Source organism: Phoxinus phoxinus (assembly GCF_949152265.1).
Source record: "Phoxinus phoxinus genome assembly, chromosome: 2".
Lineage (NCBI taxonomy): Eukaryota > Metazoa > Chordata > Actinopteri > Cypriniformes > Leuciscidae > Phoxinus > Phoxinus phoxinus.
The window spans coordinates 40042677-40164572 of NC_136877.1; the positions used below are offsets into that span (position 1 = coordinate 40042677).

The 121896-nt window shown below is 38.1% G+C and overlaps 14 protein-coding genes across 20 annotated transcripts in view; 7 read left to right on the top strand and 7 right to left on the bottom strand.

Annotated features, from left to right (window-relative positions):
• gmpr2 (guanosine monophosphate reductase 2) overlaps positions 1 to 6848 on the top strand; it is a 7009-nt gene extending 161 nt beyond the window's left edge. Inside the window, exons 2-10 of the mRNA XM_079600234.1 lie at positions 415 to 541; positions 712 to 831; positions 1264 to 1347; positions 1455 to 1628; positions 1716 to 1797; positions 1886 to 1992; positions 2130 to 2172; positions 5178 to 5337; positions 5555 to 6848. Of these exons, the coding sequence (XP_079456360.1) occupies positions 455 to 541; positions 712 to 831; positions 1264 to 1347; positions 1455 to 1628; positions 1716 to 1797; positions 1886 to 1992; positions 2130 to 2172; positions 5178 to 5337; positions 5555 to 5744 (1047 nt within the window). The 5' untranslated portion in view covers positions 415 to 454 and the 3' untranslated portion in view covers positions 5745 to 6848. The remainder of the gene's footprint in view (positions 1 to 414; positions 542 to 711; positions 832 to 1263; positions 1348 to 1454; positions 1629 to 1715; positions 1798 to 1885; positions 1993 to 2129; positions 2173 to 5177; positions 5338 to 5554) is intronic.
• Positions 6849 to 7219: 371 nt separating this feature from the next.
• On the top strand, positions 7220 to 12093 carry LOC306991920 (E3 ubiquitin-protein ligase TRIM21). Of its 2 annotated transcripts, XM_079600209.1 has the most exons (7): positions 7220 to 7293; positions 7627 to 8186; positions 8262 to 8357; positions 9771 to 10004; positions 10078 to 10225; positions 10960 to 10986; positions 11474 to 12093. In XM_079600209.1, exons 2-7 carry the CDS (start codon positions 7629 to 7631, stop codon positions 12046 to 12048), a joined length of 1638 nt encoding a protein of 545 aa, XP_079456335.1. In that variant the 5' UTR covers positions 7220 to 7293; positions 7627 to 7628; the 3' UTR covers positions 12049 to 12093. The 2 variants fall into 2 exon arrangements, with proteins under 2 accessions (XP_079456335.1, XP_079456334.1); XM_079600208.1 differs by lacking the exon at positions 7220 to 7293 and having other exon boundaries at positions 7323 to 8186.
• Positions 12094 to 16121: 4028 nt separating this feature from the next.
• On the top strand, positions 16122 to 21762 carry LOC306992228 (uncharacterized protein). The gene is made up of 9 exons (XM_079600883.1): positions 16122 to 16260; positions 16905 to 17058; positions 17253 to 17495; positions 17672 to 17914; positions 18082 to 18165; positions 18438 to 18907; positions 19630 to 19725; positions 19857 to 19931; positions 20091 to 21762. The coding sequence occupies exons 2-9, from the start codon at positions 16992 to 16994 to the stop codon at positions 20196 to 20198; spliced, it is 1386 nt and encodes a 461-aa protein (XP_079457009.1). The 5' UTR covers positions 16122 to 16260; positions 16905 to 16991; the 3' UTR covers positions 20199 to 21762.
• Positions 21763 to 21906: 144 nt separating this feature from the next.
• cirop (ciliated left-right organizer metallopeptidase) lies at positions 21907 to 27508 on the bottom strand. The gene is made up of 14 exons (XM_079600872.1): positions 27390 to 27508; positions 27067 to 27160; positions 26538 to 26589; positions 26320 to 26469; positions 26118 to 26243; positions 25940 to 26024; positions 25300 to 25445; positions 23837 to 24020; positions 23627 to 23693; positions 23343 to 23439; positions 23125 to 23229; positions 22877 to 23008; positions 22605 to 22729; positions 21907 to 22454 (listed from the first exon to the last, which is right to left on the bottom strand). Exons 1-14 carry the CDS (start codon positions 27436 to 27438, stop codon positions 22211 to 22213), a joined length of 1656 nt encoding a protein of 551 aa, XP_079456998.1. The 5' UTR covers positions 27439 to 27508; the 3' UTR covers positions 21907 to 22210.
• Positions 27509 to 28736: 1228 nt separating this feature from the next.
• On the bottom strand, positions 28737 to 36715 carry lrp10 (low density lipoprotein receptor-related protein 10). Its single transcript, XM_079588987.1, has 10 exons — positions 36531 to 36715; positions 35790 to 35957; positions 35499 to 35531; positions 34153 to 34291; positions 33730 to 33920; positions 33125 to 33597; positions 32534 to 32964; positions 31434 to 31628; positions 31137 to 31266; positions 28737 to 30465 (listed from the first exon to the last, which is right to left on the bottom strand). The coding sequence occupies exons 2-10, from the start codon at positions 35836 to 35838 to the stop codon at positions 29857 to 29859; spliced, it is 2250 nt and encodes a 749-aa protein (XP_079445113.1). The 5' UTR covers positions 35839 to 35957; positions 36531 to 36715; the 3' UTR covers positions 28737 to 29856.
• A 451-nt stretch (positions 36716 to 37166) lies between these two features.
• Positions 37167 to 51723, top strand: mmp14a (matrix metallopeptidase 14a (membrane-inserted)). Its single transcript, XM_079636745.1, has 11 exons — positions 37167 to 37366; positions 37457 to 37727; positions 43714 to 43862; positions 44470 to 44592; positions 45257 to 45564; positions 45680 to 45844; positions 46792 to 46934; positions 47035 to 47173; positions 47673 to 47823; positions 47980 to 48095; positions 50201 to 51723. Exons 2-11 carry the CDS (start codon positions 37626 to 37628, stop codon positions 50530 to 50532), a joined length of 1728 nt encoding a protein of 575 aa, XP_079492871.1. The 5' UTR covers positions 37167 to 37366; positions 37457 to 37625; the 3' UTR covers positions 50533 to 51723.
• Positions 51724 to 56171: 4448 nt separating this feature from the next.
• On the bottom strand, positions 56172 to 59672 carry mrpl52 (mitochondrial ribosomal protein L52). 3 transcript variants are annotated; one of them, XM_079636999.1, is made up of 7 exons: positions 59493 to 59670; positions 59213 to 59284; positions 58289 to 58457; positions 57958 to 58027; positions 57610 to 57677; positions 57364 to 57428; positions 56172 to 57288 (listed from the first exon to the last, which is right to left on the bottom strand). In XM_079636999.1, the coding sequence occupies exons 3-7, from the start codon at positions 58320 to 58322 to the stop codon at positions 57142 to 57144; spliced, it is 384 nt and encodes a 127-aa protein (XP_079493125.1). In that variant the 5' UTR covers positions 58323 to 58457; positions 59213 to 59284; positions 59493 to 59670; the 3' UTR covers positions 56172 to 57141. The 3 variants fall into 3 exon arrangements, with proteins under 3 accessions (XP_079493125.1, XP_079493126.1, XP_079493124.1); XM_079637000.1 differs by having other exon boundaries at positions 59213 to 59672; XM_079636998.1 differs by lacking the exon at positions 59493 to 59670 and having other exon boundaries at positions 58787 to 59230.
• Positions 58827 to 66376, top strand: ajuba (ajuba LIM protein). Of its 2 annotated transcripts, XM_079636689.1 has the most exons (9): positions 58827 to 58994; positions 60925 to 62395; positions 63399 to 63500; positions 63637 to 63704; positions 64294 to 64356; positions 64440 to 64570; positions 65390 to 65441; positions 65520 to 65588; positions 65693 to 66376. In XM_079636689.1, exons 2-9 carry the CDS (start codon positions 60946 to 60948, stop codon positions 65795 to 65797), a joined length of 2040 nt encoding a protein of 679 aa, XP_079492815.1. In that variant the 5' UTR covers positions 58827 to 58994; positions 60925 to 60945; the 3' UTR covers positions 65798 to 66376. The 2 variants fall into 2 exon arrangements, with proteins under 2 accessions (XP_079492815.1, XP_079492814.1); XM_079636688.1 differs by lacking the exon at positions 58827 to 58994 and having other exon boundaries at positions 59554 to 62395.
• A 201-nt stretch (positions 66377 to 66577) lies between these two features.
• On the bottom strand, positions 66578 to 86521 carry acin1b (apoptotic chromatin condensation inducer 1b). Of its 2 annotated transcripts, none has more exons than XM_079636584.1 (17): positions 86171 to 86521; positions 85148 to 85213; positions 84314 to 84425; positions 83855 to 83928; positions 81090 to 82643; positions 80744 to 80796; positions 75696 to 75831; positions 73245 to 73290; positions 72502 to 72599; positions 72082 to 72237; positions 71700 to 71856; positions 71465 to 71610; positions 71136 to 71243; positions 69179 to 69286; positions 68698 to 69043; positions 68514 to 68611; positions 66578 to 68431 (listed from the first exon to the last, which is right to left on the bottom strand). In XM_079636584.1, exons 1-17 carry the CDS (start codon positions 86306 to 86308, stop codon positions 68081 to 68083), a joined length of 3747 nt encoding a protein of 1248 aa, XP_079492710.1. In that variant the 5' UTR covers positions 86309 to 86521; the 3' UTR covers positions 66578 to 68080. The 2 variants fall into 2 exon arrangements, with proteins under 2 accessions (XP_079492710.1, XP_079492709.1); XM_079636583.1 differs by having other exon boundaries at positions 72502 to 72629.
• Positions 86522 to 86688: 167 nt separating this feature from the next.
• On the bottom strand, positions 86689 to 97824 carry efs (embryonal Fyn-associated substrate). The gene is made up of 8 exons (XM_079636627.1): positions 97652 to 97824; positions 96550 to 96817; positions 93830 to 95248; positions 93602 to 93724; positions 90788 to 91711; positions 90351 to 90425; positions 89345 to 89596; positions 86689 to 89082 (listed from the first exon to the last, which is right to left on the bottom strand). The coding sequence occupies exons 2-8, from the start codon at positions 96559 to 96561 to the stop codon at positions 88900 to 88902; spliced, it is 2988 nt and encodes a 995-aa protein (XP_079492753.1). The 5' UTR covers positions 96562 to 96817; positions 97652 to 97824; the 3' UTR covers positions 86689 to 88899.
• A 1976-nt stretch (positions 97825 to 99800) lies between these two features.
• Positions 99801 to 103396, top strand: dhrs4 (dehydrogenase/reductase (SDR family) member 4). The gene is made up of 9 exons (XM_079636917.1): positions 99801 to 99979; positions 100380 to 100505; positions 100725 to 100902; positions 101445 to 101546; positions 101696 to 101766; positions 101857 to 101908; positions 102061 to 102195; positions 102320 to 102375; positions 103140 to 103396. Exons 2-9 carry the CDS (start codon positions 100384 to 100386, stop codon positions 103252 to 103254), a joined length of 831 nt encoding a protein of 276 aa, XP_079493043.1. The 5' UTR covers positions 99801 to 99979; positions 100380 to 100383; the 3' UTR covers positions 103255 to 103396.
• A 267-nt stretch (positions 103397 to 103663) lies between these two features.
• On the bottom strand, positions 103664 to 112085 carry tinf2 (TERF1 (TRF1)-interacting nuclear factor 2). Of its 2 annotated transcripts, XM_079636639.1 has the most exons (14): positions 111789 to 111903; positions 111178 to 111380; positions 110841 to 110939; positions 110601 to 110696; positions 110204 to 110314; positions 109508 to 109628; positions 108568 to 109387; positions 108407 to 108462; positions 108238 to 108320; positions 106131 to 106251; positions 105180 to 105999; positions 105019 to 105074; positions 104850 to 104932; positions 103664 to 104064 (listed from the first exon to the last, which is right to left on the bottom strand). In XM_079636639.1, exons 1-14 carry the CDS (start codon positions 111796 to 111798, stop codon positions 103954 to 103956), a joined length of 2790 nt encoding a protein of 929 aa, XP_079492765.1. In that variant the 5' UTR covers positions 111799 to 111903; the 3' UTR covers positions 103664 to 103953. The 2 variants fall into 2 exon arrangements, with proteins under 2 accessions (XP_079492765.1, XP_079492766.1); XM_079636640.1 differs by lacking the exons at positions 103664 to 104064; positions 104850 to 104932; positions 105019 to 105074; positions 105180 to 105999; positions 106131 to 106251 and adding an exon at positions 106483 to 107452 and having other exon boundaries at positions 111789 to 111820; positions 111894 to 112085.
• Positions 112086 to 112873: 788 nt separating this feature from the next.
• cideb (cell death inducing DFFA like effector b) lies at positions 112874 to 115526 on the top strand. Its single transcript, XM_079636983.1, has 5 exons — positions 112874 to 113014; positions 114342 to 114456; positions 114551 to 114700; positions 114948 to 115141; positions 115284 to 115526. Exons 1-5 carry the CDS (start codon positions 112989 to 112991, stop codon positions 115423 to 115425), a joined length of 627 nt encoding a protein of 208 aa, XP_079493109.1. The 5' UTR covers positions 112874 to 112988; the 3' UTR covers positions 115426 to 115526.
• Positions 115527 to 116410: 884 nt separating this feature from the next.
• On the bottom strand, positions 116411 to 121176 carry homezb (homeobox and leucine zipper encoding b). The gene is made up of 2 exons (XM_079636677.1): positions 120439 to 121176; positions 116411 to 119036 (listed from the first exon to the last, which is right to left on the bottom strand). The coding sequence occupies exons 1-2, from the start codon at positions 120715 to 120717 to the stop codon at positions 117171 to 117173; spliced, it is 2145 nt and encodes a 714-aa protein (XP_079492803.1). The 5' UTR covers positions 120718 to 121176; the 3' UTR covers positions 116411 to 117170.
• Between the last annotated feature and the right edge of the window lie 720 nt (positions 121177 to 121896).

The window sequence follows — 121896 nt, forward strand, 5'->3', positions numbered from 1 at the left end:
AAATAAAGTATATGAATAAGTACGGGTTTATATTTGTTTGTAATAAACAGCAAAAACATTTAGTGTCAAGGTGACTTAGAAGTTATGCTCTTATGGCCTAGGACTCGTTGTCTGACAGTTAGACTAGACATGTGCAGAACACATAACCAGATGTGATGCATTTAAGGGTAATTTAATTCGATTAGTTTATGATGCACTGGTTAACTCTCCTCTCTCAAATGTAATAACTATTCTGTCTCAAATGGAAAACTATTTGATATTACAAAGAGTTTGAACATATATGCAGTTTTGAGATATTTATATAAAAAAGTATATTTCCTCTAACAGTGTATCACCCTCCCCCTTCCATTCTCAACCCCTGCAACTCCCATAACTGTAGTGGGAATGTTTTGCTCTTCTCTTGTGTTGTTACAGACAGTGAGATACAGGTTCAAGGCCATCCTCTTCAGCAGCCATGCCACGTATAGAAAATGATATCAAGCTCGACTTCAAGGACGTGCTGCTTCGACCCAAAAGAAGCACTCTCAAATCTCGCAGTGAGGTTAGTCATTCTTGATACATTTCCATTTGCATTAAAGGAGACATATTGAGTATTAGGTTTGGTCTGGCCTCAGTTTATTTAAAGTTTCATTGCAATCACACATCCAGTGCAATGTTAACTACATTTTGGGTTCTGTTTCATTACTTTTTTTCCACACTCTTCTGTTTCAGGTGGATCTCATGCGCAGTTTCACTTTCAGAAACTCGAAGGGCAGTTATCGTGGGATTCCCATCATCGCCGCCAACATGGACACCGTGGGGACTTTTGAAATGGCTTTAGCCTTACATCAAGTATGAATGAACTCTTAGAATTGTCACACAGCTGAACAGCCTAAACAAATACTTTCATAATGTCAAAAATGTTAAAGAACAGAAAAACTATCACAAACACAATATCACTGGTCTATATTTTATGTCAGCATGACTTGATGTGGAGTCCAGTGGTCAAAATAGAGCAATTATGTGACCATGTGGACATTTGTACGTTTGTTGTCATGTATCCTGCACCTGTACCCAGTTTTGGTTAGATGCATGAAAAACAGATGTTTGAAATGAATTATTGGTTTTCTAAGAGAACAAAGAATATTTATGTGAAGTTTTGATAGCTATAATTTAGTTTATTTTTTATTTTTTTATACCCTTTTGTCCATTTAACAGACTGCAAATGTTTATATATTATATACGTTATTAATAGTTGAAATCTTTTTTCTTTTTTTTGTGTAGTTTACTCTCTTTACAGCCATACATAAGCATTACTGTGTGGATGACTGGAAGGAGTTTGCTGCCAAGCACCCAGAATGCTTACAGGTGAGCAGCATCTTTGCTAGATTTTATAATCCAGTCTATGGTTCTCTAGATTGTTGATATTTAGATGATCTGGCTCAGACACACTTCCTCTTTCTTTCTGTCTCCAGAGTGTAGCCGTCAGCACAGGGACGAGTGAGGGGGATTTTGAGAGATTGGGGGCCATTATGGCTGCTGTACCTCAAATTCAGTACATTTGTGTGGATGTAGCCAATGGCTACTCCGAACACTTTGTCAACTTTGTGAAAGACGTGAGGCAGATGTTCGCTACGCACACGATCATGGTCAGTTACCTTTCAACGTCAACATTTAAACTTTTTGTTTGCATTATCTAATTTCTTAATATTTTGAAATCCATTTGTGTTTTGTAGGCTGGCAATGTGGTCACTGGAGAGATGGTCGAAGAGCTGATTCTTGCTGGTGCTGACATCATCAAAGTGGGCATTGGACCAGGTGACATCAGCAGTCAATTATTGACAAAGTTTCAGATGGTGTTCAAATTCATATTACACCATTTTCACACGTATTTTCACGTGTGTAGGTTCTGTGTGCACCACTCGTAAGAAGACCGGCGTGGGTTATCCTCAGCTGAGTGCAGTCATTGAGTGCGCTGACGCTGCACACGGCCTGAGTGGACACATCATATCTGTGAGACTCTTGTGTTTGAGAGCAAACTTCTCTCAATAGAAATTAATAGTAACAGTCCCACCATGCTACTTGCATGCTTTGTGTATAAAGAATCTTTGATCAATATGTGGGACTCATCTGTTCTTGTCTTTCTGTAGGATGGAGGATGTACCTGCCCAGGTGACGTCTCCAAGGCATTTGGTGAGTCTTGGGCTTTAACAAAGATCTGATATTGTTGCACACGAGAGAAAAATCCACACAATATCAGAATTTTTTGTATATCTTCTGGACCACTTCCAAATGTGGTTTTAAATCAGATACATATCCAATATCTGGACATCTGATTTGCGTCTAAAAACATATATCTGATTCCCCATTAAATTCCAAGCCACGACAAGGCAAGAGAAGCACATTTTCCCACAAAGATAAGCCGACGTGCCTGTACTCAATCACACAAAAACTAACAGCATTTTTTTATTGAGGCAGAGACTTTATATTTAGGCAAGAGATTGTGTACACAATGAAACATTGAGGAGCACAGACACTTGTTTTGAGCTGCTGCCCTTTTATTTTATTTATAAAATAAATAACTTATCTACTGAAAGCTACACTTACACTATAATTGATTTAAAAAAAATATAAAAAGTTACATTATATTTTATATTGATATTTGGTAACACTTTATTTTGATGGTCCCTTTTAAACATTCTGTTGACTATAAGTAACGCTGTAACGTACATGTCAACTAACTCTCATTAGATAATTAGTAGACTGTCTGCTTAATATCTGCTAACTCTTTATTGTGATGGTCCTCCAACAGACTTTCTACTGACTATAAGTAGCTTTGCAAGTATATGTCAACTTATTCTAACTCTACCAGTATACTAATACTGTACTGACACTCTGAGAGTAAGTAGACATGTAGGTGCAATGTTACTTATAGTCAACAGAATGATTTAAATTGACCATCATAGTGATAAAGCTCACACTATATAGAGACGCAAGTAATTCACACGCAAAATCTCTTTCTCGACTTCATTCAAATCAATGTAATCTACATTTCACTTCAGAATTCTAAATCGATTTTTTTTTAGATAGACCCTTTGATAAAATAACTAACAAAGAATAGTTTTATTTTTAATCCGTTTAATTTTGTGCTGCAAACATCAATGACAGCTTTATCTTATCCATGCTGGCTAGTAATCATGGTATAAGAGGCATAATCACATCAGGTCAAGTCACCTTTATTTATATAGTACTTTTTAAAGTATACAGATTTTACAGTATGCAGATTGTTTCTTCAATTATGAAACGAATACAACATCAGCTGTAAAGCAGCTCAAAAAAGACAGTAGTATCATTATTCAGCTCAATTTTGTTCACTGTTGATTCAGTTTAGTTCAATAACAATGTGAATGTTACAAATGTATTAGTTATGACATGAACTCAATTAAACTATAAATACACATTTCTGGTGTGCATTAAAATAATTTGTATATACAACCATTAAAAAAGGGTCAACTGTGTCACTGAAAACAATCACCAGAGGAATCCTTCTAGTTTGAACATTGGACTCGGACATTCCTTGTTGCCTTACTACCCGTGGCCGTGAAGGCCACATTTTCAGCTGTTGGTGAAGTGGTGGAAATGCATCTGTTAAATAAAGTCAGGTCTCTCAATGGTAAAAATCAAACTAGATTTATTTGTCTGTGATCGTGATCTAGTATCATTTATCATTGACCAAAGAAATCAAAAATGTATTTCATAAGCAAATGTCCACCTTGGTCTTTCTCAACATCCCATAATATGTTTACTTTATGCATGTAAAGGTGTTTTAATTGGAAATGTTTTATCTGACTCCATAGACTTTTCCCAGGCCTACTGACCTTGACTACAGAAATAAGTATTTTTCTGTAGTTATTTTTACACAGTATATGGCTATAGAAAGCAGATTAGAATTGAAACGTGTGAGAGAGAAAAAGAAAACAACATACAATTAAAGCTGCAAGCAGCGATGGAAAGGGCCCTCGCACCCGTGCCACCGCCACCCGGCGCCTTTAGGAAAACAGAGCACGGCGGGCAGTATGTAAATATAGGAGGACTATGTAAAAAAAATTTGTATTTGCCACACTTCCTGCTACCAGTTATGTTTTCAGGACAGGACAGGAAACAATTTGAAGAGGATCATATCAAAACTGTAGGAGGAATTTGTTAAAGTACTAAGCCTGAAAATGGCAAAAACTGCACAAAAATCGGAGAGGAAATAAAAATGGCAGACTTCTGGTTGTGTTTAGGGCTATGCTCCAAGATACTTTTTAGTAGGTATTGGGTCATTACATATATGTACCAAATTTCGTCCACGTACGTGAAACGTAGCACCAGGGGCAATTAGTCGAATTATTAGTTTGCCCCACTTTTTGCCCTTTTCCCCACCCAATTCTGAAACCCGTATCAGATGTAAATTTTGCACCCGTGGCACCGCCACCCGGCGCCTTTAGGAAAACAGAGCACAGTGGGCAGTATGTAAATATAGTAGGACTATGTTAAAGTCATTTGTATTTACCACACTTCCTGCTACCAGCAGGTGGCACTATTACTATAACCAAATATGAGCATGTTCATGTGTTCAGGACAGGACTTTTCTCAAACATGTGAAGTTTGGGGCAGATCAGACAGTATGCTTGAGTTACTGCAGGCTGTTTGTGGTTGCCTAGCAACATTGGAACTGCAAGCAACATTGACAGAGAACTTATCTGATTATCTGACTTATCTGATTTTCAGTTTTCATACAATTTCCCAAAATATTGATTCACAGTTTTCATACAATTTCCCAAAATATTGATTCACACAGTTATGTGTACATGTTGAAAATAAAAAAACAGTATATAAAAACAAAAAGCTGAAACATAAACATAAAAAACATCTACTGTGAATGATAAAAATATCCTTCCTCCTTTCTACACATCCTCCCTTGATTGACAAACTGCAGATTGTTTTCAGAACTGAGTGCTAATTTCAAAAGCAAAAACAAAATGTATCTTTCACTTTAAAAGTTATGCAAGGTAATCTCTGTACCTCATGCTAAATTAACGAATTTAATCGTGTCTAAGCAATGGTATGGACTGAATACACTTCAATAATATTTCTCTTCCAGTTTCAACTAGTCACATTAGGCTTGTGTTTTGATTGGCTAAACTGTGTGACAGGGGCGGGGGCTGACTTTGTGATGCTGGGAGGAATGCTTGCTGGCCATTCTGAGAGTGGGGGCGAAACCATCGAGAAAAACGGCACAAAGTACAAACTGTTCTACGGCATGAGCTCAGACACGGCCATGAAGAGGCATGCAGGAGGTGTAGCAGACTATAGGTAAGCACATGCTGGAGCTTGTTGATTATTTTATCTAGTGGTTTGTACATTGTATTCATGTTACTTGGTAAATAATGATCACGCAAAAAACAAGCCTGGGTATGAAAGCGAATGGGCAGTTTGATTTAAAACCATGTATTCTGGTTTAAAAAGATGTCCAGACCATCAACACAACTCATGAGTTGATTAAGATTGGCTGTCATTATTGTGTTTTCAGGGCATCGGAGGGTAAAACGGTTGAAGTGCCTTACAAAGGGCCTGTGGAGGTGACGGTGAGGGATGTGCTGGGTGGAGTTCGTTCCACCTGCACGTACGTGGGTGCTGCCAAGCTGAAAGAGCTGAGTCGTCGTACCACCTTCATTAGGGTGACCCAACAACTCAACACAGTGTTTGGTAATGATAATTAAGCCAGTTCTAAGGTCTAACCAGGTCCATATTGGGCCAAAGTATGCCAAATCCATGCAAAGGTCATTTTATTCTCTCCACGGTCATGCACACATACTTACATTGCATTTAGCGTTTAATGTGTTTTTTGGGGTTCACACGTCAGCTTTTGAATTCACCAGATACTGTATTGGCTATAACTTGGGCTTTCATTTTTCTTATTAACCAGTCTTTGGAAACTTCTAAGTTTGAAAATAGAAGTTTAGAATTTTTGAAGTATTCAAGGACACTGTAATGATAGTGTATGTTTTGTGCAGTTTTTCTTTTAGGTCATAACCTGAAATCTTGAGTTATTTTTTAGTTAAATTTGTCTAAACAACCTTAGACAAGATATTCTATTAGAGCCTTATAATTTAACCAAATAATTCAGACTTTGTTGTCATTTTTATCTAACTGTCTGCCTAATGTCTTATAATTCTGGGATTTTCTGATTTGATATTCTATTCTTCCTGGACCAACTCAAATCCTTTAATAGATTATTACAGTATTAGCGCTCTGTTATACAATATGCTAAAGACATCCGTTATGTACTACCATTCTATTAGCATATATTTGAAGACCAAAGCAAGGGTATTTTTGACCCTTTTAACAGTTTTTCCTGTGTTTGTATATTGCAAATACAGTGGTATTACACAATCTTTCGAAGTCTTAATCAGTTTTTGTCATAGTATTGGCATGATTTTATGCATTTTAGCCTTGGTTTGATCGTTAGACTCAAATCTTTTCTACTTAACACTTAATTGAGCTTAATAATTTAATTTCAATTTGTTATACTGTTTATACTATTGATATTCCATTACAGTTAGTGTTCTCATTGATTATGATTAAATTTGCTGATGGAGCAGATTAGAATGAATGTGAAAGAAATGAAACCCATTTCCCCACTTAACTAGAGCCAGATGGTCCCAGTTGGCTGATAAGTGGACGGTTTAATTTAATCCATACTGATATTGATATATTTTTTTCCCATATATTTCACTTCAAATAATTCCAGATCAAATTATTTCAGATGTTCAGGAGTTAACATTCCTGTATTGTATTGTGAAAATAAATCAATTAGATAATCATGACTTGTGGTGTGTGTTCTTTGCTTTGTAGGTACATAATGTTAAATATCTTGAGCATTAGAAAATATTTGTTTGCAATTTGAATATAAATAGTTGTGTTTGTCTGTAAAGCCCTTGATCTGTTTTTCAAGCTGAATGTAAACATGCTGCCGCCCTTCTTTTATTACATTTAAAACCTACAAGTAGTAGATCATGCAGAACATATTACATACAGATTATTTAAAAGATTTCCCTGTGATTTCTTCTCTCAGCGTGCATCTTACTGAGAACGTCAGTCAGCCTTAAAATGATAGTGTTACTGCACAATACAGAGTAAAGTCAGTTGCAACATAATTGCATGGGAGGGGTTATGATGTTATAAAATAAGGTGACGTACAATGAGGAGGAACAGGTGGCAATGTACACTCCTTCACCACAGCTGCACTGAGGACACACCAACTTAGAGGTAAGGACATCTTCTAATTTGCTAGTGAAATGTATTCTTTTTTTTGTGCTTGTTAACTCATGCATTTGATGATGCATTTGATGATTTATTACATTTGATGATTTATTTTAATGTATGAATAATTGTGCAAATGTGGCATTTTCAAATTTAATTTGTTTGTAATGCAAATATTTTGTGTAATGTCAATTAAACTATGTTCTGCATTTCACATCCTGTCTCAAAACCGGTTTGACAGGTTACATTTGTTTAAAAGGGAGGGACAGGCAGAGTTATCTTATATCCTAAGTGTGTATTTATATGCTTTGTACAATCATTATTTCCTTCCCCCTCCAGTGATGGCTTCTTCCAGCACTTCCCAGGCTGCAGAACAATGCCTTTGTTCAATATGTCAGGATATCTTCACCGACCCAGCAACCATTCCGTGTGGACACAACTTCTGCATGGAATGTATCAGCAAACACTGGGACAGCAGTTTGGAGACTCGATGCCCCCTTTGCAAGAAGGACTTTCACTTGAGACCAGATCTTGACATCAACAGAGAGTTCAGAGATCTCATTGAACAACTGAAAAGGGTAGAAAGCCCTGTCCAACCTGGAGTAATACCATGTGATGCCTGCACAAAAATAAAGAGAGGTGCTTTAAAGTCTTGCCTGCATTGTGAAGGATCTTTCTGTAAAACTCACCTAGAGCCTCATGACACCGTAGAAAAACTGAAGAAACACAAACTTATCAACCCTGTAGAGAATCTGGAGATTTATATTTGCCCAAAGCACAAGAGTCCCCTGGAGCTGTTCTGCAGAGATGATCAGATGTGTGTGTGCACGTTGTGTACGATAACAGACCACAAAACCCACAACACGGTTACTGTAGAGGAGGAGAGTGAAGAACGGAAGGTGAGAGACGCTTAATCTATATTTATTTGTACTTTAATGACTTTGCCTAAAAAAACGCTTAATTTCTGTCCACAGTCTCAGTTTGGGAGAAGGCAGGCTGAGGTTCATTTGATGATTCAGAACAGAATGAAGAAAATTGAAGATATCAAATGCTTGGTACACCTCAGCAAGGTATGTCTTGTTGCATGTTCATACAAAGTTTTAATGTGATCGAAACACAACATTGATTGATCTATTTAATTATGTACATAAATTGCATTCAAGGTATACATTTTAGCAGTTCATTGTCAAGAGAAATGGAGTGCTCTCTTCTAAACAATTAGATCTTGGAAAATCTCTAGGGGCCATGAAGTTTTCATAAAGTGACAAAAACATATTCTGTGCGTGCACACATGTATAGACCACATCCTGTAAAGATGCCGTATGGTGCATTATGTGTGTGGGTGAACATGGGTTCTGGGGAACAGGAGCATTGCTGTGTGTAATAACAGGAGTTAAATGTCTAGAAAGGTAGAAAACTGATAAAATGTACAATAAATAATGTGTGTATTGCTAATGTCATTAACGCAAACAGGAAAGCATTGAAGCAAGTAATGTAACAATTAACGCACGCAGGAAATATGTTGACGCAAGTAGAAGCAACATATGCGCAAATGGTAGAGATATTTTGCGTCATAGTGATTATAAAATGGGGGCTTTTTGAGCTCTCTAGCAGAGTTATACATGCGTGTGTGTGTGTAAGATCTTCTGGAGAGAGCAAGCAGCAAGCGGAAGCCAGCCACAGACCACAACCCTCAGAAAAAGACCCCTGATTTTCTTAGAGACAGAGTATTGAACGAAGACAGGGTAAGCCTTAAAATGTAATTGTGTATTCTTCATGAAAATCTTCATGAGTGAATATGTATCTTCATATTTACTTGTATCTCTGACTGATTTTAAAGTGTCATTTGGCCGCAGTTGAAATATGCTAGAAAACCTCGCTCTTTTAAGAACGTGCATGTATTGCATGAACGGACCAAGAATGTAATGCGAGTATAAAATGCATATGCATAGTTCAGTTGAAACCTTGCTGTTACACTGAATTCACAAGGCAAACTGTCTGCAAAATAACAACACTGAAATAAGAATGCGCTGTTTACCTTAAGATCAGCTTTGGGCAACTGTCAAACATGTCCGTCTACCATAGTGCGTGTTTAAACAATGAAAAAGCAGTGCAGTGGAATAATGCATGATGGAAAAATGTTCTGTTCAAGTTACGGTCGTTACTGTATAGGCGTTTTCTGAATTGTCGCTGGACAGTAGAAAAGTGAAAATGGTAGCATTTTATTAAAAGTGAAAATAAGAGCTATGATATAAAATGTTTGGTATAAATAAACATAGAGATAAGAATAGTTACAATAGAATATATCTATATCTGACTGTCTGTCTAGTGTATTCTCTTGCATCTCATTTATCAGTTGCAACAAAAATGACCTGTGAGAATTAGCTTTTAATTCAAATTAATAATTCATGTCACATCCACATAATTATTTATCTGCATGGTATCCATGTCATAAGACTGACTGTACATTGTCCTTTATTTAGCAAAGCTCAGAAAAGGAGAAAGCGGACTGTGTTGAGCTGTTCGCGGATCTGATCCGCTCCGTTGAGAGCTGTCAGTCTGAGCTGCTGGAGGTGATGGAGCAGAAGCAGAAAGCAGAAGAGAAGCAGGCTGAAGAGCTCATTAAAGAGCTGGAGCAGGAGATCACTGAGCTGAAGAGGAGAAACACTGAGCTGGAGCAGCTCTCACACACTGAAGATCACCTGCGCCTCCTACAGGTCAGTGTCAGTCCGTCTCTCTGCTCACAGCACATCACAGGACAACACTCAACATGCTTCTCTCCTGCTGTAGATTTACCCGTCCCTGTGCAGCCCGTTAGACACCAAGATCTGGACTGGGATCAGTACTGACACTAATCTGAGGGAGGACGCTCTGAGGAGAGCTCTATCAAAGCATCAAGAATATCTCAATGGTGCAATGGTGAAGATTACAGGAGCCGGTGAGCTTCTCACTGTTATAATTAGAATATTATTATTTTTTATGTGATTTTTTTTTATTATTTTTTTTTTATGCTTAAATTACGCTTAAAAGCTAAGATTGATAGAGTAAGATTTATTTATTTATTTATAATTTTTTTTTAGCAAGGATGCATTAAATTGATCAAAAGTGACAGTAAAGACTTGTGATGCTACAAAAGTTTTCTATTTCAAATAAATGCTGTTCTTATAAATTTTCTATTCAGCAAAAAATCCTGAAAAAAATGTACCGGTATCACAATTTATACAAAAATATTACGCAGCATTATTTACATTTTAAATTATAGTAAAATACAATCAAAATGGTTATCATATTTCATAATAAAGGTGTTTTTACTGTCATTTTGATCATGGTGAGCATAATAATAAAAATAAAAAAATCTTGCCAACCTCAAACTTTATTAATATATCTCCAGAGACCATTACGGTTTAAGCCTGGGTCACATGTTTGAAGGCCCTGCAGATACACATATCAAAACATGAAACGCTCTCAAATGAATTTGTATTTTAACATTTGTGTTGCTAATTTATTAAATTCAAAATAATATTATATTCAAATTGGCACAAAAAAAAGAGAAGTATCACTGGCACAATATGCAAAAACATTGCTAAGAGAACAATGTTTTTTTTTACTTGTCCTACAACTTATTTACGTTCTTTAGAGAATACTAATCAAATTAATAAATTGTTTCCACAGAGCTGAGGCGGATTGAGAAGTTTACAGGTACAAGTCATCTGTGCCATTTCCCTACATTTAAACATGCATACACAAACATTTTCACATTTATAGATGTATGGTGTTTCCTCAACTATGGGTACTTTGGTCTGTGTGAACTTTTTAAAAAAGATTCTCACGTTTCTCACTAGTTTAATTTGTCTACAAACAATGTCCAGCTTTGGATATACATACATCACAGGAGAATTCTGACTTTTTATTCATTTTATTTTTTACTAAAAGTAATACATAATATTTTGAGATTGAAAGTCTGGGACAAGTGTAAAAGAATACAATCTATACATAAAGGGCGTTTGAAAAGTAGCAAATATAAATGACGAACACACATTGTAAAACATTTCCAGGAAGTTTTAATGGGACAATAACAAAAAGAAAAAGTTAATGCAATACCCTTATACTATGGTTGTATTGTTTATCCCATACTACACAAGTATGTTAAAAGTCTGCTAAGTACATGTTCTGATCTGTCTCTCAGTGAATGTGACTATGGATCCTGAAACTGCGCACCCAAAACTCCTCTTGTCTGAAGATGACAAACAAGTTGGATATGGAGAAACGCGACAGATTGTCCCAGACAATCCATGGAGGTTTGATAAATGTCCCAGTGTCCTGGGGAAGGAGGGATTCTCCTCTGGGAAATTTTATTTTGAGGTGCAAGTAGAAGGGAAAACTGAGTGGGACTTAGGTGTGGCGAGGGAGTCTGTTATCAGGAAGGGAATAATCACTCTGAGTCCAAGGAATGGACTCTGGACTCTGTGGTTGAGGAATGGAAGCGAGTACAAGGCCTGTGACTGTCTGTCTGTGTCTCTCTCCCTGAAAGTGAAGCCCCAGAAGGTGGGTGTGTTTGTGGATTATGAGGAGGGTCTGGTCTCGTTTTATGATGTGGAGTCCAGGTCTCATATCTACTCTTTCACCGATCAGTCTTTTACAGAGAAACTCTATCCTTACTTCAGCCCAGGCTTTAATAATGGAGATACAAATTCAGCCCCACTGATCACCTCACCTGTCAGCAAGAATAAGTGGATTTTAGGCAATCATAACTATTTGTAGAAAAAATTAACAACAATTGTCATTTGTAATAAAATAATTAAATTATTTTTTTGCTTGCAGAACATTTCTTTTCACAATCATGTTTCTAACATTACAGTACACCTCAAATAAAGATGAATTTAAAATGAAATTTGTTTTATTGATGAAACTTATTGAATCATGACAGTAATTTACACACACACAAAAATCACACCATTATCTCTATTATTTTGATGTTTTTGTCGGATACTGAGACTGAATAGATAATACCATAATTCCAGGACCCTATTGTTTGTCCAATCACGGCAGGGTATTAAAACAACCAGGAAATGTCTTTTTGAGCAGCATTAACTTTTGCTACCGACACTTTTTAAAAACTGAAGACACTTAAACTTTGAAGTTAAATCATTGTAAGTATCTTAACGTTGTGTCAGCTCATGTTTATATTAAAGATTTGTGCAGCAGCTAAACACTTTTCCTCAGAAATGTATTCATGTTGTTAAAAATGACCAGATGATTTAACATTTAAAGTAAACCATTTTATTGCTCAAATGTAACTGATGCATTTTCGCTCTCCAGAAATGGAAGTAAAATATTAGATTAATAGGACAATATAGAAATATTAATGTATTCCATTTTGTCAATAATGGCTTGGTATATCAATTCATTGCCTATGGCTTTTAATCATTAAAGCCTCCAATATCATTTTGATATGTGTCTGGAATGCCGTTTCTGAGCACATGATTTATTTGAGTGTTTTTTATCACTGAGCGATTAACTTAATCTTCGAATGAAAAACAAAAACTTCAAACACTGGCATCTCTCAAACATTCAAAACATTTTTAAATGATTTCAGTTTTGTGGTAATGTGCATGATCTGAGTTCTTTCAAATTGATTGATGTCAGCTAGGTTTAACATTTCTCATTTAGTTTAACCTGATGTAGGCCTACTAACACAACTAAACATAACTGTATAGACAAAAAAATGAAATAAAATTATAGAAATAAAAATGGCAAAATTACTAAAATTTTAACCAAAAAATAATTCAAAATTGTCTTAGAGCTGGATTAAATTCAAATACTGAACTCTTGTCAAACATCTTTGTTTTGAATATTTAACTCATCAAAATCTTTGAATTCTGAAGCTGTGATTCATATATTCTGGTTTCTCTTTCAATTGGATGTGATTCTGGATCCTGATAAAGCTCATCCAAAGCTCATCCTGTCTGAGACGAGACATAGAGACTAATACATCCCACAATGACAAGAGGTTTGATTTCTGTCCCCTGCGTCCTGGCAAAAGAGGGTTTCTCTGGGAGAATTTACTGTGAGGTGCTGGTAAAGGGGAAAACTGAGTGGGATTTAGGAGTGATCAGAGCATCTGCTTAAATGGGGATCGTCACACCATTTCCTGAGACTGGTTTCTGAATTGTGAGGCTGAGGAACCAAAGACTATGAGGTTGTCAATGAATGATTATCTTGTTTTTCTGTCTCTGAGAGTTAAGCCCTGGAAGGTGGGTGTGTATGGATTATGGTCTCCTTTTATGGTGTGGAATCCAGGGCCCTTATGTATAAAACTTCTAAGAAATGCTCTTAAGAATAGTCTCAAGCTTTGACTTAAGTATCAAAAAATACTTAGTAAAGAGTAGGACTTTTCTAAGAGTAGGAGACTTTTATAAAGCAGCTAAAAGCAACTTTCAGTAAAGTATAAGACTGATTCTTAAAGTGGGACTTAAGTGCTGTGAACTAAGGACTACAATGATGTGAACCCAAAATGGCCGCCCTCAACCTCTGAATCAGCCAATAGTGAGCCTCCAAGGGTGAGGTCACAACAGCATGACACCAATTAAGTAATGTAATTATAATACAATTATTTAATTAAGACACTGAAACTTTAATATTTAAATATATTTTTTTAATTGCTTTGCATTGTGCAAAATGATCACAAATTAGTATTGAAGGAAAATTGTCAGATTCACCCTTTATTCAAATAGTATTAAAAATGTGTTAAATATTTTGTAAGCGTATTGTGTAGTTGTGCCTGGAGTCAATTGTTTATTTGTGAAAACACAATGAAACATTCCAAATTGTACAGACATAATTGTTAGCCAGGCTGTCAAACAAAGAAATTATGAACACGTGAATAAACAAGAGAGGACAATTAAATATTAATAAATGACTATATTGCAGACAATGTATGATTTTTTTTCTCCTGTGAGCTTTTTAGTTTTTCTAAAACCTGTAGCTGTAGTTTGCCCTTTTTTGTCACTTAATATTCAACAATAATATTGATCTGCCTGTATAGATAAATGAACTAAATAGATAACTAATGATTTTTTACATTGGAAATTAAAGCTTTAGCTTAAGTTCTGCCAGGAAGACTAAATTGTCACGTCACTTATTACCTTCTCATCTATCAAATCGTGTTCTAAAAGATCGGTACTTACACACGTCTCAGATGCTGACGCCTACATTCCCCTCCAACCTCCCCACCACCACCACCAGGATGGTCCCTCCCCATACCACCCGGGGGTCCTTCATCTGTCCATACCTCATCCCTCGGGGGGTCGGCTGCGCCCCTGCCTTCGTCTTCAGGCAGGAAATGCAGACTCCGTCCCCTCGGATTGCGAGCTATGGGCGGGCCTACGCCAAAGAACCTTATAACACAATACTTGCTTGATGGGCTGTTAATAAATGTATACTTTGTCACGTCATTTTTCCGAGTCTTTCTGGTAGAAATGAATCAACACTGAACTTACTTAAGCAGGACAATGACACTATTTTCTTCTAGAGTTGCTGTACAGCCAAGACTAACTTTGTTACATTATTTTCCTGTAATCTATGTAAAGCTGCTTTGAAACAATCTGTATTGTAAAAAGCACTGTAGAAATAAAGGTAACTTGAAATAATTTTGTAAGATAAATACCTTCACTAAGTTTAGTGTTTTGTTCTTCTTAACAAAATATAAATATAAAAATATTTTCCTCATAATTTGATGGTTTAAGCAAACTTGTAGGGTCATTTAAAAAAAAAAACTTTGCACATCACTTTTGGCCACTTCTGTATATTTGGTGTGGTCAGTGTCACAATAGTGCTATTCAAGAGCCTGCTAACTGTGGACTGAAGGACTCAAGTCATCACAGATGCACTGCTGCATTTGTCCAGTTGCCAAAAATATAATTATTACTTTCATTTCATTGCCATAAAATTTATTAAAGGTAAGTTACTAAAGAATACCTTGATGATTAAACTTTGTTATCGTTTGATCAACACATTTAACTACAATACATCATATTTTCATTGAAAAGTGCATGGCCGCGTCCTCTCTGCTACCATCTTGTTACTCCTAACTAGGTTAGGAGACCTCTCCAGCTCTCTTAAATAATTTAGGAGCTGTGACCAAGTCTTAACACTTAGGAACCTTTATGAATCACACTTATTCTTAAGTTTAGGAATAAGATTTTGACAAACTTGAGACTAAAATTTTACTCTGAGTGGCTTTATACATACAGGCCCAGGTCTCATATACTTTCACTAAGAAACTTTCACTGTTTTAATAGAAAAGGTAAAAACGTAGCTCCTCATCACAACTGGTAATTACAATGAATGAATTACATTTCAAATGAAAAAATTAATAAATAGAAAAAGTGTGAAATAGAAAATATGTATTAATATATTAGCCTATCTAAGGATACAAATTACATGAAAATATGAATGCCAGTTCTATATTTGTATGTGCTTTGCTCTAATCAATGTGTTTTTTTTGTGGTTTTTTTGCATTAGTGAATTTTGTTTTCAGCATTGGTTTTGTATAGCCTACATTTTCTTTACAATATATTTACAGTTGCACTTTTTAGAAGTACAATTAATTTACGTAATATATGACAATGCCAAAGAAGTCTGAACAGATAGTTTTAGAAGTCTAAACTTGCATTTCTAGAGGTGGCTATCCTGTCAACACACTAAACAGAATTCATACATTTGGGTAAAGAATAAAAAAAGATTATCACTATACAGAACAGATTAGGCTAATCGCCTGATCACGATAATGTTGTTGTGAGTTTTAGACTACACTTTGTTTTTAATTTCGATGCGGTATCTTCCGCTAGGGGGTGAAATCAGCCCTACAATTTACATGACAGTAGCCTACGTTTGGAGAAGTGAAACTATAGCTACTCAGACAAACGAGGACATATTTCTTCGATTTTTCAGAAGGCTAAAGTTTATTCAGAGGTATGTGATGAAATCGATTTAAAGTGATTTAATGTTAATTAATGCTTTAATTTACAATACAATGTATTACGACATTGTACAGTGGCGTAGGCTAGATATTTACCTGCATTTGGTTTTTTCAGATTTGTATACGTGCGAACCTATGCGAACTCAGGTGCGAACTCAAACCAGTAGCCAAAGCGATGATTTTTCACAGATTCCTTCCAGATATATTTTTAATGCAACAAAACGAAACCTGGAGTATGTTGGTATTCTATTAATCAGCTGTAATTCAAGGCTCAGAGTTCGGAAACTTCTTCTGTAGTTGCACACGCAGCTTATATACATCCAATACTTTTTATGGCACAGTTGGCAAATTCAAACAAATCGGTTTGGTTTTTACCGAGAACAAAATGAAAGAAAATAGTCGACTGATACCTGTAACTATTTATTTACTATTTTTATGCTTAATTGGCGCAGTTTGAAGTGCAGTCATCTTACGGTTTGTTTAGGCCTATTTAACCTATTCATTTCTTGTTTATTTCGGTGACGGTCTAAATCTATTTTAAATCGATTTCGATTTGTCTGTTTATATATTATTACTTGTTGATGTGTCATTTGGCTGTGTCATTGTAAAAGAGATCTAACTTCTTCAATCGTTCCAGGAAGGCCTGGTGACATCCATTATGGGATAACGTGAATTTTTGCTGTAACCCGGTTGTTAAAGCTGGTGGATTGTTGCCCGATAAGAAATGGCAGAACACTTAACACCACCAAATTGCAGACATAATAGAAGAGAAAGTATCGATTTGCCTCCATGTAAGTCTTCCTGGTCTGAACATACATTATGCAATCACTCAGTAATGAAATGGTGGGTGTTTGAATGCACAGTACTGTAGGCCTACTGAATTACTAATATGTTAAGTATTACTTTGTGTTTTGTTGACTATTTTAATAAATGTTAGGATTATAAACATTATTATTTCATTCAAGTAATTTCCCCATTTTTCCAGTTCTCTGCAGCGGGTGTCTTCTGACAGAGGAGCGTCAGTGTCCAGTGTGTCTGGATGTGCTCAATGATCCAGTCACCACTCCATGTGGACACAACTTCTGCAAGACCTGTCTGAAAGAATGCTGGGACAACAGTCAGGATTACAAATGCCCATATTGTAAAGAAACATTCAACAAAAGACCTGATCTAAAGAACAACACAGGTCTTAGAGAAATTGTGCAACTCTTTGAGAAAAACACAACAGGTAGGGGTATATTTTAAAGCTAAAATCTTTTATTAGAAAGCATGTTTCATAAATGTGCACACAATTTCATTTGCACAACACTTATATTGTACAAAATATTTACTAAATTCAGAACAGATGGTGTGCACTTCAAAAGTGAGGACTTCCTGAAGTTAATACATTTCTTCTGCTTTCAGCCCAGTTATGCGCCAGTGGTCTGTTATCTGAAGAGCTTCAGTGCTCCATCTGTCTGGATATATTCAATGATCCAGTCACTACTTCATGTGGACACAACTTCTGCAAGACCTGCCTTGAGAAGTGCTGGGACAACAGTCAGGTCTGCACCTGCCCATATTGTAAAGAAACATTCAACAAATGTCCTGATCTAAAATGCAACACAGCTCTTAGAGAGATTGTGCGACTCTTCGAGAAAAACACAGGTATAGGCCTACTTGTTTTTCCAATGCATTTTCATAATATGACATTTTATCTAGCAACATGCTTAGTTTCACGAGTAACAAAAGTAAAGTATATGTGATATTTTTCTGTCCATGAGATGTGTCTATTTATTAAGCCTTTCAAATTACGTTTTGTATTTTTTTTAAAGGTTACAAGAGGGAACCGATAATGACAGAATATTCACAACCTTTAAAAACAGACGTCCAAGAAGAGACTCTGTACAAACCTTCAAGTGAGTATAGCAGGATTTTCTACCCCCTCATAAATATATATTTTAAATATAATACAAAGATGCTAATATTTAGCATAAATAATATATATTGTTATTTTCAATACATATTTGAACAATTATGGATACATTTACATCTCTTTTTTTTTTTTTTTTGATTGAACTGTAAACTTTTTGTTTACTTTATATAAAGTTGTTTTTGTCTTTAAGTTCACATATTTTGAGGTAGTTTTTGAAATGAATGTGAAGTATTTTATTTTTGTTTTGTTTTTCAGAAATGGCTTTCTCAAGCAGTGCCCTGGATGAAAACCTCCAGTGCTTAATTTGTCTGGAGCTGTCCACTGATCCTGTGAAAACACCATGTGGACACATCTTCTGCAAGGCCTGTCTGAAGGAATGCTGGGAAAGCAGTCATGACAACAGATGTCCATGCTGTAAAGAAAATTTCAACAATAGAGCAGATCTTAGAGATTTTGAGCAGCTAGGGTCTCAATCTGAAATCCTGATGTGTCCGAGCTTTTACTGTGAGCCTAAAGTGGAGCCTCATGGGAGAGTCCTAAAGAGAAAGCAGGTCGTGATGAATGACCTTGTGGTGAATATTAATCCTAAAATAATCCAGCAACATCACCGACCTCTGGAGTTGTTCTGTAGAGATGATCATACGTCGGTGTGTCTGTCCTGTAATGAGGAAGACCACAAGACTCACAACACTGTTCCTGTTGAAGATGAGAGTGAACAGAAAAAGGTAATGAAAAGTTATCTTTTATTCAGATCAACAGCAAAAGCTTATTATAAATCTTAAAGGAGAACTCCGGTCAATTTTAACATTGAGCTCAATTTTTAGTAAATTTGGAGTGCTGTCAATACAGAGAACAACGACAAAAATCGGTGTTGCCTACACCGTGTTACCCCTCTTTTTAAAATTTGCACCCTATTGACTTGAATGGGGCAAGTTTTAAACCTGCTTTTATCCTCTTAACATCCTTGATGTGTCATTACAAGTGCCCAGCCATGTTGAGTGATTCCTTCAGAGTGAACACGATGAATCTGACTGCAGTAGATGTGAAAGATATTAATAAAAATTATGTTAATTCAACAAGCGCACATACCTGTATTTACTTCCTGTTTTCGGTCGAAGTCCACAGTAGTCGATTGTCGAGTTCACGTGCGTGATTCATCGTGTTCACTCTGAAGGAATCACTCAACATGGCTGGGCACTTGTAATGACACATCAAGGATGTTAAGAGGCTAAAAGCAGGTTTAAAACTTGCCCCATTCAAGTCAATAGGGTGCAAATTTTAAAAAGAGGATAACACTGTGTAGGCAACACCGATTTTTGACGTTGTTCTCTGTATTGACAGCACTCCAAATTTACTAAAAATTGAGCTCAATGTTAAAATTGACCGGAGTTCTCCTTTAAAGCATACTGGATGACGTATCGCATATGTCTTTTCTCTCTCATCACAGGCAAAGAAGATGATGATGATGATGATGCGCAAGCTTGTGCAGGACACAATGAAGAAAAATGAAGAAGTCAAATGCTCTAAAATGAAAATGAGCAAAGTGAGTCTTACAACATATTATTAATTATAAAACAACTGTTATCCGTCCATTTCCCAAACCAATTATGCTATGTAGGGTTGCAGATTATATTATATTGATGCATGTGTTTGATCTTATTACATTTTAATTAGAAAAATAAAGAGAAAAAGGAAGCCGACAACACTGAGCTCTGCACTGATCTGAATTACTCCGCTGAGAGATGTCAGGTACTGAGATAATGTACATGTTTTCTTACAGCAACAAGTCATCGCTGATGTAAACAACACATTTTAATACATTTATCTGATATCACTGTTGATACCAGTTTACTTGATATCTATATATGTTCTAAATATTATGTTTGTTACTCATCTGATCTTTCACAGATGACACTTCCTGAGCACTGGGCGAAGACCAGGATGAAATTGTTTTTGCTGCCGCAATCCTTTCATCCTCTTGGATTTACAGGATGTACCCTTTACAAAAAAGGATAAAAGCACTGCTTTGCAAGTTCTTTCAAACTTAAAGAAAAAATCATTAATCTTTCTTTTCAACCAGTAATCTCAACAATATATATATATATATATATATAAGTATAATCACAGAAGTAAAGTTTAGTAGCTGTAACTAGTATCATAATCCTAACAGGGTTCCCGCGAATCCTTAAAAAGTCTAAAACTTTTTTTTTATTTAAGGCCTTAAAAAGTCTTCTTTTTTACTTACGAGAGGTCTTAAATTTTAGATGACGCTGGCTAAAACGCTTTGGTGGACACGCGGCCTAATAAAAAACAAAAAAAACAACTATCTCATTACCATACACATTTCTTTATTATTCTTTTTTTGTGGATTTGCTTGTTCACGTGACAATTCTTATCATTTACGGCAGCATATTACGTCAGTCTCCTGCACGCGAAAGGAGGAGGGAAGGAGAAGAAAATGTGTTAATGTCAGTTCAATTGTAAGTTCATTCTTTATGTGCGTAGGGGTGTGCCGCGTGCGATATGTATAATTGTCTATGATGATATTGGGATTATTGTTTTAATGATGTGCAAGTCATTGTAAGCTGACATCGCATTTGACACTCGTGCACAATGCCCCATCACTTGCTTCTTTCCTGAATGAATCAGCCGTTTGAATAAATCGGTTGAATGAATTACTCCCTCAACTCAGTGACTTGCTGCCACCTACTGGCGGTTTTAGTTTCATATTTAAAGTACCCTTTAAATAAAAATGTTAAATTCAAAATCATTTCATATTTAAATATTAAATAAATAAAAAAACAATCTCATAGCTTTATTTATGAAATTGTTAATATACTGTGTTATTATTCTAATATAATTTAATGTGAATGTTCGAATTTGACATAAAAGGTGATGCATACGTCTAATAAGTTTAGAAAAAAATGCCCATAGAAATCAATTTGAGGTGGCAAATATTGCCTCTTAATAAAAATGTTAATTTCTGTCACTGCTGTGAACTGACCGCCGCATAGAATATGAATAATATGAATATCTTCGAGAGTCTGCTGTCAACAACAGGCCTAAACCAGCTGTGCTACCAGCACAACACACTTAGCAAAATATCATCTAATTATTATCAACAAACCTTTGAAAAAAAATTATATCTACCGTATATTTTTTGTCAATATTGCACACCCCCCTGCCTAAAGATGAAAAAAAAAATTCCATCTTATATAATTTTCTTGTATTCCATCTAAATATGCATAAACTATTTTGCTAAACATCTGTATGTTATCTGAAAGCACTGGCTTTGTGACATTTTTCAGGCATTGCTTTTTGTTTGTGGAATAAATAATATATTATTATGGAATACATTTTTCCAAATAATGGTCGAAGCAAGCGGACAGAAGGAATGTTTGAGAAACTGGTTTGGAAATTTTTTAAAAATTTGCTCAGATGGTTTTTTTAACATCACTTTTTGAATTTAGCTTTTTTTATTTTGCTCTCTATTTACTTAATATTGTAACTGCATAATTTAGATTTTTGATCATTTGATACTATTGTAATCTTGTTGACTAAATAAATTCAGAGAAACATGTTACTGTTTAGTGATTTTTTGTAAGTGTACACCTAAAAAAAATCTTACAAGACTAAGAATAATAATGACACATACATTGATTTCTACTGAATAGACATGTAGTAAAGCTACCTTAATCCAGAAAACATTGTACATTTTAATTAAATAAAGCACCTTTCCCTGAGGTAAGGAAAGTTTGACCATTTTAAAATCCACTTATCACATCACAACTCCATCTTTGCCATAAATATTTTATTATTATATGAATTACAAAACAGGTTTATGTAAGTTAATTATCTGCATAAAAGGTTTTAATACATTTAAGAAACATTTAAAGCCTTACTGTAAAGCAAGAGATTTAACCATATATAAATGTTTCAGTTTTATGTTTTCTGAACTCCTGTTGCTGCCGTTAAAAACACGGTTTAGTCTCCATTGTTGGTTTATTGTCCATTGTTTGGTTCTACCATCAGTTCCTTCTGATGTATTGTGTGAGAGGAAACTGTGACCTGTATGGAGGCTCATTGGCAGCATGTACTCTAACCCTGGCGGATGAACACTTCCTGTAGATGAGCACTGCAGCAGACAGAGAGAAAGCAGCCATGATGCTCAGCACTGCTGCCATGATGATCTCTGGCTTTGACACTGTGACTGAGGAGAGGGGCACGAGGTTGGGATGAGGAGTGGCGTCTTTCTCCTTCACGTCATGATCACTACGATACAGAACAGATATATTACTCCTAGAGAGACTCAACTGACATAGAATTACAATACATTGTATTTTGAATTATGCAACTGGTGGCATACTGTGATGAAGGTAAATCACATTAGAAAATAATTGAAGATTTAGAGATTAGACTAACCTCTCAATGGATGCGCTAATGTTAAGAAGGTTATCTGTCTTTTGCCTTGATGTAGGAGGAGCTAAATCAGAATATTTACATAATCTGTTGTCTGGGCAGAAAATGAATCCCTGATAACCAGACACCTATCAAATTTAGAGACAGAAAGCTATAACAAATAGTCCAGTGATGTGAAACAAGTGTTAAATGATTCAGTCATTATAGTTAACCTGCAGGATTCAAATTAGTTTTACTTAATGTATTCAGAGATAACCAATGAGTTTCTCACAAACCTCAACACTCTTGCCTGCTGGACAATCCGACCAATCAGAATCCTTTACTTGAATTTGATATTTGTTTCTTCCAGTGCATCTGTGTCTGTAACAGTGACCTGCCACTAATGCACGGGATGAAGATGAATGATTCTGGGGAAAAAGATTTAAAAGTTAAAACAGCCTTTACCAGTGGGTCTAAATATCTGAAAACTGTACCTTTGTCATATTTAAATATGTTTGTACATAAATGTGAGAACACGTGGTACCGGTCTGGTGAGGTTGGATATGAAACAGCGGCTGTCTGAGCCGTATATCTCTCCACTTCCTTCCTTCATTCCACTCCTCTCATTCTCCTCGTTCCAGCATTCACTCTGATGAAGAAAAGTGGCATTATACAGTGATAATCATGTGGGAAGTTTTGTTAAGGTGACAACAAAGTGAGGGACCGGTGAAAAAGAAAAAGAACTCTTAACAAAAGACTCACAGCATTTGCCAGGAGTTTGAAAATGTGGCAGCCATCCAGGTACGGATCAGTGAGACACTCCCCCTTGTGGAAGTGAAGGTAATGACAACCCAATGCACTGGGAGGAAGACAGTGGACAGTTTATGTATCACATTTAATACTCTTCAACAAACAACTTTAGAAAAGCCTTTTAAAAACCTTTTCACTTTTTAACAAGCCCACCATTCAAACATGAAAAATATAGTTTCCTTTAAATCAGTGTCAAAATACCTGTGATTATTCAGAGGCTTTATTTGTTTGATTACCTGTCTGTGCAAAAGAAAGTTGAAGGATTGTGACAGGTAGAGAGGGACCCGAACTGACTGCCTTCACCTAAAACACACACAGAAACACACAGCAAGAGTGGTAAAACAGTGAACAGGCAAGTCTGAGGTTTGACTCCAGCCTAGACAAGTGCATGATGTGTCTCTTTATGTATGTAAACCACCAAACTAGTTCAACAGCGGATGTCTTACCCTCTCCCCACACCAGGCTCTGAGCTCGGCTAAAGTTCACTGAATACCAGCCTGTATCCTGGAGGGCAGCGAGTGTGATGGGATCGATGCGAATCAGAGACGGCTCCACCAGTAAAGCTGCCATGATGGAGCCCTGAAGCACACGGGCCTCCCAGTGTGATGAGAGACCGTCTGAACCAACATCCTGAGAGGAAGAGACAGAGGGAGAGATTGAGTGCATCATCTGTGTTTTACATTAGGCAGCAGCTATTTACATTAAGAGAGGTAGATGTTATTTACTTAGTGCAAACAGTAGATACTATTCAAAGTGTAAATAGCCAACCAGTTTGTCAATTTGCACTCAGTAAAAACAAACAGACACTGTCTTTACATTGACATTACATCATTTTGTTTGTGTGTACTTCATTTTCAGTACCCTCAAATTTAACAAAGTTTCTAGGTTAACGTTTGAAGTCACTAACAAAAATGTAACCAAATAACTGTGTATCAAATCACCAAATGTAATGTATTACTATCATGTTTTTTTGGAAATGGAAACATAACACTTCTATTGTTTTAGGACAATACTGTACCATTACTACAACATCTTTGTAGTGACATATTTTTTTAATACTTTGTAGTGCCATGTATATGCCATGATTTATACTATTATTAAACATTTTGGGGTCTGTATAATTTGTTAATGTTTTTGATGCTCGCCAAGGCTGCATTTATTTGAACAAAATATAGTAAGAACAGTAATATTGTGAAATATATTTAAAATAATTGTTTTCTATTTCAATATATTTTAAATTGATCTTTCAGCAGTCATTTATGCAAGCTTGTTTTCGCCACAAAATAAAAAATACAAAAAGGTCATTGCGATCTCACAATTGCGAGATGTAAACTCAGAATTGCGAGATATTAATTCGCAATTCTGAGAAATAAAGTCACAATTGCCAGAAAAGTCAGAGCTGCGAGATATAAACTCGCAATTGCAAGTCAGAATTTCGATTATATACCTTGCAGTTCAGCCTTTTTCTCAGAATTGTGAGATTTAAACTCACAATTGCGAATTTATATCTTGCAATTCTGAGGGGGGGAAAAAATCACAATTATTTTATTTTTTAGTCAGTGATGTGGACGCTTCCACAGCCATTACTCCAGTCTTCAGTGTCACATGACTCTTCAGAAATCATTCTAATAAGCTAATTTGGTGCTCAAGAAACATTTATTAGTTTTTATCAATGTTGTCTTTTTAATCAATAGTTATGCTGTGATTAATAGAAAGCTCAAAACAACTATTTATTTGAAATATATATATATTTTTTGTAACAATGTAAAAGTATGTGCTGCCACTTTTGATGAATTTAATGCATCTTTACTAAATTATTAATTCATCTTAAAATGACTGACCTCAAACTTTTGAATGTATGTGGTAATTGTTGAGTGCTATGGTGCATTGTTTTGTACGTGGTGAGTACCTTGTTCTCTAATGGAGCTCCAAGATCAGCGTGGGTAGAGTTGAGATGTGTCTGCATTGCTCTGATCACAGTAGGAGAATAGAGTCTAACCTGCCCCGTCTCATCTGTGCTGATCACCTGACCATAAGGCCAGCAGTCTACACCAGCTTCATAATACACACAATGACAAAAATTACCAGCAACTGCACAACAGTGCTACACTGAACACCATAACTCTAAAAGATATTTATTCAGTTAAATAAAGAAAATGTAGAAAAATGTTTCCGAGACCCAGAAAAAGAAAGAATTTATTTATTTATTTAAAGATAATTGCTACTTTTTACCTAAATTTTTTTACTTTTCCCCTCAGAATTGCCAGATATAAATTTGCAATTCTGACTTAATAACTCGCAATTCTGACTTCTTTTCTCAGAATTGTGAGATACAGGCCTAAGTTTACAATTGTAAGTTATAAAGTTATAACTAAGTTAACGTTTTTTCAGAATTGCGAATTCATATCTCACAATTCTGACTTTATAACTCGCAGTTGTGAGGTTTTTATCACGCAATTGTGATAAAATTGCGCGAATGTAAATTGTGAAATAAAAAGTCACAATTACCTATTTTTTATTCTGTGGCGGAAACAAGCTTCCATAGTTACCCTGAGAGGAGAGAGAACAATCCTTCCATCGGCTGAAGAGCTCTTTGCTGAAGCCCAACACGTGGAAAAGCTCATGGATCACAGTCTGTACCAAAACAAAGATTACAAATAATGAATGTTGTACTCTCAAAGTTAACAGCAGTTCACCTTCTCTTCTCAAACACAAACTCACTGTCACCTGCACATAGCGCTCATGTGTGTATCTTTCCATACTGAGCGGCTCTCTACAGATGACCATAGTCCCAGCCAGAGGACGCCCCTCTGAATCTGCCTGACAGTGAGCAGCATATGCCAGTATACTAGACTGAGACAGGCATGTAAAAATGTTACAGACACTATATGACAACCTGCATGAATCTCAGTAGAGTCATAGTGTCTACCTCTGCTCTGCATTTATCTGTGCTGTGAGTGAACACATAGAGCAGGAAGTCCGTGTCAGGAACTCCCGCCCCCTCTGGCCTCAGCACTGTCGGGACTGGATGCTCAGGATGTGGATAAACAGCACAGCCATTGAGGTGCTCATCTGGGATCTGCAAGCAGGCAAGACTGAGTATTAAGTGCAATATTTTGAGTAGTAGTTGTATGAAACGAGACTCACATTCACGCAGAAGCAGCTCTCGAATCTGTAGTTCTCTTTGGCTCTGCCACATCTGAGGAGAATGACACTGGTTGACTTAGTAAAGGTGAAAAGTCAATTGAGCAAGTGCTTCCACAAACACTACTAGCAAAGAAAAAAACAATGACAGAGCAGTTCAGTAAGAGAGTCAGAGAAGAAGAGTAAACCGTGTGTCTGTATGTTATTCTTTTCGGTACTATACGGTTATCCGGACCAAACGATGGCCTACCCCTAACCCCGCCCCTAAACCTACCCGTCACTGGGGTTAAGACCAATCATACGATGGCCTACCCCTAACCCCGCCCCAAAACCTACCCGTCACTGGGGTTAAGACCAATCAGGGATGACTATACGGACTATATAGGACTAAAAGACACACGTGTGGTCCGTATAACCGTATAGTTCCTTCTTTTCTTTTACTTTGTGATATGGACCTAAGGATCTGAAATAATGAAATAACGAAAGATTGAATGAATGAATGAATGAATGAATGAATGAATGTAAAACATACTTCATGTGGTTAACAGTGCTACTGTTTCTCCAGATGAATTTGCAGTATTTGTTTATGTCTCTGTTCAGCAACAGACTATCTGGAACTCGTCTCACTATGAACAAACAAAAATGTTGCTAAAGAGGACTCAACATGGGGACAGGAGAGCCGTCAGTCAATAAATGTGAAAAAGTAACTAGCGTTACTTAGTTAGGCTATTTGAAAAAGTAACTTAGATATTTTGTTGTAAGTTGAAAAAGTAATGCGTTACTTTGCTAGTTACTTGAAAAGTAATCTGATTACGTAACTCAAGTTATTTGTAATGAGCCCACAACACTGCTCACCTGACAGTAAACTGGAAACTTCGCTCACAGCCTCATCGACTGCGGTCATTAGTCTCTCTCTCTCCCGGTCTGAGAGGGTGGGGCTTTCTGAGGGGATCCAGACCTTGATCCTGATTGGTTGTGGAACTGCCATGGATTCAACATGTTTCTCTGCTCTTTTAGGTCTCTGGGGTGCTAGATTCTCCTCTGATGCAGTGAAAGGTGCTGTTTCACTCAAGGGCCAATGAGCAGAGGCGTATTGACCAGTGGGCGGGGACACAACTTTGATTGTTCTCTGAACTTGGTCAAAGATGCACTTCCCCCAAGTACATGGAAACCATGGCAAAAGTAATATACCAATACAAATACAAGGGGCAAAATGCATTATCTAGTACTTTATCATAAAAGATAAAGAAAAAGCACAATTATTTAAAAAAGGCAAAATTACAAATGTTTTATGGGCAATAAGAATATTTACACAAATTATCTTCAGAAAGTAATTTACTCTACCGTACCTTTAAAAAAAATTGGCGTCTGTAAGATTTTGAATGGTTTCTGAACGAAGTCTCTTATGATCACCAAGGCTGCATTTATATTTGATCAAAAATACAATACAATTTAAATATTACAATTAAAATAACTAATTTCTATTTTCATACATTTTAAAATGTAATTTATTCCTGTGATGGCAAAGCGGGCAAAGCTGAATTTTCAGCAGCCATTACTCGTCTTCAGTGCCACGTGATCCTGTTGAAAAGTTTTGCCGTTTAATATTTGTGTGGAAACATGACTTTTTGATTAAAAGACAAGAATAGCATTTATAAGATTTTTTTTTAATTATTACTGACCCCAAATGTTTAACATTAAAATAAATAAAAACGTTTTCATTCACACAGAAAAAATATTTAATTAATAGATTTCTTACCAGCATATCAGTCCTTTAGCTTGTATTTGGAGATGGCGCACTAGGAAACTTGCATTTGGAGATGGCGAACTAGGAAACTTGCATATCTGTTTGTTTCCTTCTCTTCTGAGCAGAAAGAACCTCCTCCTTAGGATGTAAAGAAACTGAGGCAATGCAGGCTTTGAAGTGCAAATAAGACAATCACCTCTCATAGTTTCAGTAGAACTGACAACATGATGCTTTATATTCCCTTAAAAGGGAAAGTCACATTCTTCACCTGTAACACTTGCATTCTAGATTTTCTTTAGATCTATGTTGACACCATACTGTTTTTTTACCTTGCAGTATCCATTCAGCTTTAAATTGTGCAAATAAAGCCTTTTACATTCCCAGCTATTTTCACAAACACACAAGAAACTAAACCACAACATTCGAGTTGGCAAATCAAAGCACACAAGGAAGAATAAAAGTGCAAATCATTTTATTCTTTGTGGATTTTCCAGCTGGTTTAGCAAATATATACAGTGAAATTCATCTTAATATCAGTTCATCAAAGATAATTCCCACCCCACGTCTTTCTAGTCACCATTCAGCAGATGAGAGTTCAACATCTCGGCATTAAAAATACAGAGTAAAAACAACATTGACAGGGTAAAAGAAGGAGTGAACTGACAGCTGAAATCAAGTGACTAAAGATATGGCACTACAACTGGTCACCCATTTATTTCCACTGAGCCAGAAAAGTATGAAATCTAAACTTTTCATTTTGAAAGACATATTCAAGTTATTGTGATATGGTGATGTCATTCAGGTTGGTGGTGCATGTAGAGGTGCAAGTTAAACCTCCAAGAAGGATTGTCTCCACTGAGTGGCTTACCACTTTCAGCTAGTTCACGCTCTCTTCCACACACACACACACACACAATCACTCACTCACAACACACAAGTCTTTATTATTAAGTTATTGCCACAGTTGCCATGCACTACCATATACATAGCGAGGGTGAGTTCTACATCTATGTGTAAACTTTTGTGCAAGTGTGTTTGGCCCTACGTGCAAGCACATACTCAGTCACATACTGTCTAGTGATGTACAGGAAGCTCAATCAAAGGCACTTCTGAGGAACACACAATAAAATGTGGCCTGTAGCATTATGAGGTAAACTCACATGTATGTACATCACACAACCATGTCTGCAGATTTAAAAAAAAAGCAATTCTAACTAAAATCAATCTTTTTAACCAACATTGCGGCAAAGGATTACACAGAGGAACATTTCGTAAGCCAGATGGGGGAGATTCTTTGTGCAAATGCTCTTCCATCATACTCAACCATTTAGATAAGTGCACAACCGACACACATCTGTACACACGCAGTCGCTTGTCAAATATTTTTGACACACATTAATTCAATACTTTTTCTTTTAAGTCAGGAAAACAGATGCTCTAATACAAGTTAAGGCACCAAGCCAGCACAAGAAGCAAACATGGTGACGCTTACGTGCTGAAAGGAGGAAGGCAGGGAGAGCGAGAACAATGTGAACTGAGAGACAGATCTGGAAGGGAAAAGAAAGTACGAGTCGCTCATGTCAGCATGGGAATATCATCTTCAGAGGTCGTGTCATCAGAGAGAGGGATCAGCAGCACTTCATCTTCTGAAGAAGAACAGGAAAAAGAGGGGGATGCGGAAAGAGGAAGAGAAGTAGGGGACGGGGAGGATCTGAAACGGGAAATGCTCCGCCCCAGCGAGTGGAAGAGAGATGCTAGGGAAGGGCTGCTCGGGGGGATAGCGATGATGGGTGGGGTCTGTTGTGTTTCAGGGTCTTCAATTGGATGGACAGAAAATGGAGGTGGGGGAGAAGGAGGTGGAGGAGCCTCCGCTTGCAGCTGTGATTCTGTCTGTTGGGATAAACACAGTTTTTGAGGCAAGGACTGACTGGCAGCCTCTGTAGCCACTGAGGAGACTCCAGGACTTGACTGATTGGGCTCAGTGCTAGTATTAGCGGCTTCTGTCTGTTGGGAGGAAGAGGCTGTGGTCTGTGTTGGCCTGGGTGCGGGCCGAGGAAGTAAGCCCCATCTCCGTAGGCGTCGCACAGCTCTGCGGATGAACCGAGGCCTGCGTCTTCGCCGTAGAGAGGAAGCATTGTCTTGCCTGAGGAGCTGTAGTATTCCTCTCAGAGAGAGTGAGACGGTCTGAAAAAAGACAAAAAGAGAATTGTGGAAACAAAAACATGCAAAAGTGAAAAACCAAACAGAAAAATGCACAAATAAGAGAAAATAAATTACAAACAAATATTGTACAGCCAGTTAGGGAAGGAAGTGTTCTTTTTTTTCATTTTTTAACACTAGACTAAATACACAACCATTCAATAGTTTGGGATCGGTGAGGTTTTAAAAACGTTTGTATGTCTCTTATGCTTAACCAGGCTGCATTTATTTGATCAGAAATACAGTAAAATGGTAATATTGTGAAATATTATTACAATTTAAAATATCTGTTCTCTATTTTAATGTATTTTAAAATATAATTATTTTACTCCAGTCTTCAGTCTCACATGATCCTTCAGAAATTATTGTAATATGCTGATTTGGTGTTCAAGTAACACTTTTTTTATTCAAAATGTTGAAAACAGTTGTGCTGCATAATATTTTTGTGGAAACAGTGATTAATTTTTTCCAGGACTCTAATGAATACAAAGCTCAAAATAACAGTATGTAATTGCCATCTTTTGTTACATTCGTAATTTCTTTATTTTCATTCTTGATTATTATGTATAATAAATATAAAAAGTATACATTTAAATGTGATGCACTGCATATTTCTCATAAAATTGATGTATTAAAACAGTAACAAGAGCTCTTACCTCATTGGGGTTCTCAGTAGGGAAGTCTTCCACTGGTGGAATGATTCCCTGAGCAATCAGCTGACCATAAGAGGGCGGGGCCTGCTGCTGGATCAGTTCAGCCTCCTGCCGAGTGATTGGTGCGAACATGCTGAAAAGGCAAGAGAAGAGTATACAGAAATATTGTCACTATTATAACATAATATTTCACATAATGATGTCCTGATCTTTCTCAGAAAAAAAAGGACATCGTAAAATGATTATATTTGGAAAATTATGTTCTTTTTTGTAGTTATTATCTGGTTTAGATGGTTTTACCTGTACTCTCGAGTGCGTAGTGAGTACAGCTTGCAGGTGCAGCCCATTGCAATGACTAGCAGAAGTCCGCAAACTAGGCTTCCAACGGTAGCTGCGGTTATGACCTTTCGGGGGAGGGTCACAGTGCAGTTAAGCTCATCGGTGCCATCCTTGCAGTCCACCTGTCCGTCACAACGCCAGCTCTCAAACACACACCTGCTCAATCAATTAAACATCGGCAGATTTTAAATGCAAAATCCAAACATATGGTGGGCAAAATATATACACTACCATTAAAACATTTGGAGTCAGTGAGAAATGAATACTTCCATTCAGAAAGGACGAATTAAATGAACTGTTCAAAAGTGAGAGTAAAGAGTTTTACTTTGTTACAAAAAAACTATTTCGGTAATGTATTAACTAACATGAACTAACCATGAGCAATACATTTGTTACTGTATTTGTTCATCTTTGTTAACATTAGTTAAAAAAATTACAGCTGTTCATGTTATTTCACAGTGCATTAACTAATGTTAACAAGATTTTAATAAAGTATTAGTAAATGAAGACATTAACATTAACAACGATTAATAAATGCTGTATAAGTGCAGTTCATTACATGCATTTAACTAATGTTAGCTAATGAACCTTATTGTAAAGTGTTATCACTATTTCAAATAAATGCTGTTTTATTTAACTTCCTATTTAAAGAATCCTAAAAAAACTTTTTTTTACCACTGTTTTCACTAAAAGATTGAACAGCAAAACTGTTTTCAACAATGATAATAATAAGAAATATTTCTTGAGCATCAATTCAAATCAGCATATTAGAATGATTTGAATGTCATATGACACTAAAAAATGGCTGCTTAAAATTATGCTTTTCCATCACAGGAATAAACTAATTCCTAATTCCTGTTATCTATTTAAAAAAATAGATAACAGGTTTTTTATTTATTTGTAATGACGTTTCAAAGTACTATTGTTTTGTACTGTATTTTATATTTTAAAAAAATGCAGCCTTGATCCTAAGTCTTCACTAAAAATATTTATAAAATCTTACCGACCTCAAACATTTAAACAGTGGCGTATACGGTACTCGTTTATGAACACATACAAACCTGTCACTGTCGCAGTGAAAGGTCCCAGGTTGGCAGATGGTACATTCTCTTTCGTCAGTTCCATCTGCACAGTTGAGCTGGTAGTTGCAGCGCTCATGAATCGAGTAACAGACTGGTCGGTCCTGCGGGCGGCTTGCTTTCTTAAGTCCTCCCATCCCACAGAGGAAGTGCCCAGCTTGGCAGCCCCAGCATGCTTCCTCATCCAGGCCCGTTTCAGGACAGTCCCAGTGTCCATCACAACGCTGCTTTGGGTTGTAACAGCCTCCCAGTGATCCCCCACAAAGCTCCTCCCACGGAAGGCAGTAATCCGAGATGCGATAGGTCGCATTAAAGCCATGCCCTTCAAATGAAGGCTCCATACGGTATATCAGGGAAAGCAAGCCGGTGTGGGATTCAACCTCTACTGCTTTGCTATTGGACACAGAGTTGATCTGTAATTGTCAATGAGAGGGGATGTAAGATTTATTATCAAAGTTTGAAGCATGACAGGCATGACAGGTATGACAGTTTAAAGAAACAAGATGTAAATAGACTAATCTGCATTGATCAATCACAAGCTACATCATCTCACAGACAAAGAGTAAAACTCACTGTTTTAATGATGTTGCCTGTGCCATAGCGCTGGTCTGTGATTTTGATCATGTCTCGGGGACCCAGTTCCAGTTGTTGAAGCTCTAATTTGAGTGGTCGTGAATCCTGGGGATCAACTGTCCACACACACACCAAAGGTTGTCCCGTTTGTAAAGGGGGAATAAACGACCCATAAAATGCACTCAAATATCCCCCACATGGCCCTCCTTGGGGCAGCAAGGCAAAGTCAGGGATTTTAGGTGGCGATATATCTGTGCTGGATAATGGCATCACCAAGGTGCTGGTTTCAGCTGGAAGGAGCTGATTTACATCGTCTATGGGTGGTTCAGGGCTAACATCGTCACATCCGTCCTCGTCAGAGCCAAGGTCATCACCCACACCAAGGCATTCAACTCGTCCATTACAGCGCCACGATGCCGGGAGACAACGTTCACTGTAACATTCAAACTCGCCTTGAAAACAGGGACCCGAGTCTGGATAGGAGGGAGAAAGACAAATGAACCCTGTTAAACACATACTCAAGAACAGAGTTTTACAGTCTTCTGGATAAAGTCATTGACAGGGCAGGAACTGTGACAATTTCCTTTCAATGTGTGCTACTCTACCTTTAATATATGAAAGAAGGAACCCTGTTATTGGGTAGTAATGAGTGAGGAAGTGGTGCGTCACTGTAATGTTTCCCCCTGTCATCTCAAATGGTGCTGGAAGCTGGTAACCGCAGAGTTTGTAAGGGCTGCCAGTGAGTGGAACCACGGACACCCATTCCCGTCCACATTTCATATTAAACTGGGAAAAACTTCAAAAGAGATGGACACAAATTAAATGGCAGGTAAATAAAAAAATGGACCATTTACTGTGTAAGGATCAAAACAATCTCTCACCTTGTTAACAACAAAAGCCATTTGTTAACATATTTATAAACTTAGATATGCTCATCATTAGGCTAATATTGTTCATATATGCATTGAAGCTTTAATATATATATTTTCAACGATCCCAAAAAAGGTTAAATAAAATATTATTAGTACCTGATGATGACACGCTCCCCAACTTTTGAGGTTATCAGCCAACTGCAGTTGAGTGGACGGGAAGACCAGGAATGGTGGGCAGAGTTATGAATCTCTCCTTGTCTTTGTTGTAATATTTTGGGTGAATGATCACAATGAGCTGAAACCGACAGTTAAAGCAAAATTATCTTTACATTTTATTGTGCTCTAGCCCTAAATTTCTATGTGAAATCACAATAGACGATCTGTGATTTACTGTGAGTTATTTGAGAACATAACTTTAGACATGAAAGCAGGTGGAATGGCCTTTAAAACATATAACTAAATAATAAAGAGCATTTAAGTACATGAAAAATGTCCACAGACAATACTAAAGAGAAAACCTAAGCAGTCAAACAGGAAATAAATGCAGTGACATCTGTTGTCAACAGTCAATAGTGTAGTAATGCGTCACACAGCATTCTGTTGGTTAACACGACGAATTGAATCCGATGCAAAATCTGCATGTCTAGATTCCACCTACGAAATTTAGACGAGCATCAGTAAATGTGACCAAACCTATTCCACAACATGGAGGTAAGATCTTACGGATTTCTAAATGAACCGCTCATTTTAACATCTTCCGGGTTTACTGACATTTGTTATGACATCCGTTTCATACATTACAATGCTCATGATAACTTTTGTTAACTCTACGATAAGTAAATCCACTTTACCAGCTAATTACTCTCCGACAGCGCTGCCATGCTACTGAAAAAACGGAAGTACAAAAACTAAATTCTAAAGATGGCTGCGTGCTTGTTTCTCTGGCGCATAAGGCCTATTGTGTCCTAAAGTGAAGTGTGTGTGTGTGTGTCATTCAATAAAATAATGACAGGCACAAGATACATATTTTCAGACTTTGGATGTGGGGATAACAATAAATTACATTATAAGAAAGTGGCATTTAAAGGGGTCGTTCACCCAAAAAATAAACATTTTGTCATTATTTAATCAACCTTTAAGTTGTTCCAAAGCTGTGCAAATTTCTTTCTTCTGCTGAACACAAAAGAAGATATGTATGAAGAACGTGTGTAACCAACGAGTTGATGGACCCCAGTATGGAATAATAATAAGGGGGCCCCATCAACTGTTTTGTTCATTCAAATTCATACAGCTTTGGAACAACTTGATGGTGAGTAAATGATGACAGCATTTTCCTTTTTGGGTGAACTATCTCTTTAATCTCTAGTGCTTTAGTTTTTGACTTCACCTTCTCGATGACTATTTTAGTCAGGAATGTTGCCTTTTTAACTGGGCATTGGGTGTGAATTCAAATAAGCGTTCAGACTGAGAAACAAACAAAGAGATGTCAAGCTCTTCCTTACCGGGACTCAAGACCAGCTCCAGAGTGCAAGGAACTGTGGGAGGTATACAAAAAAAATACAAATCACATATAAGACAAGGAATACTAAATGAGGTTTATTGCCAATTATCATAATGTAAACACAATCAATCTTATGTTACCTTGCTTGACCCTAAAGTCACCATAGGTAGTAACCTTTGGTTAAGTCAAGGTCAGTATTTCAATCAACATGAAAAGTCTGCTTCATATTTATATAATAAGAGTTTGTATCATATCTGCATGATACACAGTCAAGGACAAAATCATATCTTACCTGATAAAAACAAAAGACCTAAGAGGTAAAGGCTGTGGGAAATAGACATTCTAAAAAGCCAATGACTGTCGTTGTTTTATAAAACACAAATTAAAAAAACTATTTATGGCAAAAATATGGTCGGTAGATCCATCACCATCACCAATGCGTCCTGTTGGATGTGTTTAGCTGTAAAGACAAAAATAAACACCATAAACTACCATTTCAGACAAAGACAACAATGACAACTGAACCAGCATTAGCTTTCAAATACAACTGCTTCAATCAGAAACTCGATGGCATAACCTCGACTAAAGTCAACATATGGATTCGAATTAAAATAGTCGGTAATTGACACAAAAAATCGCATAGAATGTCTTTCGCACAGACTTCCTGTCTCGCTCTCTTCCCAGCAGTGACGCAACTCGGTGTTAGGCAGAGTAGCCCTGTAATGTTTATAAACGAAACAATCAAACTATTCAGTGACACTTCATACATATAGTCAGGCATTTCCCTACGTTTCGCTCGTAAGAAAGTAAGACAACCAGCGTCTAAACTGACTGGTTGTTCCGAAAGTTTAGTTTCCGACTTCTAACCAGCTTTTCTCGTCTGATTTTTGCTAACGCTAGCTGGCTTCCTGCTACTTACTTTACTTTATATTAGGACACTATTAAGACCTGATACCACACTATAAACTATTCGAAATTATATTCTATGCGTTCTTTCGTATATTATTGTTTTGTGACTTTATCTTGACCGTACCTTTTCTTCTTCTCTCTTGTTGACATTCGTCCCCAGTCACTTCCGTAAGTTCTGTTTCGTAGGTGGGAGACGATAACTACACCACCCAACTACGTTTCAGTGACGCTATATGCACGCTGCTTTCTGCTTGTAATGTTCTCCTTTCAACACTAGATGTCATAATTTAGCGCTTTATTTACAGCCTTGGCATGGCTTGTTGTAATCATAGACGGTTGTAATACACTACTATTCTCCACATTGGTAGGCCTACTGTTTATTAGGTAGGCCACATTACTTGTTGAAAGTTTGAACACACCTACTCATACTGTTTTCAACATTTTATGATATTAAATTATTCACTATAATAATTACTATAATAAACCATATATTTCTGCATCCAGTGGAATCTGGTCAATCTAATATATTATTATTATTATTATTATTTTTCTTATAAATAATACTAATCATACAATATATAATTATTATTATATATTGTTTAGTTTTTATTATTTACAATTAAATTGTATTAAATTGTATCGAATTCGGAGAGAATTTAAACCCCCGGAAAGTCACTGAATAATTAGCATACTGGGAAAAATGCACATCTGCAGCGTCGATTCTCTTTTAACTCCTCCCAGTTATAAACTCTGAGTCTGTAGTGCAGGCAGATTACCGCAGGGGACGTAAGAAACAACCACGTCTCCAATCTGACAGTGAAACCGCCTGTGGAGAGAGAGATCAGCGGAGGACAAAAGAAAACTCCAGTGCAAGATGAGAATGTAGCGCAGACCTAAGATACATAAAAAAAAAAAAAAAAATCACATCTGAAGATAGTCTTCTCTCTTCGGCTGGAAAGCGTATGGTCCAGCTTTACTTTTGGAAACGTTTTCATTAATTATGATTACATTTATAGGCTAGGCATAAGTCGGTTTTAATTCTTTTTGCAGCTACTTCGGGGAAAAAAAACTACCAGGCAGAGTTTTGAGGAAACGTTTTCACTATTGGAATGGTCTGATTTAGGAAAATCTACTGGGGAAAATTTAGAGGAGAAAACTTTAAGAACGGAGCCTAGAGCATTTTTTGTGTCCCGAGCCCAGTACTCTCGCGCACTGAGGAATGTTACCGAAACTCCAGACGTTACCGCGGCTACTGCCGCTCGCCCTCGCAAGCGTGTTTCTGGTGCAAAGCGGGACCAGTGACAAAGAAGTCAGACCAGAGGTAAATGCACAGCCAGTGTTGTTCTAGTATTGTGTGTGTGTGTGTGTGTGTGTGTGTGTGTGTGTGTGTGTGTGTGTGTGTGTGTGTGTGTGTGTGTACAAAAATTAACCAATATTGGGCGGACCAAATGCCCCCAAAAGGATATAAAGCCTGAAATCACCAATATTGTGGGGACCAGCCAGAGGTCTGTGTGTGTGTGTGTGTGTGTGTGTGTGTGTGTCTTTCCACTATCTCTCTATCAAGCCTGTATTGTTGGAGACAGATAAACTCAGATGTTTCCGCATGTCAGGATTTCCTTCATGAAGTGTATTCATGTAGGCCTACCTCATAATTCAGTTGGATACAAATGAGAAGTCAGATGAGGTTGTAAGAAACCATGTCTTTTCGAATCCCTATATCAAGGTAAAACAAAAACAGGAGTGAGTCAGAGGCTCCAGGGCTCCTAGAGAGGGTTAGTTATTAAAGTGTCGCAATTCTGTGGTTTCTGTACTGCATCCCTAGATTCACATTTTTTCTTTCTATTTGCTTTGACAGAAAAAAGAAGGCTAACAGGTAGATATATTACATTTATCATTTTGTTTATACACCCCAGCCCAGAGCCATCCTAATGTTTGTTTCAGAAATAGGCCTGTGTCTGGTAGACGCATAACTGTGAGGGGGAAGAGAACGAGTGACTGTTTTTCAGGACGTTTTGGCGTCTCTGTCACAGATGCAAGCCAGGAAACCCGAACGGTCTAAAATAAAGAAAACAAGATCAGAGAGAGGATTTAAAGAGTTAGTTCACCCAAAATTTTTTATTCTGCCATTTACTCAGCCTTGTGTTGTTCCAAACGCAGAAGACTTTCATTCATCTTCGCAACACAAATGAAAATATTTGTAATACAATCTAAGCCAGTTCTGTACTCTCATTGACAGTTTACGCAACTACCACTTTGACGGGTAAAGTAAAAAAAGTCAAAACAATCGCTTTATATGATGAACAGATTCATTTTAGGCTTTTATTCACATATAAACATTGATAAATATTGAACACACAATAATTAATATTATTGGTTCTCGCACGTCTAGAAAGCATGCTTGAGCTTCCGTTTATTATAACGGATGTGTGTGTTTATGAATGTTTATATTTGAATAAAAGCCTAAATTTAATCTGTTCATCATAAAGTGATTGTGTCTCTTCAGAAAATTTGGACTAAACTACTCAATTCATATGGATTGATCTCCTTTATGAACTTTTTGAAGCATCAAAGTGGTAGTTGCATAGACTGTCAACGGAGGGACAGAACTAACACTTTAACACTTTTTGGGTGAACTAACACTTAAAGACATTTTAATAACGATCTCTATTTGCATCCCTTCATTCGTTTCTCTTACACTCCTTCACATTTCTGAGATGGTTGAGAGATGTACCCAAGGCTAGTGTGTAAAACATTCAGCACTCCAGATTCCACCGAAAGCTTTCGAAGGTTTTCAAAGACAATAACAGTCTCCTCATGTGAGAGTCGCGTGATCAGAGTAAGGTCACGTTAAAGGTTAAATCCCAGATGCCTATTGCTTGTGAAGCTGCTTGGTTGACATGAATCACAAGATTTCTTAAGTTTTAAGTTTTGGGGATTTCCTAAGTTGTACAGCCCTTTTCCCCTAAAATATGCAGTTTTTTTCCCTAGGAATTCTGAACTTTACTTCTAATGAACTAAATGCTTTACATTAGGTTATTATGACTTTGCGCTGCACTTTTTCTGTTGTTACAGGTGCTTTTGTTTTAAATACTGTACTAAAACGGCAAAAAAGAAAGAAATTCAGCCATATTCCTTCTGGAAAACAGCTGGGTACCCCCCCCCCCCCCTCCCCCAGGCCATAGACGAGAGATGATGTATTTGTATAAGTAGTATTACAGATGCTAAGCATCTGTTGAAACTCAGCTGAAATTTTCAGACCTTCATCACTTGAAAAGGCTTGAAGAGAGTGTTTGTTGTTTGCAGTTTAGAAGAAAACAAATCACATGTTGAGATTTCATTTAGTAAGATGTACAACAAGACTCAAACTCTACAATTTCTTGTTTTGTTTACATGGAAAAACAATGTAGTTCTGCAGTATATAAATATATATGTAGATTATATATGCATTTTTCTGTGATCTCAAATTAATAAACAGAGATATTTTTGAGTTTGCATAATTTTTTGGATTGTGATAAATATCCTGTGTCAGAATTAGTTCAGCTGCTCAGTAAATGGGTCAGTGATCTGATCCTCCACGTGAAGATGCAGAGTGAGACACGGGCACTAATGCCTGAAACATTTTCTGTTTTTTCCATTGGCACAGACAAGGAGGAACGACTGACTCAGTCCTTCTGTCGTGGATTCAGACTCACCTCTGGCCTCCTTTTTTTTCTTCCCCTTTCTTTTTCTTCTACCCTTTGTTTTTATATTTCTAACTTTTAAAAAAAATCTCTAGGACCTCACTTAGGTTTTCTTTTTTTTCTTTTTCTCCCTCTTTAATGCCTTAGGAGCAGCAGATCAGCTGTTAAAATCATAAATGCTGCTTTTTCCCCCCTCTGAGCCTGGAAAGTCTGACAGAAATATTTTCTGCAGAGAAACTATAAAAATCAGAGATTAGGGTTAAAACTGTGCACATATACTAGCAAAACAACATGTTTGGAATGTTGCAACACTAAAACTGATGAAATTGTTTTTCAGAAAGTGCCGTCTTAGAAAGCACTTCATCACACTGGCTCCATTTCAGAGTTTTAAAGAGGCCATTTACGAAGTCTTGATTTTGTTTTTTGGGGTGTACGAGAATTTTTTTACAGCACCATCTTCTCAGTGTGTCAGCAACGCTCAGTTTAGTTTATTTCTCTAAGCCCCTTCTCCCGGAAAGTGCAATGTACTCTGATTGGTCAGCTGAACCAGTGTGTTGTGATTGGTCAACCGCTTTGAGCGCGTTTTTTTGCTTATGCCTTGGGTGTGAATTATTTAAATGAGGAATATTGTGATGTGATCGTTCCCGGAAGAAAACCCAAGACTACAATGGAGGCGTTTCAGGGAGTTCAGAAACAGTGCACACTGATATAGAGAATAACTCCCTTTGGAATGACTTTGTGCTTTGTAACTTTGCAGACCTATTTCGTGCTCAAATATCAACATTACACAATAAAGAAAGTTGAAAAAGTAAAAAAGCATAATAGGTTTAATTTTTGCTGTAGCATGTGTTAAAGGGATGGTTCAGAGTAATTTCAACTTAGGGTCCTTTGCACCATGACTTCGAGCCAAACCCCCAACCCCTTGGTCGAACATTAGTTAGAGCTTATTTAGAGATGTCAGCCGAATGGCTTGGTGCAGGCGCTAATGGATCCAAGGTCGTATCTCGTAAATGACCCCCCACTAATAATGCCCGGAATAGTACCAAACTTCTACAGCAGTGCAAATAGGTTCTGTACTCATAAAACGAGGCTTTGGAAAGTTTGTAAGTACATCAGGAGTTTATTTAAATAACATTTGCCTGATGCATTATGCTACCGCTAACCCGGACGTCGAGGTCACTTCCTTGATTTGGGAAAAGCCTGTATGTAGCCTGACAGTGTCATGGCGTGTGATTACACATAACCTCATGTCTTCTGTATATGCCAGTCACTATCATGTGTGAGTTAATGGTTACTGTTGAACTCTGTTCCCAGATCTTTGTATAATGGCAGCGTAATTATTACATAAAGCTTACCCAGACAGCCCGAGACTCAGTAAACTCAATAAAGGCTAGCTGTCTGCATGGTAATAGCTGACGCATGGCCACACAGTGACTCGCTCTTCCTCAGTCGGGAACGGCAGAGGTGTTCTAAATAGAAGCTTTGACACCCACCGCTGGGAGTTCCAGGGCAGCAGAGCATGCTGGGATTGCTGGCTGCATTAAGAGGAGACCTGAGGCTTTTCAGGAGGGAGAAGTGTGGCCTTCAGAGGGAGTAAGAGAGAAAGGGAAACATTTTCATCCTCAGGAGTTAGTGTTTTTACAAAAAACGGGGCGCGTCACCACAGCGGAGGCACCACACACAGAAAGCACTCATAAAAAAGGAGGAATTAAATGATGGACTGAGAGAAAGAAAAATGGAGAAAGGGTGACCAGGTTAAAACTACACTATAGTGCCTATCCAGTTATATACTTCCTCGACCAAAATGGTCAGTGTAGACCAGTCCCATTGGAAAATCTACAATGTGAAGGAAGGAACCCGTGTGAAAGCAGCGCTCACTGATTTAGTGGTTTCTTTAGTGGATGTGGTTTCTTAATCAGTATTGTATGCTAACATACAGGTTTGTTGAGGTGTTCCGTCCATTTTAAAGAGTATAATGTGTAAATAATAGGAGTAAGTGCCATAGAATTTAGCAATATACACAGATTTTGATCTAAGCTTTTGTCTTAAAATTGTTACGATACTTTGTTTAGTCAATTTGAACTTGTTTATTCACTAAGCCAATAAATTCATTGAGACGACTACAGATTTCTTGCTCAACTAATTTTCAGTTTAATACTGTATAAATACTGTTCTAAAGGCACAATAACCCTAAAATGCAAAGACATCTGGGATATAGTTTTAGCCCAAGACAAGTTATTAAGTAATTCACATTTCGTAAGTGTATGTGAATCAAAAGGTTCCATAAACTGGAAAATATGTTCCTTTTTTTATTAATTAGCTTTATGAGTGTAATTATGCCTTAATTTCAACCATTGTAAATCTGAACGGTCTCTATGCCCTCATGCTCGTCCTTCTTTTTCTCAATTATTTTTGTAGCCGATACAGATACTGCTTATACTTAGAAAAGAAAGAAAGAACGAAAATAAGAAAGGGAGGCAGTCTGAGGTCACAAGGATTACTGAAAAATGCTTGTAATTTTTGCTGACACTCTTTGTGGTTGGACTGGAGACACTGGCTGTCTGATCCTTAAAATGAGACATTTACCCATTTAGTCTAACAGACAGTCACTCCTAAACCTGTAACCTTTGTGTTAACAGCCCAGATCAGCGCATTCGTCTACAACCACCTGCACAGCTATAATCAGGGCCATAACTACCATAGACATGATGGGGACACGTCCCTTCAGTATCCAGAATTCCAGTTTATCATGTGGGATTTTGCTTCTTTACAGTGAACATAATATACCAAACATGTTTTCTTTGAGCGCAAGTCATAAGCACATGAAACACATGAAGATTTAAGTTCTTTGAAGCTACATAATTACATTACCATTGTCGTTTGTTTAGCTGTACGTTACAAAATATATTTAGATTTTATTTGTTTAGTTCTTTGTTAGTTTTCCTTTTTCTCTCTTTTCATGTTCTCAGTGTTAATTTCAGTAAGTCAGAAAACAAAAGAACAGTTTTAATTCAAAGTTAAACCCTAATCCTACCCCTAAAAGAAAACATTTTTGCATTTTTAGATAATAATAATACAATTATATGGAAGAAAACACTCATGTACAAGTTATATTGTGGTCATAAAGTCTCACTGTTACTTAGTTACAACACACAGTTAAAGCCTTTAAAATAGTTGAGCATCCATACACACTCTTTTACTCACAAAAGTTTAACCAGGTCAAAAGCACACACACATGTTTGTGCTTGCATTGGCACTGCGGTTCATCACGGATGTTTGTGGACTTTGGCAGGTTTATGTACAATTAGATTTGATAAATTCAGACAGCATGTCATGTGGATGTGGTGCTGCACTGAGACATTTGGGACAGTGAGGACACTTCAAAAACATTCAGTCCAACCTTTAATTCACTGAGGTCACCTTAACAGCCATGACAGCAGTGACACCTGTGCTATTTCATGCTCTGACAGAAGTTGTGATGTTTTCCAGAGAAACTTTTTGTGCGTGTGTGTGTGTGTGTGTGTCTTCTATTCACGTTGAATTTGGTATAATTAAGAAGAGTAGTTATGGGACAGCTGCATGTTAATATATGTGTTGTGTGTTAATGTGTCATTCATTCTCTCTCAGGCATGGCTCCAGCAGTATGGGTATCTTCCTCCTGGCGATGTTCGGGCTCAGGCAATCCGCTCTCCTAAATCCATCACCTCCGCTATATCCGCCATGCAGAAATTCTATGGCCTCACTGTCAGCGGCACTATGGATCCAGCTACACTATCGTAAGTCTTGCCCAGTCTCGTACATCTCTATTTTGTTAATTACAGTGGTGAAGTACTTGAGTAAAAGTATATATAACCTAATAAAACATTTTCAGTATTACTTGAAAAGTACAAAAGTCATTTAATGTACTCAACTTAATTATTAAAACTAAAAAGCACTAATCAATGAACCACGTTGATTATTTATTCTAGCCAATTCTAGTAATTTGTCAGCAATAATAAGAAAAATCTGTTCATGCATTTAACGTGTATGTTGATCTGAGAATAAGCTGACTTTTTATTTAATAACCAAAGCTTATTATACATTATACCTATTATTATACTAATACACTTTCATAGCACATTTAGTTCACAAATAACTGATACAAACAGATACTTGAAAAAATGTAACTTCATTACTGTCCACCACTGGTTAATTGTGACCATTTAAAGATAATGTGCAATATGTTACTCAATAGTTACATTATCTATAATGACTGACAATCTTTGTCTACAAATGAATGACCTGATAGAGAATTCAACATCTGATTTGCATCCAGTTTTCTTAGGTGACTGAGTCACGTATGATTGAGTGACTTTATGTCTTGCATTAACATGATGTTGTTAGGGCGATGCAGCGGCCGAGGTGCGGTGTTCCGGATAAATTCGGCTCTGAACTGAAGAGCAACCTACGAAAGAAGCGCTATGTCATCCAGGGCCTAAAGTGGGACAAAAGAGAGGTCACATTCAGGTATGGAACTGTAATTGACAGCCTAAGGAAAATTAATAATAGTAATATTTAATGCATATAAAACTGTGGCACTCCATCCACCTTAATTTTAATGTAAGAGCAGACGCAGCCATTTGTAACCTCAATGTGCGAGGCTTCCGGTGTCACCCTCTTCCAGCTATTTTAGTTGTACAAAAACAGTTTGTTGTGCTGATTGATATTGCAAACTGATATTTGTTTATCATATTATTTTAATCATAATCATAAACACTGGTTTGTAGCACAAATAGTTTTACCATGTACTGCACTTAGTTATTCTTCTAGTTGTTTAAATATAGCAGGCAATGAATCTGAAGTCTCACGCATTTACAGAAAATAGCTCACAAAATTGCAAAATAAGGTGGATACACCTGCCATTAACATGCATTTTTGTATTCAGATAGTATTCTGGATGAAGCAAGCTGGATTGCATTTACACTTTGCATTCCAATGCAAGATTAAACATTCAGAACACGTAAATGATGACTAACTTCTTCAGAACATTATTAGCCTACTTCTTCTTTTTCAGAAGTGGAAATAGTTACCAGAGTTGATGTATTTGTTTAAAAATAACCCGTTTCTACACTTCCTTCCTGAAAGGAAAACTTAGATTGAGCAATTAAGCACAAATGTTTTCTTTACCCAGTATCCAGAACTACACTCCTAAAGTAGGTGAGCAAGCCACACATGAGGCCATCAGGAAGGCCTTCAAGGTCTGGGAGGCCGTGATACCACTCAAGTTCCGTGAAATCCCATACAGTCAAATCAATGGCAAGGTGGACAAGTTTGCAGACATCATGCTTTCCTTCGCGGAAGGCTATCACGGAGACAGCACCCCATTCGACGGCGAGGGAGGTTTCCTGGCCCACGCGTACTTCCCTGGTCAAGGGATCGGAGGTGATACCCATTTTGACGGAGCAGAGCCTTGGACGACAAGCAATGTTGACCAGGGAGGTGAGCAAAGAATGAGAGAATGTGAAAATGTCAACTGATCAAACTTCATGCGTAATGTGTACATGTGAAGTTGTTATTTGACATTTAGAGTATCATTGTTCTGCCTCTCTTTCAGGTAATGATGTGTTTCTGGTGGCAGTGCATGAATTAGGTCATGCTCTTGGTTTGGAACACTCAGGCGATCCCTCTGCCATCATGGCTCCGTTTTACCAGTGGATGGACACCGAGAACTTTGTGCTGCCCGATGATGACAGACGGGGGATCCAGCAGATATATGGAAGTCAGTTTCCATTGCATATATATTTTTTGTTTTATTTATTTGTCTTTTTTTTTTTTCATTACAAGATTCTTATGTACAATGACAGTCTGATTTTAACACTTTACAATAAGGTAAAGTAAAAACATTAGTTAATAATATGATTCATTTATTTAATTAATAATGTGAACAGATTAGTGCTGTCAAATCAACTAATCGCATATACTGTACACACACACACACACACACACACAAAAAAAAAATATGTAGACATACATATACACGCATAAGTGTATGAATTAATTTAAGAGGCTAGCTAAGATAAAATAATATATAAGATAATAATAAAAAATAATACAACAATTACTAAAAAATCATTAAGAAAGAACTTACTGATGCCAAAGTGTTGTTGTTGTTTCACATTTTATCTGAAGCATTTATTTACTGTTATGTTAGGATTACAAATACAAATAAAAACAACAAATCTTAATTTTTCTTAATTTAAATCTATAGATTTTTTTCAACAGAAAAAATAAAAATGTAATCAAATCAATAAAAACTGCTGGTACAGTTTCAAAAAGCTGCAAATAATCTATTAAAATCGGTGCACACCTGTGTATTGTCATTGAATGTCAACGCACAGGTGAGCCGGAGTTTAGAACCCATGCAGTTTTATTGACAAATGAAAAACTGGATACAAAACAAACAGAACTAAGACACGACATAAACAAACTATATTCAAAAGCATATAGAGCCATCTGCTCTCTAATCACTCTCGCCATACTTTGATATCATGCACTGATCAGTCTGTGCAGTGCCGCTTCAAGTCAAACAAACCTAAAGAAAACATAATACATGAAACAAAGGAACCGCATGACCAGATCACATGAGGGGAGCAGGGAATCACATGACATGACAGGAAACATGACTATGACAAATTACAATCAGACATGACGTGCGTCTTTCGGCAGGTGCTCGTTCTGGTGAAAAGCCCCACCCCCCGGCACCCCGGCCCCCCACTCCCAGGCCAGACCGCCCTTCCTTTGGCCCTGACATATGTGAGGGACACTTTGACACCATCGCTTTCCTCAGGGGAGAGATGTTCGTGTTCAAGGTACAACAGAATGCAAAACGAAACTGTTTTGTGTGGACATTCCATGTATTTTGTGAGTACTTTATTTTTTAAATACATTTACTCCCCCTCTACTTCACAGGAAAAGTGGTTCTGGAGAATGCGGGATGGTAAACCTCGACAGGGGTATCCCATGCCCATTGGACACTACTGGAAGGGACTGCCTCCCTCTATCAACGCAGTCTACGAACGTTCTGATGGAAAATTCGTTTTCTTCAAAGGTGCGTCTGCCTTGTATATTATTTTGCCTTTTTGTTGTTGACAAAATATTTGAATGCTACCGATCCCGATCTGAATTCTGACTTGTGATGCAGCCTCGAATATAATGACACCGTGTTTGTTCGTTGGCCAGAGAAAAACTCCATTCTCCATTCTGTCACCTGATGGAGTTTGGGTTCCTTACCACTGTCGCCTCTGGCTTACTTAGTTGGCGACACTTAATACTCTACAATATCATTGATCTGAATGTACTGGTGCTGTTGTATGAGAACTGAACCGGGCTGGACGATGATATCATGTTTTGCAGAACTGCTTTAGAGATGTAATGAACTAATTTAGCATCTGATGATCTTTATAACGGAACTGAATCAATACCGAAACTACTTCATTTCCTGTTATTTCCTGTTTCATATAAATAAAGATGTCAAGACATTCCATCTCTGGTTCTAATTAATGTCACAAATGATGCGATGATTCTTTTTTTGTCTTTCCTCTCACTAGGTGATAAGTACTGGGTTTTCAATGAGGCTAAAATGGAGGAAGGTTATCCAAAGACTTTCAAGGAACTTGGCACAGGCCTACCAAGAGACAAGCTGGACGCAGCTGTTTTCTACACACCCACTGGCAACACTTACTTCTTCAGAGGAACCAAGTTAGTTTCCAGTGTCACTTACCATATCTGACTCAGATGTAAATCCATGTGATTTCGTGTCATATTGAGAAAAATGCTTCCTCTTGTTTTGTTTTTAAACTTCTCCCTTTCTTTTTTTGTTTTTCTTCCCCATTCATGCCTTTTCTGTTTTCTCAGGTATTACCGTTTCAATGAGGAAAGCAGATCTGTGGATTCAGACTACCCCAAACCCATCAGTATATGGCAGGGAGTACCAGATAATATCAAAGGGGCCTTCATGAGCGAGGATGGAGGTACAGAAGCATTTTTTCCTTTCCTGTGGGTTCTCCACTTTCGTTCACTATATATTCAAATCGTCGTATATATTCACTATCCTTCCAATTTTTTAAATATATATATATATATATATATATATATATATATATATATATATATATATATATATATATATATAATTCAAAAGTTTGGGGTCAAGATTTTTTTATGTTCTAGAAAAAAGACTATGCCAACAAAGGATGCATTTATTTGATCAAAATTAAAGTAAAAACTATGGTTGTCAGTGTCACGGTACCAATATTCCAGTAGTAGTTACCAATACCAGTAAAATGTTATGGTTCTCTGTAGCAATTTTGCTACCACAGCAAAAACGGATCAAACTCTTTTACTATTTTATTTATCTATTTTGAAATAAAAATATTAATTAAATTAATGAATGTATTATTATTTATTATGATCATAATTATAAGTAAACATGTAGCCTTCAAATGTGAACATTGTATATAAAAAGATCAAGTGAAAAATTTGTCATAAAATGAAGGACAAATAAACAAATACACACAGAACAAGTGGCAGGTCTGTTTGCATTTACACTCTAAGAGTTTTTATGCACATCTCTTGGCATACACAGTATCATATTTTTATCCCGTCTGTTGCTATGGTTATATCACTGTCAATCATTGCTGTTTCGGATTCAAGCACACATATAAATACAGTTGTAAATACAGAAATTTTGCAGTGTACTGAGCAGCATGAAAAACAAAACTTTTATTCAAGTGTATATGGGTTATAAACAGAAAGCAAGCAAAGAGCTAAAGCTATCAATCACTTCAGCGCCTGCTCACTGAGAACTACACTCCTGCGAAAACTTCAGTGTTTTGAGCGGATTCTGACTAACTTAATCACCTCTGATTGGCCATTGTGTTCACACACTCAACAGATATGTCTGTGATTGGCTACAATGATCAGTCCTTCAAAAACAAATGTAAATAGAAACCTTTGACACTCTTCACAGAGTGCTTACACAGATACACACGGGAGCATTTGAAAGCAGCCGCCTATCAGCAGGTACCGAATATGCCCGGTACTCGTTTACTACTGGTATAGCCACATTTTTTTTTATTTCAGTACCGACAACCCTAGTAAAATCTGCAATATTCTGAAATATTTTTGCAATTAAAAATAACTGTTCTTCATTTTAATATATTTTAAAATGTCATTTATTCCTGTGATGCAAAGCTGAATTTTCAGCATCATTACTTGAGTCTTCAGTGTCACATGATCCTTCAGAAATTATTCTAATATGCTGATTTGGGGCTCAAGACACATTTCTTCTTATTATTATTATCAATGTTAAAAACAGTTGTGCTGCCTAATACTTTTGTGGAAAGCATTATTTTTTTTTTTTAGAATTCGCTGATGAATATAAAGTAGCATTTTTTTTTAATAGAAATCTTTTGTAACATTATAAATGTATTTACTGTCATGCTTGATAAATGTATTGCATCTCTGCTACATAAAAGAGTATTAACTTAAAAAAAGAAAAAAACCTGAGTCTTAACTTTTGAGCTTTAATGTGTGTGTGTATTAGGGGTGTAACGATACCCTTATGTCACGATTTGATACATATCACGATATTGAACTAACAATACAATATTATTGTGATACTCCAAGAAATATGATAAAAGGTTAACATTTTTTTTTTACCGTTGATTAAAATGATAAATTTTATATTACATTGTGGGTGTAAATGAATAGGCTTGCACTCTGTCACTGACTAGATATATTGAAAATAATGTAGGCCACTTTTTACTGGTAACATAAAACATTTGGCATTATTAGGACCCACAAATATTCCCCCATTGCAATATTATACATTATATTCAACATTATATATAGTAGATTAAGGTAGTACTGACACTAAAACTCTAAAAACTTCTCACACAGATAGTTTCTCACTATCCACAATACATATTGTTGCATTTTTGTATTGCGATATATTGTGACACAATATATTGTTACACCCCAAATACATATATGTAAAGAGAGGAGAGATATAGAATTATAGATTTAGACATTTTGAGCCACTTTTACTGAATCAGTTTTTTCCACAATTTTTCAGCCCACACCTACTTCTACAAAGCCAACAAGTACTGGAAGTTTAACAATCAGCAACTGAAGGTGGAGCCAGGCTTCCCCAAATCTGTCCTGACTGACTGGATGGGCTGTGAAGGGGAGGATCCCATGAAGAGGGCCGGCACAGACGAGGAAGTGCTTATCATTGAGATGGACGAGTCAGAAGGCGGAGGCATGGGAAGAGCCGCAACCATCGTCATCCCACTCTTTCTTTTGGCCTGTGTGCTTGTCACTTTGGGGGCTCTGCTGTTCTTCCACCACTATGGTACCCCTCGACGCCTCCTCTACTGTCACCGCTCTCTGCTCGATAAGGTTTAGAGATGAACATGAAAGGCATGGGAAGAGAAGTGTAAGAGGGGGTACGTTTGGAAAGATTGTATTAGGATGGAGTGAAAATGAACGTCAGACAGTAAAGTTTGGTTTACAGGTCTGCAGGCAGGGAGAGATGAAAAGTGAAGGATGTGTATTGTATGTTTTTCTATTTACATGTACTTCTCTGCCATTTATACGAAATCCGAAATGGAGTGGGAGATAAGAGAGACAGACACGAGCCCTCCTCCATCTCTTACATGGTTACGGTTTATCACTCAGTGAAATGCACTTTTGTTCCTTCAGTCTTCTCTTCAGTATATAATCCCTCCTTTATCCTCTCTGAAAATCTCCCTCTCCAGATCCGAACTTGACTCCAGCCGGCCGGCTGTTTGATTGACATGTTCTATACATTAATTGATCTCTCTTTGACATATTTGATTAACTCAGATTTTGCTTTTTACATTGCTAATCCAGTGAAAACCTCCTGTATCCCATAAAGTGCCTTTGCCATTGAATTAATAGAATGGAAGGACTATCATAATTGACCTTCCTTGCACCTTTTATTCACCACAAAGATATTTGCACAAAGTATGGCTCGACTGTAGAGACCTGCTGTACGTGAAAGGTCAAAGGTTAAAGGTCAAAGTTCAGGGAGAGAGAAGCCCCGCAGCTTCTGGAGTAGGCCAGTTTTAAATACACGTATAGAGCAGTCCATCTGTTTCAACTCAAAATGCTATTGTTATTGCAATGCATTTGGTATTTACTATGTTTAAGTATGTCATTAATGATTGGCATTGTTATTATGACTATGGTTATTGTTATTATTGTTCTCCTAGTGTAGTCTTACCTATTTTAAATTGTCATTTCAAGTCCTGCTGGACACAGGCAGAATGTGACTTCTTTCAAATTTGTCAGGTTTCTATAATAGAAGAGGCTGGAGGTGAGACATTTTCTCGCTCTCCACCTTCCAGAAACAAACAAATAATAATTATTTATGAACAGTAATGGTGCTATGGGTTTTCTGTAACAACACTGAATACATCAGTATTAGACATTTCTGAATTAGTTTTAACAATGATAATGGTAATGATATTTATAATGATAGTGATATAGTGTAAATGTAAAGGAATGACATTTTTGCCTGTTTCATACTTTTTGTACTTGGAAATGAAAATTAAATAAAGTTCCTTTTTTTAACATTACTCTCTCTTTCCTGGACCTTAAGAAATAAAATTCTCTCATGAGTGAGTTCCAAATGTACTGAAAAGTCCCATGGACTCTCTATCTATCTATCTATCTATCTATCTATCTATCTATCTATCTATCTATCTATCTATCTATCTATCTATCTATCTATCTATCTATCTATCTATCTATCTATCTATCTATCTATCTATCTATCTATCTGTCTTTGTTTTGGACAGAAAACTGATGAGTGTTTGCACATATCCTCATATCTGAGAGAACAAGGGACCAGACTAGTGAGACATATGACTGTACTTTGTAGTGAAGGAGGAGTGTATGCTTTTCTTCAAAGTGTTTTAAAACTGTTCCAGCTGACAAAGTCAGAAAAAACAGCGCTCTGCCATTTCCGCTTCCCTCCCGTCTTCTCCCCCTCCCCGTTTCTCCACACAGCAAAATTGTTCTCTTTTATGAGGCGTTTTTTTTAATGAACGGCCCACCACAAACATCTCAGTGCTGTTTTTCCTGTCCCCTCCCTTTCAAATCTCTTTCTCCCCTCATCTTTGAATCCCTCTTCGCTCTGTGTAACTTTTTGCATTCTTTTTCAACACAGTGGTGAGAGTGCATTAGTCAGACGACTAAAAATGCCAGTTCAGCATGATAAAAATTGCATGAACTGACTTGTCAAATTACTCTTCTCTTCTCTCTCTGGCACACTATCCACTACTGGTAAAAAGTCTGCAATTTCTTCACCTATAAAAAAACTAACAAAAAAACATCCGGTTTAGATTTTCTAGAAATTGTTGTTGCCATTATTAATATTATTATTAATGTTCCGCAAGTAGATTTTTCTTTATATTACTTATAGGGCTATAATTTTTACTGAAACTATCATCTGTTTATTGGGTGGACAGATGAGCTAAGGACAGGACAGGAAGTCTGGCTCTCGTTATGGTGGTGTGGAAGAGCTCTAGTCATGTTTGGTGAGCTTGGTGCTCGGATGGCCAGGGAAAAAGTACACAAACGCCCACACACACGCTGAGCTGGCGAACAGGACGTGGCCTGAACAGTTGCTTGCAATTTAGACTGTGTAAATGTGTTCCTGCAGGAGAGGAGCAGGAAAGCAGGTGGCTTAGAGAAGCCCATTGCTATAGTTCAAAGTTGCATATACTGGAAAAGCAACCAACCACACGAAATAAGTCCTAAATAGGCCTGAATCAGCAGCCACAGGAAAAGAAGAAGAAGAAAAAATAATTACGCAGACAGCTCGGTTGCACAATCCCCTTCCCTTCGCATGTTTGTTTAATAAATATTTTGGGAAGTTTCATAATGATTCTACTAATAAGGGGGTGGTACTCTCAGCTCTATTACTTCTCTGCATATTAAAATCCACCATGAAGAATTTTGTAGATTTTGCCCATTGGGTGTTTCTACAGCTCTGAGTACTTTTAATTTTTATTAAAACTTTCTATTTTTTCAGTTTTCAGTTTCAGTTTTTTCATATATATATAAAATTTAATTTGTAAATTCTTTATAAAAATATGAATTACATGATGTTTAAAAATATGATGATGTAGACAAAGAGTGAAATAATAAACCATTTCACTATTTGCTGACTGAAAATAGTTTATATAAAAATATTTGAAAGACTATTTTGCCCTAATACATTCTTTCCCCCAAAAGTTAGTAACTTATTTACCAAGAAGAATAGAGTCTTGGTTTATGCTTGATATGAAATATGTTGTGTGAAGAAAATAAAGTGATATCAAGGTCAAAATCTTTTTATCTTTTTTATCCCTTATACGAGTAGGAAGATGTATCGCTATATCCAAAACACTTGGCAAAACACATACTGTAACCTTAGCTGTGTCATATCCTGTCAGGAAGCCCTCCAACATACATACATATACCTCTAGCTTCTTAATCTGCCATCATCACACACTTTTGCTCCATATTCTAATGTTTCTTGTCTGCTTTCAAATCACCATCTTTTAAAAAATGTTTTCCTGTATGTATGTTAAAGGACTGCACATTCATTCACCTCTTCTTTCGTCCCTTTCCTACCCTTCATGTCCTCTGCTCTCTCCTCCTGCACTTCATAAAACATCTGGATCTCATTCTGTGGAAAACCAAAACAACATGAGAGAGCGACAGAGTGAGAGGGATAGAGAAAGGCGGGGAAATGAACAAAGGAAAAAAAAATCTGTTGGTGGAAATCATGTGAAAGATGAGTACATAAAAAAAACATCTTGATTTGTCTCAATGCCTTGAACAATAATATTTTCTGAAATTCAGGAGGATATTGGTTCTATAAAGCTTAAAGCTATGTACATAAAATATATGTAATCATAACTTTGGTTTAGAAGTATTCAGCTGAGTAAGAGAAACCTTGAGTTTCTGTTGTTTTTATCAGCTTACATCTTAAACAAAATGGTTTCATAGTGCTGACAAAAATGGTTGAATCTGATCCAGGGTCCAGTAAAACACCAGAGGAAAAAATCTGCAGTTCAGCAACTGGAGCCATAATTATGGAGAGAGGCTGCTGAAATCAGCAGGAAGACCGGTGTGTGTATATGTCTCTGGAAGAGAGAGAGAGAGAGAGAGAGAGAGAGAGAGAGAGAGAGAGAGAGAGAGAGAGAGCAGTCACGTTGAAGTCCCATATAGATTCCTCCCGAAGACCTACGTATTAAAAACAGATAGAAGTTCAGAAATTAATGTTTAAGATAAAAGCTACTGTATAGAAATTATTAATATAGAAATTCCTTATATTTCACGGCCGTACTAATCTATTTTCAAGATTCAGAGGTTCTCTGAAAAGCGAAATGGCATTTTGCGGCTAATATAAAATAGTCACTATAGCAACACCCTTAATTACTTTCTCAGGCAGGAGATGGAATGGCAATGATCTCGATGGAAGTATGTACCTTGGAATCTATTGTATAACAGCACATCTTTATAAAAATAAAATAAAAGTGGTCAACAGATGACCACAAAAGATTTTAAAATATATATATATATATATATATATATATATATATATATATATATATATATATATATATATATACTAAAAACCAGAAAGCTAAAAAAAGGAGAATATTACAGCCTGCATTAGACAAGGTTAGAGAAAAATGGCTGCCAGTGCCAGAAGATCATCAGAAAGGGATGGAGAAACACTGCAGCCTAGTGGAGCGACAGATTATGTCAATATAGCATATTTTTATAAGTCTGTTTTTAACTGATGGATTGATCAAATGTAATATATGCAGATTTATTTTTAGTATAATGTAAAAGCCCTACCTAAAAAAATACACTACCATTCAAAGGTTTTTTGGGGTCAGTAAGTTTAGAAATATATATTTAAAAAAATCCAGCAGGGATGATCAAAGGTGATAGTTTTGAAATGTATACTCTAACAAAAGTTTTACATTTCAAATAAATTCATCTATTTCAAATTAATTTCTATTCATCAAATAATAATTCATCCTTAAAAAAAAATATTTCCACAAATATTTAAGCTCACAACGGTTTTCAATACTGATAATAATAAGCAATGTTTTCTGAAGGATCATGATTGCCATAACAGAAGAAATTGCATTTTAAAAATATAATAAAATAGAAATGTTATAACAAAATACATAATAAAAAAAGACTTAAAAACCCCTAAACTTTTCAATACATAAAATCATCAATGTATTACATGTAATGCAGTGTCTAAGTATTGTTTTTCCAGTTTTGTACTTCACATAATAAAGATCAGTGGGAACCAGAGGCGGACAGAGTACACGGCTTCATTACTTGAGTAAAAGTACAGATACCCCTTGCTAAATTTTACTCAAGTAAAAGTAGCTACTACAGTCAGATGTCTACTTAAGTAAAAGTACTGAAGTACTTGTTTTTAAAAGTACTTGAGTATCAAGAGTACATTTTCTAAATATTGCATTTCTACTGCCACAGTGCTTACATTTATGTACAGAAACGTCCTACATGGAGTTATGAAAAATGTTAATGTTAATACCTTGGAGAATGTAAAAGGAACTAATGTTGCTTTATTTAACATTAAATAAAGGCAATACAAGGCAATAGCACAATGGCAACGCTCTGACAAACCTCTGCTAGAGTTTTAATGCATTTTTTGCACCCACATTACACAGTTAAACACACCGCATACTCAAGAACATCAAAGCAAATGCTCATCTTACATTAATGTGTAATATCAGAAAAGAAAATTCAGCTAACAATTGTGCGTACATGTGAGTTTCTCTGTTTTTTCATCAATCAAATCAATAAACCTAAACCAGCAAAGAAGGCAATATAGCAAATGTTCTGACACACCTCTGAACCTGAAAGCTGATTGCTGATAGGCTGTCCCAATCAGTGGCGCCTGCACAATCCAGTCACATTTGAGAGGGAAACAACAAATTGAGGGTGTCTGAGTTTTTTTTTCTGTTTTTTTTTTTTTTAGAAGTAGTAACAGGTACTCAGTACTCACGGTTATGGATAGAAATGTAGCGGAGTAAAGAATACAATATTTGCCTCTCAAATGTACTTGAGTAAAGTCATGAGTACTCCCCAAAAATGATACTCGAGGAAAGTACAGATCCCTCAATATTGTACTTAAGTACTGTACTCAAAATAAATGTAAATGTACTCCGTTACTGTCCGGCTCTGGTGGGAACAGACTTTCACAACACATATTAGGGATACCTTTCCATATTTCACATACATCTCTTTCAGCTTAAATCAAACAGGGATAAACTGCATTATTTGACATCTATAATACGTCTAAACCATAGCCCAAGAATAGACTAGTCATCAATTAGATAAAGAAATGCAATGAGTGAATAAATGAAACCAAACACTTTGTAATCACGGTTTACATGACGGAATATCATACAGCTCAATTTATTTTTTTGGGCAAAAACGACATGTAACCAAATTCAAGGTTATTTTGGCTAAAAGTGGGTTACTCATAGTCGGACTATATCGGGTCTATAGTTAACCAGTCCTATACGGTGAAATGACGGCTATTGCTTGCTGGGACAACACTACAGGCCAGATCAAAAGATTATGCAAAACATAAATTCAGTAGGATTTATCCAATCCAGTCCAAATGTTTGTAGGTTTATGACCTGTAAGCTTATCATAATTGCACCCTTGAGCAAAACAATCAGATTTTATCCTTGCAATAAGTGTCCTGGAAATACTAAAGCATCTGCTTAACCCCTACCTACAGAATGTACTGTCCTCCAACAAAATAATGCATGACCACCTTTATAGTACAAAACAAAGATTACAAAGACATACAAAACAAAGATTGTTTTTTTCTTCTTTCCATCACTATAGCAGAAAATATGCATTATTTTAGTGTGTGTGTGTTTAGCATTAGAAACAGAAATCACGAACAAGCTTTTTTTTTGTCCCCAAGTATCTTTATTTTTTGTTCTTTAATAATAAATTTCCCTTAGGTTTCAGCAATAAGGATTTCACATGCTCTTCTTTCTGTTTCTCAGCTTCCTTCCTCTCACACCATTGCTTCATCCCTTCATCAACCTCTGCATTGAGATACACGGCTCTTCTCTGAATAGAGAGAGACATGTAAACATTAAAGTTTGTTTCTGAAGTTAAATATCAACAGAAAAAAAAAGGTCTTACAGCAAACTCCTCTCTTTGCTTTTGTCTGCGGATATGTCCTTTCAGTGGAGGTGCAGGCCTTCCATCTGAAAATCACATAACAAACTATACAAATCCTTGTCAGAGCTCATATTTACAGTCCTAGATTTACTGTTTGACAAACAGCTTACAACTGATGCATACAATAGAATTGACAAGCACAATACGTATGTGCTTAACACCACATTGTTGCTTTTGGATGTCAAGAAAACATAAAATAAAGTTCACCTGCAAATGACCAGTCAGGTAGATCTGTTATCGGTCCATACTCTGATCCGCCACGTGCTAAACCATTTCTGCAGACAAAAAGGCAGCAGGGCATTGGAGAATGTATTTGAACAAACCAAAACACTGGTATCAAGATTAACCATGATAGAATGTAATGTATGCAAACATTGTGATTTTATCTGTGTTTTTTTCCAGCAGGAATTAAGTCACATTGTTTTTGTGGAAATGGTTAGTTTGTTTAAACTGGTTTTCATATCATCTTAAATCCTTATTTGTCATCAACCTAATTGCCTTTTTTTTTTTTTTTTAAATACAATTTGTTAAAGTCAAACTGCATAGGAAACTCACTCCAGTCTCCACTTCTTTCCTGCATGGCTCACACACGTCGATGAAAATGAGCGTATTGACTGGCTCGACACTGTAAATGATGTGAAAATAAAAATGATCCATTAATAAGAATTTACTGTTTTAAAAATATGACTGTTCACTCATTAGTAGTTACTTTGTGACACTGTGTAGGCTACTACCATATACATTTTTTAACACGCAGGCTGACAGCGAGTGAGGTTTTAATAATAACGTTCAGATATAATTCCTGAGCCCAAAACATAATGCAAAACCGTGGCAAAAAGCTTGGCATGTTAAAAAAAGCTATAACTTGACTAACAGACTATCTCACCTGCGGTACAAATCGTCCTCAAGGATACTGCCATTTTGGATTATAACAACTACGGTGAGCAAGAGGGACAAAACAAAGACTCTGCAATGGTGTAAGGCGGCGTGGCTTATTGCTACCAGTAGATGATGCTGTGGTCTCATTAAATACAACACAGACTTGCCGGATTCACCTGTTGAATAAACTGCAGTTTATTTTCAGCCTTTCTAATCACAATTCGATCTCAAAACAAAAGATAAGCTAACATAAAACGTGTTTCAACGTGTAATCTGGGAAATCTTGTGGCTACCAGGAGTTTATAATGTATTTTTATGTATACAAATGTTCTCCTTGTGGTGTTTAGAATATATTTTAAATAGTCTATATTAGAATGGTTTATTTGAAAATTGATTTAAATAACTGACTGGTAGCCTATGTTTTCGTTCTTTATGCAGTCTTAAGGTGACAAAACATCTTGTAAAAACACGACACAGGAGCGCCTCTAAAGAACGGCCTTTACACCTTCCGCTTAAATATTAAATTGTCTTTCAGCACCGCCGATCCCCTTCATTCCTCTGGCTCGAGCAGTGCTGAGTAAGCGCTGAAACATTCCCGCGCGCGCTCCCAGACAAGTCCACACTCGCCACAGTGCGCGCGAGCTCGTGCGCGCTCCCACAAAACCGCAGGAGAAGCTGCAGACAAGACCAGAATGGGAGGAGGGAGCTCCGGGGTAGGGAAAAAACGAGGTTTTAAACAAAAGAAGAGCACTGGGTCTTTTTAGGGTCTCTGTGGGGTTGAATACAGTAACCATACGACTGCAGGTCAGTTGTCACCGGAATTTATGCCTCTCGGTAACTATGGAGCAGTGAGAGGCATTTTCCGCGAGGGAAGAAAAGAAAAGCAGTTACATTGTTGCGCTCCAGAAAAGCACACACGCAGCCGACTCACGCTGTCCCAGGGAACTTCGAGGTATCCCTCCGCACATTCCACAGACGAAAGGCACGGCACGACCAATTAGGCCTTAGGGTTGGAAAAATGACACAGAAAATATGTAAGGTCTTCGAGCCATTTACATGTTTTTAGGTTTCCGTTTATTTAAACATCGTTTTAAATCTAATAAACGTCACTTATTCGAATTTTCGCCACGTGTATCCACATTGTGTCATAAAAACATCTTACGGTGTTCTAAACCAAAAAATAAACAATTAAATTCATGGCTGCATTTTACCCTTATTTTTGAGTTTGTCTCATTTTGCCTACAAATAGTTAACTTAATTATATCAACTAATTGAACCACGCGTTCTGCCCCCTTAGACTAGCGTAATGTAGGATGTGTCTTTTTCATTTAAGAGATTTCAAAAAAAGTGTGCGATTATGTCAAGGTTGTTTGTGTGAGTCCAAACAGTAGGCTGAACCAATGGGCACAGTCTGTTTAAAGAAGTTGGTCTGTGTGACGACATAGCGCGCTGCCCGGGGGAAAGGTGTTCCGGTCGGGAAAAAAAGCCACAGAGGAAGAAGAAAGGGGGAGGAAGGAAAATTTTTTGGAAAGAAAGAAACTCTACGTTGAACATTTTAGCACAGTTTTCCGGCGTAGGCTGCGCAGTGCGTGTTTATCTATGCGAATATGTTTGGGTGAGCGATACGTGATCCTCTCTTCGACTCGCTGCAGCTTTTTTTTTTATTGTTTCGCGGTTTTGAAGACTTCCACTTTTGGGGAATAATGGTCATTTTCTTTCAAACTGGACTGGACAAATTCTGCGGGACAACAAGAGGCATTGATATGCCTTGTACTTTTTTGGCTGAGGAATAAACGCTTTCGAGTTCGCGGATACGGACGACTCATTTATCCGCACAGAGAAACGTTTTCAACTTGCCTTTTTGAAAGCCGCTAGTTAAGGCAGGAAGGGGCCGTGTTGTATCCCACAACCTGTGTGTTTAACGCGCTGGAAATTTATTCAGCATTCTATTGCTCTTTTTTTGTTTAAAACAACCGGCGGTACCGTTTAGGATAAATCCACAGAGACAAAATCCAAGTGGTAATTACAAGACTTGCGAGTGGTTCCGACAACAGTATTGCGGATGTGACCGTGAGACTCGTCGTTTGAATGGATCAGTTCTGCGCGAGTCTGGGACGAGAATTAAAGACTCTTTGAAGCCTGACGGTAGTTCCCACACGTTCATCTGCTCACTGCCGAAGACAAGGCCACAAGTAGCTGCAAAAAAGTATCGCAAACAAATGGATCATCATGCTTCTGTTCACACGCATGTCCAGCAAATTCATCACAAGCAAACAGTTTGGAAACAAACTGATTGTTTTCAAGTCTAACTAGTACGACATGTAGCCTGCAGAAAATGTCATAGTGTTTTTTATTTATCTTCAAAGTTAAATATTTATTTTTGTAGCTCATCAGAAAGTATTAGTTTTTAACATTTCGTTTTATGTGGATTTGTTTTTTTTTTGTTATTGTTTTGTTATTGACTTTTGTTATTGTTGTCACATATCTTTTGGTCTGTTATCTCATCTGCTGTTGAATCACTTGAATTGTGCTTGTGTCCACACTGTATTTCACTGTATTTATGTAGAACACTATTTAAACTGTAGTCGGTTTCAGGTGGCATCTAAGAGAAGTTCAATTCGTACTTTATATTTTATATTCTAGTTGAGCTTATATTAAAACACAATGGATCGACTTGGCAGCAAACTGAAGCAAAAGCTCAAACTGAGTGACTCTGGAAGTGTCAAATTCAGCAAAAAGAAAAATGACTTGACCAACGCAAATAACAACAGTAATAGCAACAATGCCAATAATGGAACCGCGACACAGATCAATGCACACGTGAGCACGTCTCCGTTCACTCTCTCCTCCGTAGAGGTGTGTGGACAGTCAGCCGGAAGACCTCAGAGAATCGCACCCTCAAATACCACCTCGGCTGCGGTACCTGAGGACTGTGGGCCTGGGATCGAACATCACCCGTCTACTCTCGCCCCTCTTCGGCGCCGGTCGCCCCAGCAGCGAGCATCGTGCTACTTGCCTGAAACGTCAGAGGGCCGCAGTATGTGTGACCAGTTGAGACGAGGCGACTCGCCCAGATGCGAAGGTGACCCGCTGGGGGCGTACAGCCCGAATTCTCGTGAGGCCTTGAAGCAGCGCCGTTATTCTCTGGAGCTCCAGCAGCTTGTTCGCCGCCAACAGCTTCTCGCCCAGCCGCCTCCGCTGTCGTCTGTACCGCCTCCGTACCCGTACCCCCGTTCGTCTGCCGTGGAGCCCAGCTTCCTCCACGACTTAGAGCGTCATAAGCGCTTGTCCCTGCAGGAAGCTTTGTTCTACAAGCGTTTGAGTTCGGGTGGCGAACCCTGGGACAGCGGACGCCCTGCTTCCCTCTCTCATCCACCGCAGAGGACCCATGACAGTGGCGTAGGGGGTTTCTTCTTCCCCCCTGCACCAGCGTTGAGCCCCTGCTCTTCTTTCAGCTTGCAGGAGTCCGTGTTGGCGAGCCCTCGGTCCAGTTTTGCGAGCAGTACCGCAAGCGGAGGAGGCGGCGGGAGTCCCATGGGAAGTCGGTGCAGCAGTAACCGGACGAGCGGCATCAGTTTGGGCTACGACACCCGCCATACACCTGGGCCCGGCCAGCAGCTGCAGCTCTCCTCGACCCAACTCGGTGGCGCCACCTCGGGTCAGGTGTACTCTGTACTGACATCAGGGAAAACTGGAGTGCCCCCTGTGGAGATTTGGAGGGAAACCGTGTCGGGAGGAAGTGCGCACGACAGCCGTCACTCGTATCCGCCTGCACTGAGCACACACACTGCAACCTTCCACCGAGCAGAACCAGAATGGGGTCCCATTGACCAGCGGGGATCAAGAGGTGACGATGTTGGCGAGAGGGCACGACACTCCGACTTGCCAGGAACCCTCTACCAGCAGGAGCTCACCCGCCTGATATTGCGAGATGCTGCCCTGGAGGGAGAAGCGTTACTTGGGGGTCTGACGTTAAAAGAACAACCTGTGTCTACCACCATTCTAGCCAGCTCCGCATCTACACCAGCCACGGCCGGAGTTCCAGGGAAATCCCTGGAAGAACAGTCAGCTGGAAGGGAATCGTCGATATCTGCGGACAGACAGGAGTACTTTGGTGAGATCATTAACTCATCCAATTTGGCGAGTTTGTTTATGACTAATGATGTGTCTCTCTGGCAATAGACTGTGAACGTGTGTGATGTGGTGAGATGAAAACTGCTTCAGACCTGCTAAAACCTGCAAACATTCTCTGAAGCAAAAAGCAAGACACAAAACGCATTCAGTCAGACTTCAAAAATACATCCTAGCCCTCCTTTTTCAGCCCGTTTCTCTAACTAACCATAATAACTAACTTGCAAGTCACCGAGCGAATGTATAACCCCTCCACCCAAAGCTACATAGTATTCTGAACAGACTCCAAAGTCAAAAATATCTGCCTAGAGCGAGCATAGTGATTATGCATGACCCTAAATTACAGGCTCTGGTACGCTGGTCATACCAAAGAGCTGTGAGTAATACAGTAGGACAGAGGCTGTGTGTGTGTATAAGCGCTCTCAGCTTTCCACCAGCCACAGTTTGAGCGAGGGTGTGTTCATGTGTGTTAGCGTGCACTAGCGTGTGCTGGCGTGTGCTTGTTTAGCTCAGGTATTTGAGTCCTGAGGGAAGGCTCTCTCACACATTTAATTGTGAGGGTAGGGTGTGTGTTTGTGCCTTATGTGTGTGTAGTGCTTTGTTGCGACAAGGAAACCTCCCTGTTGTCTAAAAAAGCACCTGTGTAAAGTTTAAGACATTACCTCATTCCGACACATTACAATATCTAATTCCTGTATCCAACAGCCTATTAGCCTTTTTTTTCAAGTAATGAAGGGGTTGTGGAGCTCAGGTCAGATTTGTGTGTGTGTGTACTGATACTACAAGAAACAAACCCACGGGCTGGTATTATGGGGGAAGAATGCAGAGACATGTATTTTTGAGTCCAGACAGCTCTGCCACCATGTTTTATGTAATTGGTTATGATTGGATGATGACTTCATTGTCCTAAATAGAGTTGTGTGTGTTGTGATGCATCTGTTTATGGTATACTCAAACAGCGTTTGTGTTTGCATTCTTGCTTTCAGGTACATGTGTGAAGTGTGGTAAAGGCGTATATGGTGCAGATAATGCTTGCCAGGCTCTGGACAGCCTGTATCACACCCGCTGCTTCATATGCGTTTCCTGTGGTGAGTTATCAGTCGCCAGGAATCAGTAATGTAACACTTAAGTCATAACCAAGGCCAGTATTTCAGGACCTCTTCATTTGGGTCAGTGTCTCTCATGATGGTCTGAACATCGCTCTTATCTTGTTTTTACTTGCAGGGCGAACTCTCCGAAACAAGGACTTTTACAATGTCAGTGGCTCGGTTTACTGTAAGGAGGATTACATGGTAAGGATGACTTCTGTCTAAAAATATATATTTTTTATTTTATTTTGACTTCGTGTTAATTCTCATATTAATTTTAGCCAGTGTTTAGGGGTTGAAGTTGTTCTAAAATTCTCTGTGTGTGTGTAAAAATAATATGTGAAACAAACATTATCCAAAAGGGCATCTGCCACTCAAAAAAGAAAGAAAAACAGAAGAAAAAACAATGGGTATTCCGGGATGGAGAATAAGATAAAAAATATATTAATAGGTATTTCCTAATGAGATGTTGAAGTTTGCTCTAGTTTTTGCGAGGCAATATCCACCAATATATCTAAAATGTTATATATTTAATATTTCCTTCTGTTCCTTCTTTTATAACTTATATTTTACTTTAAAAAGATAGGTTGTTTAAACATATAACCCCTTTTTTTAATTATTTAAATAATAATAATGATGATGATAATATTTAGAATATGTATTTGAAATGTATTGTTGTTATTTAAAATGTTGTACACTATTCAGTATTTCTTTAAAAAATATATTTCTGTTATAATAATAATAATCTAAAGAATAGTCAATCATTTTCCTAATCTTTCCTGGTGTCCATTAGTTCTCAGGCTTCCAGGATGCAGCTGAGAAGTGCAGTGTTTGTGGTCACCTCATCTTGGAGCAGGTTTGTGGTGTTTGCGTGAGGTCAGTGTTTGAAGGTTGTGTAGGGCGAGTGTTCACAGCTCTCTGTTTGTGTGTGTGACTCAGATTCTGCAGGCTCTAGGGAACTCTTATCACCCAGGATGTTTCCGCTGTACGGTCTGCTCGAAGGCTTTGGACGGAGTGCCATTCACAGTGGACTACCTCAACAACGTCTACTGCGTCTCTGACTACAACAGGTCTGTTAGACTGAACAGTGTTACAAATGACAAAACTAACAACTGCTCTGAAACCCTTTTTTACAGATTTGTTGAGGTTTAGTCGAGAGCTGAACATTGCTAAAAAAAAAAAAAAAATCTAATTAAGTTAAAAGTGTGGCAGAACCACATACATGTACAACGTTAAAAAAGTAACTTTTAAATTGTTACAAAAAATTATTTCAAATAAATAGTTTTTACATTTTCTATTCATCAAAGAATCTTACAAAATGTATCACAGTTTCTACAGTGTTAAGCAGCACAACCTTTTCATGTGATAAAAATAGGAATTGTTACTTGATATCAGCATATTAGAATGATTTCTGAAGGATCATGTGACACTGAAGACTGGAGTAATGATACTGAAAATTCAGCTTTGACATCACAGGAACATATTAAATTTAAAAATATATTCAAACAGAAAAGTGTTATTTTAAATTGTAATAATATTTCACAATATTCCTGTTTTTACTGTATTTTGATCAAATAAAGTTTACGTTTTACAAATGTTGCTCTGATTAAAAATAATCTGTTAATAATCTTTTTTTTTGTGTGAAAATCACAATCAAATTGATAGTAATTAATTTGAATTTAAAAGATAGCACAGCAGTTGCCAGTTGATTTTAATAAATAATGTGAAAAGTTAAGCAAAAGACTGTCCCACTAGTCAGCTATTAATTCCTATAGTGTCACCTAATTGCTGCGGTGTCTGAATGTTCCATCATCACTGGGCACCACCAAAACATTTGCATTTACAAGCTGTTAATGTGGATTACATTTTTTCTCTCTTCTGTTCCTCAGGACATTTGCTCCCAAATGCGCTGCCTGTTTACAACCCATATTACCTGCTGAGGTAAATAATTCCCCTGTTGTTTCACAGACGCTTTCAGGAGAATGTTCAAGATCTTGATTTTGTGTGTGTGTGTTTCAGGGCAGTGAGGAGATCCTCAGGGTGGTGTCAATGAACAAAGATTATCACTTTGAGTGCTATCACTGTGAGGTAGGTAGTGTGGATAAGCTGATTGTCGTCATTTTGAGTCGTCAGATAAAAGCGTATCTACATGTTATCGCACAGGCTTGTAATCCTTTCTTCCTCTTCTTCAGGAGTGTGGGAAGCAGCTGTCTGATGAGCTTGGATCTCAGTGCTTCCCTCTGGATTCCCACCTCCTCTGCCACTCTTGCCACATGACCAGGGTGTGTCACACATAACCTTTCCCCTCACGACACACCGAAATGAGAACTAATGTGCCTGACCAACATAAACTACTTTATTCTCATATGCACACTAGTGACCACTGTAAATTGTTGCCTTTCTAATGTGTGTCTCTTCTATGGCAACTCTATTTTTGAAGATAGTGAGAGGGGAGAAAACACTCTCTTACTGAGACTTGAGGTCATAGTACATTTCAAATGCAAATACCAGCACTGGTAAAAACTATATCACCCCCTAGTGGCTGGGAAATGCAGCAACTGAATCCTGCTGAACAAAATATTTCTATACAAGTTCTCTGTTTAAGATTATCGCCTGCTTCATTATTAGAGGGAGTTGAAATATCACAGAACACTGTTTTACTCCCATATCTACTGTTTGCTGTAGGGAAAGAACAAGGGATTTTTTTGCTTAACGTTTTTTTTATATTTAATATCACTAGCAAAGATTTTGCACTTAAACATGTTTACCTATTAAGAGAATTTTTTTTAATAAAGTGATTGCAAAAGGTTAAAAACATTCCTGTATCTGTTTTAATTAATAAATATCTGTGTGTATGAATGATTGTTATTTTCTTGTGCAATTCACATCCAAAAATTAGACACTGACCATTATTAATGAAAGGTGGCTGCTATAGATACATGGCTATTCCAGTCACTCGTCACTAATGGATTTTATCTCTCTTTTCTAAAGCTTTCTGGGTAATTTCTCAATTGAATGCTATTGGTCTGAATGATTAGATTTAAACAATTGTTTAGTGTAGAAAAGACTCAAAAGACTGACGTTTCACACCGTTTTGTATTCAATTTTAAGCCTGTGAAAACACTCAAAAGAACAATATATAGGCAACAATATTTACAATGTTATATAGGAACAATATTTTAGAGCAAAACTAGAAAAAAAACTAATTTGCTACAGAATGGATTTCTGAAGTCTGGAAAAATCAGTTGACAAGCTGTAATGAAAATATCTGAACATCATTTCTAGAAAATATCTTTTCCACACCTAGACCTGTAAATGTCACTGCTGACTTTAGCAATCCTCTCCCAACTGCTGCTGGTTATTGCCACAATTATTCTTGGCATCAATAAAAAAAGCTCAAATACACACCAAAAAAGCAAAAAAAAAAAAAAATTCCTTCCATTTTTTATTATTCTTTGTACATTCTGCACATTCATAAAGAAAATAATCCAAAAAGAGAATATTTTGCAATTCATCTTCAAAACTAAAACATTAAAATAATATTAAAAGGCCTCTTGCTATCTTCTCTACAAAGGTTACATTTATACCTTGTCTGATTCAGAGATGAACAGTACACAACTTCATAAGACCAGGGCAAGAAGAGAACAGACGAAGGTGGATATGAGAATCTAACAAATGAATCTACAGTGTGGTTCGTAGGATTGGACATCAGTAGTAGTTACTTTAATAAATCAGATCTTATGTGAGATCAGCGTCGACAGCAGGACTGGCCCTGTGAACTCATAATAGTGGCTGAAACATCTGGACAGGGGACTTTTTATACCATCCATTTGGAAATATATTAATTGAATCTGGATACAGTATCTTAAGTCCCATAATTATGCACTGATTTAATTACCTTCTATCCAAAAGTGGCTCTAGTTAAACTATAAATAAAAATACAAGCGAGGACTGCGGGGTGGAGAGAAGGAAAATATGATTGATAGTCTCTTGACTTTGGTGTTTGTGAGCTTTAAACAGCACACTGATACACAAACACATACACAAGCCTAATTAGTTTTAAAAATAAACAACATGCACCAGACCCTTTATTAGTACTGATTCATTTGAGATTTTTGGGAAGACAAAAAAAAGTTGAATTTTTTTTTTTTTTTGAGTGACTGAAATGTTAAAGGAACAGTTCACTTAAAATGAAAATTCAGTTATTTGCGGACCATCAATGTCGTTCCAAACCTGTGTGTGGAACAGAACAAGAAATATTTTGAATCTCAAAGTAAAAAAAACTAAATTTTGTCCATACAATAAAAGTCAGTGGGGTTGGTTCAAATTTTTTTGACTCTATTGGATAGACAAAAACAGCAGAAACATTTAAAATATCATCTTTTCTGCAGAGGAAAGTCATACAGGTTTGGAAGAGCGTGAGGGTGAGTAAATGACAACACTTTCATTTTTGTCTGGACTATCCCTTTGAATGAAAAAGACCGGCATTTATCGTCCTTAGAGCCTGTCATCATGCTGATGACTCTGATCTTACAAATCCCTCTCACACTTATCCACTCGCTCAAACACACTTGTACGACTCAGTGGCGTCTGTCTCTGGAGGTGCTGCTACGGCTCTGTGAGCGTCTGCTGCCCCCTGCAGGTTTGGACTCGCTACCGCGGCCTCTGTGGCCATCTCTTCTCTGTTCTCCCTCTCTGCCTTTTTCTTTCTCTCTTTCCTTGCCTCTGTCTCTCTCTCCCTCAGTTGAACGTCTCACAACACCTGCTCCTGCTGCTCCTCCTCCTCCTCCTGTGTTCCCTCCCTCTCTGTCACGGCCTTTTGCTCTCCCCCTCCATTCTTCTCGTTTTTTGTCCTCTTCCTCCTGGAGTTCCTGCCTCCTCTTCTCTCGCTCCTTTTTGCGCTCAGCACGCTCCAGAGCTCTCTGTGTTGCCTGGAAAAAAGCAAAGACTTAAATTGAGGAGGGGGGGGATGGAAGTTGAGGGTTGTATGTGACTAGAGGGAGTCATGCTGACCTGTTCATCTGTGAGGGGTAACCAGTATATACAGGGAGCTGCTTTAGTTTTGTGGAACAGGTCATCAAGGAGTTTTACAGGAGGTTCTTCTGGTTTATCTGGAAAATGGAGACGATGTCAAATCAAGTCAGGGGAGGGGGAGATGAGATCATTAAACATTTGATCAGATTTAGTTTCCCCTCACCTTTCTTTTCCACTCTCTTCTCTTTGCTCTTGCCTCTCTCTCTGCGTCTTCGGTCCCGTGATCGAGACCTTCTCGTTTTGTCGATGCGGTCTTCCTTACCGAAATCCTTCACTTTATCCCGGTCCCACTCCCGCTCAGAACGAGTCCTCTCTCTCCTCTCCATCGCTCTTTCTCTCTCAGCCCACTGGTCTCTCACAGCTGTTGCCCCTCCGTCTCGCTCTCTTTCTCGGTCCTTCTCTTTTTCGTGGTTTGGAGGTGGGAGTGGCGGATGTGCGGCAGGGCGGCCTGAGGCTTGAGGGTCATGACCTACACGGTCACTGGACACGATACCTTTATGGAAGTCCAACTGGACACAGAAGAAAAATCACAAAATGAGAAGCATACAAAGTTTGATTAATAACATGAGAATGACTAAATTATGACAAGAGAATGGTGACAGCAATAAAAGCAAGAGAAGCAAATTGTGCTAAACTGTTCCGACCTCATCCTGCTCGCAAAAATCCACCCGCAGTACTTTGGGATTACTCGCAGGCCATTTCACACCATGCAGTGCTTCTCGAGTGGCCGCCGCTTCCTCTATAGTGGAGTACTGAGATAGAACATGATAGAAGGAAGGTTAAAATAAACTAATGCATCAGGGGGCAAAAATAAACAATACAGAATAAAACAAATCCACTACCGTTCAAAAGTTTGGTGTCAGTAAGATTTTTTTTATGATTTTGTCCATTATGCTCACTAAGGATTTATTTATTTAAAAATATATATATATTGTATGTAATATTGTGAAATATTACATATTAAAATAACTTTTCCATTTAATATATTTGAGAATGTAGTTTATTCCTGTGATTAGGGGTGGGCGATATGGCAAAAATATCATATCACGATTTTTTTCAGGAAAATCACGATTCACGATTTTATCACGATTCCTTTTCATGTTGGTTTTACTATTTTGCAAGTGACTGAGCATCACAGCCAAACTAATGTCCCTATTTTAATGTTCCAAAGTGGCGAAGATAAAAAATATTTGTCATTGTCTTTGTTATTAAAAATTAAGAACAAAGATACACATACACAACTTAATATACAAATAAAAAACAGTGCTTTATTTTTTCAGCTACAGGTGTATTTAACAGCATTGAAGAAAGTAATTAAATTAACAAATATGAAAATAAAACACAACATCGACTTCACTATATACATTTTACATTGATTCTTATTAAAGCTACTATTAAAGTTCTCAGTCAAGAGTGAGTGAGATGCTCTTTGTATTTTGTGGTTTTATTAACAGGGATAGTTCTCCCAAAAATTTAAATTCTCTCAAGCCGCTTTAAACCCGAATAAGTCTCCCTCTTCTGTTGAAAATAAAAGTTATTTGGAGGAATGTGGGTAAACAAACAGTTGATGTACCCCAGTGACTTCCATAATAGTTTTTTCCTACTATGGTAATTAATGGGGACCAGCAACCGTTAGCCACACTCCTCAAAATATCTTCTTTTGTGTTCAGCACAAGAAATAAATGAATACAGGTTTGGAACAACATTAGAGAGTGAGTAAATAATGACAGAATTTTTATTTTTGGGTAACTGTCCCTTTAAGGACAAGCGGCAGCATGTTTACTATTAGGGCTACTGTCACTTTAAGATCTGCGCGCAACGAGTCTACACGCATTTGACAAGGCAGATTTTTTCTTCATTTTTTCTATTGTTCTTTCACTTTAGACATAACCAACTTTGTTTATGTAAACCTTGTGTGTATTTGACAGTATTAGCGCAATAAGATAACTTAGTTCAGTAACGGGCGCTGTTAGACAGGCTTTTAGTGCATGTGCGCGCGTCGGGTCTATTGCGCTCAGAAAAGCGCCCGTTAGAACAGCGCATCAGCAGCGAATGACATGTTTAACCGCCAAGGCTTTAAAGCACATGCAAATAATTCATTTTTTATGAACTACAGTGTCCCGTTCCTCTGCATTTCATGTGGATATACGTCGCGCTGTACAGTATGTTGAGACGGAGGCGCCAGAAATGCAAACTGATAAAATGGACGATCCTACGATATTTCTTCAAAAGCAGATCGTGGAGACATTTTAATCGTCCACGATCAAAAATCGTAATATCGCACACCCCTACCTGTGATGCACAGATGAATTTTACTCCAGTCTTCAGTGTCACATGATCCTTCAGATATTATTCTAATATGCTGATTTGGTGTTCAAGAAATATTTATTTTTTATTATCAATGTTACAAACTTATTATTTTTGTTGAAACCAGTGTATTTTTTGTATTCTTTGATGAATAAAGAAAAGCATTTATTTGAAAAAAATTTTTTTTTCAAAATTTAAATCTTTATAATTTAATCTTGGATGTCCAAAAAATATATTTTGAACGGTAGTGTAATAATAATAATAAGCTTAGATAATAATAGATAGTAATCTTACGGTGACATAGCAGTGAGATTTGATCTTATCAATCCAGAAACCCTCCTCCACCAATGTACCAGTCCGATTTAACAACTCCTTCAGCTGCCCTAAGGTGAAAGGTCGCACCTAGAGAGAAACAGTTCAGAGCAGGGGTCAAAAGATCAGCAAAACTTTTAGTGTCTCCACCATAACACAAAAGAAATCTGACCCTGAAGTATAATGTTCCTCATAAGAGTTAAAGCTTTTAGTGGCCCTGTTCACATACTCTTAAAATATTTTATTTGAGACATCCCTACATTACAGTGAGACACTAAGCAGTGAAATGAACAACGTCATCTGGTGCTTACCAGGTTGCATACGTGTATGATTTTGGAGGTTTTCCCACGAGGAGGAGACAGCTGGCGACCTGTCCTTATGGGGTCGTCAATAGTTATGGACACTCCTGATTTCTGCTGACTGATGGAGCGCCGCACCAAAGAATCATTGGGAGTGACTGAGAGGAAAATAAAAACAATTATAATCTTGCTTGTAAAAAAAAAAACAAGGATATGTGGGAATAACAGTAGCAAATTAAGGAATTACCTTTCTTGGAATCACCTTCCTGTGTTTCTATGCTAGCATCAGGGGAGCTCTCCTGTTTCCCATGTATTTCCTTCTCTCCTGTCCATTTCGGCTCTTCTTCATCATCATCCTCATCCATTTCTTTCTGCCCATTCTCATGTCCATCAGATGGAACAATCTGAACCAAAGTTTAAAGAAAAATGTTCACGGAACATTTGACAGGGACAAAACATGAACTTTTAAAGATGACGAAATGCTTTCATATAAAAAGATTCACTCCTAAAGTCACTTGTCGCATTAAAATGACTAAAGTTAATTCTGCTGTATTGTGCTAGTATACATTCTTACTAAATCAAACCTTAACATTTGTTTGGTCAGCTACCCGTCACAAGCCTGTGCTCACCTGTGTCACTGTGCGTCTGATCTTGAGACCCTGATCCTCTTCTGGTTCCTCTCGCTCGCGAGGCCCGGATGAATCCTCATCCACAGAGAGACGGCTCTCATCTGGGTGCAGTTCGACCACCGCCTCCTGTAGGGGCTTGATGTCTGGAATCAGTGTCTGTAAAGATGACCATTTTTAAGTCACGTAAAAATACGTTCATGCAGTACTATTAAAGCACAGAACTGATAATCATATTCAGTTAAATTTTGTCCGAACTATACATGGTCTATATATTCAAGCTTTTCATCAAATACAACTTGAGAATACCACAACATTGAACCTATAACGTTGACTTTATTTAACCGGCAAGTCTGTCAAAAACAGGTAGTGATTCATCACGTATCTGCTAAGGTCATGTGGGAGTGATCTTGGATTATTTACCTTCAGCGATTCAGTGGTGATGCTGATTGACGGCTTTTTGGCAGTAACTGCTGTACTAGATCCCCACCTTCTCTTCCTGCTGGCTCCGCCCACAGGCTCTGACTCAGATGATGCAATCTCAGTTTTACCTAGTGCCAAGAAAAATTAATCACAAAACTGCACAACCAGATCCAGCTGTAAATTACTTGTAAGGAGCATAGCGAAACAATTCCTAATTGACCATGTAATCCCTCTTTTCACTTGAATAGTACTGCAATTGACTTCTTAGCTTCTTTAAGCATGTAAGAACAGGCTTTAATGTAATATACAGAAGTTAAATGAACATTTAACAGATGTAATTATGGCAATCAATTTGGCTAACAATTCAGTTATTTGAACATAGAAACATTTCAGAATAAAAAAAGTTGTTAATTTTGCAGATCAACAATTGGAACAGGGTTTATTTCAACGATGCACTGCAATGCACTGCTTTCAAAGTGGACAGCAACATCATGTGTCAGATCGATTTTTGGTGCAATGTAATTTATTTTGCATCACTCTAGCCAGAGTTGTGGTTTTAAAAACTGTACTTGGTGAGGACAGCATCCCAACCCTGTTACTGGTTAAGGTTCTAGATCAGGAGGTTTAAAAAGGCAGTGCAGTGGCAATTATTACTTTTCTTAGGAGAGAAATGCACAGAATGGGCTGCAGCAACCTGTCAGTAGACAAGGGGTAAGAGAAAGGAACATTTTGAAGACACTTACTGCTCAGGGAGATCTTTCGGGCAGCAAACGATTTTGCAGTGGAGCTCTGAAATTAAATAGAGGAGGAGAAACAAGATCCCAGTGGATGTGTGGAGGAAGAGACAGACACAACAGACAAAAGAGACATTGGGAAAAAGAGGGGAATGAGAGAAAGGAGAGGGGGGAGAACAGATGCACAGCTATCAGTTACACCAATAACGTACAGTTGCTTTGAGAATTCCACCATTATTATAAACTGTTTCTGGATTTAAAAGTCCCCTACATTGCTATAGCTTTATTTTTACTTTAACATAACTTTAGCTAACAAATGCTTGATTAAATTTCCCTACTTTCCCATATGTGCTGTAAACTACAGGATTACCAACACCCTCTAACCTCATCATTAACAAAGCCAAAAACCTTCTTTCCACTTTAAGTTATTTAAAAACAAATACATCTTGGGAGAAAGGGTTTTCCTGGTACCATTGACACCTGATTCCTCTCTGGCTTGGCTATGGCCCAACCGCACAGCAGTGTGACACTGTATCTAGGCAACAAAGGTCCAATCAGAGGAGGCTGAGAAGTGAGGGCGAGATACGATCACAATTGAGTGTGCTGATTGGCCGGCTGACAGGAACTGCACTTTTTGTTTCAATGGCTGTTTTTTTTTTTTTCTCGTGGTGGGATTTGTTATCCAAATGGTCTTTGAAAGTCTTTTAAGTTGTCAAGTGTTCAGGAAGCAACGGAAGTATGGCAAAAAACTCCCGGTGTCCTCACTGGCTGTGGTGATAGCATCCTTATTACAAACCAACGAGAATCACATGAAGTTTGACAAGCCAAAATTCTGGTAGCAATCTGTCACAGCATTTTCTCATCTTCATAAACTGAAAGTCCTTTGTATACATTGTGTGCCACGAAAACACCTGTGACACATTGGTAAAGATGGTTTCCTTTTTCAACGTTTTGCAAAGGGTCTCATGCTGTCCACAAGTTCATCTGAGATCCCATTTTCTGGGAATGTTATTTTTGTCAGACTGGAGCATAAAGTTCTTTGAAATATCCCAGCAAGTCCATTTGTATCAGTGCAGCATAGCTGTTGACAAACTGAATACTGACAGGAAAAATTGTTGGTAGTAAATCCAGTGATTAGTCCATAAGCATCGCTTCATTATCTCAGGCTGCTCGACTCTGAGATCAGTCCACAGGCATGTGAGAAGCAGCAGGTGTTTGTGTAGAGTCTGTGCAGATATCAGTTCATTCAAGTACTAAAGTGTGAGCGAAAATAGCAGGAGGCGTCAAGACTGTTCCCATCATGATGACAGAAGTCCATCTGATGTTTGTGTTTGGTTAGCATTCACACTTTGAAAAATGTCTTTGTTGGTGAGCAGCATTCTTTGTTTCCCACAAATACGACTGACGCCTCCCTCTCAGCAGCTATTTTGGCTTGTCTTAAGCAGTTCCATCAGGAGGCCACATCAGTTTTGTATGACGAGGTAGTGGCCAATGATCCGGCAGGTTCCGGCAGGCTAAGTGTGCAGTGGTGACTCTGGGGGCCTAGCTCAGGTACAGCCGAGACGCTTGGGCATAGCGGGGCAGGTGATGGAGGTGGTAGAGGAGAAGAGGTGGTGGCAGTATGCAGGTACCAGTATGAGCAATGGAAGAGGGGAGGGCACCTTCACAACAAAGCAATCAATGGGATTTTAAACCACAAAACAGTCATACTACCAGATCCAGAGATAAAAAGAGAAAGGGAACAAGAGCATAAGAGTGGCAGAGAGATAGAAATAGCAGGAAAAAAAGGGAGGAGAGAAGACAGAGCCTACATCTCTAACTACATGTTACCAGGGTCTATCATCTGCTCCCTACAACTCAAATACACACTCTGCACTATTTACATAGACACTTATGGCACAATATATGAAAAAGGGGATTGTTTCATATATAGATAAAAAAAATTTAAAAAAGGATTATCAGATGGAGATGGCAAAAAACATCTCTTAACTTCTCTAAAGCACCACTTCTAAAAATATTGACAGTAAAATACATTTTAAAAAATAGCTGACCTCAATCAACTATCTGGTCAATGGACAACTAGTTGACCACTCCAACCCATCTTAACTTAATCTACAAAAAGATTTCTATTTAATACAAAAATGTAAAATGCCCATCTAAAATTAGCACTGATTCATTCCCTCTCACACACACGCAATGACCTACTGTTTCTAATTTCACACATTATTAGCCATCCACATCCCCCAGACATTGCTACAGCTGCTGTTACTGAGTTAAATGAAACAATGGTAACGGTAGTCTAATATCCAATCCTGAACTGAATCTGAATAAAGATGAATATTTGAGATCACTTTGACTTCAAATGTTTCAGCTAGAACTGCCTCACAAACTTCAGTTATCCCCTTGTCATGTTTCAGGGTTATAGTCCCCCCTGGGTCTTCGTTCTGTGGGCCTTCTTACCTCCTCGGGGTGGGAGTCGCTTGATTCTGCCCCCTGTTGGTCAGACTGTTGCATAGCACTCTCTGAATGCGAGCGGCCCTCCAGCTCCATAGCAACTTGGCCTGCAGGCTCAGAGAGAGCTTCCTGTTTTACCTCCCTAGAGAAAAAGAGTCAGTGAACAAGAGAAAGAGAGACAGAAAGAGAGTAAGGGGTAAGGGGGCTGAGGCTGCTTGATCTGGGTCACTCCACCTATAAATAACTGCCTGGTTAAATGACTCTCACATCCAGCATTACACACATACATACATACAACAAGATATCTTTCAACCACAGTCAGAAAACTTGCAAACATTGGGAGGGAAAAACCAATAGGCCTACAACACTTCCATATTGTCATTAACCAAGGCCTGTATACACATTTAAATAAATACACAAATTAAATTGGTGTGAATTATGAGAATTGTTGTACAGCTAGAGAGGAAATACAACTGCAAACAGACGAATTAAAGGGAAGATACATTTAAGTATACTTGGTGTAACATGCGTGCAGCGGTGAGTCTGATAAAAAAAATCTGATTCATGAAACCACTAGTATGTAATACGATGCAAACAAATCTCAGTACATTTATAACTGTCATTGACGCATTCAAATTGTAATGTTTGCATACACGGTCCACTCACCTTGTTAATAGTTCTAATAAGTTCTAATAAAAATCAAGTGAACTGTTGTGAGGTTACAAATATTCTGCTATGTTGCCCTTGAACTTTCCACCACATAAGTGCACTTTCTCTCATGAAAACTTCCCAGGGCTTTATCAAAATCATTACTGAGGGGCATCACGGTTTCCACAAAAATACCAAGCAGCACTACGTTTTACTGAGCAGCAAATCACCATATTAGAAAGATTTCTGAAAAATATTGTGACACTGAAGAATGGAGTAATGATGCTGAAAATTCAGCTTCGCATCACAGGAATAAATTACATTTTATTTTAAATGAATAAATAAGAAAATCGTTTAAAAAAAAATATATATATTCCACAGTATTATTTATTCCTGTATTACTGCATTTTTAATATAATGCCTTTGTGTGCATAAGAGACTTCTCTCAATAACATTTAAAAAATCTTACCAGCCTCAAACTTTTGAATAGTGTACTTCTGTTCTGATGACATTCATGTGCCGCCATTAGCTCTCAGAACAATAAAACAGTTTAAGCACATACGACAGTGTTCAGATTTGACTGTTTCGTATGCAACACTTTTGATATAACAAATTTAAACCTTGGCAAACAAAACACTAGCAGGGGAACAGATTAACCGACTCCTGACATTCCAATTCCTACAGGGGATTCAATCGCATTCATTGTTCTATAGATAACCAATCCCTCTCTCACACACATAAACATACACCTGTGCAGCACACCTTGGCACCGTGGTCTCCAGAGACAACACAGCCCTGATGCCATTTGCTCCGAGGAGGGAAAAACTGCCTCTGGGTTCTCTGAGCACAACCCTTTCCCTTTGTATTAAAGCAGTCAACACATGCTGAGGAGAAGGGGGACGGGTAGCTAGATCCCCCGTGGACAAAAAAGCCAAGCGCTTAGAATACTTAGCATTTACACATGAATGCAAAACTGGCAAGGACCAAGAGGAAAACCTGAAAGACCGCCTCAAACGGAACTACAGTGGCCCCAGAGTTCATTTTCCGTGCAGAGTAACAGTTAACGAATAATAATCAATTCAGACTGACTAAAAATAATATTAATTTACAGAATTGGTCACTACTAGAGTGCATCCCTTTTCCTCCTGAGGACTTTCAATAACTAGCATATGAACACCATGCTTAGGATTTGCTTTCCTTCAAGCTAAATAGTTGAAACCCAATACACAGATCTATAAGGTAATATTTGGATTACTTAACTTTAGGCAGAAGAATTTTAACTATGGATGATTCTTAGTGTTTCCTTACCACAATATCAAGCAACTTACACTACACCTAATTGCTTACATAAATAGCTACGCTGTTAAATGGATTTGAGTGAAATGCAAGCCGAGTTAACATTGTTTTATTCATAACATGAGATGCTGAAATTCTTTTCATACAGGCCATCGTGGACACGGGTATCTCCATTACTAATTAAACACTACATGGATCTCTCGTGATTAGAAATGCCAGAGAATTGCCCACATCCTTTAAGGAACCCAAGTGCCTGAACAAGAACCCCTTCCCCCAACATCATGACGAAAACGTCTGCGTTTAAAACCCCAATGAGATGCCATATAAGCATTTTTGGACATCATATGCGGCATCTAATTCAATTCGATCATGACGACGTCAAAAATGCTATATTGGTAGGCAGCTCACTGGTTTTAAAACACAGCCAAGCCCGCATTTCGGGACAGCACTAAAGATAAAACGATGTTTCGTTTTACATTAACTAAATATAGTACAGGGACCACCGTACAAACACAATCGCTCGATCGATTATGACCATAATATAAATATCTATCACCTCAACGATGTGGCAACCTAGCGCCGTAGGGTATTTCTAGAAACCACCTCTCCCACTCTCGTCTCAACCCTTACCCGTTTTTGTTGCCGTCCGACAGCATAATGTCAGGCTGTAACCGGGACCGCGACGACCGATTCTATACCGGTTCTGCCGGTCACGGATGCGTAGGAAGAAATGTGAGAAGCGGACGCGCTGCAAAGCTGTGTTTTTTTCTCTCTCTTGTGCAATGCGTCGGTATAGTCACGGCGGCGCTCACAGAGCAGCCATATTAAGCAGCGCTGGGGGAAAGTGTGAGGAGTACAAGCAGGACCCCCCCTCCAAGGCCACGCCGGTTGATAGGCTGTTACATAGAACGCCTGAATAAAAATACAACCGCCCTTACATTTCACATAAAAACAGTAAAAATAACTACTGCTTGAAAGACCATTAAACATTTCTTTATGTGGATAAGGCTGTATATTACGTTTCTACCCAATGAACAGAAAGATTACGTTTGTGAACCCTTAGGGATAGTATAAAAAAAAAGTAATCAGGCTCATGTCGTTCAAAACCTGTATTACTTTCTTCTGCAGAGCTCAAAATATGATATTTTGAAGACTGCTGGTAACCAAACCGAAAATACAGACATTTATTCTTTAATGTTCCACAGAAGAACGAAAATCATACAGGTTTTGAACCACATGAGATTGAATGACAGAATGTAGATTGTTTTTGAGAACTATCCCTTTAAGATTTATTTATTTATGCATACATTTTACTTTAGTTGTTGTCAGATTTTTCATCCAACTAGATAAAGAGAATCCAATTAAACAAATAATACACAAATGTTAGCATTTTCCACTTTTTTATTGACCAAAATGATCCAAGAGTATTGTTTTTAAAAAGTTGATGCTTGCTTGGCTGGAAAAGGTTGCAAAGCTATTTCTAAATGGTTTTAGGTCCAACATATTGGGTAAAAATAGATTTCCAGTTTAGATAAAATAGGAAGATATTTAAGTAATTCATGCAAGGAAGTCCAACAACATCAGAGTTAAGCAGTGTTGTATAGAAGAACTGGCTAAATTTCCTCCAAACTGATGATGTGCAGGACTGATCCACACTGGAAACGTGTGGTTGCCATTCTGCTGCTAAAAAAGAGATGCACTAGATACTGAAAGCAAATGTTCACAACATACTTTTACACTCTCAGATCATTTTGCTTAATACACAATACATTGTAAATTTCCATTTATTTGTTTTATCAGGTTCTCTCTATTTAGTTTAGCACTTTTTGATGAAGTACAGAAAATTATAACTTTCTAGTGTCACTGTAGACCTCTTGTAATACAACCCCCCGGATCTAAAAATATTTCTAGTGTATATAGCATGAGAAGTTTATTAGGATGTTTTTGGTTTCATTTCTAATTACCGTATTTGTCAGAATTCATTATTGTAGTACTCCTTACAAAACTACACACAATAACCATTATTCAGTATTTTCTTCATAAAATCTCACAGCATTATTAAAATTATCCAAACACATTACTCAATATTGCATTAAGGGTTAGTTCACCCAAAAATGAAACTTCACCCATTTACTCACCCTCATGTCATTCCAAACAAGTCAGACTTTAGTTCATGCTTGAAACACAAATGAGGATATTTTAAAGAAATCCGGGAGCTTTCTGCCCCTCCAATGACAGTCCAAGCAACTACCACTTTGACACTTCAAAATGTTCATAAAGAGATCGTAAAACTAAACGTACGGTTCACTGATCAATGTTTATATGAGAGTAAAAGCCTAAATACAATCTGTTCATCATATAAAGCGATTGAGTCTATTTGGACTAAACACCCTAATTCATATGGATAGGTTTACGATCTCTTTATAAACTTATTGAAGTGACAGTGTCGGTTGCATAGACTGTCAATGGAGGGACAGAAATCTCTCAAATTTCATTTAAAAATTATTTATTTGTGTTTCAAAGAAACAAAATCTTACAGGTTTGAAACAACATGAGGGCAAGTAAATAATGACAAGAGGGACTCCCATCTGCTGGATGTCCTGGTGGGAAAGCACTGAATGAGAGCAAATGAGCAATCTCACTAAACTATGCATGACAACAGACGGAAGAGTTTGAGCTCATGCATTTCTGAGCTCACACATGGTGGGTGGTCCTGCATTAGGACAAATTTCTCCGATTCCAAAGAGGTCAAAGGGAAGACAATGGTTATGAGATATTTCAATGAGATGTGAAAGACAATTAGGAATGCTTGTAACTTGAATGACAAGGATTTCCCACTGTCTGACCATTTCTGAACATTTTTCTTGATGGATTAAACAAACACAACAAAAAAAGTAATTTTAACATTACATTCTGTAAGTACTTCAAAAAAGAGACACAGCAGGATCAGAAAGATAAAAAAAAAATTATATTGTGCCTAAGAATGCATCTTAATGGTTTCATTTTATTGTGTTTGCTGTTTAAAGCTCATTAATAAATAATTAATTGTTGCATTGTGTTTTTGTACCTGTACAAGGCAATGTAGTGTGTCAATGAAATACTTTGCTGACCTGAAAGACTGAGCCTTCTTTTTTTCTTCAACATCTCTTTTCTCTTTCTCATCCTAGAAGACAATATCATCAAATATCATATTTACAGTGAATTCATTCCATTATGTACTTTTTTATTTATCATTTGAATTATGATTATCATTTTTTATATTTCCTTTGTGTTTGTCTTCAGATCACACTATGAGTGTGAGAAGTTGTGCTGAACTCATGTACACCCAGAGAGACACAGTCAGACTGGTGCATCAGTATTAGCATGGCAGGCTCATCATCAAAACACACCAAAGGCAGAATTAACCAACAAAATAAAAAACCATAGATCTAAAGTGTAAATAGGACAATTACTCACCTTCTTTCGGCTGGGTGGGCTAGACTTTTCCTTGGAGGGAGAGCTTGAAGAACGAGAGGATGATGATTCTGAATCTGTGTCAGATGATGATGACTGACTTGACGTTGATGCGCGTCGTCCAGGAGATTTTTCTCTCAGTGAACTTTCTCTTGTCTTATCTATTTCTCCTTCTTTGGTAGCATGTGGCGATTTTAGGGCCTTTTTACTTGTTTCTGCTGGTCTAAGTGACTGTTTAGGTGCCTCTTTCTCCAGAACCTTCTTTTGTTTGACCTCCTCATGCTTTGATTCAGCCATTGCTGTAGACGCCTCTATCTCCATAGCAATGTCTTCAGAGCACTTCGGCCCTGAGGTGAGGACTGACACCTGAGGTTTGGAGGGTGACTTAAGTGACTCAGGTGGTGGGACCTCTGAGAAAATGGGTTTTCTCCTAGCTGGAAAAGTTGTGGGTGATGTCAAACGGAATGGTGCAGAGGTCTCATCTACTTTCTTATTTTCTTTATCCTCACTTCTTTTTTCCTCATCTTTCCCTTTCTTCAACTCAGAATCTTGAGCATCATGTTGAGCAGGGGTCATTGTGGGTACTGACATGGGCACCTCTGACCCGAGAAGCTGCTGAGCTGAATCTTGTGCAGCTGGCTCACCACCCTCCTGCTCTTCAACTTCCATTTCTCCTTCTTTCTCCATCCCTACCTTCTGTGCACCAAACACACCCTCAGACTCCATTTTTCGGACCAGCAGGCTAAGGGGACCAGGTCTCCGTGTGGATGGGGGTTCTGGGCTGCTGGATCTAGAACTGGAGCTGGACTCCTGTCTTTTGAGGGATGGAGGAGAGCCCATTCCTTCCCCTGGAGCAGCATCTTCTGCTATGCCGGCTGGCTCATCTTGGTCATGTGGGCTCTGTTTGGGAGTGTCAGGTAGCGGGAAAGATAGCTCTGGAGGTGGTGATGGGGGAGGAGTGGGTTGACGGAGCTGCAGAGGTGGCTGGTGGACTGGTTGAGGCTGGGGAGGGATGTGTTGTGGGGGCTGAAGCTTTCGACGGGATCTTTGGGGGGCTGCAGCTGCAGCTGGAAGGTGTACCGGAGGAGCCCGGAGGTCCTTTTTCCCATGTGAGGAAGAGCCCCATTCATCATCATCGCCACTGTCATCATCATCATCATCCTCGTCATCATCATTGCTATCAACTTGAGAACAAGCTGCGGCCCCTGCAGAACGGCTGAGCTGCAACACTGAATGGGCAGGACCTGCTTCAACCGGCGCTGTTCCCTCTCTCTCTTGGGAACGGGGCATCATGATTGGCAGGCCTTGACGCTCTGGTTGTCCAACCACGCGCACAGACAAGGAGGCAACTGCTCGTGGAGGGGAGGGTGTTGCGACCTCCTCGTGGCCGGGTAGGAACGAAGGATGCCAGATCCTGCCAGCTTTAGTGTCAGGGGATTCTTGAGACACAGGAACAGGGCCTGTATCCAATCTGTGTGATCCCATTAACCCGGGGTCCTGCGGCAACCCTCCTCCGCCCGCCTGGTTTACAGACAGATGAATGCTTCCGATGTGATGCTGGAAAACATTGTAAATTAAATATTAAACACATAAATAGGCCCAATTTGTAATTATTTATGCATTAGTAATAATATAATAAGCAAAACAAATAAGATTGCTGGACAGTAAATGAAAGCTGCCAACTAGTTCCTCAGAGCACACTGCAAGTGTGAGAAATTCAGTGAACTCACTTACACCCAGAGAGACAAAGTCAAACTCTGGTGCATCAGTATTAGCATGGCAGGCTCATCATTGGAAGCACAACGCGAGTATGTAAGACTGTATGTATGGGCTATTAATTCTGACCGCTCTCTGTGCTGTACTTCTCTCTCTACTGAAATTACTTGAAAAAAATTTAAAATATGCAAATATACAGTACAGTTCAAAACACAGTACTGTGTTTAGGGTTGGTAAGAGTTTATCTTAAGATGTTTTTTCTCTTTTATGCTTAACAAGGCTGTTTATTTGAAAAAAGTAATACTGTGAAATATTTGTACAAATTAAAATGTTATTTATTGCTGTGAGGGTCAAGATGAATTTTCAGCAGCCATTACTCCAGTGCCACATGATGATCCTTCACAAATCATTCTAATACTCTGACTTGGTGCTCAGGAAACATTTGAAAACGATATATTTGTGTGGAAAACATATTTTCCTGGATTATTTGATGAATAGGAAGTTTAAAGAACCAGCATTTATTTACAATAGAAATGATTTGTAACATTGTCTTTTTGATCAATTTAATGCATACTTGCTGAATAAATCTATACAATTTCTCACACACACGGTTGTGTATATAGTGAATAAAGTGATCATAAAAGATGAGTTACAGCCAAAGAAGCATGAATTGCACTATAGTGGTCATAAAATGATTTCAAATTAATGTTAGAATGAACTCAAACAGGCCTGTGTAACTGACATTTGACATTGTAACTGAAATATAACTAGAATCGAACTGAAAAGAATGTAAATGTGTACCTTGAAATGCAATGTAAGTCAGATAAAAGCATCTACCAAATGCATAAATGTAGAGCTTACGAATCAAATTGAAAAATCTAAGCCAGTATCTGGCCCTAGTAAATTATATACAAATTATATACCACAAAAAAAATCAGTTTGTGTATTTGCTGATCAAATAAATTGATAGCAGGCACAAATGTACTAAACCAAATAAAGGTTTACTTTGTGCAAACATTTAAGGCACTTTAATACAAAGACTAGCTTCTTACCTTCTCTGGGAGAAAGGAAGTGCTACCCTTCGACATGTGGTCATCCTCCTCAGGGCCAGCAGGACTCTGTTTCTCTGAAAGCAGCACATTGAAAAGGTTGTGAATTTAGCTTATTGAAGGAGGGGGAAAAAGTATCTTACAAACTGAAAATAAAATGTGAGCATAAGCTTCTATCTAATAAGCAGCAAACAAAGAGTATGACTTTTTAATGGCACTGAAAACCACCTAGTATTTCCTCAGAGCACACTGCAAGTGTGAGAAGTCAAGTTAACTCACGTACACCCAGACAAACACTGGTGCATCAGTATTAGCATGGCAGGCTCATCACTGGAAATACTAAATGAGTGTATGAGACTTTAAACATTATGCATCACTGTATGTTGAGAATGCCTGCACAGATGGTGTAGTCAAGTCAGTGTTATAACCTGTGTGTATATATGTACATTTGGGTCTGCTTACCATCTGCCTCGGTGGCCTCCCGGGCTTCTCTCTCCAGTCTCTGTCGGAGGAGCTCCTGCTGTTTTGCCAGGTACTGCTTTATAAAGCTGTTCTGACTCATCTCCTCCCCAATCTGAAATGCGTAAAGAGAAAGCACACTCCAATCAAGGTCATCTCATTTACAACTGCTGGAGCCAATAAGCTCCAGATTTTTTTATTTTTTTATTACTCAACATACTTCCATAGAATTGTCTGACTATTAGGCTATTTAATACATCAGGCTTTACAGGGTTAATGTTGTTTTTTAAGGAGCAGTTTATTTGATGCATGAGGCTTTTATTGTCCATAAATGTATGATATATAGTGAGAATACGGAGCTTATACTCAAAGACCTACATTTTAGTAAGAGGCCAAACAAAAATATGCAATTTGGTGGATATGTTGTTATTTATTATGAAGAAATTCTAACAACTAATGTAAATCAATTTGATTTTTTTTTTTATAGATTACTTTCAAAAATGTAAAGATCACTGGTCACTCTATATCTTGCAATATATTTATTTTTTTCTTTAAAACTTTATGGATAATCAAGTAAACCCAAGTTGCTTCAGACCAGAATGTTCCTATTGATTATATCATATTAATATCAGTACCAGTATTAAAGTTTTTCTAATGTTTACTTACATTTTTTTAAAAATATATTTCACTGCAAACAGGTACATGTAAATAAAACTTACAAAAAAGTATGAACTATAAATCAGAAAGAAGGTAGTACATTGTGTTTTCAGCAAAGATTTCATGTTGATAGTTTAGACAAATATATCAATAATGGAAATGAGAAAAAATAATTCTTACCTGAGAGTTGGGCTGGAGACCAATGTGATGGGTTGATGTTCGTTGGAGATTCTCCAACATAAGAGCCTTCACAAACACAGCAGATTGCACATTTAAAATCGGCTATAGAAAATATTTCAGGCACACCCAATAAACAAATAAACAGTTTATTAATGTCAAACGCTCTGTTTAGGTTCTTAAATCTGATCAAGCGCGTTGCTTGAGATATAACCCGATTTAATAGTGTTCATATGAAGAAATCTCCGACAGCTCCCATAAATAGCACTTACCCGACCAGCACCACATGATCGCTTGCGACTTGATTCAAACGAGTGTTTAGGAAAACTGAATGAAGTGTTTATATTACGGGTGGGAGTGGCATTAGCCGTTCAAATTATTCACTACGTTAGCACACACTTAGCGGATGACTCCGTTAATCTGACAGTTTACCGGTCGTTACGCTAATTGTCGATGGAAAACAGGGACTGAAAGAAAAAAATCTCTCACGTTAATGCGATTTTGAACGAGGTAAAGAAGTGTGAAATACTCCCCTAAAACGCTGTATTTAAAACCAAATTACTTGTGCGATTTACATTGAAATAGCCCATGGGGATCGCCCAAACTGAATTAATGAGCGCGTTTAGCATTATTGTTTTCACCTAGTAACTAGAAACAAATGGCCATGTTTATAAATGTTGTGCAAGTGTCCACGCGCATCCATCACACGAGACTGACAAGCGCGCCCCCCAACTACAAACATACGACGCGCGGGCACGATGTCAACTCCGAGAGCTCGGCTTGTCATGACCCAGACTGTTTAGAAAACATCCGTATGAATGTATTATATAAGTTACGTGTTATAACTGCAAAATTATAACAAAAAAACTGCTGTGCGAAGCGGTAAACGATCAAAACTCCATATGCGGTCGACAAACATTCCCGCTCTCGAAGCACCGATACTTGGCCTGCCTGTCGGGTCTCGTCTTCAGCTCAACTTGACAGTAAGCGCACGGTATTAAAAGCCCGCGCTTTAACCAAACTCACCCCTTTCAGCCTTTTAATAAGTGCATTTTTCTGTCCACTTTTGGCGAGTCCTCTTTGCTCCAGGGCGGTTTTTAAATCCGCCACACGAAGCGAATGAAGCGGTTTGCCGTCTAACGTAACATCCTCGCTTTCCGCCATTTTGCTTCACCCGAGCGTTCGAACTTCTGGAAGCGTGCACGAGCACACTGCGCGTCACCGATCGCTGATCTCCGGAAGAGAGAGCCGGGCAAATATAAAAACATGTGCATACACACAAAGAACGGGCATAAACGATACTTTCAGCTGTTCCTTGTGATATGCATACAGAATATTACAATACAACAACAGTTTGACATTGCAAGGTAGTCATTTAATGTTGTGACCCCTGTGTCCTTCATAAGTTACTACAAGAAGCGTATGGCTTTAGGCTCATAGGCTGGGAAACCACTTGACCAGGCTGGGTATCAGAGAAACATATAAAACATTTTAAATTAACAAACCATGACACAGGACAAAACAATTGAAATAACCACAACTGGTTGTGTTCAGTAACAAAAATGTATTTTGAAGAATCTCACCATTTGACAAGTACCAAAGACTCTATGCAAAGTACCTGTGGAGCGTGTCATAATGTCAAAACATTAACATAGTGTAAAGAAGCACAAAATATGCATGTCAAAAATACATTCTGGTACCAAATAAAGAAAAATCACATTCTTAAAGCAAACTTTGAATTATTAATGCAAAGTTGCGTGAAACATCCCTGGTTACATGTGCATATATTTCTTTAATAAGCAACTTAAAGCCATGCAGACATTTGATTAACAAAACCAAATAAATATAATTATATAGGGGCATCAAATCTAAGCATTACTATAAGCACTTAATTTAAGAACTTAAGACAAACAAGATATGTGAGCCTTTTCAGAGGAAAGCTTGCTTGTTGAGGACTACTGGATAATTGCAGTGTTTATATATACATAATACATAGATATTTTGCACAGAAGGATAGAAGAGCTCCTTCAAAAGAAAGAAAATCTGTAGGTTTGTCCATCTACCAGAAAATGTTTAAAAGTATATTTTGAAGTACCTGTTGAGGTGAGGTTCTTTTTTTCTTTTTTTTTTATATTTATCCAAGTAGGTTGTATAGTAATACTGATAAAGCCCACCAGATGGCACTTTGAGTCAACTAACACACCAACACCAGGGTAAACAATATAAACCCGCCTCAAAACTTAATCCACTCAATTGGACTTTTCAACACTTTTTAACACCAAGTCCACTCCATCTATTGTGATAGGGCTGACAAAATATGTAAAAACTAAAAAGGACACTTTTTCAAAGGCAGAAATATATAGAAGGCTACTTGAGATTTAAACTATGACATTTTATGGCTGATTCAATAAATTGCAAGTTTTATTCCATGTTGATCACTGTAAAGTAATAATGAGCCAAATAAACCAGTCAACCTACACTAAAGTCAAACAGCAAGAATAACACTGATAGCATTATACCGGTGGCCAACATGTAAATCCTGAATATAAAATGATGGACATTTACAGACAGAGATGGGGGAAGGAGCAGAGAGAGAGAGAGCAGATGGAGGAATTAACAGATGGAGGAATGGACTCTGAGGTCTATGAGGACTATGAGGGCGTATTGTAAACACGAGTGTACATTTATGACACAGACTTGATTTTTCAAGACAGGAGGGAAACAGGTGCATGTTTCAACCTGTGTAAGCAGTCTTATGTCTAATGGGTAAAATACACAAAGCTCAGTCTCGTTAGAGCGAAGCCTGTTCACATATGAATTATTGTAAGCACCAGCATTTCGACTGCCACTTTGGAAGCGAATAGATAATATTGCTCAGAAATGCTGCATAGCATGTTTAAAAAACAGAAAAACCCTGTATAATATTAGTTGTGCAAGAGCTGTTGCTCAAACTGCGTCACCCTTAAACTGACTGTGGGAGTGTGAGAATTACGGGAAGAAAAAAATCAGTGAGGGAAACAAAGAGTGTGAAAAAGAGGTTGAGTGGACCTGACAGACAGGTTTATCTCTGAATCAGCATTGTGGGAAAACACTATCTAATATCTCTCCCAAAAATAAACATTTAATCTCTCACTCAAAAAGATGTTCTTCATGTCTGTTTAAATAATCCACCATTCCTTCTTGTTCAACTTCGGAAACTAGTTTAACTTTATCTGTTTTAGTTACATTTGCAGCACAACTGAAACCTCCCGGGCTGTCAAATTAGTCACTTCAATCTCTATAACACCAAGGCCACTTCACATTTACAAACAAACTGAATAATTAAACCAGTTTACAAGAGCACCCTTAAATAGCGAGAATCACTTTTACCTCATTGATATCAATATGGTTAAGGGGACAAAATAAAGCTATTAAAATGTGCCTGAGGTTGCAAACATCTTTCAAACAAAAACATCCATCAATAAGTTATTAAAACGTTTTAAGTGTGCTTGGCACCATAAAAAGAAAAAAAAAGAAAAAAAAGAAACACCAGTCTAAAGTGTCAAAAACCTACACAGGCAAGCAGATACACTCCAACACATACTCACAAACTGTCTGATCACCATTTATCACTGTTGAACCGATACAAGCAGTGACACGCTTTTGATACCTCCTCAAACGCAATCAAATGTGAAATATATATATATAAAAATAACAAAAACAATAAGGCATTCCACTGTGAAAAATAATAAAAGTTAAACCCCGCACAAATAACATCAAGATATCTCGGCTAATCGCTGCAAAAGCCCAGAGAACCCAGCTGCATGCTGGGATAGAGCAGCTACTCTGTCCACCATTTCTTGCGTAGCAAGGACTGAAGGATAATTTTGGGCTGCACCCTTGGTTGCCACGACAACGGCCTTTAGAGCTTGGCAGAGGCGTCCACTGGAGGTGGTGACCTGAGGAGACAAATAGCAATTGTGTGTAAATGTGTTTAAATAATGTCACCTGTTTATAATTAGCACATTGCTGGAAACTGACCAGTCAACATGTTTACCAACAGCTTGTTCACTTCACGGACTGTTCTTGTTGACTATTGCCCTTGGGTTATCAACTATGACTCACAATTTGACTTGTCGCGGCATGTAATTAAGAATTTGTACAATAACATATGAACAAGACCTCTAATAACTTTTCTAGCCAGAGTATCCATGTTCTAACCTTTGCTCTGAGGTCTGACGAGCTGAGAAGCCGTGCAAGTGTGTCTCCAATAAAGACAAGTTTGTGTGCAGTCACGATGAGACTTTTCCCCCTGGAAACGAAGACTCGGGGTGGTTGGTTCTCTTGGACACTTGTGAACAGGGAGTCGATGGCATCGGCCAGGCAAGAAAGATGAGAGAGACTTTGGGAGGAATAGAAGGAGAGCAGCTCTGAATCTTCCAGAGTCAGAGAGACTTGGGGTGAAGGAGTCAACTGTAGAGAAATAGAGAATAAGATCATTCATTTATACACAATATACTGTATAAAGATATAGAACTGATACTAGCGCCCTATAAAATATCTAAAAATGCATATTTAGAGGCCTACAGCACAATTGCAAGTATGTTCATCTCAGAGCAGTCCTCTTAGACTCAACAAAGTTTCATTAGGCTTAGTTGAAAATCATTCAGAGTATTTTTTTTTTGTAACAATACTGTCCTTTTTGATTAATTGAATGCATCCTTGGTGAATAAAATTAATTAAAAAAAAACTAATTAATATCTTACTGACAACAAACTTTTGAATGAAAGTGCATTTATGAGGAACTATTGAGACAGAAGTTTAATCCAAATCAGTCAGCAATGGCGTCAGTAGGCAGTGACCATGTTTTGTGTCTTTGGCATTCAACATGCAAATATTTTCCTCCCAAAATTGTTATGATGATTCATTTCAGTGTGTGAGTGGGCTGTTATTTGTAGTTTAAACTCATATTCTGTTTTTAGGTATCATTTTAAGTATTATTAGTGTCGCAATTTCTCTACAGTGACTCTTTGAGTGTATAAAATGCAATCCTCATGGTGAAAGATACAAAAAAAAACCCAGCTAAATGCATTGCAACAGACAAAGATGTCACTCCGAAACGTATAATCCACTGACAAATAATAGCCAGAATGCAAAAACACCTTCTGTATGACTGACCCTTAGTGTGTGTGTGTTTTGGGGACATAACAGAAAATCAAAGACTTACTTTATTATCAGTTGTGGTGATAAGCTGTGAAGAACTGTGCTCTGTATGGATGTCTGGTGGAGGCTCTGGCTTCCCCTAATTCAGAACAACAACAAAATTTAAATGTCTGCAAAAAGAGAACTGCAGACCACAGAAATGTTTCAACAAAGGCGACTACATGCACCAAACCATGAACAGAGCGAAAAGAGAAGTAAATATCTGACTGAATGAACAAGACAGAAAGATAAATGACAGAATGACAGAAAAAGTTAACTGATGTTATTGTTCCAAATTGTATTTGACAAGTGCAAATTTTGAAACCCTCTGCCTGATGTGCACTTGTGCTCATACTTACTTGATGAATAAAATTTGGAGCAATAACATCAGTGTTTAGATATTTGTTTCCAGCATTATATACATACGTACTCTACAATTTCTCTATAAAACATGTGTCTAACCTGCAATTTGACGTATCCCACACTATCACCTACAGGACATGAAGGCAGTGGGGTAGGAGTTAGACCGATTCCTGCATACTCATTCCCTTGTTCCTCATCCTCCATCCTTCCCACAGTAGGGGCTAAAGAAACTGGTGCTGAGGGCAATGGGAAAGCTGTGGGTGGCGGAGGCGGCAGTGGTCGTTCCTGGATCCAGCTGCCCTTCCGTGACCCCATGTCCCCTGAGATCGGTTTGACCTCCGCCACCGGCAAAGCAGGTAGAGGTCTCCGGGACAGAGACTCCTGAGAAGGTAGACGAGGTCGCGCTTGACTCTGTAAAAGGGAAGCGGAGTCTTCAAGAGCGCAGCGGACCATCGTGAGCAGACCATCAGCTGGAGGGGCCGTACCGCACACAGAGAGGGCAGGAAGCAGGTCAGAGAGACGGGACCAAAGCTGCTGGAGAACTGGAGGAACATCACCAACATGGCCAGCCTTCCAGACGGAAAGGATCTCAGCCAATGCCGTGGCGAGGTCTCGGGAGGGGGTGGTGGTGAGAGAGGTGGAGGTCAGAGCGGATTGAACGAGAGCAGAGAGAGACGCCTTCCACTGGATGTCCCCGGAGCCGGTGCTTGATACAGACAAGCGCCGTGTTGGGATTTCCAGAGTGAGGGCAGGCATGTCGTAGATGCCTCCGTCAGGTTCTGACACATCCTCAGAGGTTAAGTCTTGCTTTCTTGGACTGGAAATCGAATAGCTACGTCCATTTCCAGTGGTTTCTACAGTTAATCCCTCGCTCGCCTCCATGGGTAAACCAGGAAGACTGGGAACACTGTACACATCCTCATCCTCTGCATCTCCAGCCACAGCAGCTGATCCCAGAATATTGTAGGTTTGCTGCTGATGGTCAGAAGAGGAATTCAGGGCCAGAGTGGGAACATCATAAATCTGAAAGAATTGAGAGACGGCAACATAGTTACAACCGATTTTGGATCTCAAACTCCATTCACTTACGCACTATAGTGATCATAAATGCAATTGTGCAAATTGTGTCTTAATGCAGTAATCATGCTGTTTCTTTAACTGTTAAGTGGGAACACAAAGTCTTGGCTACTGATCAACTTAAGGCTGGAATACACTATACAGATTTTTTTAACAGATTTTAAAACACTAGGCATCATACACTTGCAGACTTTGTAAATGATTTCAGAGAATAGCTGGGCATCATACACTAAACTACTGAGGAGGATCACACACTAACAGACTGCCAAGTCATTCCAAGTTTCAAAACCAGCTTAAAATATCAAACATGTCTGGTATCCTCCAACTGGATCGAATTAAATCACAGTATATGTGCCCTTCATACACTACGCGATTTTCTGTGAAATCTATCAACTGGCTGCCCATAATCTGTAGACTGGCACTGAGTTTCAGCAGCTAATGTCGACTCCTCCAGACTGCAATCAGCTCAAAAAAACTGGGCAAAATTTGTGTAGTGTATTCCAGCCTTTATGTTATCTAACTGTGCACAGTTTAATGACCTTGGAGTGTCTCTTGTGTGTCGCCGCTATCAATATGTAACTAGAGCCTCTGTAAAACTAATTTGCCATGTGACAGGTTCCACTTTGACACTGACTAACAACAATATCTATGGATTAAGAACAAAAATCCAATAACAAAAGACATAATTATATGGTTGCTACATTTATTTACAGTTGATTATCTGTGTAAAGCACAAAAATCCACCGCTGAGCATTCAGTAGGGATTAATATGAAAAATGGATAGAGGATAGAAAGATTGTGGGTGGAGGGCTGAAGAGAGCCACATGGGCCTGGCTGATCAGCCCAGGCCAACAGGCAGCTGTGACTTGTGTGAACAAGACAAAAAGTATTAGATTGGATTAGCTCATAGCGGAAATAAAGGTGTGGTTTAAAAACAAAGAAATAGGAGAGGAGTGAGAGAAATGAGAAACAGAGAGGAAGAAAAAGAGTGAGGGAAAAACAGCAAGAGGAGAGATTATGTGTAAATGTAATGAAAAAAAAAACAAAGATCCGCACACATCAAAATATATGCTACAAAGCTCACAACAATTTATCATACAGACAGAGGCCACAAATAGACTAAAGTGCAAGAAGTGCAATGTGCAGCATAAATATAGAGATGTGCAAAACCTCTTATATTTAAAAGTAGATTGATTTTCAGCAAATAATAGATAGTCATCATTTACTCACCCTTACAATGAAAATAGTCCCCTGCACTGAAGCTCAAGTCTCATTTACATTAATGTACAATACCGTTCAAAATGTTTAGGTCAGCAAGATAAAAAAAAAATATATAATTCTGCGATTAAATTCAATTGATTGAAAATGACATTAAATACATTCATAATGTTACTATTTCATACCAGAACATTTCTATTTCAAATAAATGCTGTTCTTTTGAACCTTCTATTCATCAAATAATTCTGAACAAAAATGTATGAATGATTCTTCAAAATGATTAAGGAGCACAACCAATTTCAACTGTGATGATGATAAGAAAGGCTTATTGAGCAGCAAATCAACATATTAGAATGATTTCTGAAGGATTATGTGACACTGAAGACTGGAGTAATGGCTAATGAAAATTAAGCTTTGCCATCATAGAAATAAATACAATTTAAAGAAGTTCCAGTCTGTTTCTCACACAAATCTATCATGTGGCTTCATAAGACATGGTATGGATTACTTTTATGGTGCTTCTTGACTCTTTTTGGAACTCGGCCCACATTCATTTTCACTGTATGGACGAAAGCAGAATCAACTCCCTAGTATTTCCTTTTGTGTTTGATTTCTTACCTCAGAGGCCTGGTCAGTGTGTAGGGGTAGAGCACGGGGTGTGTTATAGATCCCATCCTCCTCCTCAGAAGACATAGCAGAAACTTGATGTTGCCACCTATTAGTGGGTGGTGTATCATATACCTGAAGAAACAAGGATTAGCATTCAAAATCTCATTGGCGATCTCTACCATTTCTGCCGAACTACAATTGCTTTCCTACTTCCAAACAAGTTCTCATTTATCTCACCTCCTCACTGAGTTTCTCATCCTGAGAACTTGCACTCTCCCTCTTGGTCACCATTTCACTGTTCTTCTTCATCTCTTCTGCTTGTGTGTGTCCCTTTTTAGTTCCATGTCTGTCTGCCTCCAACATGTTTGTCAGTGGGGGTGCAGGGTGTGCCTGAAGAACAGGTTTAGTGGGTGGAATTGAGTTAGACTGTGGTGAATCCTTCCTGGTTACACTTCTAACAGGAGGAGCTGGCGGAGGGGGTTTTCGGCCAAGGTTTGGGGACCCTGGCACTCCGGACTTTCCCATCCTGGCGAGTAGAGGGGAATCTCTGAGGACACCCTGGGCCAGTTTTCCTCGACCAGCAGGAGGAGTTGAAGTAGTACCCTTCTGGGATCCTCGTGCAGAAGGAGGTGTTTGCTTATGATTTTGGCCTGGTGTTGAGGCACCAGACACTCCTACAGTTCCAGCAGGGTGTTTGCGCTCAGATTGAGGGGTCCTTGATATGGCTCCCCCAGGTGGGGTTGGGGTTTGGTACATTCCTGGGGCATCCTGGCCAGTCTTACTCTGAGAAGGACTAATGGAAGAAGTCGAGCTGTTTTTGGGTGCAATCCCATCCGCAAGTCTTGAAGTCATTCCCGGTACGCACTGTCCTGCCACTGGGGTACCACTTGTAGGAGTCTGATATAAATTCTCATTGGTCAACACAGTGACAGCTGGTCTAGGCACCAAGTAGCATCCATCAGAATGCCCAGCCCCTGCATCTCGTGGACTTAAATATCTTGCCTCCCCTGCTGTTTCTGCTGCAGACCTGGGAACAGCACTTGGAGTCAGGTACACTGAGTCTGATGCCAGTGCACCTTGTGATTTATGTTGTGCAGCCATTGGTGCAGGCGAGGTGGGTGTCTGGTAGAGGGTCCCTGACTCACCACCCCGTCCTCTAAGTGAGGGCGAGCGGGGTCGTCCCGCCACACCCACATCCGCCCAGTCCGGACGAGGCCTGGTTCCAGAACTAGAATGCGATCGTGGTCTTCCTGCATCAGAGTGACGTAACTCTCCAGACCTGATTGGAGACGGAGCAGCCCCAGGGCTCTGGTACACTCCTTCAGCTAAGCTGGGTGGTGAGAGATACACCCCATCTGAATCTTCAGCGCTCAATCCATTTACCCTGCATTGCTGGCTTGACGATAGATGGACAGAGTCCACACTAGGAGCCCGTCTGTGATCTGTACCTGCACTCAAAGCGGGAGTAGGAGCAGTTTGGAGAAGGCGTAATCGGTTGGCAGGGGCAATGCCTTGGCGGCCATGTAAAGAGCAAAGCCACCACCCTGGTCCGCCATCCTGCTCCTGGTCCAGAACCATCAAGATATCACCTTTGCGGAATGCCAACTCCTCAGGACTTTCAGCGGCATTGTCAAAAAGAGCCTTCGCGAGCACCGTCTACAAGACAATAAAAAAAACAAGACAATATTAGGAGGATATTGATATAGGAGGATAATATATAGGAGGATAATATAAGGATATAGGAGGATAATATAAGGATCCAAAGGCTTTAAATAAAACATAAGACATAAATCACCTCTGCAGCACTGGCTTGTTTCCTAGTCTAGCTTTCTAATAAACCTGACATTGTACCCATAACATTGTATGAATATTTTTGGCTCTGTGACAAATACTGCTTATGCTCTGTTATAAGTTGCTTTGAATAAAAGAGTCTGGCTTAAAAGGCTTAAATGCAAATGCAACAAAAGCAGCAAAAAACATAATTAAATTCTGCTTAAAAAAAGAAGAGAGAGACAGAGAAAAAAAAAGCATTAACATGGTCCTCTGATGGGAACGGGGAATGACAGCAATAGTGCAGTAGTGCTAGATTTCACTAGACTGCTAGCAACAATGTAATACAATTGTTGTTTAAATTCAATGTACTCAGTTAAAATTAATTTATTTTAGCCTTCAGCTGACTCTACTTCTGTAGCATGTGAGCCCCATTGTGTTAGTAAGGGAAGTAAAAAAAAGAAAAGGATACAACATAGAGGATCTAACCTGGCCACGTCCACCAGGTTCATCAACCTGTGTAGCAGGAGTCCAGTGGGCATAAATCAATTTGTTTTCCCATTTACCGGTACTTGAACAGAACTAGCACATCATCACGGCAACAAATGAGTCTCACAGTTGACTCAAACATAAAAAAACGCTATTACACAAATATAGCTTAGACTAAGTAGTACATAGAAATGAAATTGCTGACCTAAATTCTTGGCATACATAAAACCTACAGAAGAACTGCTCCTTTAAAAGCATCTGAAGGGCAGCACATATAAGCTGTACAGTTCGAGTGACGTTATGAATGTAATGGGTTGGCCTTAAGGTCTTTTGTATTCAGAACACAACGCTACTGCCTTCATGGGCAAATCAATATTGATAGAGAGAATGCATAAGTAAGGGCAGAGGTCTGTGATTATGGGAGAGAGAGAATTAGTGATTAAGGGAAAGAGGCGCTGAGTTGATGATAATGAGGAAGACTCTTGGGGGAGGGGTTCAACATCTGTCCCCCTGTTTTAGGTCCTTTTGTCACCCCAGTCTATACCTCTAAATTTCCCTTTCATTCTCTCATTCCCCCCAGGGGATGTGGTGCTCTGAGGCAAGCTGAGCTCCAGTTCCCCCTCCTCCATACTAGCCATGGATATGAATATTACAGATGGGACAGCAAAGACTTTTACAGTGGCAACTTACACACTTACCGAAAGGGACATGATTGAAGCTGGTTCTCCACAGTTTTTGGATGTTAATTCCACATGGGCTCTCCACTGAAGATGTATCCCATTTACATGTAAACTGTGTGACTCATCTGCATGTTTTGCAGATCTGGTTTTCCATTAACCTGAGCTGTGCGGTGGTGGTAAATACGATGGCCTTTATTTCCAGAAAGATCAATTTCTCAAAACCATGATCGTTGTCCCTTGCAGTCTGTGACTTTCATCACATCTGACAGTTGCTGCACATATGAACCTGGAGGATCAAGACAAACATTTCATTGTTAAATCATAATAAGATAGTAGTGTGTCAGTAATACAGAATTTACTTTGTTGAACCCTTGAGAAACAGTCAGCTGGAACGGTTAAACTAGTCAGACCAGTCATGGGGCTCCACTAGAGGAGTTCAGACAGAAAAAAGATCTTGTTTCATGGGAATTTGGCTGTTAACATTTTTAAGTACAGCTGCAATTTGGTATTTAAATATGCCCATCCTAATTAGATGGATGATTAAGGAGTTATATGACATCATAAATGAGTAATTATGGATTAATATAGGATGAGACATTGTTCTCTATTTGTTCATTAAAGTTTTACATATACTATATGTTTATTCTAATTCTCAATTTAAAGGAATGAAATTAATTAATAAAATCACTTCAGCAGATGTGGCACAACAGCCTAAAGGCAAGGACACTGGCCTATTGTTTTTACCAAATAAAAAAAGACGAATTATAATCCTGCTTTCCAATTTCAAGTCTTTTAAAATGTACTATGCTGCATCAGAAAGCAAAAAAAAAAAAAAAATCACAGAACTAAGCCACGTTTCGTTTTCCATCCAAGACATCTCAAGGTTTCTTTTATGCAGTAGAACCCCAATGAGACAAACAGAGGTCTAAAAGAACGGAGAAATAAAAGAAAGAAAACAAGGAAAAGCTACCATTCCCCGCATAAACCAGTGCCAAAGGCATTAGACATATGAATAACGTTCTTTCAAATAACAGGATGCATTTATTTTAGTCACAAAGACTCAAACAAGCGGCGTTTTAGCCAGTGTAAATGTTAACTAAATAAGCAATGCTCGTCTTACCGTTCACATGTCTGGAAATAGCATTTGGAAATACACTCGCAATAGAGTCAAATCATATCTTCTCAAAAGACTACAATGCACGGCTGTTGTTTTTCGTTTCTTTCTTTAGGGATACATACACGTCTCGCTCCGCCAGGCTTCGCCCTACCCTGGCCTTCTTGGTTTTGAATTACAGTTGAGCGCATATGGTCGCTCCCCCCTCATTGTGTCCGACAGCGCGCGAGTGCTACAGTGCGTCACGCCCTCTAGTGGAAGACTAGCCTATCTATCTATCTATCTATCTATCTATCTATCTATCTATCTATCTATCTATCTATCTATCTATCTATCTATCTATCTATCTATCTATCTATCTATCTATCTATCTATCTATCTATCTATCTATCTATCTATCTATCTATCTATCTATCTATCTATCTATCTATCTATCTATCTATCTATCTATGGCCTTGTTATTTTTGTCCACTTATGGACATTTTAAAATGTTGCTTCTGAAGGTTGCAGCTGCGCCTCTAATGTAAGCTAATGACCATATTCATATTAAACAAGTATAAATATCTTTCTAACTAGACATCTTAGGAATTTCCTCTTATAAATTCCTCAGGAGGCTTCTGTCAAAAAAAGTGCTCTGCATAAGCTGCATGGTATTCCATTACCTTTACATAAAATAAAAATAGTAAAGGAAGCACATGATAAAATTCATATTAATGTGTAGGCCTACTAGCCATGAAAAAGATAAGCCACTGATGGCACTATTTTTTTAGTAACAGTTTTATGTATTTGAGTTTACCTTAGTGGCTGGGCATCAGCATACATGCTGTGATTCAACAATAGGCTGGGCGACTGTTCAAAGACATTAAGAAGAAGGAAAAAGGCCATGGGAGATTAATGCTTATGTACTTTATTTTTTATTTTTATAGAAAAATATCCATAAAAGTGAATATATATATATATAGCCTATATTACAAGAGCGTTGTGGTATTATCTTGACTGAATAATAACTGAGCAGTTCCACATGGTATTTCGTATAGGCTAATCCCATGGTATCCACCACGGTATCCCCATAATCATGCTTTAAACTGAAAACTAACAGGAATTAAGAACAGGAACTACATGCTGAACAAACACAAAGCTTTGTTAACAAAAGGAAAGGGTAACTGCAAGGTTAGGTATAACTGCAAGGGTAACTGCAAGGCCTATTTGATAGTGATGTTTAAATGTGTGTTGCCCTCACAAGCTGCAACTAAGAAAAACTCTTACCCAACACTTATATTTTTACTAAAGCAGCACCAAGAAGAAGAGTCCCTGCAGTGATAAAGGGACAGGTGCAAGTGCAAAACCATGGCACACAATTTCGAAAAGCTCAGATTTTATAAATATTATGCAATCTACCATTTAAATTTAGCCAGAGATTTGTTTTAAGTTTACTTGAATTGAACTAAAATGTTTTACTCATATATTAAGTCACCTTTATTTATAAAGCGCTTACATTACAGATTTTTAGAGAAAAAGCTTTTCAGTGATACTATAGGAAAACAGTTCATTTCGGCTGTATACAGCAGCTCTAAAGGAAGATAGTGTCATTGTTCAGCTGAAGTCAGTTCACTGTTGATTCAGTTTCATTGTAGCGATTATCAATTATTAAATTAGTTAATTTCATCTATAAAACAGTGACGTCATCATGCAGTTCAGTTCTCATCCAACAGTGTCAGGGCAGTCAAATACAATCTGTAAGAATAGCCTATTATGCATAAGAGAATGGATAATCATAACTTTGAATAATGCAATGGACTATTTTACTGTATATCCGCAAGCTCACAGCCATTAGGCCTACTTATTAGGCCAATATTCCTTGAGACTAACGTATCTTCCGCCAGAGGGCGCTTGGGGGCTCAGAAAATGTTTTCCTCTAATCGGCCCCATACTGCACAGTTTTTTTTATATCGCCCGCATTTAAAAGTCTATATTTTTTTCTGTTACATTTGCACAAAAATGTACAGCCATTAATTCCGCTGATTACAACTTCTAATAGCTGGCAAACGAATGAAATCTGGCCAATCAATCTTTCAAATTACATATAAGAAGAATATAGGCTACAGTAATCACAATGATCTGTGATTGGTCCGTCCTGACCAGCGCTGTAAAAAGTTGCAGAAATCATATAACAACCTAATCTCCAAGCTAGCACTGTTTATTACCGCCCTTTGTCGACACAAACACGCAATCTACTAGTTAATAATTTCTACGGCAATGACGTAGGACGGAGGCGTAGACCATTATCACTCTTGCAAAAGTGCCAACAAAAAAACAGACCTTCTCGGCGCGCAGGTAAAGCTTATTTCTGGTTATACAGCTAGCCTATACTTTTATTAATCTCAATTTATCAAGTTCTATAGGTTTAAAATAATTTCCTTTGATTCGCCCACACCACGCGGTTAACTTAACGTTAACTTGAAACAGGATAACTTGCTGGTTTCTGTAATAAGTCACAGAAACACACCTCACAATCTTGGCAAGGAGTGTAATCCTTTTATTAATGTTAAAGGAAAACTATTTTGTATACCCCTGACTTCTACCCTACTACGTGACCTTTAGCCCACTGTCCTACTTTGAGCTGTAGCCTGTAAGTAATAATTATCAATTATTATGCAGACTCTCTTTCTTTCTGTCTGTCTGTCTGTCTGTCTGTCTGTCTGTCTGTCTGTCTGTCTGTCTGTCTGTGTCTCAGGGCAATGTTGAAGGCTGTAACCAGGTGCCTTTGGTCAAATTCTGTTGCTGGCAGAAGAATGCTGTCCCATCACATATCACCAAATTTGTCAGGAAAAGTTGCTATAGTAACTGCATCCACAGATGGGTATGATGCTTGATTCCCAATCTTAGCACACTGTTCATTTGTTTCAGACCCTTAAAATAAAAGAGCTTTCACAGCAAAAAAAGAAAGAAAAGGAAGGTCCCTCTGGTAGTAACTGCTACAACTGCTAGTAAAACGTATTAATATAAATAATGTAAAAATGTATTCTCAATACTTACACATAACATACTGACAGACACTTGCACTGACCGTTCTTCTCAGGATTGGGCTCGCAGCCGCAGAGGCCTTGGGTCAGAGGGGAGCGCATGTGGTTGTGAGCAGTCGACGTCAAACCAACGTTGACAAGGCGGTTTTACTCCTGCGCAGCAAAAATATACAAGTAACAGGTACCACATGCAATGTGGGGAAGGCAGAAGATAGAGAGAAGCTCATTAACATGGTGAGGAGTTTTTTTTTTGTTTTTTTTTAAATATATTTAGGGAATTATGTGCTGAAAGGTGTAAACCTCCCAAAAAGTTTGTGGAGATTTGCTAATGTAGAAAACACTTTTGCAACAAATGTTTTAAAGTCACCATGACATCAAAATGTACTTAAAAAAAAAAAAGGAATATTGCATTAATAATAAATTATTTATCCAAGCACAATGCACATCATTATTATTTTTCCTTAATTTATGTGCCCTCGTAATCTATAATCAAAGTAACTGCCCCACCCTCTTGCAGCGACATCTCTTCTCTGATGATGCGTTTACTGGCGTGAGGGCGGGACAACCTGTCACTCACATGACATCACTGCAGTAACAAACCACAATTATCAACAATCCAATCAATTCCCAATGTACAAAATCAAGTCCCACCCTACAATTTGTTTCTTGTTCGAGAAGCAGTTTTACTTGCATATGTCACAATAGAGAAGAAAAGACTATCGCAACTTCAGCTTCATGGGGACTTTAAATGTTGCTGTTTACTTTGTTTATTGCAGACAATCGAGCAGTGTGGCGGTGTGGACATACTGGTGTCTAATGCAGCAGTGAACCCATTTTTTGGGAACATATTAGAATCCACCGAAGAAGTCTGGGACAAAGTATGACAGTTATTAAACCTTAATAAAAGAAATTTAGCACAAATAGTAGTGTCCGTAGTAGGGTACATATTTTATTAATATAATAAATAATGTATTAATATCTAAATAATTTTACTGACATTTTATTGACATTTGCTTTATGTCTGCAGATACTTGGAGTGAATGTGAAGGCTTCTTTCCTTCTCGTAAAACAAGTCGTGCCTCACATGGAGAAAAGAGGGTGAGAGACAAGTAAAAAAAAAGGGGGAAAGAGGAAGAAACAGAAGTATTATAAAATAAACTATGTCTGTGAATATGCTTTAATTTTCAGAGGTGGATCAGTTGTCATTGTGTCTTCAGTCGCAGGATACCAGCCAATGCAAGTATGAAGACCTATAAGTTTAATGTAAAGTTTAATCGGGCAACAGCCATGTCAATTCACTGATAATAACACTGCTGTTTGTTGACTTTTATCATCTGTTACTTGTTTCGCACTAGTTGAGAGTTCCCCTTTATGTCATTCTTCAACTCTTAGGGTCTGGGCCCCTATAGTGTGAGTAAGACCGCCCTGCTTGGTTTAACCCGAGCGCTTGCTCCTGATCTCGCCCAGAGTAACATCCGGGTCAACTGTGTCGCCCCTGGTGTCATCAAGACACGTTTCAGCGCTGCTGTAAGTATTTCCTACACTTCTTTTTTAATTGCTTTCACTTTCAGAGCTTCTGGGAGACTCATCTTTTCAGTTATAGTCTTTACAACGTTCAGCTGTATAACCCTTTGCTTCTGTTCTTCTGTAGCTGTGGGAAAATGAGGGTGTGCTGGAAGAGTTCTTGAAACAGACGAGCATAAAAAGGTCCGTACATTTGCTGTCAAGGCAATTCAATTGTTTTAAACCTAACAGTGGAGGTGGAGCTTGAATAATCATGCCTAAGGGTCACAGGAAACGTTTACTTGGACTTCAATGTTTAAAATTTACATTACCGCCTGGGTAGGGGAATTAACTGAATGGTGACACCAGAAATATGTAACAAAAATATTACATATTTAAATTAGCCCATGAAATACTTTCCCGCAAGTCATTCTAGGTGTATATGACATTCTTCTTTCTGACGAATACAATCGGAGTTATATAAAAAAAATGGTCTGGCTCGTACAAGCTTTATAATGGCAGTGATTAGCCGTGTCTATTTTGAAGTCCATAAAAGTATATCTATCCATCGTAAACAAACTCCACACGGCTCCGGGGGGGGTAATAAAGGCCTTTTGAAGCGAAGCGATATGTTCGTGTAAGAACATTTTTAACACGTTACAAAGTAAAATTCTAGCTTCCGGCTAAACGCAGTCTACTTACGCCTAAAGCGCAACTTATGACGTCAAAAGTTGCATAGTGGGTCATCATGGCGTAGCGTAAATATCAGCAGTACGTCGCTTACTCGTCATTTTGGGTGAACTATACCTTTAAAATTCTGCACCACTCTTGTCTCTTTAATAGGTAAAGTCTATGATTACCTGTAAGACTTGCAGCAGTTGTCCAAAAAATTGCTTCCTTTTCATCTTCATTTATACGTCGCTTATGGTCTGGTAACCTGATTTGTATGTTATGCCTTGATCTCTTAGAATCGGGGAGCCAAAGGATATAGGTGGTGTGATTGCGTTCCTGTGCTCAGACGAAGCCTCATACATCACCGGAGAGACCATCACTGTAACCGGAGGCATGAACTGCAGACTGTAAGAGGACTGGCATAGAGGCAGTCAAACAGTTATTATGTACTTGCACATAGGAGGGAAACCTTCTAATTCAGTGATACACTTGTAACAGTTTATGAAGAAATGCATTATACATTTAAAAAACTAATTAAATGATTTGTGCCATTTTTTATTTGCATTTATTTGTATTACTTGGGATTCTTACCAGTGAATTTGCATGACTTTTCCAGTCATTGGGAATCACTGGTATTATTTTTTATTATTTTTTTAAGATAAAAAAAAAAATATATACTAAAGAGTAGCCTAATAATATTTTTTTTTTGCTTGGCATAGACAGAACTAATTTCTGAATTTTTCTGATATTTCCAAGTTTTCTATGACAGTGAGCACCCTGTTTAGAATGATCAATTTCCTTCAAAGAGTATAAAACAGATCTAGTACTAAACGAAATTCTTTATTTGAATATATTTCATTACATAACATCATCCTACATGATATCAACAGATACATACATTCAAAATAAAATAAGATTATAATTATAAATGTGCACACTTGTGCACACACAAAAAAAAAGCAGGTATGCTTCCTTGGTTACAAACATACAACACAGTAAGGACCTTCTGTCACTTGATGAAATATAAGATTTGTATGATCTGGAACAACAAAAACGGCAGCATCTTTAAAGCAAGTCTTTAAGCAAGAATGATGTCCCCATGCAACTGCATCAATGTCTGCTTCCAGGAGACAATGGGGGACAAAACACAGGATTCCAGAATTCACGGAGAGTGGGCACATATGTACCATTCTTTGTTTTGAAATACTGCTGATTGAATACCTAACAGGAAAAAAGGCGTGAAGTCACAAAAAAACATAAATCAGATTGAAACAACCACAGTTCAGACACAAATTACACCTAGCCCTAGACCCAAAACTTTTGGAAACAAGTCTTCTTAAAAGGCCTTTTTGGTTGAAGATAATTTACATATTGTTCAGGAATTTTGCAGACATTCAGACGGAACCAACTTTATTTTTAACACTATATAGGGCCACATACACACTGCAAAGTTTTGAGGATGAGAACCACTTAAACATCATTTTGTGGCGTCTGTGAACTTGCCATAGTTCCCGATGTTATATTAGTAACTGAAAACATAATATTGTCTGGCAATTGTTCAAAAACCATTGTCATGTGTTGTATGCACATAAAGTTGCAACTTAGAAACATCTCTCAGTATTGTATCCCAGGCCTGGTGGGAGCAACTAAGGAGTAGAGACAGATTTAAGAGAGACACATACTTCCTTCTCTGTGATTTTTTGAGACACACATTGCAGACTCTCTTTCAGAGTCCAAAAGAGAGCAAAGTCACAGCATTAACTACTTGCTCAGTTTGGTCTTGAACAACTCTACATGAATTTAATTGTGATAACCAAACTCTTTTGTGTACAGAACACAAATAAATACTGCCGTGTGTACACGGCCACAGGAACCAAAAGTACTGTACAACTCTCTTGAGAAGCTCTGGACATTGAATTAAATGACTGAACCTTCACTCTACTCACAGTTTCGACATAACATAAAAAGTAATTGGTGGTTTGAGTCACATAGGTGGAGTTACAAACCTTTTTCTTCACATTGCCTGTTGTGTCATCATCAGAATCATCTATGATGTCATCTGATGACTTCACTGAGGGAGATGGTGTTCCTACAACAGACGAAAAAACAAAAGTTAGACCTCTGGCATACAAAAACCTACATGAAACGCATGACATTAATCAAATTTGTAGTCACCCCGAATACCGATTGGAAGACGCACAAGTGGAACACATGGAGAGTATGCAGAAGTTCTTAAAAAACAACAACAAGCAATTTAGACAAGAATGAATTAGACAACATAAATAGTTAACTACAATAAATAATTAAATCGTAATATTAAAGAAATAAATTCGTACAACTTTTTGACTGGTAAAGTCAGGTGTTTTTCAGGCGTTGAACTCAAATCAATAAATTTCCTTTTCCGCTGCTCAGAGACACTGCTTCCCCCTCTGTCTTTTAAAGTAACCTGGCTTGGAGTCCTTTTAATTCCCTGCTCATCAGACGGATGATTCATGCGGACAGGAAGATTGGCATTGCTTATGTCTAATCTGGGAAGGACAACTCTTAGTTGACGCGTCACGCAGGAAATGCGGAGTGCTTCTTCCTGTGACTCGATGGCCTCTGAGTTTTTATTAGCGGAATATTTCCTGGTAACATCAACTCTTTCTTCATTTCCGTTCTTGACTTCAGTCTCTTCGGGTCTGTTTGCACTCACATTACTCCCCTCACTCCCCTCCATATCTTCTTTGCTGCCCTCCTCCTCTTCTTCTACTTCACTGCCAGATGACTGACTGATCACTGTGACCAACATATTCCCGACGAAACAGTCCTCTTCAGGATCCTTTTCCAAAGTCTGTTTTTTAGAACATGATCTTAGTTTGCTCCTGGTATTTCTGGGTATCTCTGAAGTTGATTCGACTTCTTGTCCAAAACTGGACGCTTCTTTCTCATTGTTTTTTGGGAGATCGTCATTGGAAATGGACCCAATCACAGGTGTGACCTGTAACTGGGCTCCATTTGCTGTTCTACGAGTGGCCCTGGGTGTTGACGGGGCCAGATTTGAGACTCTGTTGGATGTGGGAGTGGATTCGGATTGAACAGTCTGTAGCACTCTACCCGAAAGAGGGAGTGAAAGAGAAGTCAGGATCAAGTCACCAGTGGATGACAGAAGACATGCTGAAACAAAGAAAATAAATTACAATAAAGATATTGGGAGGCAAAAAAAGTAGACGGAGCACATGTATATTTCATCTTGTACTTCTTGATATGCAATTGAATTACTTGATCATTTCAGCTGCCAGACATACTTGAGCCGAGGTGTCCGAGGCATCTTTCATGCTGCAGCAGAGTCCTGAGGAGCTGGGGCTGCGAGGCAGAGCGCGCACACTCCTCCAGGACAGCAGGGGCGCCACTGAGCCACGAGACAGTCTGAAACAGACAGCGCAATACAGATCAGTGAGCAGAAACAAAATACTGGCCATGACCCAAATGGCACATCAGCACTTGCAGTCAGCGTTTGACCAAGCTTAAGGGACCTAGTCAGCAAGAGTGAACTTGAATACTTCAAATCAGCAACTTCTTTACTTTGGAAATTATAAGCAAATACAGTGTAAGGGACCATACTTACAACTCACAGGTGAATATCTTTTTTTTTTTATTAAACATCAACTAATACATGAAGTATTACAAAATTTAACAAAAAAAAAAAAAACACTCACATATAACATTTGAGATAACCTCTATAGGTAGTGCAAGAAAGTATTTCCTCCTTTACAAATATTTTAGACAATTTTACAATTCCTCTCTGAAACAACATTAAATGCACAATTTTTAAGCAAAATCGAGAGATTTTTTTCTTTATTATATGCCATAATGTTAGCACGAACGGTTTAGTTAAACAGGGTAGCTTAAAATACAGTAACAAACAATGAACACTCTTACACACTGATTTTCGAAAAATGAAAAAAAAAAGGTTATTGTCCTGAACTATATGGTGAATTATACCTGAGCAAAATTTGCATGACTTTTCCAGTTATTGTGAAACACTGGTATTACTTTTTTTGTTGTTGTTGTTTTTAAAGAAAAAAAAATACACTAAAGATTAGCCTAATAATTTTTTTTTTGCTTGGCATAGACAGAACTAATTTCTGATTTTTTCTGATATTTCCAAGTTTTCTATGACATTGAGCACCCTGTTTAGAATGATCAATTTCCTTCAAAGAGTACAAAACAGATCTAGTACTTAACAAAATTCTTTATTTTAATACATTTCATTACATAACATCATCCTACATGATACCAACAGATACATACATTAAAAATAAAATAATTATAATTATAAATGTGCACACTTCCTTAAAAAAAAAAGCAGGTATGCTTCCTTGGTTAAAAACATACAACACAGTAAGGACCTTCTGTCACTTGATGAAATATAAGATTTGTATGATCTGGAACAACAAAAACGGCAGCATCTTTAAAGCAAGTCTTCAAGCAAGAACGATGTCCCCATGCAACTGCATCAATGTCTGCTTCCAGGAGACAATGGGGGACAAAACACAGGATTCCAGAATTCACGGAGAGTGGGCACATATGTACCATTCTTTGTTTTGAAATACTGCTGATTGAATACCTAACAGGAAAAAAGGCGTGAAGTCACAAAAAAACATAAATCAGATTGAAACAACCACAGTTCAGACACAAATTACACCTAGCCCTAGACCCAAAACTTTTGGAAACAAGTCTTCTTAAAAGGCCTTTTTGGTTGAAGATAATTTACATATTGTTCAGGAATTTTGCAGACATTCAGACGGAACCAACTTTATTTTTAACACTATATAGGGCCACATACACACTGCAAAGTTTTGAGGATGAGAACCACTTAAACATCATTTTGTGGCGTCTGTGAACTTGCCATAGTTCCCGATGTTATATTAGTAACTGAAAACATAATATTGTCTGGCAATTGTTCAAAAACCATTGTCATGTGTTGTATGCACACAAAGTTGCAACTTAGAAACATCTCTCAGTATTGTATCCCAGGCCTGGTGGGAGCAACTAATGAGTAGAGACAGATTTAAGAGAGACACATACTTCCTTCTCTGTGATTTTTTGAGACACACATTGCAGACTCTCTTTCAGTGTCCAAAAGAGAGCAAAGTCACAGCATTAACTACTTGCTCAGTTTGGTCTTGAACAACTCTACATGAATTTAATTGTGATGACCAAACTCTTTTGTGTACAGAACACGAATAAATACTGCCGTGTGTACACGGCCACAGGAACCAAAAGTACTGTACAACTCTCTTGAGAAGCTCTGGACATTGAATTAAATGACTGAACCTTCACTCTACTCACAGTTTCGACATAACATAAAAAGTAATTGGTGGTTTGAGTCACATAGGTGGAGTTACAAACCTTTTTCTTCACATTGCCTGTTGTGTCATCATCAGAATCATCTATGATGTCATCTGATGACTTCACTGAGGGAGATGGTGTTTCTACAACAGACGAAAAAACAAAAGTTAGACCTCTGGCATACAAAAACCTACATGAAACGCATGACATTAATCAAATTTGTAGTCACCCGGAATACCGATTGGAAGACGCACAAGTGGAACACATGGAGAGTATGCAGAAGTTCTTAAAAAACAACAACAAGTAATTTAGACAAGAATGAATTAGACAACATAAATAGTTAACTACAATAAATAATTAAATCGTAATATTAAAGAAATAAATTCGTACAACTTTTTGACTGATAAAGTCAGGTGTTTTTCAGGCGTTGAACTCAAATCAATAAATTTCCTTTTCCGCTGCTCAGAGACACTGCTTCCCCCTCTGTCTTTTAAAGTAACCTGGCTTGGAGTCCTTTTAATTCCCTGCTCATCAGACGGATGATTCATGCGGACAGGAAGATTGGCATTGCTTATGTCTAATCTGGGAAGGACAACTCTTAGTTGATGCGTCACGCAGGAAATGCGGAGTGCTTCTTCCTGTGACTCGATGGCCTCTGAGTTTTTATTAGCGGAATATTTCCTGGTAACATCAACTCTTTCTTCATTTCCGTTCTTGACTTCAGTCTCTTCGGGTCTGTTTGCACTCACATTACTCCCCTCACTCCCCTCCATATCTTCTTTGCTGCCCTCCTCCTCTTCTTCTACTTCACTGCCAGATGACTGACTGATCACTGTGACCAACATATTCCCGACGAAACAGTCCTCTTCAGGATCCTTTTCCAAAGTCTGTTTTTTAGAACATGATCTTAGTTTGCTCCTGGTATTTCTGGGTATCTCTGAAGTTGATTCGACTTCTTGTCCTAAACTGGACGCTTCTTTCTCATTGTTTTTTGGGAGATCGTCATTGGAAATGGACCCAATCACAGGTGTGACCTGTAACTGGGCTCCATTTGCTGTTCTACGAGTGGCCCTGGGTGTTGACGGGGCCAGATTTGAGACTCTGTTGGATGTGGGAGTGGATTCGGATTGAACAGTCTGTAGCACTCTACCCGAAAGAGGGAGTGAAAGAGAAGTCAGGATCAAGTCACCAGTGGATGACAGAAGACATGCTGAAACAAAGAAAATAAATTACAATAAAGATATTGGGAGGCAAAAAAAGTAGACAGAGCACATGTATATTTCATCTTGTTGCAATTGAATTACTTGATCATTTCAGCTGCCAGACATACTTGAGCCGAGGTGTCCGAGGCATCTTTCATGCTGCAGCAGAGTCCTGAGGAGCTGGGGCTGCGAGGCAGAGCGCGCACACTCCTCCAGAACAGCAGGGGCGCCACTGAGCCACGAGACAGTCTGAAACAGACAGCGCAATACAGATCAGTGAGCAGAAACAAAATACTGGCCATGACCCAAATGGCACATCAGCACTTGCAGTCAGCTCAAGTTTGACCAAGCTTAAGGGACCTAGTCAGCAAGAGTGAACTTAAATACTTCAAATCAGCAACTTCTTTACTTTGGAAATTATAATAAGCAAATACAGTGTAAAGGACCATACTTACAACTCACAGTTGAATATCTTTTTTTTATTAAACATCAAGTAATACATGAAGCATTACAAAATTTAACAACAAAAAACCTCACATATAACATTTGTGATAACCTCTATAGGTAGTGCAAGAAAGTATTTCCTCCTTTCCAAATATTTTAGACAATTTTACAATTGCTCTCTGAAAAAACATTAAATGCACAATTTTCAAGCAAAATCGAGAGAAGATTTTTTTCTTTATTATATGCCATGATGTTAGCACGAACGGTTTAGTTAAACAGGGTAGTTTAAAATACAGTAACAAACCATGAACACTCTTACACACTGATTTTCGAAAAATGAAAAATAAGGTTATTGTCCTGAACTATATGGTGAATTATACCTGAGCAAGATCTGGAACAGGTAATAGCTTGTCCACTCGTGTTATAAACTCCCACATTAGCTTCTCTAGACTGGCTTCATAGTTTCCTCCATAGTGAAGATGGAATTCCTCCTGTAGTCAAGGACAAAATGTCAGCGTGCATAAATCAGAGGTAGCATTAACTCAAGATGTTCAGGCATTTACAACAGTTTAAAAACATTGATGGATTATTTAAAACTACCTTCTGTCATCAACAAAACAAAATAGAAGATATTTAGGATGCGAATAGAAATAAAATAAAGTTTTAAAGTGCCCCCTAAAATAGCATAATTGGGGTACTTTAAAGCACCCTCATCAAAATATATCCGGTGGGAGATGTGAGTGAGGATTTGTGGAGCTTTTTTTTTTTTTGCTTTACCTTGAAGAATTGTTTTCTGGCTGCTGCGTTCTTTATGAGAGAGTGCACCAGGGTTTTGAAGTTGTCCTTAGCTTCCTCCACCTTTTGATCCTTCCTCTGAGAATAAAAAAACCATCGTGAAACAACATGCAAGAACAATCATTTAAACTTCTAAAGAAGCTAGATGAGACAGAGTAAAACTAGAAAAACAAGACAAACAAGCAAGGAAAAAGACAGCATCAATGTCTGGGCCAAACTCACCCTTCCTTTGGGAATGGAGGAAGCTTCCAGCTTGCACAGCTCCTCGAGAACATGCTGAGCATCAGGAGGGTCCGATTGACGAAGCTCCTCTAAGATCATCTGCAGATTACCAAGGTAAGAATCAAAGAAATGTCCTTATTGTTTGCAAACTAAAATGTTTTGGAAAACAAGCTTTAAATATAGGACCAAAAGCTACTTCACTGAACCACACTTAGCTTAAACTGTGTAATAGACAATGTACAATGCATGTACATGAGTGAGAATTACATAAAAGATTAAATTATATAAAACAGGATCAGCAGTTGGTTTACTTGACAGTACTTTTTAGTAATCTTACCAGTGCCCGCAAACCCATTGTCAGCCTGGCCCGATGTCTGTAATGGAGCAACCCAGGTACAGTCTCACAGAGTGATGTTACAATCTCCTCCAGTTTACCATAATACACTACATCCCTCTTCAGCATCACCTTCCACATGGCTGCGGACATTAGCCGCAGTGGTGGAGCTAAAAGCTGCAGAGCTGACAGGGGTAGAGGTGTATCTGTTGAAAAAAGACCTGAAACAATTATAACCAGCAAACCTTCATTACCATGAAGTTATGTGTGTGTGTGTGTTCAATTCACACCTGTCTATATAATGTGTATATAGCCTATTATATAGATAGATAGATAGATAGATATGAGCTAAAATGACATTAAAATAAGATTTTTTTTAAAAAATAATTCAGCATGTCAATGCTTAAAATGTCAACTACCAATACAGACATTTTATGATTATGGTAAATTACAGCCAAGACATGCTCATCTACACATTTTGACACATTAGCTGTAACTAAATGTGAATATGAAATATCTTGCATCTAATGACAGCAAATGCACGAAAATTAAACATAAAATCCGATTACTCTTCTTTTATTAGTAGATTATTACGAGGTACAATGCTGACCCACCTTCATCCATCGTTTTCGTTGTCCTTTCCGTCCTGAAAACAATCAACTCGGATGTTTTGCAAATCGCTAATTTGATTTCTAAAAAAAGAAAAATCCTTTATATACGTTAGCATAAACAGTCGTCTACAACATTCAGAGAGTAAAGGACAATTGGACAAAACTGTGTAATAACGGTAAGGCTTTTTTTTGTCGTAAGATCTATATTTACAGACAATACATGATTCATATGGAAATAATGCTGGTCGGTGGTCGCAGCAAGAATCCACTTCACGCGCCAAAATGACGAAATACAATTTCCGGTGTGAAGTACGCCAAGAAGAGAGCTGTTAAACCAAAAAACAAAGTAGTCACAAATGTTCGTAGGCAGCCTTTTTTATTGGAATGTTATTACAATTCTTTACAATACGCATTATTTCATTTTTAATCAAAATTATGCCCATCATGTTTCTTTGCTTTTTTTCAGTAAGACGTGTAGTTCCGTCTGTTGTTTTGGCTTTCAAAATAAAAGTCTTCTAAGTTCAAGACAAGTATTGTGGATAAAATAGATGCTCCCACCACAATGTTAGCAGCACTAGGTTTGTTCACTGACTTAAATAACTACAAATAGATATTCGCTATAAAATCCAATTTGGTCATGTAAAAACCCCAGGTTTCAAAAGAGCAGAGTTTAAAACTCTGAAATATATCCTAATAATGAGATGAATAAAATACCTAAAAAGTTCATTAGCAAAGAAAAATCATGCAAAATGTAAAATTATGTTTATGTTTTCTATTAGTGTTGTGAGGTAGCATTTATTTACAACAACATTTATTTACAGTATAGGGATAAGTTGTTGGTTTCAAAATAACTTTAATGAATTTGTAACAGATACATGTGGGGGAATAATTTCAAAGTTTCAAGCACACAGACAGCAATAAGTGTTACAACACTCCCCAGTCTTCCCATACTTACATCATGCACACCGTGGCTCCTAAACAGTACAATCAAGAGACCTTGCCCAATGACACATGCTATCAGACTAAATCATCCTGCAAAGTCAAAGTCCACTTGGCTAGAATCACAGTACACATTATTCTTAAAAAGATATTCATCACCAGCTGTGACTCAGTATGACCAGTTTACTTCAAACAGTGAGGCAGAAGGGACTGTAAACAACCGAAATTGAGTGAATAGACAGAGGACCTCGACCACAGAGCATAATGGAAACAACGTCCTCCCTGTTCAGGTAAGTTTAGTAATGTAAATTTGTTGACAATAAATTTTGTTATTTATAATATACCTTTAGAAGTATATGCTTTAAAAAGCTGCCAAATTTACACATATAGGCCAAAATATTTGACCAAAGGCGATAGATTAAAAAATACATATTTAGATTTATTATTTAAAAAGTTATATCATTGTTTGTCTGTGAGTCTTGAAACATTGGACTTTAACTGTTGGTTTCACAGCACATTTGGTTTTATTCCGTTAACAGCTCTTTAGATAAGAGACAATCTGATTACGTCCATTTGTCTGTACTTGTCCCAATTTTAAAGGAGACATTGATTATTAAAGGAAAACAAATCGTATTAAAAATCTTCTTTTTTACACATTCTCATGTTGTTCCAAACCTCTGTGGCTTTTTGGTTGCTCTTGTCCATGTAGTTCTAAAGAATGCGGACTGGTTTCAAACTTAAGAAAGGACACAAAAACACACACAAAAAATAGGCCTACATAAGACATTGGATAGCTTTGTGTTATAAACAGACCGAAATCTTAAGTCTTAAATCTTAAATGATATTTTAGTTATAATCTTCTCGTTCAAGTGAGCTATTATCAGATCAGTGAGTCAGTTGAACTCGAGAACCAGATCAAAATTATTTAGAAAAGAGATGATTCAATGATCAAAAAAAAAAACCCTAATTGTTCACAAATCAGGCATCACTAACTCTCTCATTAAAAATGGCAAGAACAGCTAAGGAAGATGTCCAGATTGTCGGTGAATATCAAATTTCTTTCTAATCCTCACACAAAGCTATCGTATATGACTTCAGAAGGCTTGAAATCAGTCGTATATGAACTAGTACAGATTTGTTTTATTGTTTTCGAAAGAAGTCTCTTATGGCCTACTCACCAAAGCTGCATTTACTTGACCAAAAATACAGTAACATATTCAAATATCATTACAAATTAAAATAACCGTTTTCTATTTAAATATATTTGAAAACGAAATGTATTCATGCGATGGCAATGCTGAATTTTCACTATCCATTTCTTCAGTCTTCAGTTTTGATCCAAAATTTCAATCTGTTCATCATACAAAGCTATCATATGGCTTCAGAAGACTTATGATCCAAGCAGACCAGTACAATTAATCAAAATCCTTTGAGAAAGAAAGTCATACTGAGGATGTAGGAACGCAAATAATGGGAATTGTAGTTTCTGGGCAAATTGTTCCTTTTCTAAACTGATTCCAAAAACAACTTTCCCAACCCTTCACTTTATTGACCTCTTATTCTATTCTGTCTTTGACGTTTTGCTTCCTCCTCATTTCCAAACGCTCTTTCTTTCAGGTCAGTGTCTCGGCGGGTTTGGTCGCCCCCTCAGCGTCCGTTCAGAGTGTGTTCCTGGAACAGAGAGGTCAAAAAAGGAATCACTGCAGGAACCATAGAGGAGCTCCAAGAGAAGGTATGACAAGAAAAACCCAGTTTTAGTCCAACTGGAAGTTTTGACATATTTGATAATGCTGTGGGACATTTTTATACTGTGTTTCATACCTCAGGCAGCTCAGGCTCTCTTGGTATCTTCTGAGCTGACTTTGGTGTGTGAGGAAGATGGGACAGAGGTTGACTCCGATGAGTTCCTCATAGCCCTGCCGGACAACACCGTTTTCATGGCCCTGAACCCTGGAGAGATCTGGAAACCTCATCCTGTATGTATGTGTGTTTATGTCAAGCAGAAACCATTTTTAATTTCATCTGGAATTATTAGTTGCTTTAAGGTGTTTCACCACTAATCTGACTTCATCAACAGTAGAAATGTGGCAATATGCATCACATGTATTCTTATCAGTATCACACTTCAAATAAAGAAGCAAAATATGAAAAACTTTCATTCACTTATCAGTATATTATTTGTATTGTTCGGTACCTTATCTTTTCACTAACTTCCTCCCTTAGTTACTTCAAAGGGGTAGCAACAAACCAGGTGATAATAAACCAAGGACAGGAAAAGACATCGCTCAGATCACCTTTGACCTTTACCGTACGCACCCCAAAGATGTATTCGGCTCACTGAACGTGAAAGCCACATTCCAAGGGCTCTACTCCGTCAGCGCAGATTTTCAATGCTTGGGACCAAAAAAAGTCCTGAGGTAAGCAGGGTTCCCCTCTTAATACCGCAATACAGATTAGAGATGCAAACTCTAAGCATTTTAAGAGTTTGATTTACTGATTATTTGCACAAATCTTTATCAATTAAGTCACTGAACTGAATTGTATTTTGTTGTGTCTCAGGGAGGCGCTCAGAGTCATGTCCAGTCTCCTCCATGCTGCTGGACACTTGCTGATCTCATCGGCTTCTGTAATTCGCCGTATTATCCAAGGGGCGGATCTTCTTCAAGCCCAACGTAACCAGCCTATCGAGTATTGGGAATAACTGGAGAAATCTATATTTTAAGACATGAATCCGATATCACGAAGAATGTAACTGAGGGAGAGATTTTTTCTTTTCTTTTTCTGAGATATTGAGGCGTTTCCTATAGATTTATATTGTAACATTAAGGTTCCATTTAACATTAAAGCATTAGGTAACATGAATGAACAACAATTTTACAACATACAACTAACACTTAATATTAATTAATATTATTGTTCCAACTTATGTTGGAAAAAGTTGTAATATTTTTGTGGAAATCATGATTAATTTCCCCAGGTTTCTTTGATGAATAGAAACTTCAAAAGATTAGCATTTATTTGAAAATTTTAAATTGAATAGTAAAATATGATAATACATTAGGACCATATTATATACAGTATATTTATAAATGAACATTCACAGATGAATAAATGCTGTAATTTTTTTTAAAATCATTGTTAGATGATACCTAATGCATTAACTAATGTTAATGAACTTTATTGTAAATTGTAAAGTTACCATTTATACCTTGCTGGTTTTATGGGCAACAAAAAGTTGCTCCAGGAAAATGCTTAGGTTTCTATGCCTTTTAGGAGTATTTTTTTATTTTTAGTCTAGGACTACCCAGTGTTACTTATTCTGTGTGTTTGACTCTCTTTATATATGTTCATTTCAATTGTACCATTCAATATGTTTACATGATAGACCACTGTATTATAATTTTATCTTCTCCATTTGATGCACTGAAAAAAGTGATCAATTGACTTAACTTTAAAAAAATTAAAGTGATTAAGTGAATAAACTTAGCTTAATTTTCTCAAATAGGCATGAAGTTTATTACTTAATAATTTTAAGGCAGTGGGTTTCCTCACTTTTTTAAAGTTAAGTCAACTGATCACATTTTACAGTGTAGTCGCTTTGGATAGAAGTGACAGCTAAATGAATAAATGTAAAAATGTAAATACAAAATTGTTGTAATGGTGAATGTTTAGAAAATAAACTTGTTTTTAAGATCAATTTATTAAGTAAAACCAAACTCGTACAAAAAGCTTGAGCACAAAAAAAGACAGTCTTTCTAATCAGCTTAGTTAATGCATAGACTAATCAACTTCAAAAAGATACTACTCAAGATTTGAATTAGTTTTCAAATAAAAATAAAAAAGGACCACAAACATTATGATTGAAAAAAAAAAAAAAAAAAGTCAAGCACATAAATTATGTAGTATTATGTCAGAACAATGTTTCCGTCAAAGAAACATATCTGTGTAGCACACGTGTGGAGCTAAAAGATTTCAGTTATGCTGCTAATACAATTGACCTTTGTGAAAGCAAACATCTACATATCTAAGCACGAAGTGCAACTTAAACATGAAAATGGCAACATGCATGCATTCGCTCTGTTGAGTCACACCGAGAATTTATTAGACCTCTGATAAAACAAGCTACCAAACAAAATACATTGTACTATAAATTCAGTGCCTTGCCATACACAGTTTTGTTTCGATTACTTTAAAGTACATATTCTAATACTTAATATGTTTGATTCAAGTAAGATGCTTAGGTTTGGAGATACATATTGCATAACAATGTTGTGAAGAGAGGTTCTACAAGGCCCTGGTCATAGCATTAAATTGGGATAGAAATATCCAGATAGGTTAAGAGAAAAAAAAAGTATTTGTGTAACATCTTTGGCAGTGATGTGGAATTCAGTTTCCACCTATCTGCACAGCTACAAATGCCATTGCAAACTGACTTTGCTGCCGAGGTCAGAGTTCACCCTCAGGCAAAACTGGGGTTCCTCCTCTAAAAAGTTCATTCCAGTTTGTTGCTTCGCCCCCTCCACCTCCGTTAACTACAGTAGATTGACCCAAACTCAACCCAGAGCCCATGTTCTCAAACGAGACTCTTCCCCGTGAATACTTCCCGCCCCTTTTCTGTTGTTGCATTATGACGGCGATGATGCGTTCCCTCTCCTGTGAGGTCATCCAGCGCATCTGATTGTGTTTGACATGGTAGCGCGTGTCTCCGTACCACTGGATGATCTCTGTCCTTGTCAGGCCTGTCTTCTGCTGGAGAATCAAGTAGTCGTCGCTTGTGGGCCACTGGCAGCGAAGGAAGTTTTGCCGCAAAATTTCCAACTGCTCCCTCGTCTTCTTACGAAGTCGCACGTTTGGTTCTACCCGGCCGCGGAGGAATGACGGAGACGGAGAAGGAGAAGGGGAGATATCTGCAGAGTACTGTTGAACGGAAGCGTTGCTGTCATCAAACTCACCTTCGTCACTTACTTCCTCCTTGGTCTCATTTGATTGGTTGAGAGGTTCCTCATCGTCAGCCACATCCACATCAACCTCAAACCCCACCTCTGCGTCGTCAGCCTCGTCGTTGTCATAAAAATCAGCACCAGGCAGAGCATCGTTCTCCAGCTCGTTCTGAGAGTTCTGTTTGGGAACCTGCATCGACCGATTGCGCCCCGCGAGCTTGGCTAGCCATGCCCGGCCGTTCTTGCGAAGCTGGTAGCGACTGTCAGCGAACCATTTGCGGATTTCACGCCGATTCAGTCCAGTCATTTTCTGGAGCCGCTGAACCTCACCGTCAGAGGGCCAAGACTTCTGTACAAAACTGCGGCGCAGGGCCATCAGCTGCGCTTTCGATTTTTTCCCTGGCAAGCAGTGTAGAGACTGTGAAAGCTCGGGGAGTTCGGGGTATGGCGTTGCGGTCTGTCGATCGTTCATCATAACGAACGGTGAACGTCCATAGGCATCCAGCAGCTGGACTCCAGTATTGTGAGATGGTACGTTTCTACTATCACTTTGGAAGTGGGGATTAACTTGAGGAACTTGAGATGCAGGTCCAAGACCGTTTTTGTACACGACATTAGAACTGATCAACTGCTGCACACCGTTATTGGATTGGGAAGCATTATTCTGGCTAAAATGCAAGCGGCTTTGGTCACTGATGATGTGTTGAGGAACAGTACGGCTGGGTTTAGGCGTGTGGTCTCTCTGAACTACATGGGCATCTGCCGCAGGTGGCGGTATAAGATCCTGTTGCGTTTCATCACGTCCTAAACAATCCTCCTCGTCGTTGATTTCCACACACTCCTCTGCGACCGATTTATTCTGAATTCGCCACAGCTTGCGTCGCGTTTCTTGGATGTCGTCATCAGCCCAGCTAATTCCGTAACGTACCCGTTGCATCATGAACCACGCTTTAACTCTCTCCGGCGGTAATTCGCACTTTCGAGCTAGAGCGCTCGCCTCCTGTGATGTGGGGTATGGGAACTCATTAAACGCTTCAACGAGTTCTGACACGGCATCCAGCTCGTGGACCTGCTCTGAGCGCACCCAGATGAGCTTTAACCCCTCGGATACCAATGGAAGACAGACTAGGTTAGCCTGGTTGTGTGTTGATGTGCCAGAGGAGGCCGTTTGCTTCTTTTGGCAGGACTTCTTAGTCCCTGAAGAGCAGGGTGACTTCTCCTGAGGTGATTCGGGGGATGAGCTCTGAGTTTCTTCAGGAGCAGGCGAGACATCCATCTTCTCTTGTTCTTTTGCCTCCATGGAGGATGTCGTCTCATTTGAGTCTTTGGGAGTCTGAAGTGAAGTAGATTCAGATCCCTCAGTGTTGACTGGCTGTAAAGAGTGAGATCAAGAAATATGAATATCAAATGCATCAGGTTAGATATTCATAAACCACAAATTTCTCCAACAAGGTTAAAATAAGGCACAAAGGGTAATCACTGCAGTTAAAGTCACCATGAAATAAAAACTGACAATTATACGGTAATTTTTAAATGGAATACTGCAGTGTTTATTATAAATTATATACCCATGCACAAGATTCTTTTTTTTTTATTCATAAGCTTTCGGAATCTTTAATATTAACTTTTCCTCCCCCTCGCAATGATATCTCTTCTCTGATGAAATGTGCACTAATGCGAGGGCTGGACAATAATGCTTCTCCTCCAGCAAACTGTCACTCACATGATATTACAGCAATTAGATTACTAGGGCACGGTGATATTCCATAAAAAATAAAAATTGGCGATTTATTTTGATTTCATTTTGACTTTAACATATTGGCTATGTCCCAATTCAGAGGCTGCATCCTTCGAAGGCAGCGAAGGTCGCACCGAGCGTTGTTAAATGTGACGGTCTAGCCTACGTAGGATTGTCACCTAACGGGAGTAATTTTTGTATTGGATTTAAAAAAAAAGTTATATTAAACTCTGAAAACAAAACAGGGTTCACTATCTGTCTAAATATGTTCACCATAGTTAATTTCTGTACATCAACTAATATATATAATTGCATATGCATAGTAAGATAAAAGTCAACATTTTAACTGCTTAAAGTTTTTCTTTTTTGTATTTACATTTGATTGAGCTGAAACCTGATACTTAAAAAAAAAATAGTTCAGCAATTTCTCAAGAAAAAAATTCTGTCGCCACTTGCTCACAATGAATTCTGGGGTAGGCAAGGCTGTGAAGGATCCATCTGTTGTATCCATTTCAGAGGAGCCTTCGAATTGGGACAGCCTTCGTCGTGCCGCCATCGGCCTTCGAATACACATTTCGAAGGATGCAGCCTCTGAATTTGTGCAGCTAGTCCAGTGTCCTTAGAGGTCACATTTGTTGGCTGCATATGTCATTGAGGCCGTTTTACAGTATTTACACCTCACTAGGTATAAGAGTCTGTTTTATAGTGGTTTCTTTTCTGATACATCCTCAGTGACGGTATGCAACCAACAAATGCAACATTTGCAACAAATTCATAAAATATATTTGTTGACACAGCTTGTTTTTAAATAGGTCCCCCTCTGCCATCGATTTGTCAAAGAGGTAGCCCCGCCCCAAACAATAGTTTTTACACTTTACACTAGGAATAGCGTAAAAGCTCTCTGCATATTAAACCGTAATAGGACAAATTATTTACATTTAAACAAATACTCCATTTACATTATCTTTAGTGGACCACACAGCTAAAAACTCACGCACATCAATAAATACTGATATTAACACAAAACTTTACTTACTTTATCCTTGACCAAGTTTTTTCCCAGGTCACCCACTCGCTCCTCCTCGAGCGCTCCACATCGCTCGTTCCTCACCGAGTCAGAAAGGCTGGTCACAGGGTGAGCGGCGTGCAGGTGCTGACTGAGACATTTAACATCTTGTGCTTTATAGCCACAAATCCGACATTCGTAAGCATCCTTAACCGTCTCCCCAGCATCTCCTCCAGGCTTTTCCGCTGGGTCTGGTGGTGAAGAGTGCGTGCTTGCGCTCTCGAGCTGCGGAGCTGCGCACTGCTCCATGGCAACCTATGCACGACCTAGCCAAGACGCAATTCATACAAGCTAACACAGAGATCAGGTAGCTAAATTTCTCCCAAAACAAAGTCGGTGCGCAGTACTCCAAAGGATGCAACGAGTTTCATTTGAAAAAAATATATGTATATGGAGTCCATGTGCAAGAGTTGAATGTTGAATCCGAATTTATGGCCACACTGGTCAGAGTATGGAACAAAGGCTGGCTAGCGAGCGAGCTAGCACAAGAGCTTGTCGTGTTGGCTTCACACAGAAGCATAAAAAAGTAAAAATAGCCAGCTCGGATGCAAACTGGTTTATTTATTGTTTTTCTATCCTTCATTAGATATAGTTACTTAAGAAATAAGGCAATTACAAGTGCCACTCCGAGCCAATTGAACTCGCCTATGGGTCGCACAGTTGTCCAGAAAGCTGTCATAGGTTTGGTTTGTCGCATCCTCCGAGTGTGTGAAGCCAGAGCGGCTTCAAAATAAAAGTTCATTGACCGCCGCTTTCTCTTTTCTGATTCAAGAAGTTTTATTGAGATGGTAAAATAGCTTTACATTTCCAAAACATTAGTAACAGTATATAGCCTATATATACACACATTTACATAAAAATATAATAAAATAAGTAGGCCTACAAAATAAGTACAGGTTATGACAAAACCTTTCAGGGATGTCTTCATTTACAAACAGTTACCAAATACATTTTAACAATGGTTTCTTTAGGATTAGATATTAGTCTAGCATTCATAATTTGCTTGATATAAAAGCCATAAACAAAAAGACATTTATTTGTATTTTGATCAAATAAATGATGAAATTGTTTATTTTATTTTTTTTAAAACTGTATTGCCTATATTAAACATTGCTGGCAATTTATGCAATACAGCAACGGAACACACAAAACACACATACAAAAAAAAAATAATAAATGTGAAATTGTTTATTTTATTCAATTTTACTAGTGTGTCTGACTCTGAACTTATTACAATCAACTAAGAATGTTAATTAAGATATTATCCTTTATTGATACTGATTCAGTTTTACATGAACTGCAATGAACTGCAACACATTAAGAGGTTTAGAAAGTGCTTTAATGTTTGTGTGATCACTCTGCTTACAGAAGGTTATGACAGACCCAAATCATCACTGCTGCATTGTTGCATTTTCCCAGTTGCCAAAT

Bases quoted from the DNA above. Each gene is read 5' to 3' on its own strand.
- ajuba (XM_079636689.1), top strand. From the start codon at position 60,946: ATGGATCGACTTGGCAGCAAACTGAAGCAAAAGCTCAAACTGAGTGAC. The intron at 63,705-64,293 runs GTAAGGATGACT...GGTGTCCATTAG, and splicing joins ACTGTAAGGAGGATTACATG to TTCTCAGGCTTCCAGGATGC. The intron at 64,571-65,389 runs GTCTGTTAGACT...TCTGTTCCTCAG, and splicing joins TGCGTCTCTGACTACAACAG to GACATTTGCTCCCAAATGCG.
- lrp10 (XM_079588987.1), bottom strand. From the start codon at position 35,838: ATGTCTATTTCCCACAGCCTTTACCTCTTAGGTCTTTTGTTTTTATCA. The intron at 33,921-34,152 runs GTACTAATAATA...TCTCTTTTGAAG, and splicing joins GGGGAGCGTGTCATCATCAG to TTTTTCCCAGTTTAATATGA. The intron at 31,629-32,533 runs GTTTGTATGTGT...TTGATTGAGCAG, and splicing joins TTTCACTGCGACAGTGACAG to GTGTGTGTTTGAGAGCTGGC.
- cideb (XM_079636983.1), top strand. From the start codon at position 112,989: ATGGAAACAACGTCCTCCCTGTTCAG. The intron at 113,015-114,341 runs GTAAGTTTAGTA...TCTTTCTTTCAG, and splicing joins ACAACGTCCTCCCTGTTCAG to GTCAGTGTCTCGGCGGGTTT. The intron at 114,701-114,947 runs GTATGTATGTGT...TTCCTCCCTTAG, and splicing joins AGATCTGGAAACCTCATCCT to TTACTTCAAAGGGGTAGCAA.
- LOC306991920 (XM_079600208.1), top strand. From the start codon at position 7,455: ATGCAAATATTTTGTGTAATGTCAATTAAACTATGTTCTGCATTTCAC. The intron at 8,187-8,261 runs GTGAGAGACGCT...TTCTGTCCACAG, and splicing joins AGGAGAGTGAAGAACGGAAG to TCTCAGTTTGGGAGAAGGCA. The intron at 10,226-10,959 runs GTGAGCTTCTCA...TTGTTTCCACAG, and splicing joins GGTGAAGATTACAGGAGCCG to AGCTGAGGCGGATTGAGAAG.
- efs (XM_079636627.1), bottom strand. The intron at 91,712-93,601 runs GTAAGAAATCAA...CAATTCTTTCAG, and splicing joins ACACTGACCAGGCCTCTGAG to ATTTATGATGTTCCCACTCT. The intron at 89,083-89,344 runs GTTAGAACATGG...TTGTCTCCTCAG, and splicing joins CGTCAGACCTCAGAGCAAAG to GTCACCACCTCCAGTGGACG.
- LOC306992228 (XM_079600883.1), top strand. From the start codon at position 16,992: ATGGCAGAACACTTAACACCACCAAATTGCAGACATAATAGAAGAGAA. The intron at 17,496-17,671 runs GTAGGGGTATAT...TTCTGCTTTCAG, and splicing joins CTTTGAGAAAAACACAACAG to CCCAGTTATGCGCCAGTGGT. The intron at 18,908-19,629 runs GTAATGAAAAGT...CTCTCATCACAG, and splicing joins ATGAGAGTGAACAGAAAAAG to GCAAAGAAGATGATGATGAT.
- mrpl52 (XM_079637000.1), bottom strand. From the start codon at position 58,322: ATGGCAGTATCCTTGAGGACGATTTGTACCGCAG. The intron at 57,678-57,957 runs GTGAGTTTCCTA...TTTTGTCTGCAG, and splicing joins GGAAAGAAGTGGAGACTGGA to AAATGGTTTAGCACGTGGCG. The intron at 57,429-57,609 runs GTGAACTTTATT...TGTGATTTTCAG, and splicing joins ACCTGACTGGTCATTTGCAG to ATGGAAGGCCTGCACCTCCA.
- acin1b (XM_079636583.1), bottom strand. From the start codon at position 86,308: ATGGCGGAAAGCGAGGATGTTACGTTAGACGGCAAACCGCTTCATTCG. The intron at 80,797-81,089 runs GTGAGTAATTGT...ATTGTCTTCTAG, and splicing joins GCCCACCCAGCCGAAAGAAG to GATGAGAAAGAGAAAAGAGA. The intron at 75,832-80,743 runs GTCAGCAAAGTA...CTTTTTCTCTAG, and splicing joins AAGAAGGCTCAGTCTTTCAG to GGAGGTAAAACAGGAAGCTC.
- tinf2 (XM_079636639.1), bottom strand. The intron at 106,000-106,130 runs GTATGTCTGGCA...TCTTTGTTTCAG, and splicing joins CCTCGGACACCTCGGCTCAA to CATGTCTTCTGTCATCCACT. The intron at 104,065-104,849 runs GTTTGTAACTCC...TTTTCCTGTTAG, and splicing joins CAGGCAATGTGAAGAAAAAG to GTATTCAATCAGCAGTATTT.
- dhrs4 (XM_079636917.1), top strand. From the start codon at position 100,384: ATGTTGAAGGCTGTAACCAGGTGCCTTTGGTCAAATTCTGTTGCTGGC. The intron at 101,767-101,856 runs GTGAGAGACAAG...TTTAATTTTCAG, and splicing joins CCTCACATGGAGAAAAGAGG to AGGTGGATCAGTTGTCATTG. The intron at 102,376-103,139 runs GTCCGTACATTT...TTGATCTCTTAG, and splicing joins AAACAGACGAGCATAAAAAG to AATCGGGGAGCCAAAGGATA.
- homezb (XM_079636677.1), bottom strand. From the start codon at position 120,717: ATGGAGCAGTGCGCAGCTCCGCAGCTCGAGAGCGCAAGCACGCACTCT. The intron at 119,037-120,438 runs GTAAGTAAAGTT...CACTCTTTACAG, and splicing joins AAAACTTGGTCAAGGATAAA to CCAGTCAACACTGAGGGATC.
- mmp14a (XM_079636745.1), top strand. From the start codon at position 37,626: ATGTTACCGAAACTCCAGACGTTACCGCGGCTACTGCCGCTCGCCCTC. The intron at 45,845-46,791 runs GTCAGTTTCCAT...GTCTTTCGGCAG, and splicing joins GATCCAGCAGATATATGGAA to GTGCTCGTTCTGGTGAAAAG. The intron at 48,096-50,200 runs GTACAGAAGCAT...ACAATTTTTCAG, and splicing joins CTTCATGAGCGAGGATGGAG to CCCACACCTACTTCTACAAA.
- cirop (XM_079600872.1), bottom strand. From the start codon at position 27,438: ATGACCGCAGTCGATGAGGCTGTGAGCGAAGTTTCCAGTTTACTGTCA. The intron at 26,244-26,319 runs GTAGACACTATG...TGCCTGTCTCAG, and splicing joins CAGATAAATGCAGAGCAGAG to TCTAGTATACTGGCATATGC. The intron at 23,230-23,342 runs GTGAGTCTTTTG...TTTCTTCATCAG, and splicing joins TCAAACTCCTGGCAAATGCT to AGTGAATGCTGGAACGAGGA.